The 142,427-nt window shown below is 48.3% G+C and overlaps 3 protein-coding genes across 8 annotated transcripts; 1 reads left to right on the top strand and 2 right to left on the bottom strand.

Annotated features, from left to right (window-relative positions):
* The first annotated feature begins 5,324 nt into the window (after positions 1–5,324).
* Positions 5,325–26,671, top strand: TECPR1 (tectonin beta-propeller repeat containing 1). 4 transcript variants are annotated; one of them, XM_032872683.1, is made up of 24 exons: positions 5,325–5,588; positions 6,063–6,245; positions 6,516–6,638; positions 7,123–7,248; positions 9,042–9,216; positions 9,321–9,421; positions 11,402–11,503; positions 12,774–12,919; positions 14,887–15,374; positions 15,511–15,656; positions 16,478–16,633; positions 17,123–17,272; positions 17,390–17,547; positions 18,433–18,560; positions 19,462–19,564; positions 20,678–20,774; positions 20,843–20,922; positions 21,807–21,863; positions 22,286–22,463; positions 22,786–22,921; positions 23,791–23,883; positions 24,510–24,616; positions 24,770–24,889; positions 25,088–26,671. In XM_032872683.1, the coding sequence occupies exons 1-24, from the start codon at positions 5,364–5,366 to the stop codon at positions 25,247–25,249; spliced, it is 3,540 nt and encodes a 1,179-aa protein (XP_032728574.1). In that variant the 5' UTR covers positions 5,325–5,363; the 3' UTR covers positions 25,250–26,671. The 4 variants fall into 4 exon arrangements, 3 of the variants coding, with proteins under 3 accessions (XP_032728574.1, XP_032728576.1, XP_032728575.1); XR_004384395.1 differs by lacking the exon at positions 24,510–24,616 and having other exon boundaries at positions 25,088–25,202; XM_032872685.1 differs by lacking the exons at positions 22,286–22,463; positions 24,510–24,616; positions 25,088–26,671 and having other exon boundaries at positions 24,770–24,853.
* An 806-nt stretch (positions 26,672–27,477) lies between these two features.
* Positions 27,478–30,550, bottom strand: BHLHA15 (basic helix-loop-helix family member a15). The gene is made up of 2 exons (XM_032872686.1): positions 30,427–30,550; positions 27,478–29,731 (listed from the first exon to the last, which is right to left on the bottom strand). Exon 2 carries the CDS (start codon positions 29,676–29,678, stop codon positions 29,115–29,117), a length of 564 nt encoding a protein of 187 aa, XP_032728577.1. The 5' UTR covers positions 29,679–29,731; positions 30,427–30,550; the 3' UTR covers positions 27,478–29,114.
* Positions 30,551–31,817: 1,267 nt separating this feature from the next.
* Positions 31,818–115,276, bottom strand: LMTK2 (lemur tyrosine kinase 2). Of its 3 annotated transcripts, none has more exons than XM_032872689.1 (14): positions 114,890–115,276; positions 91,260–91,381; positions 87,838–87,982; positions 79,679–79,752; positions 76,097–76,215; positions 75,828–75,915; positions 63,387–63,520; positions 51,906–51,990; positions 50,537–50,658; positions 45,809–45,958; positions 40,971–43,953; positions 37,106–37,238; positions 36,566–36,808; positions 31,818–35,627 (listed from the first exon to the last, which is right to left on the bottom strand). In XM_032872689.1, the coding sequence occupies exons 1-14, from the start codon at positions 114,969–114,971 to the stop codon at positions 35,599–35,601; spliced, it is 4,509 nt and encodes a 1,502-aa protein (XP_032728580.1). In that variant the 5' UTR covers positions 114,972–115,276; the 3' UTR covers positions 31,818–35,598. The 3 variants fall into 3 exon arrangements, with proteins under 3 accessions (XP_032728580.1, XP_032728579.1, XP_032728581.1); XM_032872688.1 differs by having other exon boundaries at positions 114,884–115,276; XM_032872690.1 differs by lacking the exons at positions 63,387–63,520; positions 79,679–79,752; positions 87,838–87,982; positions 91,260–91,381; positions 114,890–115,276 and having other exon boundaries at positions 76,097–76,211.
* Positions 115,277–142,427: the final 27,151 nt, after the last annotated feature.

Genomic DNA, 142,427 nt, shown 5'->3' on the forward strand with positions numbered 1-142,427 from the left:
GTCAGACTCTGAGTCTGACAGGGAAACTGGTATTAAATTCCATCACAGCACAGGAGCTCTGCAAGGACCACAGAGCACTTCTAACTCAACACTTCTTTTAACGTGGACACTGAGGCCAGATAGGAGAAATGGCTACAAACTGTCACCGACAGAACAGTGTACAGGTCCCTCTACCTCCAGACTAATGCTTCTGCTGTCTGGCAGCCACTTGTCCTCCTGCTAATAAATATACCCTAATTTTCCTCTGGGGAACCAGCCCCCTTGTCTCACTGAACCATCCTGCCGTGAGTCTTAGTCAGCTGGGGCTGCTATAACAAAAACCTCACACACTGGGGGGCTGAGACCACAAACACGGATCCCTCGAAGTTCTGGAAGCTGGAAGCCAGGCACCATCAGGTCTGGCGTCTGGTGACAGCCTGCTCCTGGTTGGTGGACAGCCACCCTCTCACTGTATCCTCACAAGGGGAGGGGGCGTGGGCCTTTCTGTGTCTCTTCTCATAAGGGTGCTACCTTCTTAGGCGGGACCCCCCCCCATGACCCAATGACCACCCCCTCCCAAGGCCTCTTCACCAAACCGCATCCCACTGAGGATGAAGGTTTCCATGCATGAATTTCAGGGGGACACACACAGCGCATTGACAACCCACATCTCCAGACTAAGCCAGTCCACAAAAGCTACACTGAAGCCTACACACAAGACCACAAAACCATCCCGATGACTCAGAGGCTTTTCTGCCTCCTACCCCCGCCCCACCCCCGCCCCGTGCAGCAGGCCCATGGGGAGCTTCTACGGCTGGTCTGCATCCTCAGAAAGGAGCAAGAGCGAGAACCAGAGCGGGAGGAAGGGGAACTAGGTCCAAGCCACATCGTTTCAGCCTCTAAGTCCGGCTGCACCTGGCCTGCCATCAGCCTCGTGTCCTGTTTGGTTTTTCCTCTCCTTGCTAACTGCGGGGGCGAAATGGGGGGCGGCCCCCCGGGGTGCCGGGCCTGAGGGACCGAATGAGCGCCAGCAGAGCACTCACATCTGGGCTCGCACTGGGTCCGAGGCCGGCCACCTCCCGTCAGGAGTCCTGTCACCGGCACCAGCGGCGTCTGTTACCGCCACACCATGCCGTCCTCGAAGAAGCACAAGTTTGGAGGAATTCTCCCAAGAAGATTAAAGCTTTTCGGTCTGTGCGCTCGAGGGCGACACGTCCGTTAGAAGGGGAACCACCTAGACACCTGTCCACCTGCGCCCGCCGGCTCGCCTCCTCCCGCCTCCGGTCGCCATAGTGCCGCCCCCCGGGGCCCCTCCCGGCCGCCCTCTCCTCGCCTTACGTTCTGAGAACCCAAGGCTGGCGGGCGGGTCCTGAAGGGTTCTGAGGTACAACAGCCCGGTCCTGAAGGGACGACGGGCCGGGTTCTAGGGGGCGGCAGGGGGTCTCTGGGAGGTTCTGGAGGCGTCGGTGGTCTGCGAGACCGCTTGGCTCCCCGCAGCGTGCACAAACCACACGGCACCAGCCGGCCGCAGCGCCTACTCCACGGCGCCCCCGGAAGTGGGTGGGCGCGCGACCCCCGGCGGGCCCGTGATGCGGGGCGCCTCAGCCAATCGCGTGCGCCTCAGCCAATCGCGTGCGCCCGGCCTTGCGTCACGGCGAGGCCGGCCAATGGGCGCGGGCCTCACGGCCGCTTCCTGCCCACCCGCTAGCCCCGGCCGCCGGGGGAGGGTCAACCCGCTAGCCCCGCAGCGGACGAGCGATCGTCGCGACCCCGCCCGCCGGGCGCCCTCCCAGGTGAGTGCGGTGGGATGGGCGCCGCGGCCTCTCGGGACAGGTTGGGGCGGCGGAGGGCAGGGGATCCTCCTCTCCTCGCCGCTGAGTTGGTGGGAAGAGGCTGTGCTCGTGCGATTTCCTGCACACCCTGCGGGGCGCCGTCGCCGTCCCTCGGAACGCGCGGTGGCGCCCCCGCTCCAGCCTTGGCGCTGGAGTGACTTGGGGAGCGGGTTTTTGGAGCCTGCGTGTTTAGAGGATCGGGCAGCGAGGAGCCCGTTTGTCCCTCCCCTAGGCAGCGGTAGGAGCAAATCTGCTTGTGGGATTAGCACGGGCAGACGGTGAGGGCCGGGCGCTCCCACGATGCCGCTGGTGGCCGGGCACGGGCCCCACCTGTCGCCCAAGTGCACGGAACCGGAATGAAACCAGGCTGACCCGCCCGCGATGATGCGGGGTGGGATGGGGTGGGGTTCATCCCCAGATTGCCGGCTCGGGGCATCTCCTGCCCAGTGCGGCCGGTGGACCCTGCTTCGGGAAGGACTCGACTACCGGGCATGTCCTGCCATTTTCTCCCGCGTCTTTGGACCCTGATGTCGCTTTCCAACAGCCCCCGCAGGTGGCAGACAGTAAGCGACCATCAGAAGTCAGGGCTCTCTGTTTGCTCAAGGGGTGGGAGTGCCAGGGTGTGATAGAAAAACCAACAGGAAACCTTTCAGGAAGGAGCCCTAAGGCAGACTCGGGGGAGTAGATGCTCCGGGAGCTCCCTTGGTCCCTTGTGTCCCTCCCTCTGCCATACCCTGGCCCTACTCCCCCTACCCTCACCTTCTCTTGAGTACTTTTTGGTCTCTGAAGGGATCTGTTAGTAAACCCCTGCGGAAAGGCAGATGGCTCTGACGGTGCTAAACGGGTGACTTCTTCGTGGATTGACTGAAGCTCCAGCAGAAATTCATTGTACAGAAGTTCTCCATGAACCCAGGATTGCTTTCTTGGGAAGCGTTCACCCTAGCTCTACAGAACAAGGAAATCCCAGGATCCCAGAATCATGGGACTTAACCCTCAAACCTCCCTTTCAAGAGTCCTCTGACCTAGTGACCCCAGTGAACCCTGGATTGGTCACCTCACAGCCAGGAAGTGGCATATGGGGAGCTGGGATGGCATCCTGGCAAGAAGAGGGGTGAGGCTGGCCTAGAATGTTCACCCCTGTCATCTTTAGCTGAGAAGCGATGGTGCCTTTCTGTCCACTCTGAAGTGAGTTTGCAGACATAACCCCCATCCTGTCCTTTCTCTGCAATTAGCTGTCTGAAAAATTCAATTATGTCTATTTGGAAATTAGTGCTTAGTCATTTCTCTGAAGGGAAGTGTACCAAGTAAGCGAAAGTCGCTGTTCATTGAACTCAACCTAGAGATAGCCTGACTTCATTGGTTTCTTGTACGGTGAACTCTGACCTGAGAGGTGGCTTTGAAGAGTAGATTTATGTTTACATGACATCACAGGAGCCAATTCCCTTCACCCCCAAATTCTTCCTTTTCCACCTAGCAGCTTATGATATTCAAACACATGGCCAAGTTTAAAGAATTATAAGCCTACCATGTCGCCCAAGTGCACTTACGCCCACCACTTAAATTCTGCTGTTGATCTTTGTACTTGTTTTATCCCATACCTATCCACCTCTCATAACCTTACTTTAAACCTGAAGTCATTGATGTCATTCAGCTTCCCTGGGGCAGTATTTCCATCTGAGCAGTGGATGGAGGCGGTAATGATTATCCGTCCACTTTGGGTGACCACCCACTATACATGCAGAGTACTGTTAGGTGCTTTGGAAATGAAGATGCTGAAGACTCAGCCTGAAGAGAAGGATTTGATTTTTTTTCTGTTTTCTAAGGGATGGGAGATCAGCGATAGTTTGTTAAGAGCAGGTGCCAAGTAATAAAACAATCCCAATAACGCGCGGAGTTCTTGCTGCGGACTCAGCATTTTCCTAGGCTCCATACCTGCATTACCTCACTTCATTCTTTTTTTTTTTTTTTTAAGATTTTATTTATTTATCAGAGATCACAAGTAGGCAGAGAGGCAGGCAGAGAGAGAGGGGGGAGCAGGCTCCCTGCTGAGCAGAGAGCCCGACGCGGGGCTCCATCCCAGGACCTTGGGATCATGACCTGAGCTGAAGGCAGAGGCTTTAACCCCCTGAGCCACCCATGTGCCCCTACCTCACTTCATTCTTACAACTTCATAAGTAGGTCCATATTCTTTTCCGCCTTTAACAAATTAAGAAATCGAGGTGTAGAGAGGTTAGTTGGCGCCAGAAAGGGATGGAGCCCAGACCTAGATGCCAGTGGTCCACCATGTAGATGCCAGATGGGGAGAGCAGACCCCCCAGGCTTGGTCAGGCAGGAGCGAACGGGTGTCTTGGGGTCAACACACCAGCTCTTCCATCTGGCTGCAGGTACCGGTTTTCAAATGGCTCCAGAAGGCCGGTGTTGTGACTTCCCGTGTGTTTGACCAGGCCTAGGTGCCAGGCCAGAGAGGTCAGAGTTCTGGGATGTCTCCCAAAGCCTGGCTCCTGTTCCTTCTGCTTCCCTTCTTCCTCGTCCCTTTGTTCCTTCCTCCCCAGCCAGCACTCTTCTTGGTGTTTGTAAGACACGCTTTGTTCCAGAAGAGCCGATGTGCCTGTAGCAGTCCCTCTTGCTCTCCACCATGTCGCCTCCGTCCTGCTGTCCCAAGCGCCCACAGCCTTGGGTGGGCCGCAGGAGCTGAACAGCCCGGCCCAGCGGCCTCGAGGCTCCCGCTCTGCCACTGTCTGTCTCCCGGTAGCTCTCCTCTCCTTCCTGGCCCCGGGGCAGTGTCAGGTAGCGCTTCTCACTGCTCCCCACCCCCAGGCCACTGTCTGTGGTTCAGCTGCTCTGTTTTGCTGCTGAGATTATGAACTTGTGGCCCTGCCTTGGTAGCAGGCTTGACTCTACCAGAAGTCAGGCTCCAGGAATCAGGCCCCGGGGGCAGCACGAAGCACAGTCTGCACGGGAGGTGTGGGCGTGGCCAGTGATAGAACTTATCAGTCGCCTTGCCAACCCCCACAGAGCAGAAAGGAAGAGGACCGAAAAAGGAGCAGGAGTGGAGGATGGCAGGTGGGGAGGGGTAGTGAAGGAGGTGGTCACCCAAGGAGGTCGAAGACAGGACCCCCACATCCCTGCCATGCAGCTACAGGGCTCCACAGGACCTGGCCAGGGTGCCAGACCCATTATAGGATTGTCATCGTGGGACCAGCGTAAATGAGGGGACTGCTCACTATGGGCTAGAGGCCTCCCAGGAAGGCAGCGATGGGCACAGGACTGAACTAAATCTGCGACGTTTCCTTTATTCTTTTAACAAAAAAGATAGGGAGGAAATGTTACCAAATAGTGATACCCATTAAATTTGGGGAGGTAGGTGCTTGGAACGTTACAAATTTTTTTTCCTCTGTACTTTTTTGTGCATTTGAAAACAATGCCCATGATTAGAGGGAAGGCGAGAACAGAAAAGGAAACGTGCTCCAGACTCTGGACACCGGGAGCTGGCTCTAGACACTTCCCCCCGCCCGGCCTCCTGCCTCTGGCTCTCCCTCGGCTGCCGCGGCCATGCCCAGCTCGGTGCTGTGGGCTGTGGATCTCTTCGGGAAGGTGTACACGCTCTCCACAGCTGGACAGTACTGGGAGCTGTGCAAAGATAGCCAGCTGGAGTTCAAGCGTGTCAGCGCCACCGCACAGTGCTGCTGGGGCATCGCCTGCGACAACCAGGTCTATGTTTACGTGTGCGCCAGCGATGTTCCCATCCGCCGCCAGGAGGAGGCCTATGAGAATCAGGTGGGGTCACCTGTGTCTGGGGGGGGGCTGCGTTGGGTGGGTTCTCTGGGAAGGAAATCGCCCCGCCCCAGACGTTCATGTCCTTTATTCCACTTGAGGTCTGGGTTGTATGGACACAGAGCCCTCCTTGGGTCTTTATAAAGGCAGGCTGGCCAGGTCCGCACAAGGGTGGGCTGCCAGTGGTTTCCAGGAGGCTAGGGGAGGACCTTGACCTCTACTGCCTGCCATTCAGGGCTCTGTGTCCTGCGGCAGGTTTTCTGCCCTTGGCGGCCGTGCCTAAGTCCTGGCTCTTGGTGACGAGCCTGGGGAGGCTCTGATCCCTGAGCTCTGGGCAGACCCTCTGCCCACTCTCCATCCTGAAGCCCAGCAGGAAGGCCTCCTAGTGGTGGGGTCCCACTCACCCCAGAGAAGTCCCCAGCACCCTGGGCCGGCCGGCCGCAGGCCTCAGGCCTGTCTCGGCTTCCCGGTCCTCAGCGCTGGAACCCCGTGGGCGGCTTCTGTGAGAAGTTCCTGCCAAGCGACCGCTGGCAGTGGAGTGACGTGAGTGGGCTCCAGCACCGGCCGCTGGACGGGGTGGCGCTGCCCTCACGGCATTGGGAGTGGGAGTCGGACTGGTATGTGGATGAGAACTTCGGAGGGGAACCCACCGAGAAAGGGGTAGGTGAATCCGGTTCCCACTGGGGCTCCCTTGTGGGGAAGGGGTGCTCTGAGCTGGACGCGTCCCCCCATGCCGTCCCTAGCACCCCAGCTCTGCCAGCACCCTGCATGCCCCCGCTTGCTGCTCGGGGCCGGTGACTCTGGGCGTTTCGGGCACTGTCTCCCTGCCTGTCTTTCACCCTGCTCCCCGCCTGCCTCGGCTCTGTCCTTCCCCAGGAGCCTTACAGAGCCCCCCTCCACCCCACCCCCCACCCCCGCGTGGTATTTCAGGGGTGGACGTATGCCATCGACTTCCCCGCCACCTACACGAGAGACAAGAAGTGGAATTCTTGCGTGCGGCGGCGCCGGTGGATTCGGTATAGGAGATACAGGTCCCGAGATGCCTGGGCCAAGGTCTGCGCCAGGGTGGGGCCCCAGGGTGGGGCAGCCATCCCCCTGCTGGGAGGGTCGCCCCAGAGAGCTCGGGAGCAGCCAACATCATGGAGGCCTTACACTACAGGACCGGGTTCTGAGATCGGCCCCTTCTAGAGGAGTCACAGCAGTCAGGCCACCGCAAGGCACAGAGCGGAGACCTTGCATGTGTACATCTGTCTTCCAGGCTGGAGCAGTAGTGACCCCTCGGGGATAGCGGCCCAGGCCTGGTGGCCGACAGAGGGAGGACAGGACAGAGGGGACCCAGGGCCAGGAGCTCTTTGTCCTAATGTTGCTTTCTCTGTGAAGTCAGGCAGCTGTGGGTCCAGCTGGAGAATGGAAGGCAGTGAGCTGGGAGGTGGGAGGGAGGGATAGCCTCTCAGGTGTCCACTGGGATGGAAACAGTGCCATCTACTGGCCAGGTGCCCATAGGAACTGAAGGCCTCTGCCACACACCTTGTTTCAGATCCCTTCGAAGGATGACCCCGAGCAACTGCCTGACCCCTTCAATGACCTCTCTGTGGGGGGGTGGGAAATCACAGACGAGCCTGTGGGCCGCCTGTCCGTGTGGGCTGTGTCTCTTCAGGGAAAGGTAAGGCCCGTGTCCCCCTGTGCCTAGGATGGGAGGTGGCTGAGGGAGGCTGGCCACAGGCAGGCCAGGAGAGAAGTCTTCAGGTGTCCTGCGGAGGGGGAAGAGGGGTGGAGGGCTGCCCTCCTCACCTCCTGTCCTTACAACAGGTACTACCCTGGGCAGGTGAGGTGGCATGTTAGTGGGATCCCCACAATAACCCCTCCTGTGAATTCTGCTGTCCTGTGGTCCTCCTCCTGCCAGAAGCCTCTGACATCCCACCCATGCCTGGTCCTGGCCTGTCCCTTCTCTGAGCTCCCAGAGCATTGATCAGTGCTCATCCTGAGCTCAGATGCCATCCACAGTGTCTCCTCAGACAGATTCTAAGATCCCTGCCTATTCCCTTCTTGTGGCTTCCACACAGCAGTCTCCAATGGTATTGTGGACGGGGGGAGGGATGTACACATGGCTAGGTGAATGGACAGGTGGACAGATGGGTGTTGGATGAGTAAGTGGATGGGTGGGTAGATGGCTGGATGGATGGGTGAGTAGGTAGATGGCTGGGTGATGGGGGGGGAGGTCAGTGGGTGGGTAGGTGGGTGGATGGACATGTGTGTGGCTGGATGGATATTTAGAGAGGAGAGGAGATTCTTCTGTCAGGGAGTTCATGAACTGAGGAGTAAAGCCAGCCCCTGATGTCAGGAACAACATAGGTGGTCCTGCCTGCTGGTGACTGAACACTTTAGTTGTGGTGAGCAGATTTCATCTGTCCACAGATGAATTTGACCACAAATTCATCCAAATCTCTGGTTGGCTTCAGAATAGACACAGTAGGTTTTGATCAGGCTTACCTCTGGGTCCTGTTTGGCGTGGGCTTAGGTCAAGCCATAGTTGTGGGTTTTCTCTGAGCCGTGCTGAGGGATGGTGGGGAGCTGGCCTGGAAGAGAGCCTCCTTGGAGGGGCTGGGCCCACCCTGGATGCAGAGAGAGGAGAGCAGGGGCGTGAGAGCAGTGTATGCGGTCATTGCATGCTGGCTGTTGGCCACTGCCGCCCCACGCCACTCCTGGGGACCTTGAGAGGTAGGTATGACTAGGGCCCTGGGCTCCAGGGGGAGCTAAAGAGAGGGGACCCCCCAAACCACCAGAGGGAGGCTGCCCAGGTTCTGCAGTGGGGGCTGTAAGGGTGAGGTGAAGGAAGCCGTGGTGCCCTGTGTGAAGACAGGCTGGGAGGGGGGTCCCCCACCCTCCGCACCAAGGTATAGCCCCCTCCAGATGACACGAGACAGTTTGGACAACATGTTCAGGTGGCTCAGTCTTAATATTTTATTATATTCATTGCTTTCAGGTTAAGGGGGAACAGAAGTGGGTGTTTTAAACATTTGTATGAAAGGGGTTCGGGGGGTTTCCCATCTAACCCCCAAGGACACCACTTTCCCTGGAGATGGTGTACTGAGAGTATATTGCCACTAGGGGGCACAGGACACCAAGCTGGGGCCAGAGGTCTCGCTGAGGCCCTAGGTGAAAGAGGAAGGGGGTTCTTGCAAGCAGTTGATCCAAAGGGGTTTGTCTCCCAGGATGGCTGAAATCCAGGGTTGCGTATTTTCAGCAGGGGCGGGGGGCATCTAATCTGGCATGAGGATCCTGAGGGCAGTGAGGGCAGAAAGAGCAAGTCTGGACAGTCAGGGCCCCCTGGCCCCTAACACTCTACGCCTGGCTCAGGTGTACACTAGCAAACATAGCCAGCCTCGGGCAGCTCTCCTGACCCGGAGCCCTGGCCGGACCCTGTCTGACCCTGCCGTGGGTTTCTTCACCACCCAGGTGTGGTACAGAGAGGACGTCAGCCACCCTAACCCTGAAGGCTCATCGTGGTCCCTCGTGGACACCCCAGGGGAGGCGGTGCAAATCAGCTGTGGGCCCCATGACCTCCTGTGGGTCACGCTCTGGGAGGGGCAGGCCTTGGTCCGGGAAGGAATCAACAGGAACAATCCCAAAGGTGGGCAGCCCTACGCTCCATACAGGGAGAGGCAGGGGACGCCCAGCTTCTCCCCAGCGCTCCTGCTGATGGGGTCGCCCGCTCTTTCTTCTGGGGCTGGGTAGGAAGTTCCTGGTCCGTAGTGGAGCCTCCTGCCTCTGAAAATGGGATCATACACGTCTCCGTGGGAATCAGCGTGGTCTGGGCTATCACCAAGGACCGGAAAGTAAGATGGGGTCCCTGGGGGCTTGGGCCAGGGGCTTTATTTAATTTCTTTACTTCCTTTGTTTCTTATTCTTGAAAAGAATCACTGGCCCTTATGGGAATCAGACTTAGGGCTGTGCATCTTTTTTGTTCTTGCAAGTGTGGTCTCAACCCCTATAGGACAAATCCAGGCTAACACTGTCCATTTTCTGGGCTTAAAGGCCTTGGTGATCTCCACCGTATGCCCGCACCCCGTACCAAGCGCAGAACAACTCTATTTATCACTCAATAAGCAGTGACATTTCAGAGTCAGATGCCAACTTTCTGAAACGCTCCCCTAACTGTATATGTCCCTTTTGCTGCCATATATACAGTGCTTGTCATTTTACATCAACAAAGAAAGTCCAATAAAATAAGCACATTTCAGGTTGTTTCCATGGTCTCTTTAACCTCATCTCTCGGGCATCCCATAGCATGCCCAGGGGATGGATTCCCCCACACATCTGAGTCTCTGTCCATACAGAAAGTCCCTGAGCCCACAGTTCAGGTCACCTGAAGCCATCCACCTCCCACAAGTCCATAGTCTCTCTCAGAGCAACGCGTTCAGTGAGCAGATCGTTGTATTTACTTGAGCCTTTTGCTCCGTCTTCAGCCAAATGTTTGTGCAAACCTTCTTTGGGTCAAGGAGACATTTTAGGCAGTCTAGAAATTGTTATAAAAGGGATTTGAGGGTTTCTCATTTAACCGGTCACCTCCCTGCAACCTGCCTCAGGAACTGTGGTTAATCACGAGTGCTAAAAATGTGTGATCCTCTCAGCCTCAGAATTGCTGGGGTCTTGCTCACGTGGCCATCCAGAGTGGGTAAGGACAGTTGTGGGGAGCACAGCAGAGGCGGGTTTGGGGGAGTCAACCATAGGGCCACATGTGGGCTTGAGGGAAATTTGGTTGGATTGTGTGTATTTTTATAAGTCAACATGAAAAAATGTCAGGACTTTTTTTTTTTTTTTTTAAGTAATCTCTACACATAACACGGGGCTCACACTCATGACCCCAAGATCAAGAATTGCATGCTCCAGTGCCCAGCCAGGTGCCCCTAAAAGAAGGCTTGAAGAGACTATTTCATAAAGCTATTTTCATGTATTTCACATATAAAAAATATCCAAAATAGGTTATTTATGTCCTAAGTTTAGAAAAAAAAATTTTTTTTTAAATAATGTCGTTAAGGCCATTATCTTTTTTCTTTTTTTAAGATTTTATTTATTTATTTGACAGAAAGAGAGATCACAAGTAGGCAGAGAGGCAGGCAGAGAGAGAGGGGGAAGCAGGCTCCCCGCTAAGCAGAGAGCCCGATGTGGGACTCGATCCCAGGACCCTGAGATCACGACCTGAGCCGAAGGCAGGCTTAACCCACTGAGCCACCCAGGCGCCCCAAGGCCATTATTTTACATAGAGCCAAGCTTGAGTGGACCAAATGGCATTTTCCAAGCATCAGGCTAGGATGGGGACTGCATAGAGGACCATGGGGGAGAGATGTCACTCGCCAAGCTCACAGGTCAGTGTCTGCACTGGAGATGCAGACATTGTCCAGGAGACATTGCCCACCTCCTGGCTCTCTGTGCAGTCAGACAGCTGATAACCTGCTGCTCCTGCCTGAATCCAAGAGGTGCTAAATTGGTAGAACATTCTAGAAAGATTCAGGCAGCCTTGTCTCCTGGAGGGGCAGTGCCCTCTGCTAGAGAAGAGACAGGAAGCCATGAGGATAGGTATGGCTGAGGGCAGGTGACCCTCAGCAGTGTAGGACAGTGCCAAGCCCAGATGGAGATGCAGCAGGAGTGTGGGGAAGAGGGACCTCGGTCACATCTCCTTTCTCAGTGATATGCTGTGCTCCTTCGTGGCCTGAACCGAAGGACCAAATTATCCATTTGTTCTTCCAGAGCCTTTGAAAACCATCTTCTGTTTCAGTGACCCTCCACGGGGGCCTGTCGATTTCTGACTTTCCCAGGTGTGGTTCCGAAGAGGTGTCAACTCTCACAATCCCTGTGGCACCAGCTGGATCGAGATGGTCGGAGACATGATGATGGTGAACGTGGGGCTGAATGACCAGGTGTGCACGGGACCCTGAGCCATGGACCTGACCGCCGGGGTCAGCACTCACCCCCAGTAAAGGTCTCAGAGTGGGGCCTTCCGCTGCCCCCGCCAGCCAGGCCCCACTCCAGCATGGGGTTGGGGGGTCCCCCAGCTGCTCCTTGGGCTCCCAGCCTGCAAGGACTGGCTCGTCCCAGGCCCCTCCCCCAGGATGCTCAGCATGTTGGTGGGGAGCTCAGACTGGGGGCACACACCCCGGAGACCCGAAGGGTTTTGTCGAGCATTATATGGACCAAATCAGCTCAGGAAATAAAGAATGAAACTGATCTTCCCAGTTTTACAGACGCAGCATCTCTTGAACGTCACCCGTATATTTATGCAGTGTGGTGGCCTCAGAGATGAGGTTTGGCTGCTTTTCAGACTGCCTGTGGGAAGGTGACTCCTTTCCCAAGGCACTGCCCTAGCTCTTTCTGGGGGTGCTGGCCTTTTTTTGCCCCCACCTTGTCCCCCACCCACCCTAGTTGGCAGGGTGCACAGCAGCCAGGGGCAAGACGGGTGCTGGCTGGTATGCCAGGGCACTGAGGACGGAGGCCAGCCTGCCACGGCCAAGTGATGGAGACACTGCAGCCCTTCCAGCAAAGCCACCCGGACTGCCCTGGGCAGGCTATGGCCCTTTAGGCACCCCCCACAGGCCAGGGCCCATCAGCTGCGCGGCACACCTTCCTTTCTCAGCACCCAAAGGCAGAGGGGAGGTTGCCCACCCAGCCACCTTTCTCACAGAAAATGAAGTCAGGATCAAGGAGGCTATCTTGCATCTTTAAAAAGACCCTGACTGTTCTCTGGGTTCCCTTGGGGAGCAGTTTTTTTCCCACTGGAAGCTACACAGGAGATGGGGACACAGGTAGACTCTGTCCCAGCACAGTGCCCAATGGCCCTGTCACCTCCTCTGGGCTCTGTCAGCCCAAAAGGGTCTGCCTGAGGCCGGGGAGCCAGGACAGGGTGTTCGCTTCTCCTGAGCTTGGTGCTGTGCCCTCCCCCAGTCGTCTCTAGTCTCTGTTCCCTGCATCTGACCCGTGCGCTGACCCGTGTCCTGTCGTCCTCAGCCCCCCAAGCTGTAACACTCGTGGGTGCACACACACACCCACTGCATGTATGGGGGGGACACCTGCCTACATCTGTAGACATGTCCTCCAGCCTTGGGGTGCTCTCCCCACACCCCCAAAGGGACGCCCAGGGATCCTTCAGGTCTGTGCTGGCCTCTGATCCAGCCGTGCCTCTCTGTGTGCTAGGTCTGGGGCATTGGCTGTGAGGACCGGGCCGTGTACTTCCGCCAGGGTATCACCCAGAGCGAGCTCAGCGGGAAGACATGGAAGGCCATCGTCGCCAGCCGAGAGAGTGACCGATCCCACTCTGGTAGCTCTTCAAGTCTCCTCAGGTGATCCCAGGGGCACTAGGGCACGGAGGACACAGGTCGGGAAGGGCCATCGGTGGCCTCAGTGGGCAGCATCTGGGGGAGGCTGCGAGTTGGCCTCGCAGTGGGGCACTGGGCCCTATGAGGTCTCTTCCTCCCTGTGCATGGTGCTGGACCTTGGCCTGAGGGTGGCCTCTGAGAGCAGGCTGGGGGCAGGGAGGAGGTGGCAGGTGGGTGAAGGTGGGATGTCTGTCCATGTTGGAACTGGGGGTTGTCCCTGAGCAGCGCTGGCCCACTGGTTCTGAGGTCTCAAGGTCTGGGAGAGAAAAGGCTTCTCAGTGAGGAGTATACCAAGTCCCGTCTGTCAAACGAAAGCAGCGAAGAAGACAGAGGGTCTCTCTAGTCTAGAATAGGGACCTCAAACTTGGCCATGCACCAGAAGCACCAAGAAGGCTTGTTCCTGCACCAAAGTCCAGGCTCCAGCCCCAAAGCTGCTGTTTCCGTAGAATTTCGCATTCAGTAGATTTTGCGTTGTTTGCACGGTCCCAGGTGTGCCCACTGGTACAGCTCTGAGGACCACGCCTTGAGAGCCATGTGTGTAGAAAGTGTGGATTGGGTCCCGGCTCTGCCCACGGGCGTGAACGGCAGGCAGATGACTTAGCATCTCGGTGGGGGGCGGTTGGCAAATGCCTGAGCTCTGTACCGTGAAAGCCCGCAGTGCTTACCTGCCCAGTCCAGTTGCTCAAGGGCCCTTGGGACAGCGCTCCACAGCAGCATGCCCCCCCCCCACCTCAGTCCACATCCCTTCGCTCCCCCAGCATGGCAGTTTTCACTCTGTTGCACTGAACGCCCAGGGGGCTGGCCGGGCTGGCCTTTCCTCATTAACCTGAGGGTTTAGGCTCTCAGCTGGTAGTACTCAGATACTGGAATCAGCCGAGAAGCTTCCAAAATTACTGACGCCAAACCTTACTCTTGGCAATGGCTTCTTAAATACGACATCAGAAGCACCAGAAATGAAGGGAAAAATAGAGACACTGGAATCTCATCAAAATTAAAACCTTTTTGCATCAAAGGACACCATCGGGAAAAGGACAAGACAATCCACAGAATGGGAGGAAATATTTATGAAACCTGTATTTGACAAGGGTCCAGTACCTAGACTGTATAAAGAGCTCTTACAGCTAGCAGCAAGAAGACAACTCAGTTTAAAAAGGGCAAAGACAGAGCAACCCCGTGACCCAGCACTCACCCCCCTGGATCTATACTCAGAAGAATGGAAAACCGACGTCTGAACAAAAATTCGTATACGAATGTTTGTAAAGACGTTATACGCAGTAGCCAAAAAGTACAAACGACTCAGATGTCCATCTGCGGATGAATAAATAAAGTGTGGCATATCCGTACAGCAGAATATTCTTCGGCAATGAAAGGATGTACTGATCGGCGCTACACCGGGGGGTGAACCTTGACCTAACCATGCAAAGCAAGCGAAGCCAGTCACAAGAGACGGTGTATTACGCGATGCCATTTATATGCAATGTCCCGAAGAGGCAAATCCATAGGGACGCAAAGCAGATTAGTAGGTGGGGAATTGGGGGTGGGGGGGTGGGTATGGAGAGCTGCTCCTTAATGGGGACAGGGTTTCCACGTGGGGGTGATGACAAAGTTCTGGAACGAGGTGGTGGTGGTCATTGTGTAACCTCGTGGGTGTGTTTAATGCCGCATCGTTTGAGATGGTAAAATATTATATAACATGTATTATGCCACGTTAAGAAAATAATAATACCATCAGGTTTCCAGCCCCAGATAAATGACGTGATCGGCCTGGGCTGTGACCTGGCTATTCCAGCTTCCTGGGAGGTAGCTGTCCCTGTGTGTATGACACAGCATGGCTGTGGGTTGTCCGGGGTCACAATGGACGAGGCAGGCCTGCCTGTAGCAGCGTGTGTCCTTCCCTCGAGGGGTCACGGGTCTGCCCCTTTTGTCCCCAGTGCTGGCTGCTTCTTTGGTGACGAGGTAAGGGGCAGTGGTGAGTCCTGTGCACCGAGCGACACGGATGCCTCTTTGGAAGCCGACAGACCGGGGCCTGACCAGCCTGTTCCTGCAGAGTCTGTGGACGGTCCCAGGAACTCCAGGGATAGCTCGGCCTCAGGCCCAGGCACTGGCAGGACCACAGAGCATGCCGTGGAGGTCCCTGGCCCTGCCACCCAGACTTCTGGGCCTGAGCCTTGCCCTGGCCTGGCCTCCAGCCCAGCAGAACTGCCCTGGACCAATATTGACCTGAAGGAGCCCAAGAGAGTACCTGGCCACTCGGCTGCTGGCTTCCCAGAGACCACCGGCCTCTCCTCGCTGGGGCTTCTCCCACTGGGTTTGGAGGAGCCCTATGGGGCCGATGATCACCCTCTGTGGGCCTGGGTTTCAGGAGGAGGCTGTGCCGTCGAGGCCCACGCTGGACTCAAGTGGTTCACCGTCCAGTCGGGTAAGCGCAGGTGTCTGGGGGCCCAGCACCCCAGAGGGTGCTCCTTGTGGTGGGGGGAGCAGAGGAAAGAGCCCTGGCCTGCTGCCCATCTGTGGGTGGGCCGGACACCTTTCCCTGAGGCTCTGCTGGCCTGCAGGCCTGTCCCCGTCGGTGCAGACGCTCTCCTTGTCCATCATGCCGGCCCAGACAGCCGCCTGGCGGAAGCAGATCTTCCAACAGCTCACGGAAAGGACCAAGCGGGAGCTGGAGCACTTCCGGCACTACGAGCAGGCCGTAGAGCAGGTGGGCAGCTCCAGGAGGCTCCGGCCTTCAGCTACCGCCCACTGAGCGCCTACGGTATACTGTCCCGAAGGGGAGGTGGAAGAGACAGAGACGTGTCCGTTCCTCTGTCCACCCAGCTCGGAGGCGAAGCTGTCCCTTCCAGGCCCTGTAGATTCAGGGATGAAGACATGAGTCTATCCATCCTGAAGAACTCGGGCTCCATCATGCTAGGCACAGCCTCGGCCCTTGGGACCCAGATACCAGCCTCAGTGGGAGGCGTGGGGAGGGGAGTGCTGTCCTCCCCTTCCTGCCCGAAGGGACCCCAAGAGCCAAGATGGTGTGGCGTTTGATTGAGATGAGTGAGAACAGGGTTGAGGGCTGGCCTGGAGCCCCTTAGGCGGAGCCCACCTCCTGGACGCCCACAGTCAGGTTGGGAGGCCGAAGTTACACTGGAAACATGGCTCCCTGGGCCTTGGCTGCTGGTGCAGAAGCATCTCGGCGGCCCCAAAGTGTTGGGCCTCCAGACACAGGCCAGGTGTGGGCCCCAGCTTTGGCACCGACTTCTTAGGTGACATTGGGTCTGGCACAGACCACCACCCCATCCCCATGCCTCAGATTCACCATCTAGAGCATGGGGCAGCAGTGCTGAGCCCACAAGTGTTTGAGAATTAGGAGGATGTGCAGAGACAGCACCGGCTTGGGGGTCTGGCACCTGTTGGGTTGTGAGTTCCACCTTGGTCACTAGGGGGAAGTTAGGGAGCTGGGTGCGCATGGGGCCGGAGTCCGGGGCCCCGCGGGCCTGCCTGTGACTCTATCCTGTGCTCTTGGGGCCTGTGCCGCAGTCAGTGTGGGTGAAGACGGGGGCCCTGCAGTGGTGGTGTGACTGGAAGCCCCACAAGTGGGTGGACGTCCGCGTGGCCCTGGAGCAGTTCACAGGGCTCGACGGGGCTCGGGACAGCATCCTCTTCATCTACTATGTGGTCCACGAGGAGAAGAAGGTGCGTGGGGGGCTCCCAGGGGAGGGGGGCCCAGTGCTAGCCCCTGGGGATAGCAGGTGCGGTTGGTGGCCCGCCGGTGCATGGAGGCCCCTGCCGCAGCCTCCACTGGCCTCCTCCTCACAGAGCCGCAGACAGTTGCTGGGCTGTCGGCTCGGGGAGTTAAAGCACCTCTGCCCTTCCCGCTGGGGTTCAAACCTGGTCAGCTGGGTTCTCAAGTGGTCTTGTCGATGTCAAGAATGTCACTAAGGTACTTGCTCACGAACTAGGTTTCCCTACCGAGCACACTTGGTGCCGGAGCCATCTTGAACCCACAGGCCCCGCGGACCCCTAGGAAGCCAGGACCCCCTGGCTTTCTGGAACCAGGGGGACCCCAGGCCTTCCCTGTCCCTCTACTGCGGTAGGGGCTTTACCCAGAGGCCCTCCGTGCCTCCAGCCCCACAGGTCCCCCTCTGGCCTGGTGACAGCTTGCCCTCCATCCTCTGTAAACAGTACCTCCATGTGTTCCTCAACGAGGTGACAGTGTTGGTCCCCGTGCTCAATGAGACTAAGCACTCCTTCGCCCTCTACACGCCTGAGAGGACCCGGCAGAGGTGGCCTGTGCGCCTGGCTGCTGCCACCGAACAGGACATGAATGACTGGGTGAGTGCATGTGACCAACGGGCCGGGCTCCAAGGGCAGCAGCGGTCCTGGGGCCGCCTGGACTGGGCCTGCCGCCGGCCCCCTTCCCAGCGCTGACTGGCCCTCTCCCCTCACCAGCTTGCCCTGCTCAACCTGTCCTGCTGTGAGAGCCGGAGGGTCCACGGCCGCCCCTCCCCGCAGGCCATCTGGTCCATCACCTGCAAGGGGGACATCTTCGTGAGCGAGCCTAGCCCAGACCTGGAGGCCTCTGAGCACAGGCTGCCCTGCGACCAGATGTGAGTCAGCTGTGCGCTGGACTAGCTCAGGACCCCCAGAGCTTTGCTTCTAGAAGGGATGTTCTAGAAGGTTTCCATAGGAATGGCCAGCTGGTTCCCAGGGCCTGAGTCTTCCCAGGCCTGGTGGAGGACCCTGGGGGGGGCCAGAAGCCTGGCAAGGCTCAGGCACATCTCAGCACCCTGAGCAGGTGCTGTGAGTTGGGGGAGGTGGGAGGTGGCTCTGTAGGTGGCAGGGGATAGAATGAGGTCTCCCACAGCAGATGCTGGTGGTGCTGTTCTGGGGCATCTGGCATTCAGGGTAGGAAGGCAGGTAGGGACCCAGGAGGGGACACAATTGTCCCAATTCGACCCAAGGTTTCCCCTAGGTCCTCTGAGGCCCCCGAGGATGAGGGGGAACATAGGTGAGACTTGAGGCCCTGGGTGCCCAGCACCCGGATGGACAAGTCAGATGACCTCCGTGGACAGTGGGCAGGACCTGGGCACACGGGAGGGTGACCCCGGTGGCACCCTGCACCTGTCCCCCTGGGAGGCCATGCTATCACCACGCGGGGTGCTGGCCCAAGTTGTAGTTCATCCAGATGGGACGGCCCTGCCTTCTGCCCCCACGTGCCAGGCCCAGAATCCCAGAGGCCGTGTGGAACGGGCCGCTGGCTCGGCGCCCCCGCCCGCCGACCCTGAGTCTCCTGCATCCACTCGGGGGCCGTGTTAGCTCTGGTCACTGCCAGATGGGAAGCCAGGCAGGTGCCATCATCCTTAATAAAGTCCACCATTCAGAGCCCAAAGAGGAGTCAAAGTCGGATGTTCAAGGGAGGCCACGGAGCCGGAAGCAGGTGTAAGGCTGGCACGGTGTGCGGCATCTCCGTGACCTCTCTCTGCTCGCTCCAGGTTCTGGCGGCAGGTGGGAGGCCACCTGCGGGTGGTGGAGGCCAACAGCCGGGGTGTGGTGTGGGGCATCGGCTACGACCACACGGCCTGGGTCTATACTGGCGGCTACGGCGGAGGCTGCTTCCAAGGTGAGAACGGCCTGGATGCAGAGGCTGGCAGGATCAGCTCCCCGAGCCCTACCCATAGCCTTCTCAGGCCAGTCCCTCCTCTAATCCTGCCTGGCTTCCCTGCCCCACTCTGGAGCCACTGGCCCAGTGTTGACTCTCGGCTGACAGCAGGCTGACAGGGGACCTTCACCACAGCCAGCCTCCACAGAGGATGGTCCCAGAGCCAACCCTCAAGGTGTGAGAGCCCAGAGACCAGGCCTGGTCTCCAACGCGCCTTCCTCGGCACCCACAGCTGAGCTGGGGGCCTTGCAGGTTCTAGAAAGGCAGCTGCCAGAGCCTCCACTGTGTCCAGCCCCTCATTTCACAGATGATGCCTCAGGGCACATTGGGATAGCCCCACGCCCTGGCTCTCCTGATTCCCAGGCCTGAATTCTAGCCCCTGGGTCATGCCTTCTGAGATGAGACCTTGCTGAACCCCTGTTGGCTCCCTAAGTTCTGGGAAGCAAGGTCCTATGTCTCCTCCTGGGAAATGCAGGCAGAAATAGACTCTCGAGTGGAATGTTCGAAGCCACAGCCCACATGCCCTACAGTGAGGGACAGCCAGTCCTGGAGAACCAGCTGTGGTCCACTAAGACCATGGGAACTGCACATCTTCCTCATTTCCTCATGAGGCAGGAATTAAGTTTGTCCTCATTTTACAAATGAGGAGACGGGCTGGTGGGCGTTATGTGAGTGTTAATAAGGAAGGAGCTGGTGAGTCTTCTCATGGAGGGTCTACAACCCCAGAATAATCACACAGCGAGAACCCCAAGCCAGGCCCGTGAACCCCTCTCTCCTGGCCCTCCCCACCTACCCTCTGCGGCCTTCAGGGCTTCGGACGGAAGCCTGAGTCCCCAGCCGGCAGCCTCTTCTCCCCCCCCAGGCCTGGCCAGTAGCACCAGTAATATCTACACGCAGTCGGACGTGAAATGTGTCTACATCTACGAGAACCAGCGCTGGAACCCCGTCACAGGCTACTCCAGCAGGTAAGCGGCTCGGGCGCCGGCTGGGGGCCTGTCCAGCCCAGGCCACCAAGGTCTCGACGGGAACACAAAGGTGGTCTGTGGTGGCCTCACTGTCAGGTCCTCGAGGGGGATCTAGCTCGTCTGAGCTCCACTCCATCTGGGATGGGGAGATCACTCGTGACCTTTCAGTCACAAGTCACCCTTGTGGCTTGAAGGATTTCCTGGTGTGTAAATATTTGTGGGTTTCTCTGTTCACCCCAGTAAGTCAGGGTTTGAGCTTTGCTGAGGCAGTTAGTACATGGTGCCAAAGTACATCCCAGAGACCTCGACGTGGGTTGTGTGTAGCTCCCCGCTTCCTCCTCAGTCCTTCGGAAGAGGGACAGGGCCGCCACGTGCTCTCTGGTCCCTGCAGAGCATGCACACCAAGGGCCACGGCTCCTGCCACCCGAGCCCCCTGGCCACCTGCCCGACACCACCGTGGGGGGCCTGTCACTCTGTGAGTGTCCAGGTCGACTGGGCTGCTGTCAGCAAGCACCACACACTGGGCAGACTAAAAGTGGACGTTCATTCTCTCCCCATCCTGGAGGCTGGGGAGCCTGGAATCAAGGTGTGGGCGGGGCCACGTCTGTCCGGGGGCTGTGAGGGACAGTCCGCTCCCAGCCTCTCTCCTGGAGGCCTCAGCTATCCCTTGGTTTGGGGCAATGTCCCTTCTGTCTTCACATCACTTTCTTTTTGAGAAATTTGAACTCAGCAAGGACACTGTCATATTGGTTTAGGGCACACCCTAAGGACTCCATTCTGACTCGATTACCTGCAAAGACCTTTCCAAGTAAGGTCACACTCACGGGTACTGGGGATAGGGCTCCAACATCTTCTGGGGGCACAGCAACCTATAAGGGGAAGAGGCAGGCTCTCAGCTCTTGGGTAGGTGGCCTGGCCACAGGTGCCACCCGGGCTGCCATGTGACGGGAGGTCAGCAGGTTGCTGCTGTCCCCACCCCGGGGCAGTTCTGGTTTTGCCCCTCACCCCCTTGAAGATGCAGGTGTCCTAGGTGCTCATGTCTTGTCCGTTGCCAGCTAGTGCTGGCCGGTCTCCTCTTCCAAGTCACCCCACCACCCTCATTGTCCACCACAGGGGTCTGCCCACGGACCGGTACATGTGGAGCGATGCCTCAGGGCTGCACGAGTGCACCAAGGCTGGCACGAAGCCCCCGTCCCTGCAGTGGACCTGGGTGAGCTCCGGGCTGCGGGGCAGGGGCTGGCACTGGGGGCCGCCCCGGCTGACCTTCCTCTCCTCCAGGTTTCTGACTGGTCTGTGGATTTCAGCGTTCCCGGGGGAACGGACCAGGAGGGGTGGCAGTATGCCAGTGACTTCCCTGCGTAAGTGTCTCTCCACGCGAGGAGGGGCCCTCACCTGCCCTGCCGTCCGGGGTTGCTCCGGCCCCTGCCAGTACCCGGGTGCAGCCGAGGAGCAGACCCCTGTACGCCCACCTTGGCTGCCAGCAGGGTTTGGAGCCAGCCCGAGAGATGAGCTCAGGTCAGCACGCGGCTACACCTAGAGCTCAGCGGCAGGCTTAGGGAGGACAGCCGCGGCTCCCTCAGTGCCCTGCTGTGTCCCTGTTGCCTTGGGGGAGGGTTCTGGGGGGATCTGGGGAGCTTCGGGCCAGGCCCAGGGTGATGTGTGGGTGGCTGGAGGGAGGTGTCGGATGAAGAGGGAGCTGGAGTGAGGCCAGCGCCGTCCTGAGAAGCAAAGGGACAGGTGGGTGACAGGTCCACCAAGCCAGGAGGCCCTGGTGGGCAGTAGGCCCTTCATGGTGCACAAGTCACATCCACGTGGAAATCCAGAGCTGTGGGAGCCCGAGCCAGGGTCTCTGAGCAGGCCCAGGCCCAGGGATGAGCCCGGTGTCTGGGACGGGCGAGCCCATAGGCATCCCCTCCAGCCACAGCCAAGGCTCCCCTTGTCTTGGCCTCAGCTCAGCTGTTCCCCAGAAGGGCTCTGATGGGCCCAGTGGTGGGGAGGGCTCAGAGACCTCAGCTAGAACCCCTGGTCCAGCAGCCTCCACATCCTGGCCCCTGGAGACCTGCGCCCCAGAGACCCCGGCCAGGCAGACCTCGTGTCCTGTGATCCCTGCTGCCTGTGCAGCCCACTCTGGCTCACACGGAGGCTCTGCCCCTAATGAGTGGAAAAAAATGTGTGTGCAGACAGGGTCCCTTTCTGGAAACTTCCACAAAGTGGTCTTGATTTCGGCTTCTTTCTCTTGCAGCTCGTATCATGGGTACAAAACCATGAAGGATTTTGTCAGGAGAAGGTGCTGGGCCAGGTAAGACCAGAGTGACATGGTGACTGGGGCTTGTGGACCTGCCCTTCCTATGGGGCCCTCCTGGGCCAGTCCCCATGGAAGAAAAGCAGAGGGAAAGAGAATCAAAGTAAATGTCAGCGCAGGAAATGCCCTTGGGCTCCCAACGCTCTCTGGTTTCTGAAGTTTGTTTGCAAGAACAAATAAGAGAAATGTCACTGGCAGGCTCTGCTCTGAGCAGGACAGGCAGGTCAGGATGGGAGGCCTGGCTGGGGGTGGGGCAGGGTGCGGCCTCCTCTCCAGACCTCTCATTCCTGCCCATCGGAAAGGGGGGCCTGCAGAGGCCATGTGGGCCAAAGGGTAGCCTGCTGCCCATCTGCACATCTCTAGCAGGGGGCTTGCCAAAGCATCAGACCCCCCAGGCTCTGCTCTCTTCCACTGTGCAGAAAATGTAAGCTGGTGACCAGTGGACCCTGGCTGGAGGTGGCCCCTATTGCCCTTGGGGACGTGTCCATCATCCCAGAGAGCCCAGGTGCCAACAGGAGTGGGCACATCGCCCTCTGGGCCGTCAGCGACAAGGGGGACGTGCTGTGTCGCCTGGGCGTGTCGGAGCTCAACCCCGCGGTGAGCACCCTGCCTCCGGGGGCCACTGGGCCCGCCCACCTGTCAGGCCCCGGGCCCTCCTGAGGTTCTGGCAGATTCTTCCCGAAAGAGAACTCTGGACTTCGGTCCAGCTGGGCTCAGGCCTCCCGGGGCCTGCCCAGGACAGTCCCTGGGACCAGCAGACACTAGATGAGGCCTGAGGGGGTCACTGGGTTCTGTGGTCAGTTGTTGCTGAGGGTGAGGTTGGTGTGGGGAGCTGCCAGCTCCTGGGACCTTGGGCAGGGGGAGGGGCACAGGCTGGGCCCCAGCAACCCTCACTGTATCCCTTGGCTCCCATCCCCAGGGCTCTTCCTGGCTGCACGTGGGCACGGACCAGCCCTTCACTTCCATCTCCATCGGGGGCTGCCACCAGGTGTGGGCTGTGGCCAGGGATGGCTCCGCCTTCTACCGGGGCTCTGTGTCCCCCACACAACCAGCTGGTGAGTGCCGCCCCTCCCGGAGGATCCCCGCTGGTCACAAGTAGGGACAAGGTGGGGCTGGGGCTGGTCAGAGCGAGGCTGCATGTGCCTCTGCTTCCAGCGGGGAAGGAAGACAGGTCTCCTCATCTTCAGTTCAGCTGGACAAGCTTGGAGTGAGTGCTGCCGTTGGACCAGGCCCTGGGGCCGAGTGAGGACACTCCCCAGAGGCCTCACCCCCTCCTGCTGAGACTGAGTGGGGGTGGTCATCCCGGTGATGGGGCGGTCCCTTGCAGCCACCCTGCACCAGCCCCAGCCTCCAGCCCAGGGTATTGCTGCCTGTGGGCACTTTGCATGTCCTGCCCTTCAGGATGCCCTCTTGGGATGGCCCCACCTAGCCTACTGCCCACTCAGGGAACCCTCCAGGGCTGCAGGCCATGCTGGCTTGTTCTTGGCTGGGTGTCGGATGTCCAGACAGTGTCTGGCACTAGGGCGCTCGGATGGGTGCTGGCTTGCACGGTGCTGCCCTCCGCGTGGGGACAGGGGACTTGTGCAGTGGTGATACCTGGCAGCCCCGAGACAGGCTGTCCACCCCATGCCAAGCTGAGCACCTTGGTGTCCCTGTTCCGAGATTGTGCTGCTGGACCCCACCGTCTCCCGCCATGGCCTCTGAGGGCCCTGGGCGAGGTGGGGCGTTGGGGGTTTGCTCTGCTTGGCTCTCAGCTCACACCGGGCCCTGTCACATTTGTGTGGCCCAGCTGGCCTGGGAACAGAGCCCGGCCAAACCTGCCTCAAGCCTGCGAGATGCAGGGGAGGCCACGTGGACCACGAGCATAGGGGATTGCAGGTGTGGTGTCTCCCAACTGCACCCTAAGTCCCACCTTGTGCCGCAGGGGACTGTTGGTACCACATCCCGTCTCCTCCCAAGCAGAGACTGAAGCAGGTGTCCGTGGGACAGACGGCAGTGTACGCCTTGGACGAAAATGGCAAGTTGTCTCTGAGCCTCAGGGCCACCAGGGGAAATGAGGGCTTCCCTGGGCATCCCAGTGGGACGAGACCCTCGCCAGCCCCAGGGCCCTGACACAAAAACTTTGTAAGCAACCATGAGAGGCCGTCAGCCTCGGAACCAGTCCCTGTCCCGAGCTGTGCCGGGCGGGGGGGATGCCAGCTCGGCCTGGGGCCTGCGGCACGGGAGCCCCCCAGGTAACGTGGGACTGACAGAGGTCACCTGCCTGTGCCTCAGGGCTGTCGCCAGTTCCCTTTCTTGCTTTGCGGCTGTCGTCACCACGAGCAAAGAGAGGAAAAGGGCAGAGTTGGGACTGGAACCAGGGCTTTGAGTCCAGACCCTGTTCTCTGTATCTGTCTAAAGAATTCCTTGTCCTCCGTTTCTCATGCGTAGAGAGAGCCTGTTGCCGCCAGCCCAGCACAGCACAGCGGGACGATTATGAGGCTCAGGCCGAGTCCAGTGTGGGGAGGGTAGAGTTGGCCCCAGCCCTGGCTTCTCTCTCTTCCTGGGCCGGCAGGAGCCCCAGGAAGTGTGGGGACAGCTTCCGTTGTCTCCGTAGCCAGACCCCAAACGGGGTCCCAACACTCTGGGCCCTTCTCTCTCCAGGGAATCTGTGGTATCGCCAGGGGGTGACGCCCAGCTACCCACAGGGCTCCAGCTGGGAGCATGTGTCCAACAACGTGTGCCGAGTATCCGTGGGGCCCTTGGACCAGGTCTGGGTGCTCAGGGTTGGGGGGCCGGGGGCTGAAGGTGGATGCTTGCTCTGGGGGCTTGGGGTGCTCAGGGTTCGTGCTCTGGTCTCCCCGCGCCATGCCTGCAGTCCCACTGGAGATGGGGGCTGGACCCTCACTGGGTCTGTGTTTCAGGTCTGGATTATCGCCAACAAGGTCCCGGGGAGCCATAGCATGAGCCGTGGAACTGTGTGCCACCGCACAGGCGTGCAGCCTCGAGAGCCCATGGGGCAGGGCTGGGACTACGGCATTGGGGTGAGCAAGGCCTATGTGGGGTGGCTTACCTGGCCCGGGGTGGCGTAGTCACACTGCATGCTCTGGGACCTGCTGTCAGGGTGGGTGGGAGGCCCCAGACAGAGCCCATCAGGGGTCCTTGATCTCCTGCAGTCTGGAAGCACGGTCTCTCCCCTTTAACCCCTGACAGCCATGGGTGACAAGGCTCTCTCCTTCCAGGGGGGCTGGGATCACATCACCATCCGGGCCAATGCCACCAGAGCCCTCAGGAGCAGATCCCAGGAGACAACCACTGACTGGAGTGGGGAGCCGGGCCTTCCCAGCATGCCCTCGAGGGTGGCTGGAGCCCCACACGAGGCCCGTGGCCCCGTCTGCTGCTGAGGCCACCTCCCCCCTCACCTGAAGCAGGTTTCATGCAGGTGTTAAGGATCAAGGTGGATACGTGAGCCTTCCCGTCTGAGCCATTCTTGAATGTGGATCCTGGAGGGAACCTGGCCGGAGGTCCCGGCCACCTCAGAGGCACTGGCTGAACCAGCCCAGAAATGTGAAGCTTTGTGGGTGCTCCTGCACGGGTCCCTGTCTGCAAGGAGGGCCACGGAGTGGGCTGGGGGCCACTTCACTCCAGCCTTTCCCACCTATCTGTCCCCACTCTGCCTCCCGCCTTTCAAGAAAGGGAACCTAGAGCCCCCCAGGAATGCTGCTCTGGGGAATCAAGCCCATGAAACCCTAGGGCACAGACCCCGCCTACCTCCCGACGAAAATGGCTATGGGGCTCACTCAGGGCCGCTTTGCCCTGTTCTGGGATGCTTTTTCAGAGCCAGATGCGGAAATACGGTTTAATTTCAAAAGTTAAGAGTTGACAGCTTGGAAGGAAAGGCTGAGGAGGGGTGTCTTTCTCCTGGGTGGACACAAGCCCTTGGTGGTCCTGGCAGAAGCTGTCTGTGCAGAACTTGCTGACATCTGCCCCCAGCCAGCCGTTCCCCCCCCCCACCGTGGGATTGGGGGCTGCTCCCTCTGTGATCAGCCAGGAGGGGCTGTGGGGACATGGGGTGTGCCAGCCGCAGCCCCAAGCCCTACACGCCAGGGCAGGAGCCCTCCCCACCCGGGACTGGTAGGAAAGCACCTCCCATCCTGCAGCTTCTCTTTCTTTTTTTTTTTTAAGATTTTATTTTTAAGTGATCTCTCCATCCAGCATGGGGCTCGAACCCACAACCCCGAGATCCAAGAGTTGCAGGCAGTACCAGCTGAGCCAGCCAGGCGCCCCTTCTCTGCTGCTGCTTATGTGATGATGGCCCCATCTGGGGAAGCTTCAAATGTGCTTCCTGCAACCAGACACGTTGCCTGGAGGCCATCAGAGCCCAAGCTGGCCTCTGCTCATTTGGGGACAAAAACGGACAGACTCCAGCCTTCTCCGGAACTCCCATCAGGAGGGGTCAGATGTGCCTTTGATCCCGTCTTGCAGGGTGGGGCTCGTCAGCAGAGGCTAACTAGAAGGAGGTTTCTTGTGGGGTCCCCTCCTCCACCGGAGGGGGCTGACGGTCTCTGCGTTTGCCGGGAATGGTGGAGGTGCGACTGGGAGGTGTGAGTGCTGGTTGGGGACGCCGTCCTGGGTGTTCACACCTGCCAGGTGGTCTCCGGGTGGGCACTGCGGGTTTCTTCTGTAGCAGCGATCTGTCATCCTGTGGTGACTTGCTGTCCGTAGCTGGGTGGCTGTGTCCTCGCTGCTGAGCGTGCACCGTCTACCTGCTCAGCATCACTGAACCGTTTTGATTCCTTGGCTGCTTTATTCAATAAAATCTCACAGCAGAGCGTAAAGGACATGCTATTTTTTTATTGCTACCTTGTGAAAACGCACAGTTCCCCACAGTAGCAGTCGTGGTAGAATCTTTATTTTTGTTTTATGAGACAGCATTCGTTTCATTAGTACTCTGAAGGGACCATTAGGAGAAATCAAAGCAAATTTGGGTCACTTAAGAAACATTTTTACCACAATTACAGCAGGGGCACTGGCCGTTCAGTTCCAGGTAGGTTTTCCCACACAGAAAGGTCACAGTTCTGGTTCCTCAGCTCCAGTCCGTGGGGATCTCGGCCTCCAGAGCTCACACAGGTCTGGTCCACAGGTGGGTGCGGGCCCGGTGGCAGGGCTTGGGGCCAGTGGGTGGCCGGCTTTGGGCTTCCTTGCAGGGCAGATGTGCCCAAGATAAGGGCCAAGGGAGCAGACCCAGCAACAGGCCTCACTGGCCCATCACCAGACCCTCCCCCCCCCCATTTAACACCCCAAAGCTCAACTGGGACCTTTAAGCATCCTCTGTGATATGGCCACAGGGTATGCAGACGCCCTCTGGCCACAAGGGGGAAGAAGGACCAGACATCTGGGCCCAGGTCACCCTCTGGGAAGCAGAGTAGATGCAGGTGCCGGTTTGGGACAGAAGGAGCTCTGAAAGCTGTCATCTGCACAGTGGGGACCCACAGACCCTCCCACCACCCCTGGTCGTCAGGCACAGTCTCCCGGACAGAGCCTCTGCTGGGTGCCCCTCCCGCTGCTTTCAGCTCAGTTTGTGGGTTCCTTCAGCAAGTTCGGGGTGGGGGTACACTGAGCTCTATGGGCCTTGTGTTGCGTCCCAGCTGGCCGGCCCACACACAGGGAGCGTGAGCCCCATCAGTCCAGAGCTCCAAGCGGCCCTCAACCTCGGCTCTCATCAGCAGAATGTCCTGAACACCGACCTTTCCGAGGGGCCGCCTCGAGGGGCAGGCCAGGAGCACCTGGGGGGGGCCCTCACCTGACCGTGCTGAAGGATGGCTAGGGCCAGACCACGCCTCCCGGGGCCGCCTTCCAGAGGGCCCGGCATGGGGCCTGGGGAGGGTCCAGCCAGCGTCAGACCCGGAAAGTGAGGACCAACGTGGCTAATGGCTGCTCTGAGGGCTGCCGCGTGCTGTCCTTGATACTGATGCCAAGCCTGGCAGTGGATGAAGCAGTTGGGGCTGGGACCCCTGGGGCTGGGAGGGTGGCAGCCCTGCGGCAGCCCTGCTTCCATGTTGCTTGGCCCCCACCCAGGAGGGGCGCTTGGTCCCCGGGGGCTTCGGGGACAGCTCTAGCCTCATATGCCAGGCCAACTTGACCCTCGGCACAGCCTCTGTCACTGCCGTTCTGCCTGAGGCTGTGAAGCTTGTCCTGTCCCCTCCCCATACTGACTGTGGGCACGGGGATGAGGGAGGAGAGATGCCAGGAGGTGTTGAGAGCAAAGTCGCCAAGCCTGTCGCTACAGAAGGAAGCTTGGCCTGAGGCGGCCAGGGACCTGCCAAACTGCCCAGGCCCGCCTTGAAGGAGCAGCACCAGGCTGGGGAGGGGAGCTCCTGCCACCCCAGGCTCCTTCCCACAGAGAGCCCTGCAGGGACCCCAACTCTAAGCAGGGCCCAAGAACACCCTGAATTTCTGTCAGACCGCCCTCTGCCACTGACATGACCCCAGCAGTGACCAGTATGACAGCAAGCAGCAAACCTGAGTGGGACACGGAGGTGGGCCGCTCAGGGGAGGCAGTGCCTCCCAGCCTCCCTCCCAGACCTGTCCCCAGCCCCACAGTGCCAGGCCGCATGCCCCTCCACAGTCAGGAGTCCCCACCAAGCAGGAGCGAGGACAAGGTCCCAGCCGCTCTCCCTGCCAAGGTCCCTTTAGAATTAATTTGAGGTAATCGGATTAGTATTTCTAGGGGTTTGGGGGTTTCTACCTGACACATGCTGAATTACAAGAGTCAGTCATCTTGGCTTAGCCACACTCTGTGACCGAGGGCTTTGCTTGCTTGGTGCCTCAGTTTACCCCGAATGAGGAGGCTATATTGGAGGTTGGAGGAGGACACTTCCAGGGCCTGGGCTTCTGCAGGAACTGGGGAAACTTAGCAAAACTGACCTTTTCCTGGAATCTCCCCATGCCTCAGGAGGGAGTTGGGAGTGAAGAAAATTTAGTTACAAAGGCCTGTCCACTGTGGCCCTAGTCAATTAAAAAGCAGGTCCTGGGACCTCTGCGGAGGTTTGGGCTTTATGCTACCCGGAGCCATGGCCCAGACCAGGCCGCTCACTGGTCTCGTCCCCTGAAGGCCAGGACGTGCTCCACGCAGGCAGCTGAGTGTTCAGGGAAATGGAGCCACTGGGGCCACGTCCACGTGGGCTGTCACCACCAATCTGGGGCTCTTGGCATGGAGGCAGCAGGGCTGGGGGGAGAGGGCCTGGCCACTGCCCCCCAGGCCAGGTGCTAGGAGCCCTCTCGGAAGCTGTGGATCTGTGTGGAGTACCTGTGCAGGTGGCCCTCGGGCTGGGGCTCCGTGGCCCCCAGGGTGCCCCCAGCTGCCTGCTGCTGCTGGTAATGCTGGTAGAGCTTGGGGCCCGGCCCATCCAGGCCCGGGAGGCGACCACTGGACATAGTCAGGATGGTAGAGGTCAGTGACTTGATGTAGTTCTTGGCCAGAGTGAGCGTCTCGATCTTGGAGAGCTTCTTGTCGGCCCGCACGTGGGGGATGACCTCCCGCAGTGCCTGGAAGGCGTTGTTCAGCTTGTGCATGCGCTGCCGCTCACGCTCGTTGCTCTCCAGCCGCCGCTGGATGCTGCTCTCTCGCCGGCCACCAGCTCCCGAGGGCCCTGGCCGCCGGCGCCCGGCCTCCGCCCGCACCCCCTGTGCCCGCGCCGTCCTGTTCCGCAGACCCTTGGCCAGCTCCGGCCCCGACCCCTGCTGGGGCCTGTCCGGAGACCGTTCCCCTGCAGTGGCCTCTGTGTCCTGCGATGGCACCCGGCGCCTGGGGGGCCGGTTCTTAGTCTTCATGGCTCCAGGCCGGTTGTCCCCGCAGGTGGTAGCTCTGAGGGAGGCCCTTGGAACTGAAATCCAGAACACAGGCCACTGTGTGGTCACATGGCAGGCTGGTGGACGCTTAGGACGCCCAACAGACTCTCGGGGCAGCCATGCCCGGCGGCCCCCTCACTGTCCAGTGGCAGCTGACCACGTGGTGCACAGTGACCCCAGGCCCCTTCCCCCTCACACATGGAGCCCTCACCCCAAGCCCCTCGCCATTCCCATGTGACCTCACAGCGACCCCCCCCACACACTTCTCTTTGACCTGGTGTCCACTCTTGACTCCACATGCGCTGATCCCGGGGCCCATTCTCTGGCCCCTGCCCCTCATTGCCCCCTGGGCTTAGGTGGCCTTCAGCACTTTTCTCAGACCACCCAGAGACGTGGCAGGACTCCAGCTCAGGGAGGAGGTCTGCCAGAGGTTGCTGTGCCTCCCCTGCGCCTAATCGACAGGTGTCCACTCCAGCCACCTCACTGACTGGCTGACCGTTGGATGTCACATATGCAGGGAAGACACTGGGGCGACAACCGCTGAGGACATGAGGCAGCTGTCCGCGGTCAGAGATCGACAGTGGCCAGAGCCTGCCACAGCCCCCAGTCCCACCACGTGGACGGCCCACCCCCACCTACGTTTCCGCCCCCCCCCCCACGCTGACCCCACCAGGTTCCGCCCCTCGGTCCTCGCCCCTCGGCCCCACCGGGATCCCCCACCCCCAGTTACCTGGAGATCCGCAGCTGCACGCGCCGGGGCTGCCCACGGGGGACAAGGACACGTCGCTTTAGCCGCCCCGGGCGGGGCCGCGGCCGCATGTAAATGAGCCCGCGGGGCGGGGCCGGGGCGGGGCCGGTGTGCGCGTCTCCCTGCCCGGCGGCGGGGGGGCGGGGGCGCACATGCGGGCGGTGGGAGGGGGGCCCGGCGGCGCCCCTGCACTCCAGGCGGCCGCCGCCTGCCCGCCGCGCGGAGCCCCGGCCTGGAGCCCATTCGGCGGAGTGGGAGACTGAGGCGTCTGCGAGCCCGCGGGCGCGGAGGGAAGCCCCGGGACCGTGCCCGGCCGCTGCACCTGGCCTTGAGGTGAAGGCTGGCACGGCCAGCCGAAGCCCGGAGAGTTGGCGGAAAAGCCATTTTGCAATAACAATGCTTTCTCAAAGGGGCAGCAGCCTTTGAAGCTCCGGGGGCTTCCCGAGCCTCCCCCCCACCCCCGATGGAGGACTGCCAGCACTCCGCAGGGCGCAGGTCCAGGGGCGAGTGGGCGGAGCCCTGCCCCGCGGAGCGCCTGCTCGGCCGCTGCGCGCGGGTCACGGGGACATATGTGGTGGTCATCGGTCTCACGAGGTCTCCAGCGGGGCGAGAGGTGCACTCAGCTTGGCCTCAAACCCGCCTTCCACCCACCTGCTTTACTTAATCGCCGGCCCGCCTACCTCGGTTTCCTTACCCTTCAAAGGAGCGTGAAAAGTTGTTTAAAGCAGCCTCTGGCTCAGAGGTTTTTCCAGGCTGATGGGACACACCTGCAGGGCCTTGAGGTCCCGCGTGGGCCTGGCCTCCCGCCCCTATTGACCAGCAGAATCAGGGCCAACGCTGATCTGGCACTTCTTAGAGGGGCTCACAGGGGTGCTCCTGGTCTCCATCTAGCCCTTAAGGGTCTCAGGGGAGTTCGTGTGATGGAAGAAATCAGGGGCCAGGCCTGCTTGGTGGTAGGAGGCTGTTACTGTCCGCTGCTGGCGGCTGGGGCAGGGGAGGGAGGGCCACAGAGGCACAGAAAGGCTGGTGCTGAGCTGATTAGCCTCTTGGCTTACAGCTTAGTACAGGTTGTGTATCAGAAATTAAAGTGCCTCTTTCTGAAAGTCATCAGTAAAGGCTTCCAATTACAGATGCACTTTGAGGAAGCACAAGCATATTTGCAAGTTCCGTTTTCCAGTGATTATGCAGACTTTTGCCTCCTCGGGAGCGTGGGGATGTAGGCCATGGAAAAGGGCACACTTTCTCCAGGGACCGGGGCAGTGAATGACCCAGGGCCACTGGCTGCTACTGACCAGGACAGGGCAGTGCCAGGTCACCCACCCTGGGCCTCACAAAGCAGGGGGAAAACCCAGGGAAGAAACGCAGCAACAGAGTTTATAAATATATAACTATATTTATTTTGAATATTAAATAGTTTTTAAATTACAAGCAATTTATTGAATCACACTATGCATCAATATACAGTAAAAATCTTACAATTTAAAAATGTACACAATTTAAACTGAAAGTTCATTAGCGGTGATATTGCCGTGAACCTCTCACAACTGTGTCAAGCACAACAGGGAAGCCGCGTGGGTGTGACTGCCCCCATGGGTCCTCACTTGGAGAAGGGATTCAACAGTGGAGGCACGCACGGCCCATTGGTAGGGTCTGTCTGCACTTGTGTGAGCCCGAACAAGCTAGGTCAAGCCATTCAGGTAACAGGTTGTTGGTAATTCAATACTGTCTACACATCTTTCAGAATTTATCTGTGTGCTGAAGAGGAGTTTCTTTGTTAATAGCCAAAACCGGAGCCAACCCCGCTATTAGGAATATCGTTTATGAACTGCAGTCTGAGGTCACGGAGTTACCCATTCTTATTTTAAGGCTACTTCTCATAAGGCTACTCTTCTGAAGCCCCCGTCACCGAAGCCCAATATTTGGAGACTAACACTGGGTTCACTTCCGGAACTGTCGAACGATGGGCTGAGTAGGGTAAAACCAGAAGCTGCCTCCCTTGTGCCCCAGGCCCTCAGGACAGACATGCAGTAAGTCACTGACCCTACAGGTACCCTATGGAAACTATGAATACCAGGGAGAGGTTTTGAAAGGCGTTTTACGGCAGCAAGACATACAAAGACTTTTCTAAGATAAAACCCATTTCATTAGAAACAATCACCTGTACATTTAAAAATAGAACGAATGCTCTGTTTTCAACTCAGCTTTGTGGAGCTGCTTCACCCTTAAGATGAATGGCTTCTTACCCAGACGCACAGTCCAAGTTCCAGAAGGATTTGGGGAGCACTTTATCATTTTTTTTACATTTCTTTTTCTGGCTTATGACAGGATCATTCGATAACACAAATTAACATCTAGCTAGGAAGGAAATGAAGGTCAGATTATTTTTATTATAGGATTTAAAATATGTAAACTCCACGAGAGTAGCACTAATTAAAACCTGATAGATTCCAAAGGCAGCCAGGAAATACCACGGTGAACCAGGTAGTATCCATCTCACCCATATTATCTGGAGAATGACACTGATTCATTTCATTGCATAACTTTTTAGAACAAGTTCCGTGTGAAAACCCACTGTTGGTAACCAACGTAGTAAAAAACAAAACAAAAAAAAACCAAAAAAACCCCACAAAAAACCTGACTTGAACAACAAAGCACATGCTGACACCTCAAAGATGGGCTGAAAATTCTAATCTACATAATTGGTTTCCCATGTATTGCTTGAGATTTCAAAAGAACATGTTGACTCACGTGTTTATTATAAATATAAAATCTTCCCCACCATGCAACACCACAGTAAGATTTACTACTCCAACCCACCCCCCTTAACTCAATGTATAAAATGCTTTCTTTTGGCAATTATTCATGACAGTAAGATAGACCTAAAATAAATTAAAATGGGAATTAGGTTGTTAAAATCTCCTTAATCATAGTGAAAAAGGTATAGCCCCTGAATAGCAATAAATTTATCCCGGGCTGATTATACAAGAAGACTATATATTCTATGGATCTGCTTGACTTTAGTCATTAAATCTGAACTTGTTATAGTTTGAAAAAACTTGTATTAATTATCACCTCTCCTGTAGCTCTCAACAAAGACTGATAGATGTAAAAATTCAGGAAATTCAAGAAGTCTTCATAGCAAGAAATTCAGAGTTATGGTAGTTTTGGCAAAATCACCTTCTAATGCCCTGTTAACTTTTTCTTGTTCAGTCTGCACATCCCAAGACCCCACTCTCCTGGCTGTGCTCCCCAGTCACACCAAGTGGAGGGTAAAGGAGGCTCTTTCTCCATTCTGAGTTCTTGCTCTGGAAAGTTATTGCTAGTATAAAATGTTAGTGGAGTGAACAATAAAGGTCGTAATTCACTTTGTAAACTCTAGCCAATATACACTTGCATCTCACGCTAGGACCAGCATCGCTGGGACTTCTATCACGCAGCCCCAGTGGCCCTGTGTTACACTGGAGTCGGGGAAGCAAATCAGCACCGGAAAACATCTGGGGTGAAGGCCAGCGTGTGGTGGACACAGATCCGACGCCCGACCCCGATATACACGGCTTCATGGCGGACATGCCAACCCTCCTTCAGCACACGCTGCTCTAGCCCCTGGAAACTTCCTGATGTCAAGGCAGAACTCAGACTGCAGAATGAGGTCGGCTTTTTATCGTGAACACCCCATTATTCCTGGCAACATTAGGAGGCAACGCTGGACACACTCGGTCCCTTTCAAGGCAAGGGAAGAACGTGGTGCTTAACGTGGAAGGGAAGGGTCAGTGCAGGTGAGTCCCGGGGCTGCGTCTGGGTGGGACAGCCACGTGCGGCTGCCCAGGGTTCCAAGCAGGAGGACGTGCTGGCTGCGCAGGCTCCGCCACTGTCCCTCGTCCCTCCTCCCGGCCACAGGATGTAGTGTATCTACTCGGTTATGGAGCCCAGCTGCAGCCGGCCATGACACAGAGTAGTTCTTCCAGGAAAGTTCACCTCCGGACGTATTTGAAAGCTCAACACCTAGTGTGCACAAACAGCATGAACTCAGACCGTCCCCGGCAAGCACAGCCCCTTGTGGGCAGCTTCCTCTTCAGAGTTCGGCACCGTCTGTAGGAAGGAGCTACAAGGACACCGAAGCCACAGCTGCCTGTGTTTCCAAACACCAAGCAGATGAGCCGGCCTGGGGGGCAAGTGGCACAGGGGCCACAGCAGAGCGTGGCGCAGAGGGAGGGCCTGTGGCTCCCCAGGGAGGGGGCAGGACACCGAAGCTGAGTTCCGGGGTGAACCACCTGTCAAGTTTTACTGAAGGGTTTAAAAAAATGGGGCAGTGGGGTGGGAGAATCACAAGGAGGAGCTCCAAGACCCCTCAGCTGCTCAGAGGAGCCTCACCTGCTACAAGGAACCTGCGTTATAGAAAGAGACAAATGTGTGTTTCATTCGGTCAAACAGAACGAAGCAGTCTTTTTGGACTCATCAAAAATATTTCCTATAAGAACAAAAAACACTAACATTCGGAATCATGTATCATTTACGAAAAAGTACCATATGTACAATTCCAACAACTCTAGACAGCAGAACACTCAAAATATTTAAACTTTACAAGTACCATGCAGAGCAAACAAACTATAAAACAGAGAAAGAAATCAAACTAGTGGATAGCACCAGCTTGACCTGCCTTATTTTCCTTGAATAATTTAAGATTCTGTACAATATCAGGTACTCTTAGAACATTTATCCACAGTGCAATTACAGAAAGCAATTAGTGATTTCTTTAAAAATAACATATATGGCTCACTGGTGCCCATTCCCATCGTGCTCCTCTGGGCCCTCGCACCCAGAAGGGATGCACAGATGTGCAGTGAGAGAACACCCCACATGGAAACCAGAAACAACTCAGAGCCTACAGTTCCCCACACACCGGAGCAGGGTTGACGCTCCCCAAGGATGACCAGGGCGCGAGCACCTCTGGTGTGTGAGCGTGGCCACCGGGCCTCCCTGGCCCGGCTTCCTGCCGTGGGCACGGAGCCGACGCAGCTCCCTCCTGGCCGCCTGAGTCTCTCTCCTGGGCCAGGCCCGCTGCAGCCGACGTGGAGGGGATGTCACTGCTGGGCTCCGCACAGGAATGCCGCCCTGGGGGAGCAGCCCGGGACCTGGGAGCGCATCCGCGTCCACCTAATCCTTTTCTCCGTCTTCGCTGCTTCCTATTTCAGGGAATACAAGCAAAGGTGGGTTTGTGAAGTGATTGGCACAGGTAAAAATAGTGTGGACAGCCTCTGACCCGCCCTCCAGAAAGAGGAACTGAAGCTGGGAGTGGGGCTGCACACCACCTGTGCGAGCCGCGGAGCTTCCTGGGACAGCAGCACCTGCCACACTCCCGGCACACACATCTGCTCAGCTCGCACGCGGCTCAGGGTCTGTGCTTAGGGCACAGGAGAAAGTCAGCCCCGATCTCTGACAGATCCCTAGGTAATGGGCATTATCTAATCGGCACAATTAAACAGAGCACGAACACAAGTGAAAGCTCTTTATATTTCATAGTTAGTATTTGAACTGCAAACTTCAAATCAAAAAAATGTACCTATTAACATTTATCTTCCAATCTGGTTATGGGGAACAAAGGATCCACATGTTCAGATAATACCACTTCAAATGCGCCCTTGCCCGTGACTTCCCACCCAGACCTCTGCTATCACACAAGACCAGGACTTAATGGCAGAATCAATACTCCCTGGGAAGAGCCAGAGCACAACTGGGCTCAATCCCAGTCTCTCCAGCCAAGTGTTTTTAAGAACGGCTTCTCTCTGGGGGAAAGAAGCAGAGATGGGTGGGGTGGGGGGGGGTTGTGGCAAAAGTGGAAAAAGGAGGAAAGAAGGTGGCAGACACGCTGGAGCCATGCTGCCACCAGGGCTGCCTCACCCAACAGGGGCTGGGAGGGAACAGCTCAAGTAGCAGTCAGTGTGTGGAGGGACAGAGGCCCACACACGAGGGACGTGGCCTCAAGGCTCATGCTCTTGAGGCTGTGAAGGCTTTATAGAAGAATTTTCTTACCATCTACTCTGCACTAGGAAGGCACCACGCTAAAAAGCACGCAAGTCTAGCAGGGAAGGTCTCACAGGCTGGCCCCCAGCCCTCCTCTCACCTCCCTGTTCGATGTCTGAGTCCGTCAGGTGTGTGAGAGAAAAGCTGGCGATGTTGGCGGGAGAGATGGAGAATCTGGAATACGGCGGTGTGTGAGGCCAGCTCTGCTCCGCGCTCCGGGGCGGCGGAGGCGGCGAGAAGTACTTGGATGTCTGAAGAGAAGGCTTGGAGCTAAGAAGATTACTTGTTGTCTTCGACATAAAAGGGTCAGGGGAGAAGTCATCATCCCACTCAAAGCCTCCACCTAAAAGGAGAAAATAAAAACAGGTTTCCTTTTATGATTTCATGATAAAGAACAGAGAGTTGGGGTGGGATGGTGTGGGGGGGGTGCCAGAGGTGGGGACAAGAACACAGGTGTGCTCTGCAGATCAACCAAAACCGACTTGGGCCTGACAGATGGCACAGCTGCTCCCGGGGGAGGGGGGGGGTCGAAACAGAGTCATTTAAAACAATCCATGACGTTTTCCTCCGAAAAGTTCACCTTAATTCACATTGTACTGTTTTTTAGTTTCTTTTTAAACCCATCAATGAAGTGACATACCCTCTTCATCAGTTGAGCTTTCCGAATTTATGCACCTGCTCAGGTAGGGGGAGCCTGAAGAAGGTGCCGGGCTGTTCAGCTCCGGGCCGTGTGCATCTCCTCCGCAGTGCCCCAGCTCTTTGGTTGGGGTCTCCTGAAAAGTCAAAGAGAAACTGCCATCTGCGAAAGCCAGCTGGTGAGAGTGCCCCCGCTCCGGTGTCCATGTGACAGGCCGGCACCATGTCTGACCCACAGGGTGGGTTCCGGGCCTGGGGAAGCTGCAATACAGACGCACAGCCCCGTCTCCCCCACGGAAGCGGCTCTGGCAGCCGGGCAGAGCGCATGCAGCAGCTGCTGGAGGCCTCCGGAAAGTAAACAGTAGCAGGCCAGCTGGGAAAGAACGCCAGAACTCAAAGTACACCACAGCAGCCACGGTGTGCCGTCCTCCCACTGCCCCTGCCTCAACAGCTCTGGGCCGGGACCCAGCACAGCTCGAGATCCAAAGTGGCCACTAGGATGGACAGAGAGAGCTCCAGAAGCCCTTTGGTTCTGGTTCTGAAGCAGGCAGGGGGTCTTCTGACCCTCGGGTGCTGCCGAGGGGGGGAATTCCAGATTTTTTCCCCCTCCATTCTCTTGCTCCCTAGCCCTGAGCAATCCTGGGGTGACAGGCACCTATATCCTGAGGGAGGTGACCTCCCTCTTCAAAAAAAAGGAACTGGGATCCCAAGAGGGTGAGGAGAAGCCCACTGCTTTTCAGCGGCATAAACCATGCAGTAGAGCATGCTAACGAAAGCCCCTGCTTTTTAGCTGGAGCACGGGACGGGGGGGTTCCAGGGACACCATGGAGAGGGAGGAGCTCAGGAATGAGACCCCATCAAGTTTATGAGCTCCCGCTGTAACTACCTCCGAGCTGCACGTGGTAGAGCTGACTCCACAGCACACCAAAGCTCTAAGAACTGAACCGCAGGACAGACCACTGCCAAGACCCATCCTGGCCAGAGGAGGACATGCGGAGGACTGATTTAAACAGTACAGCAAAAGCTTTGGAAGGGTGACCCCAATCCACAGGAGGACGGTTAGAACTTGTGACCTGAATCCCAATGGGTAAATGCGTGCTAGAACAGAAATATCTGTGGTCTCCTTAGAGTCTAAACAAGACGGTGTCATGTCACACACTAAGGATACAATCTAAAATCAGTCAGGACACAAAGAATCAAGAAAACCTCAATTCACAGGGAAGGTGACGATCAACAGATACCATGCCAGGACGACACAGACGTTGGGATTCTCTGAAAAGGTGTTATGAAAACGTTCCTACAGGCAAGGGTAAATGTTCTTGAAGTGAACGTAAATAGATGAGAGTCTTGGCAAAAGAACAGATGATAAAAATCATAACAAAATGCCAATTCCAAAACAAAAATACAGCAGCCGAAACCTAAAAACCCCATAGATGGACTTAATATCAGAACCGAGATGACAAAATGGACGCGTTTGAAGGAGAGCAACAGAAATGAGCCAATCTGCACAGTAAGGAAAACTGAAGAAAGAGCCAATGGGCCACACACAGCAGCCTGACATTGGCGTACCAGCAGGAGGGGACCCATTTAGGGAAGTAATGGCTGAAAAGTTCTTGAATTTGGTGAGACGTAAGACTACAGATTCAAGATGCTCAGCAAACTGGAAATGGGGTAAATTCAAAGAAATCCATGGCCATAATCCAACTGCTAAGAAGAAAAAGAAATTTTCCAAAGAAAAAAGTCCTGACAGCAATCAGACATAATACTGAGAGAAGAGAACGGTCAATTCAGAATTCTATATTCAGAGAAAATATCCTTAAGGAATGAGGAAAACGAAGATAATCTGTTGTCAGTAGGTTTGATTTAAAAAAAAAAAAAAGGGAAAATTGGCCAAACAAGTTTCTTCAAACAGAAAGGAAAGAATCCTGGAGAAACGGTAGGGATGGTCTGGTTAAACAGAACCCTATCAGTCTCCCCTTGAGTTTCTTAAAACATGTTTGATCACTGGGAGTGAAATGTGGAGCACTGTATGACGGGGCTTGTGAGTAGACTGTACCAGACAATGGTAATAAGGTTTCTGCATCCCACCTGATATGGTGACTCGAAGTAGACTGTAAAAACTATGTGTATTGTAATCCCCCAAACCACTACAAAACTATACTGAGAGAAGATACACAGTAAAAAATGCGATAGATAAATTCAAAGATTAATATTAAAAAACGCTTAAATTACCACAAAGAAGGCAGCAAGAAGGAAGCAAGAACCAGAGAAACAAAGAGAAACAGTGAACAAAATGCCACACCAAAATTCAATTAAGACCAATTTTATTAAAAGTGGCTTAAAACCATCAATTAAGAGAAGTTTTTCAGAGCAGACAAGAATCTCTTTGCTATTCACAAGAAACTAACGTCAAACATAATGATATAAGACTGAAAGTATGAGGATGAAGAAAGATACCTCATGCAAATACCAATGGAGGGAAAACCGGAGAGGCTACCTGAGTATCGGACAAAGGAATACAGAAGGACATTACAGAACAGCAAACAGGTGAATTCGACCTTTGCAAGATGTGGTGATCTTAAACGTGCATGCAGCTAACAACAGAGCCGCAAAACAGAGAAAGCACAAGTGAACAGAAATGAAGGAGAGACTCAAATTCACAACTGCAGCTGGAGACTTCAACACCTCTCTCTTTCTCTCTCTCTCTCTGGCCACAGATGGAACTCCAGGCACACAGGAAAATCAGTAGCGGCGTAAAAAAGAAGCAAACACTACCAACCATCTACACCTGATGGGCACATTCTTTCTTTCTTTTTTTAAGATTTTTTTCTTTTTTAAAGCTGTATTTATTTATTCTATTCTATTTATTTATTTATTTGAGAGAGCGAGAGCGAGAGAGCGAGAGAGAGAGAGAGAGGAGAAAGAAAGAGCATGTGCAAAGGCACAAGCAGGGGGAGGGTCAGAGGGAGAAGCTGGCTCCCCAGCTTCTGGGGAGCAGATGCTTAACCAAATGAGCCCCCCAGGCATCCCTTAGGCACATTCTTTCAAGTACACATGGAAACATTCACCAAGACAGACCTGGCCTGGCTCTTAAAACAAACCTCTGTAAGGTTAGAGGAACCGAAACCAAACCAAACGTGCTCTCTGACTGTAACCGAATTCGCCTAGAAATCAATTAACAGATACGAGAGCATCTTCAGCCCTTCATTCGCAGAGAGGCTGAAGTGTGAGCTCACAGAGCAGCGCTCAGTGAGGCACAGGAGGGTGGGAGGGCCTCAGACTCTGCCGCTGCCTGGTCCTGATCTACAGGGACCGTGGGTGGCCCGCACCTCCGGAGCCACCTGTGAGCCACGGACTGTTCCAGCCTGCACCTGCGTGCTGGCTACTGCTGCCAGCTGCTGGGTGATACAAACTTGGTCTGTGAAGAGTAGCTAATTTCAGTAGAACTCTGCCAACAACCCCAGAAAGGGCATCCAGGTCTCCTTCTCTTTACTTAATAGGAGTTCCTTGTCCAAACTGCATTTCTGCAGTTTGGAACTGTGGTCTCAGAACTGTGACCAACCCCAATTTCCTATTTTATTTATTTGAGAGCAAGGGAGAGAGAGTGCGCATGCACATGAGCACGGAGGGGAGGAGGGGGAAGCAGTTCCCTATGAGCAGGGAGCTCAGTGTGGGGCTCGATCTCAGAACCCTGAAATCATGACCTGAGCCGAGGACAGAAGCTTAACCCAGATCCCCCAATTCCTATTTTTGAGGAATCATAAAACAGTTGGTGGCCTCAAAACAGCAATCAGGAAAACAAAGCACACTCGATTTCCTAACACACCTTGGAATTTTTCTAATATAAGAGTTTGGAGATTAACAGGTACCTGGTCAAACAGATAGACTGTGACATCATCAAAAAATGTCACCGCCTTCTTTTCTTTTTTCCAGTCATCTGGGGGCTGATCAACCGCACCAGCGGCCGAGGGTTTCAACAGGCTCCGTAAGTGCCTCCCATCTTCGTTGCTGAGGATCACGGGCACGGGGTGCTCGGTCTCGTCCTCCGACTCAGAGCTGAGGCTGTGCAGGTTGAAGGCCCGCAGGTCCTCGTCGGAGTCGTCACTGTTTTCATCTTCCTCATCTGCGTCAATGCCGTCCTCGGAGAGGTCGAGCATGCCCGACACACCGAGTTTCCCCAGGTATTTCCCTTCGATATCTGGCTCCTTCAGCTTGGGGCCCTCGGCATGGCCGCACAAGGACTTCTCCACCGTCAGGTCTGACGCGCTGCTGGGGCAGAGGGCGGAGTTTGCGAAGGCGAGGAGCTCGTTGGTGTTGGTTCCAGTGGAGGCGAGCGTGCAGGAACGCTCCTCTTGTGCCTCAAAGTCCTCACCGCTGCTCAGCTCGGAGTTCAACAAACTCAAGGGACTGCCAGCCTCGTCTTCAGGAGGAGGCGTCTGCTTGGAAACATCAGTTGGTGCCGGTTCTGACGTTTCTCTCGACTCCAGGTGACTGGCATCCTGCGAGGCAGGTAGACAACTTTGGTCTGGCTGGCACTGTCCGGTTTCCAGGCAACTGTCCTTGGCGCCAGGACTTTGCTCTGGGATGACTGGCTCAGGCAGGGGCTGATCTGTTACCAATTCCAAGGCTGAGGCTGAGGGTCCTGGGATCCCCTCCGACTTCTTATCTGGCTCAGAGTCGTTATCTGAGAAGTAAGCAGAGTCTCGGTATGAGCTCTGAGAGCCAGCTGCAAAAGTCTGCGAGGTCACTTCTGTACCTCTGTGGCCATCGGCTGTGTCTGAGATGACAATGACGGGGTTGGGAGGCAAACTGCCATGACTGTCGTCACCCGCTGTGGCCGCCTCTGAGGCTGAGGCGCCATCAGCAGCAGGGTGCAGAGTCCATTCAGGGGACTCCAAGTTCTCTGTCTCATAGCCACTGTCTGCAGGCTTATCGGGGGGCAAGAGTTTCTGAGGCGTGTGAGAGCCTAAAGAACCCAATAAAACTTCATGGACATCCACAGAATCCAGAGAGTCTGGGGTCTCCACAGACTGCTCTGAAGTCGGAATGGGTGTTGACAAGCTGTCTTCTAGAAGGCTGTCTTGACTGGTTGAGTCTGAGGAGAAGGCGGACACCAAGCCCCCCTCTTTTGTAGCATCTTTACAATGCAGCTGACTCAAAGTCTCCGCAGCTTCTGAGTTTTTCTCCAGCAGACTATTGCTGTGATGGTCTTCTGAAAGGGGCTGGTTTTGTAAGTTCTGTCTCAATTCTGGAAGACTACTTCCTATACTCACCTTATTGGACAAAACGTCATCAATGAGAACCGAGTCACTTTTGGTCAGTCTCAAGGCCTCTTGACCTTGATGGGTCAAGTCATGGGACCTGTCGCCAGTGCCATGTGCTTTGGCATCAGCTGAGGGAACTACAACTGTGATGGCCACAGAGTCTGGACTGATTTCTTGGCAGAGACAGTCTTCATGGACACTGACGTTGGAACATGTGGGTTCTCCCTGCTTTAGGAACGTATCTGGAGGTACATGGTGAGGCGTTCCTTCTGTTTCGAGAGAGGTATGAGGTACCTGCACTTCCGGGGACGACGGCGATGAGGTGTTCAACGTGTTGTCCTTCAACACGACACCTGTATCTTTACCCTTTGCGCTTAGGTTTTCCTGCAACAAAGAAAAGTCTGGTTTATTTTCAGCAAGCTTAACTTCAGGATCTGAAGAATTTCTATGTGGAGTTTCTAATATTGTTTCAGCGAAACCAGCATTTTTAAGTTCTGTTTGAAGATCGTTTACATGTTCTTTGCTAGACAAGGAGTCTTTTAGTAAGTTTTTCTCCTGAAGAAATAAAAAGTTTTCTGACAATTCTTGAACAGTCAGTGGATCAAAATTATCCTGGTGCAAAAGATTTTCTGATAAGCAAAGAGGCTCACAGTCAAAAAGCTTACGGGGCTTCTCTTTCTCCAAGTGGCACGTTGTTACTGACTCTCTAGAGGGATCCAGACTTGAACTTAAAGCGGTCGGCTTCAAGTCCGTTTGAATTCCGTTTAATTCCATTAAGTCAAATATTTTTTGGTGGCTGGGCAGATCCTCTGATTTGTCCAGATCATTAAATATACTGTTGAATGGGCTCTCAGGGCCCCTGGGAACGTGTACGTCCTCGGGGATGCTGGAATCTTTGGGCTCTGCACTGCTTTGGAAGAAATCCTCATCTGTACTGGACTCCTCGAATTCAAGATTCTTGAGTGTCAGGAACTGGGATGTCTCTTCACTGGTCTTCTCTGGGTTATCCATCTCCGTTGTGAGCAGTGCGGGCGGGTAATCGAGCTCCAAGTTGCTACCACTTTTTTCTTCCAGCTGGATGTAATAGTCACTTCCAACAGAAAGGTTGTGGGCATCAAACACAGGAACCACTCCGGGGGCCCCACGGGGGACCTCCTGGCCACTGTCATCCTGCTTCCCTGGCCCGGGATCTGAAAGTGAACTCTCAAACACTTCAACTGGGAAGAAGATGCTCGTGTAGGACAAGGCTTCATCTGGGGCGCCCCGACCGCGCTCGTCGAAGTGGTCATGCTTAGCCGCCTCCCAGACGTACTCGAAGCTCAGGCCCTGGCTGGTCTCAGTCACGGTGAGGACCTCCTCCATCTCTCGGCCTAGCCGATCCCGGGCGAAATGGTCAAGAATTGGGAAGGCGGCATTACTTGAAGAGTCTCTGCCATGTGTACCTGGTTTAAGAGCATTCCACTGCTGCTCGAAGTCGACTTCCGAGTCCCTTTGGCTTTGCATCCGCAGGTATGTGAGCAGTCTGTGCACGTCCTCAGCCGCCGGCCTCTTGTCTGGCGACAGCCAACAGAACTGTAAAACTTCATACCTTAGTGATAATTGAGAAGTAATTAATGGATGGACAATAAATCGCTTTAAAATAAGAAAGGACTTCACAAGGATTCCTAAGCCAACTCAATCCCTCAGAAGTTTCTATGCTAGGATCACTGTTGACAACGTCAGTTCATGGGGGAAAAGGAAATAAAGAAATATAAAAATCTCGCCACCTAGTTTTTTGTGTTCCCAGGACACTTCACGGTGTCCGTGTCTGTCATTTGTTTTTCTGGTGTGTATCCAGTGACTTAGTCCCAGAATTAGAAACAGTTGTTTGTCTTTTAAGATTTTATTTATTGGGGCACCTGGGTGGCTCAGTGGGTTAAGTAAGCCTCAGCCTTCGGCTCGGGTCATGATCTCAGGGTCCTGGGATCAAGACCCACATCGGGATCTCTGCTCAGTGGGGAGCCTGCTTCCCCCTCTGCTTGCCTCTCTGCCTACTTATGATCTCTCTCTGTCAAATAAATAAATAAATAAAATCTTTAAAAAAAAAAGGTTTTATTTCTTTATTTGAGAGAGAGACAGTGAGAGAGAGAGCGTAAGAGGGAAGAAGGTCAAAGTAGAAGCAGACTCCCAATGGAGCTGGGAGCCCGATGCAGAACTCAATCCCGGAACTCCAGGATCATGACCTGAACCAAAGGCAGTCGCTTTACCAACTGCGCTACCTAGGCGCCCTAGAAACAGGTTTTTTTTGTTTTTGTTTTTTTTTAAGATTTTTATTTATTTATTTGACAGAGAGAGATCATAAGTAGGCAGAGAGGCAGGTGGAGTGAGAGGGGGGAAGCAGGCTCACCGCTGAGCAGAGAGCCCGATGTGGGGCTCTATCCCAGGACCCTGGGATCATGACCTGAGCTGAAGGCAGAGGCTTTAATCCACTGAGCCACCCAGGCGCCCCCCCTAGAAACAGTTTTAATATGATCTCTTCTTTCAGAAATTATCACAGGTATCCTGTGTAGTCAAGAATGGACTTGTCTCACATTTTTAGATTTACTCACTTTATTTTGCAAGCATTCTCGGAGACAAATTCTGTCATAACTCATCTCTAACTATTCCACCCAGTAAAAAAGTAATACAATGTTATGTAGCACATGGTTTCCTTAGATCAGAAAAGTAGCTGAAAGTGGAGGGAAAGGGGAGAATATGAAGTCCAGAGAAGCCAGCGACCAGGAGCTGGGTCTTTGAAGGGTTGACTGAATACAGCCGACATCTCAAGCCGGTGAAATGAACAGAAGGGGAGGCAAAGATGACTTCGAAGTATTAAATGTCTAGAGTCTGGGTCCAGTTATCCTGGGTGAAATGGTTCCAGCAGCGTGGGGAGCTGAGCGATGCCTAAAGGCAGGGGGTGGCGTCGCTTGAGAGGCCGTGTGCACCGGGCACGTGCTGGTGCAGAGGCTTAGGAAGAGGTAAACCTGATCTGAACTGTCCGTGCGATAAGAACTGGTCCGAAGACTCGTAAGAAGTAAATCTGTTTTGCAAATGTCAACATACATTATGCAAATTAGCTTCCGCTTCCTATTTAAATATTATCCTTTCTATGCTCTTTTCTCCCGTTATTAGGTATCACTTACAAAAAGAGTCACATTTGAAAGCAATTCTGCAAGAGGAAACTTCCCTTAATACTGACTTTTCTAAATTAGTTCAGACTTCATTGCATGTTAATTCATAAACCCCTACTTGTTCTACACATTTAAAAAAAAAACATTAAATTTTATAAATAGATGTTAAATCTATAGTCAGTTGTGAATAATATACTAATGTCTGCTTTTCATAACATTTATTGTTTAAAAATAGGGAATATGCAACTAACACCCCAAGAAAGAGACAAGAAAACGTAAAATGGAGTCACCCACCATCTATCAGAGTAAGGCTGCTCCAGCTGGGGTTTAGGGAGCTTTGTCTCTCTCTCTCGAATCACTTGATTGAGAACATCTAAGTTGGAAAGGTTGGAATAAGGCTGAGCAGCATTATCAAAAAGCTCCCAAAGTGTCACCCCCAGGGACCTGTGGAAAAAAAAAAAAACAGTTATTTCTTCCCTTCAGGAGAGGTCTTTCCACAACATTTTCATTTGTACGCTCATTAGTGACTTTATGGACAAAGTGTGTACTGAAAAGGTTATTAACGATAGCTCTTTCACGTGATTCTTAAAAAAGAGGCATTTTCAATAAAATGAGGACAAGTACACCTCCTCATATTTACATATTTACTACTGAGTACTCTAGAAGTTTTGGCCAATGCAAAAAAAACCCCCCAAATTAAACAGGTGACAGGCACAGTTATAGAGAAGCGCTAACGTGACTGTCAACTTTAAAATTCAAGAAATTATTTGAGAGATCGTTAGGGTTATTTCAGAGATCAGCGAAACAGTGAGATACAAAATAAATATCCTGAAGTGGACACCCCCCCCAAAAAAAACCCAAAACTCCCATTCACAACAGCAGTAAACACCAGAAAATAGAGAAACCTTTATATTAAAAGATCATCTCTTCTTTGATGGACCCACACATTTCCTAACAGTGCGAGTTTGGGTGCTATTATGAAGGGACTTCTTGCTGTCATTCTGCGCCCTATTTGTGTGTCTGCCACCTGCCCGAGCCTCTTCATGCCTCCAGGTTCACGGCTGCTACGACAGGAAGGAGGGAACGCCCCATGGCACTCAAACCATTCTCTCAGGCCAAATGCTCTGTCACCATGGAAACGGCCTCTGCAGGTCAGTCAGATGTACACTTACTCTCCACCTCCTCTATGCAGTCTCTGGGTTTCTATCCCAGCACGAGCCTTTGGTCGCGTAGCAGCATCTCCTAGTCACTGCAGTGGCCCCTAACCCTGGCTGGACCACCTGTGTCCTCTGGGGATACAGAGGTATTTAGGCCCTACCCCCCAAGGACTCTCAGCGGGTAGATGCAGGTGTGGCCTAGGAAACTGTATTTTAAAAGTTCTCTAGGGGCGCCTGGGTGGCTCAGTGGGTTAAAGCCTCTGCCTTTGGCTCAGGTCGAGATAGCAGGGTCCTAAGATGGAGCCCCGAATCGGGCTCTCTGCTCAGCAGGGAGCCTGCTTACCCCCTCCCTCTACCTGCCTCTCTGCCTACTTGTGATCTCTCTCTCTGTCAAATAAATAAATAAAATCTTTAAAAAAATAAAATAAAATAAAATAAAAAGTTCCCTTGTGGTTCTGACATCCTGCCAGGTTTGGGTTATTGATGGTTTACATGACTTGGATCAACACATCCAGATGCTTGTCTGAATAATAAACTGCACTGAACAAATGTCTATTATGTGACTCTGTGCAGTAACATATACCTTGTGAGTTAATTTCTCTATGCCAGCTTCACAAGTCAGTGAAAAAAATCAGCACATTCAGTATCTAAATGGAGAAATCACTTCTACTGGAGGAAATAAATGGACCCAAATTTCACAACTCAATTCAAGAAATTCAAGAAATTAAAATTCTTTTCCCTGGCAGAGACTTGCCAGAGGCAGAGGGCCGTTCCGGATACAAAAGAAGTTTAAGACACTATTGATGACTTCAGGGAGTTTACGATTTAACTGAGAAAAATAAGAAATTCAAATGAAACACTAAAGACCACAGAGATAGTATATAATTAATGGCAAAATGAGTGTTATGGCTACCATGTTTGGTGTGATCTTGGGCATATAACTACTTGTGTCCATTTCTCCAAACCCCTGATTTAACTCACTTTCCCTCTCCCAACATGGCCCATTCCCAAACCAAAGCCCTCTCCAGCCCCCAGCCCACCCTGTTCTTCAGAGAACACGAAGCATGGGCTTTCTCAACTCCCCACTCCACCAATTCTAGCATTTTTGAGCACCCCCTACTCATTTCCTCAGGCCACAGAGAACGTGCACAGGCACGTTCCTGTGCCCCGGAGCCCTCTACCCTGTGTGGTGTCCTCCAGGATAACTGCCACCCATCACTGCCGCCAATCCCCAGCTGTTCGATTCTTCACTTTGTCCTGGCTCCTGGGCCCTTGAGGACCACTGGTCTCACCCCTCTGGGAAGAAGAGTGTCCTATAGTTCTTACCCTCTCTTCCACAAACTCTCTGAGAGGCCCCTCTTGTTCCCCCAGTACAGGGCAGCATGGACCCTGCCTTGGGCCGCAGCTGGCACTACTGTCAGCCCTACCACCAGAGACTGATTCTCAAAGTGTCAGCAACAGGGGGCGGGCTCTGTCTCTGGGAACACAGGCCAAGTCTGCAGGTTCAACGCGCTGCTAGGAGCAGTAAAAATATGGACGAAGCATACAAAGCAGCTTTTTAAAGGCCCCAAAGACGGGCTACCGGGGAACTGCCAGGAAAAACTCTAGAACTTGAAGAACTAAGGAGAACACTAAAACCACCTTTGAGCTGATGCCTTTGCTAAAGCACAGAACTTGGGCTTTTGGGGTCTTGGTTTATAAGGCAACGTAGGTGGTGGTGAAGAGGCCAAAGCCTTGGGCCTGCCCAAGCTCAGGGGAATCACAGACCTCCTCACAGTGAGATATACCTGCCCCTGCCTCCTCACAGGAGCCTGAAAGGCAAGCTGACTCGGCACTGAGGTGCCGTGAGTGTACGTGTGTATGAGTGTGAGTGTGTGAGAGTGTGTGTGTGTGTGTGTGTGTGTGTAAGGGAGGTGTGGTCCCTAATAAGCTGTAACCACAGCACTGGCCCCTGACTGGATTTGCAGCCCAAATTCACATGACTTTAGTGTTAAAAAAAAAAAACAACCCTAAGGCTGAATATGTGAGGTTCCCTCACATGGCAGGGCCCCTGGGACCCAACACAAGCAAGGAAGTGTGGGTCCTCTCTGGAGGAATGCTGCCCAGTTCTAGGTTTCCCAGCTCCTCACCCCAAGGAAACAAGGCACCACTGAGAACCAGCAAAATAAAATCCACCAAGACTTCAGCGACCGGAATTATCTGGTGCAGATCCTAATCAAATTGTTTTAAAAATGCTGGGACATGTTTTTAAAAAAAAAAAACAAACAAACAGAGTTCCTAAAACTGAAAAGTCAACAGGTCAACTACAGAAAACTTAACAGAGAGATTTAACAGAAGAACAGACACAGATGAAGAGAGAATTTTTAAAAAGAGGAAGAATTAGTGGCTGGAGCACAGGTCTCAAAATTATCTAGAGTGTGGCCCAGAGAGTCAAAGAGATAGAATGAAAGGAGAGATGAGACAGCAGGAAGGCATCACACACATCTAAATGGACTTCCCAAAGAAAGAAACGGAGCAGAGGCAGTATTTGAAGGGTAGGGCTAAGAACAACGCCAACCTATAGATCTGAAAAGCCAAATAAATCCCAAGCAGAAAAACATAAGAAATCCACACCCATACACATCATAGTGAAACTACAAAAAACAAAAGACAAAGAGAAGAGTTTAAAAGCAGCCAGAGAGAAAAGGTCACATTACCTTCAAAGAGCTTAGGTAGACTTACGGCTGACTTCTCAATAGCAAGGGAAGCCAGAAGACAGTAGAATGATCTCTTCAATATGCTGAGAGAAAGTAACTGTCACCAAGTAAAAATATATTTCAAAAATGAGGACAAAATAAAGGTATGTTCAGACCTACAAAAAACTGAGAGTCTGTTACCAGCAGGCCCTTGCTATAGGAAATTCTGAAGGACATACTTCAGACAAAGGGAGAATGATCCCAGATGGAATGTCTGAGATTGAAAAAAAAAAAAGAAAGAAAGGAAAAAAAAAAAAAAGAATGAAGAGGAAAGTGATTTAATTATGTGGATAAACCTAAACAAAAAAGTGCTAAAAAACTAATCATAACATCTTGTGAGGATAAAAGAAAAAAAAATACCCAACAATAAGATAATAGTTTGCGTGCATGTATGCGTGTACACAGGTGCATGTGTGTGTCCATGCAGTTGTGTGGTGTACAGTTAGACCAAGTTAAAGTATGTTAAAGTATCCTGAGATCCTTGTATTGTTCAGAGGGAGGGTCAAAATATGAACTAATAGTACACTAAAATAAGTGGAATATACATGTCATAACTTCTAGGGTAACCTTTAATAAAAGTATAGGGCTAGCACGTACTGCTCCCAAACTAACAGGAAAAAGCAGTTAAAAAAATCAATCCAAAAGGAGGCAAGAAGAGAAAAAGAAAATAGAAAAAGCAGGATAATAGCACGAAAAAATGTATATATAAATTAAGAAAGCTGTAACAGAAATTGTTAGTCAAAGACGTAAACACATTTTTTTCAACTTTCCTTAAACTGATGTCCTATAAATCACAGTATTACATATTGGTCCAAACCTCTTTCTCTTTTTTCAGTCATTTTAATAAATATTTAAAATGTCTATTATACTGTAGGTCCTACAGTAGGCAAGAAAATAGACCGGGTTCCTGCTTTTATGGCCCTTATTACTGTTGAATGGCTAAGAGAAAAGTTAATTATATCATCACAATTGTGATAATTACTATCATGTCAATAAGCTGTCTTTACCTCACCATCAGCCTTGGCTGTGTTCCTAAATCTTGTTCAATTATTTTTCTTTAAGTACTCAAGGGGAAAGAAGTTAGGATTCCGCTACTCAAAAGTCTAACAAAACGGTAAATCAATACATACCAGATATTACTATACTTAGTTTGATCTGCAGTTAGTAGTCTGTCTTGAAAGCTGGTTACTAATTCTGGAGCAGTCCATCGCAGAGGGAAAATTTTTTTATCATCCGTTTCAATATAATCCTCCTGTTTTGTCAGAAAGCATACAGAATTTTACATTCTATTATGCCTTTGAGTGAACTCAATGATTTAATACCAGGTTATTCTCAGAAAACACATACTGAGCCCAAAAGACATATCAGAAAAATAAGTGGGCATGGAGAGAGATTTTCTGGGCAGAAGGTAGGTGAGGTTTTTCTCTGAAGCCTTCTGGGCTTCGTGAGCTGCTCTCTGAGCCACGAACGCTTGCTCAGCCTTCCTGGAAAAGGAAGGTACGCCGCGTTTGACACACAGAACACAGACTCTGAGCAAAACATCTTTTAAAACACGCCGGGCCTTATGCCCTGAGTAGGGCAGCAGTGCCCAAGGTTAAAGAGTAAGAGCACGGACTGGGTTCTAAGTCCATGCTCAACCACTCAAAGCTAGCTACCCGACTCTGGGCAGGCACCAAGTATGCTAAACAAGCCTTTTCCTTGATCTATAAAATGAGGATGATACAAACCCACCTCCCTTCACGGTGAGGATTAAAATTGATACTGTGGGCAACTACTTCACGGCGCTTGGTACACAGCAAGGGCTCAAGACGCTAGAGCAACTACATAGACAAATTACCAACTCACATTCGTGTAATATACGTTAGTTACAGGGTACTATGAAAACATGACCCCTGTGGTCCTCACGCGCACCCCAGCAGTCAGACATGATCCTCGTGTGCTCTGCGGCTGGCATGAAGCCGGGACAGTCACATTCTATGCCCCGTGTCATGCTACCTCATTCAGTTGGGCTACAAAAAAATACATGAAAACCTCACCTACTTCTTATTTTGTTTGGGGATATATTTATGGCAGAGTTCAAAAAATCTAAATTCCAAGCTTATTATAATTTGAGCCAGAATTTTACTGGAGAAATATTGATATGACATGTACAGTGTCATAATGATCATTACCATGATTATTACCCATGTGTTCATACTAAAATATATGAGGCACCATCAAGCTATATCAATTACATTGTGTAAAAGTCTTATTTTTAACCAAAGCCTTTGGAAAGCTGTCACAAAACCTCAGCAGAGAGCCACCGATGGAGACAAACCACACGTCAGAAGCCAACTCTGCTGTTAAAATGACTAGAATAAACCACTCTCCAAAAAGGCAACGTAACCAAGATTCTTAACCCCCACTCTTCCAAAACCGGGGTGGCCTTTGGTGATATGACCACCTCATGTCTACAAAGTTAAATCAGCTTCAGGAGAGAATCTTTAAACACTGACTTACCTTGTACCTGCTGAATCCTATTCCATAATCTCCCACTTTCACATTCAGGTCCGAGGTAAGAAAACAGTTCCGCAAGGCTAAGTCACTGAAAGCAGAAAGAGTGAAGTGAACACCAGGACAAGGGGAACCTGCAAGTAGGACAATGTTACCCCAAACTGCTATGAACAAGGCCTTTTCTATGAAGCAGAGTGGTACATTGAGCTTCCTGCTCAGTAATGTTTTGAAATTCTTTTTTAGGGGCACCTGGGTGACTCAGTCAGGTAAGCCTCTGCGTTTGGCTCAGGTCATGATCTCTCAGGATCCTGGGATCGTGCTCTGCATCAGGCTCCCTGCTCGGCGGGGAGTCTGCTTCTCCCTCTGAACCTCTGCCTTCTCATGCTTTCTCTCTCTCTGTCCCTCTTTCAAACAAATGAATAAAAATCTTAAAAAAAACAATATTCTTATTTATTTGTTTATCTGAGAGAGAGACAGAGATAGTGAGAGAAAGCACAGGTGGGGAAGAGAGGAAGAAGCAGGCTCCCGGCCAAGCTGGGAGTGGATTCCAGGACCCTGGGATCATGACCTGAGCAGAAGGCACCTCCTTAACCAAATGAGCCACACAGGCACCCTTAAATTTTTTAAATGGAAAAAAGGATTATATATCATATTTTTCATTACTAAAATCCACGGAGATGATCAGATTTCTTTTTCTTACAAGTAACTGCTAAGGCGGGGAACTTGGGTGGCTCAGTTGGTTAAAGCCTGACTTGTGATTTCAGCTCATGGGTTGTGAGACTGAGCCCAGCACTGAGCTCCACGCTTGGTGGGAAGTCTGCTTGATATTCTCTCCCTCTGCCCCTCCCCCTTGCTCACTCACACTCTCTAATAATTAAATAAATCTTTTTTTTTTTTTTAAAGTAACTGCTGAGGTTAAATACCGACCATATCTGTACTTTGTGCTGCATCAATACCATATTTCCTGGTATCTTAAGAGTGACCAAGAGGGGCACCTGGGTTGGTGCAGTTGGTTAAATGTCTGCTTTGGGCTCAGGTCATCATCTCAGGGTTCTGGGATCGAGCCCTGCATGGGGCTCCCTGCTCAGCGCAGAGTCTACTTCTCCCTCTCCCTCTGCCCCTCCACCTTGCCTGTGCTCTCTCTCACTCTATTTCAAATAAATAAATAAAATCTTTTAAAAAAAAGGGTGACCAAGAATTTTAATATACTAGAGCAAGTGTCTGAATAATTTTTTACAGTAACTTGTATTACTTGAGTCTAATGGTAGTCTACTTATTATAAGATGAATAAAATGACAGCTTCAAGCACCCAAAACTAATCATTACAAATGCTAATTTTTTAGCTTCTTTTTCAAAGACATGTGAGCATTATAAGGAGGCCCTTTCCAAATTACTTTGCTTTCCTGCAAACCCCATCTCTCCACAGGAAGGGGAAGAGCACATTTTCAGGACTTATTGGGAACAAATTACATAGGTTATTTAAGAACAGATTAATTCTCAAAAACATACACGTTGAAAAGTAAAAACTACTTTTTCTGAAGGAAACTTCCATATAGACAACAGAGTAAACACTTTGGATTTACGTATAAGCCGCTTTTTATCTTTCAATCTTTTTATCTTTCTGATCATCCACTGGCATAGGAATTCAAGAGTCCACTAAACTAACTAGAAAAGCAGACCCCATTTATAGTTTCAAATCATAAAGGCATCAAAAACTTTCTGTAGTCCAAAACTCAAAATGTTTAGACAGGATTTTAGAAGACAAAAGCTTACATTAATGATTAAATTCTTCATTTTCCAAGATTTTAATTTCTGAAGTGTACATGCCCGACATAGGACCGTGATGAGGCTGATGTAACTCCGGGACAGCTTGCCCTGGGACGTAAGGGCACTGAGCCAATCATACGTTAATGGCTAAGATTTATAAAGCACTTACTCTACGCTGGGTATTGCTGTAAGCTCCATACATGTATTAACTCATTTAATCTTCACAAGGAACCTTGTAAGTGGACGCTCTTATCTCCCCCATTCAGAGCTGAAGAAATAGTAACTTCGCCAGAGCTGCAAAGCCAGCAAGACGCCGTCCCCCCTCAGTAACCATTAGTGACAATGCACCAGCAATCGGAGCGCTGTCCTGGTCCCCAGCGAACACGTGCTCATCTAGAGGCCAGCTGGTGCTAGTCAGGTGGCTCCACGCTGGGTTTACTAGCGTTAATTTTCACGGTGTTCCCCTCAGAAGCCTTCATTCAGGCTTGTGGTGTCTGGGAGCAAGAGAGAAACTTCCAATCTCAAGAAGAAAATCAGTCTCTCTGTTTTGGAATGAAGGGAGGCAGGAGAAAGGCAGAAGCAATCCACCCACGGAGGGCAGAAAAATGGAAATGCCCTCCGTCAGGAGGCACTGTCCACTGGACCGACAGCGGCAACAGGACAGTGCCACAGGTTCCGCCGACAGAGGCTCTGTCACCCAGCACCACTGATGGGCATTTCTAGTCTCTAGAAACAGATCCTTCTCAACCTTCCCCACATCTCTCTACTAAGACCATAATTAAAAGTTGGGTGGCCCGGCACTCCAACGGGGCCCTGTGTGTGTCCCCAGCAGGCAGGCAGTGGCCTCAGGCCTTGGCTCCTTCCCCGCAGGCCACTGGAGCAACTGACCCCTGGGCAACAACTGGGCTGCCCTGCTCCCTCCCTCTTCTCCCCTCTCCTTCCACATGTTCAGTGCAAGTCTTTAGACAGAGCAATGTGAAGGTTACGGAAAAGATGAAAAGCCAAAGTCACATTAAGTAAAAGGCCATTGGCTGTGAGTGTGAAAGACATCCTAAAACTCTAACACAATCCAACTGATGCTCTCAGGGGAAGGAGGAAGGCTTCTCCTCGCCTGAAATCCGAAGTAATGAGGACCCAAACTGGAGGAGGCTGGAGGAGCTTCCTCTAAACCCGCCCCCTGCTCCCCCGCCAAAGCATGGGAGCATCACACACAGCACAGCGGGGTTGGGGGTGGGGAGTGGGGGAGCGACCAGGGCGATCTGGGAGCTCCTTAGCAGCACTTAGGAGCAGTGTGACTTGGGGCAAGTCATTTAACATACCCGAGCCTCAGTTTACTCACAAACAGGGATGCGCTGTAGGAGCTAACTCACGAGGTTTCGTGAGGATAAAATAAAGCGATATATGAAATGTTCTCAAAATGTTAAGGCGCTGTCCAGTTCTAAGATAATGATATAATTCAATTCGGAACTGGAAAAAGCAAATGTTCTCTGAAGCCTAACATGCAAAGCTAGAGAAGAGAAAAACACAAAGGTGTAACTTAACAACACAGGTAATTCTTGACGTCAATGGCTGCTTTTGGTCAGGAAACACAAACATACCCAGTATATTCTTCCTTCAAGTTGAAAAACAGGTCTAGTGGTGAGGCTGCCACATGATCTGACAGCCTCTGGCTCTGTCCCCTCGGCCGGCAGTAAGGCCGCGGCCTCCACTGTCAGCGACAGCCTCGGCCGCGTGAGCGGTGCGGAGAGCTTCGGGAAGTGCGGGTCCACAGACCTAAAGAGCTCCCATCCTGACTCCCAAGGAAGCGTCACCGCATGTTCTCAGCTCAGCCAGAGCAGGAGTTAACCCGGCCCCCTGAAGGACCGCTGGACTGGAAACGGCTCAGAGAGGCTGCAGCCATTTTCAAAATCACCCACACCTCTGTTCGTGTTATTTGTGCTTTCCCAAGCAAGCGGAATTCCTGATACACCGAGGCACACATAAGAAACAAAATCGCTGAAGCTGACTGCTGAGTATTCTTCTAGGGCGTGGCACACGTTATCTTAAGTCCTCTTGACAACAGCGCTTTAGGATAAAATTATCCCCATCTCAAAGAAGAAACGGCTTCAGAAGGACTAAGTAATGTGGCTTATCTTGGTACAGCTGACAGGTGAATTAGCAACCTGAACCCCTCATTCCTGCTTTGCTCACCAGACCACTCTGCTCTTGGCAGTTTCTGAAGTTTAAAAAAAAAAAAAGAAATCACTAAGGGTTTTGAAGAAACTGCCACTTATCATTCGAAGATGGGACGTAGCTCAAAGTGGTACAAGTTCAAGATGAAAGCCAGAGGACTGTGATATGGCACAAAGGACGCAGGTTTGACTGCTTTCACCCCAGTCTATTAGGTCAGTCCTTGCTAGCTGAACAAGACTCTACTTATTGAGCTTCTCCTGCAAGTCAGGCCCCTGCTAGGCTCCGGGTGTATAGAGGACACCTGTGCTGTGAAATTCTGGGTGGACGCCAAGGAGAAGGTCTGCGGCTAGAATGTGGGCCACCACTGCTGGCCTGGGTTTTGAGAAATGGTGATAAAATGGGGACAAAGCCTTCAGTTCTCAGTTTTTTCCAGGGTTGGGCCAGAGCTGACACTGAGCCGGACACTCAGGCTTCTATGGGTCTCAACCTCTGGTTACAGCTTATCTCCTCCCTGAACATGATTACGAGGCCAGACGAAATACATAAGGAAGTAGTTTTCAGGTTCTGGACAGTGAACAGCCCAGGTTTTCACCCTGACGAGAAACCAAATAGCAGAGGTGACCCCACATGGCCTCCAGCTTTCTGTTTAGGGTCTCTTTCCAAACCACGGCACAGAGGTATGGAGCCCAGAGAGCAACAGCTTCCCTGGACGGCAGAAACAGAGCCTGCCAAAGAGGCTGAACCACAGGGGAGGGAGTAAGTTCAGAGAGCGGGCCAGCACCCCAGAAATCTGCACGGGGTCCCTCTGAGTCTTTGTCTGCGGTCGACTCCTGACTTGTGTACGTGTGCGCCCTGGGAGAAAATGAGGCTGACAGGACACTCACAGAGCTGGGTACTGGTCAGAGGGGAGGAACTTCCCTCAATAGCCTGGTTCCACCCCTCCAAGTCCTTAAGAAGGAGGTTACTCTGACATCAGGCAGGCGATCCTCTAGGCCTGTCCTAAAGGTGCCCCACCAGGATGGAGCTGAGCTGCCAATCAACGGCCCACTCTTCAGAGTGGTACTTCTCACACTGGGTGTGCACTGGAGTCACCTGGGAGGTGAGTGAAAATGCACTAGGCCTGCAGTGGGGCTGGCAGTACCCCTCAGACAACCCCCAGAATCCAAGCCCGGCCTAGAAGGCCACATCAGACCAGGGTCAGGGAAGGCCAGCGTGGTTAACAAGTGACAAACCAGCTGGCTTCAGAACACGGCGAGCACTCTGCCGGGGATCCCCGAACAATAATTCTCCCAAAGGCCTAGGGTTATCTAGAAAACTGGAACTTTTAGTACTTTACTTACACCTAAGGATTTTAGGTTGAGGGTGAGGGTCCCAAGGCAAAGGCCTACCACCTGAAGACCCCTGCTTTCATGTCCCCCTGCTCAGTACACAGGCACTCAGCCAGCAGCAGGCGTTCCTTCCCCAAGGGCAGAGCTCACCCCGCCCGAGCCTCGAGCTAGTCCTCTAGTGCACATGAGCAGGCCTTCCGCAGTAACCGAGTTACAGGGATCCTAGGCTTCTTCCGAGGCTTCCCCAAGTGCTGCCATTCTTTCTTTTTTTTTAATTAAAATTGTGGTCTTTTTCTTTTAAACTATCTTCCTCCCCCAACTCCACCCATTCCGGGTTAACACGTACTAACAAACTGGTAGGTATAATCTTTCCGTATTTTTCCATATACGCGGTGTATACACAAGAAAATACAGATAAGGGGAATAAGGAGCATCTGCTTTTATGCGACATTATTTATGCCTACCTCTCTATCTTTATTTCTCACCCAACAACATCAAGGCTGGAAAACCCCCCAGGGCAACCAGTCACCCAGCAGCTCTGCATCTTTCTCTACAACAGCCGTGTGGTACTCCACAGCGCCACTGGCCTGGGACTGGTTCTCGGTCCCCCCATGAACGCTTACTTTGTCGTGTTTATTTAATTTGCTGCCGCCTCAAATGACGCAATGACAGATCATTCTACGCCATGTCCTTAAGTTCCGGGGCGCTTCTGTCCTATGGAAGTGAGTCTAGCAATAGGAATGTGTATTTTTAATTATACAGTTATCACCCTCGTAGCTCTTCAAAAACTAGTAATGATTTACACACAACTCAGGACAGAAGCTTGCCCACATCCCTACTAGCAACAGATGCAGTGGTTCCTTTAGCTCTGAGGTTCCATGCCTTTAACCTGCCTGTCCCTAACTACCGAATGGGATCGACTTTCCATCTGCTGGCCCGTCTGTCTCTGCCCATCTGTCTCGGGTCTCACATCCTCTTGCCAATTCATAGGCACCTGTTGTGTGTCCTGAGCAGTCGCCCTTTGGCTGCAACTCGTGTTGGCAGCTACACCTTCCCAAGTCTGTTGTCCCGACTTTGTTGTGGTGTCTGTTGCTATGCAAAATATTTAATTTTTATAGAACAGTCAATAAAGGGTGTAACAGCCACCCTTTACTTTACAAGGAAAAGAGGGCCTTTCTGGTTAGGAGGCCTCGCTCATCGCTGGGTAACACATACAGCTTTCCAGAATTCTGCCAATATCACACTTATTTTTTTTTTTGGATTTGGTTTTCACGTACAGGACGGTACACAGGTCCAATAATTTCCCAGATGGGTAATGAACTGTGCCCGCATTTAACAGGGAAGCCATCTCTTCCCCCGATTTGAGTTTCACTTTGAGCACACACTCACCTGCTCTATGTACTGTCTGCTCTCCACCAGTCTGTTTCTCCATCAAAACCAAACCAATCTCTATCCCAGTAGTTTGCTGGGAGCAGGCTTGCTTTGCTGCCTCAACGATTCACTTCTTTTTCATACTCTACTTACTGGCTCTTCTAGACACTATTTTTTCATGTGAAGCTAAAGATAATTTTTACCCCCCTCCACCAAATCCTCTGAGGACTCTTACTGAGATTATTTATGAAGTTCATGTATTAATTTTGAGTTAACATGGGTGCCTGGGTCGCTCAATCAGTTAAGTGGCTGCCTTCAGCTCAGGTCAAGATTGCAGGGTCCTGGGATTGAGTCTGCATCAGGCTCCCTGCTGAGTGGGGAGCCTGCTTCTCTCCCTCTCCCACTGCCCCAGCTTGTGCACTCTCTCTCTGGCTCACTCTTGCTCTCAAATAAATTCTTTAAAAAAAAAAATTCAGTTAACTGACATTTTTGTGTTGTCTTCCCACCATAAAATGGGGTACACGTTTCCATTAGTTCACGTTTTATGTCCTTCAGTAAGACTGCATAGCTTCCTTCACATAGTCCTATATCTTTTTTTTTTTTAAAGATTTTATTTATTTTATTAGTCAGAGAGAGTGAGCGAGCGAGCACAGGCAGACAGAGTGGCAGGCAGAGGCAGAGGGCGAAGCAGGCTCCCTGCCGAGCAAGGAGCCCGATGTGGGACTTGATCCAAGGTTGCCAGGATCATGACCTGAGCCGAAGGCAGTCGCCCAACCGAGTCACCCAGGCGTCCCTCATAGTCCTATATCTTTTTCACATTATTTATTCCTAAATAATTTATAATCATAACAAATAATTTTTGTAGCACTGGTGAAAAAGGAATGGGGTTTTTTGCCCTATTTCCAGATACACTTTAATGTATCTATAATCAAACTACAATGTATCTATAATCAAACTACAATTCTCTCATTAATTTTAAAAAAAATTTTTTTAAAGATTTATTTATTTGAGAGAGAGAGAGTGAGAGAGAGCACAACAGCTGAGGTCGGAGAGCGAAGCAGACTCGCCATGGAGTTGGGAGCCTGATGCGGGACTTGATCCCAGGACTCCCAAGATCATGACCCGAGCCGAAGGCTGTCGCTCAACTGAGCCACCCAGGCACCCCATCTCATTAATTTTGTTTTTTAAAGAAACTAGTATCTCGCTTTTTTCTCAGTATACAGTATCATGTCACCAGTAATAAAGAGTGACCAGTGATTGTTTAGGGTAGCATACTGGATAAGAGCGTGGGCTCGGAGAACATGGCTCTGGTTTTGAATACCAGCTCTGCTCTATGACCAAGATCTTCCGAGTGAAGAAGATGAGACTAGAGCAGGTGAGGCCCCATGTCTGGGACCCTCACTCTTTCATTTCACACACACAGGTCAAATGCCTGCAGACCTTCAGCTCAAGCCAGATTCCGCAGCCTGTGTAAGGAAAGTCTTTGGATTTTCCTCATGGGAGCAAGATGATGGTACTTTTTCTTTTCATTTAATACCACTATGTGCCACATACTACCTGTGGCTTTGATATAAACTGATCAGTCAGGGAGAGCTCCCCTCAACTTGGCAGATGGGGTGCTGCCCAATTCATGGATCATTTAATAAAGCCAATTAGATCTTCAAAAATAAAATGTTTAAAGAATATTCTTGGGCACCTGGGTGGCTCAGTGGGTTGAGCCGCTGCCTTCGGCTCGGGTCATGATCTCAGGGTCCTGGGATCGAGTCCCGCATCGGGCTCTCTGCTCAGCGGGGAGCCTGCTTCCCTCTCTCTCTCTCTCTGCCTGCCTCTCTGTCTACTTGTGATCTCTCCCTGTCAAGTAAATAAATAAAATCTTAAAAAAAAAAATTAAAGAATATTCTTTACCTCGAGTTTTTGTACCTGGATAACATCCAAATCATGTACTTTATCATCTTTATATGTTCTAAAGCACACAATAAACCATATTTATTGCCATATAAAAATTTTTCCCTTGAAGACTAATCTTTAAAAGAGGAAATATGAGAAGGAGTTTAGAAAGATACAATCTGAAGACTTTGCAAGCACACAAATTAATGAAATACCCTAATATTCCACCAGCTGAAAGAAACACTCAGCTAGGGGCGCAGCACAAGCCGATTAGGAACCAGATTTCCACATCTCTACCACTGTGGTCACAACACACAGTACAGATTAAGGAAAAATCATGTAAAATCATGTAAAATGCACCTAACCCTAGTGTTCATGTATCATGCTCCTGCAACACTGGGTGGCCGCACTCTGAGAGCCGGACAACTTCAGGGCTTCTCAGCAGAAAATTACCTGAACTTTAAAACCAGGAAAATCCTAAAGAGGCTCTCTCGTGAACAGTGGTGACCTCTGTACTCCTCAAGGCCATGACCACACAGGTCTTTGGCTACCTGAGCCACCACAAGGCCCACACCACCAGCTAGAACCTCTGTGTACTTAGCTCACTGTGGTGACCTGTGGCATCTCACTGCAAACGCTAAGGCAGGCTGACAGGCAAGGGACAGCAAGTCCCAGGCTCTGGGCCGGAAAGGCAGAAGGCTGTGGCACGCAGCATACTGGCAGCTTCCACTGCTTACATGGCCTTCACGGATGTCACATGTAAACTTCGGAGATGCAGGCTGCCCAAGACCCAGGCATACGTCTCCTCTTAAATAATAAGCAAAAGTACAATTTAACTGGGGATGCTTTACTAGATCAGTTTCCAAAACAACCAATAGCTTTTAGTTGGACGTGTGGGCTATTCTATTTTCAACCAACACCAAAAGCCTGACTTTGAGTCAGCCAATAAATATTCTGAATTCTGATTTAAAAATATGCTATATGGTTATCATAAAAAAAATAATTTAAAGCACAAATTTTGCCCCAAGTGGGAATTTTACATAAAATATAGCTACTTAAGAGAGAGAAAGAGTGAGAGAGAGGGACATCTGGGTGGCTCAGTCGGTTAAGTACCTGCCTTCCGCTCAGGTCATGATCCCAGGGTCCTGGGATTGAGCCCCACACTGGGCTCCCTGCTCATGCTCAGTGGACAGCCTGCTTCTCCCTCTTCCTGCCACTCCCCCTGCTTGTGCACACATACTCTCTCCGACAAATAAATAAAATTTTTAAAAAAAGAGAGAGGGAGGGAGGGATGGGAACAGTTGCCAATTGTTTAAAGAATATTCTTTACCTTGAGTTTTTGCACCTGGATAACATCCAAATCATGTGATTTAATTTATCATCTTTATATGTTCGAAAGCACACAAAATTCTAAATTAAATAGAACTTTAACCTATAGAAACTCACAGGAAAAGAACATTTACTGTGATGTCTTTGCCAATTTTTAAAATACAGTAGCAGGAACACAGCTGAACTTTAAATGCAATTTCTAGTTGCCTCTGAGGCCTTCATGCTGATGTCTGACATGACACCCTCTCTAAATGTCCCAGCCTCCAAGATCTAAAACTCCTAAACCACCTTTTAGAGACTAATCCACCATGTCTTACAAAAGAGGAATACAAATATGCTGGGTATTAACCTGTTAGAAGAGATTAAAAAATGAAATCCAAGATTTCTCCATTATAAAGCAAACAGATATTTACATTTTGAAGTTTCGTGTAAGGGATTCTGCCTCGTGCTTGAAGAAATCCATAATCTTTGGGGTATTTTATAAAGCCCTTAATCAGAATGACTTGCTCACTATACATGTCAAGTGAGATACAGATGTATGGAAAAATGTTAATATTTTCTTTCTTCCCTACCTGGAAACAACGTTGACAATTTGGTAGGGTACTTTTCCATGTCTGCTCTCACATACACATGTGTGCACACACACATGTGCACACACTCACACCTCTACAAATACAAGCAGGTGTTTTTCTTACTTAAAAAAAAAAAAAGGAGTCACACTATAAACATATTCCTGTGCAATCTACCTTTTAAAAAACAGAATACTCTAAAAAAAAAAAAAAACTTTATAGCCCTTGAAGTCAACACACACACACACACACACACACACACACACACACAGGTGCCCCTTTTCAGCTCTTTGGATCACTAAGAGTTAAATTATTTAGTTAAAGTCAACTAAAGAGAAGCTGGTTTCCCTGGAGACCTGGGAAATAATTTCAAATATATTTTAAACATAAATCATAGCACAGAAGGCTAGAGGAGAGTCAGCAGAAATCTCCTTCTGGGTTCACAGAACCATTACCTCAGACAGGACTCAAGCCCTTTGTTGTTTTAATCACGAAAATTACATCAATGGTCTGAGCAAAATGTAATGTGCTCCAAAGAGCTGTGGCTATTCAAATCTGACCAGAAAGGTTTCTACACAAATGTGTTACACTGATGGGCGTGCTGCTCACACACGACGCCAGATCACCTACAAGCGGCCCGGGGACGGGGCAGGCCGGGGGAGGAGAAGCAGGCCTCTCTGAGCCCTGACCCTCCACAAAAAGATGATGCCAGCCTATCAGATCCTCCCTCCCTCACCCAGGAACCTCGAAGTCAGAACCACAGTCTGAAGCTGACACGAACGGGATGCACAGGGAGATGCCAGCACGGCGACTGGCACCGTCTGCTCTCAGCTCTGAGCCAATGGTTTCATGTTCTCTGAAATTCCGGAAATGGCTTCTAGACCTCAGGCTGTATGAAGACATTCCGTTCCCCAGTTTTGGTTTAACCGAAGCCCAACTCTGCCCTCATGCCAATACCGGGACGGACAGGACAGCTTCTACTCATCCGCCCTCTGAAGTCCTCTGCAGAACCTCGACAACCGGCGCCGCCAGACAGACCCACCTGCACCGCCGGCCGGACCCACCTGTGCAGGAAGTGCAGCTTGTGCATGGCGGCCAGGCCCGCTGCGATCTCGCAGGCCATCCGCTGCAGCAGCATGGTCTGCGAGTCCCCCCTCACGTGCTCTTGCTCGTTGCGCAGGTAAGCTTTCAGGTCCCCCTGCAAAAGGGAGTCCAGGTCAGCTTCCAAAGGGGCCAAGGTGAACGCACTGGCAACTCAACAGGTGCCTTAGCTAATGTTAACTACTAAGATTATTTACTAGAAATCACTTAGATTTGACCTTGATAAAGAATCTAATTCGAACAAGTCCCAAATTACAAAGAGTAATTCCACCCAAAAACTTTAAAGTACAGAAAACACTATTATCTTTAAGGATCATACTTAGCTAAATATTAGTTTATCTTTAAAGAAACCAAATATTAGTTTATATAAACACACGTAAAACAAAAAGTAAAAATAAGGTAATTTTTTAATGATGCACAATATAAAAATAAACTAAGTGCAGACGTAGAGACGTTTCCAGGTAACTGAGATGATATGCTGCCATGTGCACTGCCTTTACGGATTTCTAGGAGACACACGGTCAGGGAACATTACGTCACCTAGGCTATCATCAAAGCACTTGTGAGCAACAGAGAGGGAAAGAACCAAAGAAAACTGGATGGGAGAGGAAGGGGAGAAAGCATGCTGAGGGCTGGCCAAGTCTCTGCCAGCCTCACCCCTCCCCAGGGCCCTGTGCTGAAAAAGAACATTCCAGGCCCTCCAGAAAAATTCATAAAGTTATGAAGCCTATTCAAAGGGAGGCAGCATGGGCAGGAAAATGAACAAATTCATACCTGGACACTCGACCTGCAAACACTGAAATGCCGAGCTCTCCAGGAGCTCCTGCCAGACTTCCCCATGTTACTCTGCCTCTCTGAAGAGACTTTAATCTAGGAATGTATGTTTTGGGGAAATACACGTTTAAGGAAATAAAATCTTCCATGTTCTCCTTATCACATGTGTAAATATTTATTGATCAGACTCAATTCCAAATCAAGTGTTACATAAATGGTTAATATAATTTAGAAAGCAACTCAATAGCTTTCAGTGGGGGGGATGCCTGTGGGGGGGAACCAACTAAGGAGCAGAACGCTCTTCCTACCACTGTTAGGAAAAACAGCCAATTTGTCGAATTCCCAGAGTAAAAACCTTAAAGCACAAATATTTGGTTACACCCATCTGCCGACTTTTAATGCTAAGCACATTACACTATAAATTCCAGGTCCACTCCAGGAATCTTTCATTCCCAGTTTCAAGGATTTTTCTGTGAATGACAATGCTGAGATTAATAATTACTGCCATCGGAACTTTTGAGCAGTGTGCCAAGCACCGTGCTAGGAGCTTCTACACTCACTGCCTCAAATAATTCTTGCAATTTGAAACACTTCCTGGATGTGAAAATGAGGCCCAGGGTGGAGGCAAAGAACTGTGCACAAAGCCACAGCCAATAAACAGGGGGGCTGTGCTCCTACTTCTCGGTTTTACCAACCTGTCAAGATCCTACTTAGGGATGCAAAGCGAATCAATTTATTTTATAAGAATGAATGTAAAAGAACTTATGCCAACCCTATGGATTTGCTGGATTCTCCCAAACTTAATGGAACTTAGGTGGGGCAGTGGGGGTGGGGGGGGCTTGGGGTGGGGATTTCGTACCCTCAGAACCCATGTCTCTGACCTCTTATTTCTTCCCAGACATGATGCTGGAATTGCAAGCTGCTCCAGAGCAGAAAGAGACCCTTTCCTGCCTTTTACAAACACGGTGTCCCTGCCTGCCCCTATCCCGCCCCCCCACCCCAGGCTAGCCTCTACTCGGCGGTGGGAATGGTAGAATAAAGACGATTCTCACATTACATTAACCCAGACAAACACCAGCAAAAAGCTCCAGGCCTACGGGCTAATGGGATTTTCAAAAGGTGGCCCATGCAGAAACTAAATATGAAAATAAATAGTTTTAAGTTTATTTACATTACCAATGAAATGGCAACTTAAATCCCATTTGTCTAACCCCTCTCCTGCAATATCCATCTAAGGAAAAAAATCACCCTCACACAAAAGTAGCATTATGCTACGCCGTGTCTGGCCAATTCTCAAAGCAAACAGAAGCTTCTGGCAAACACTGAACACTTCACAAGTGACTTTGGCCATGAAGGCAGAATGGCAGAGTGGGTGTAGGTATTTTTCAAGGTTATCTTAAGTACAGTTTACCCTTGGACCAGGCAGGGGTTAGGGGCACTGAGGCCCGAGCGGTCAAACATTCACATAGAACTCTAGATTCTACAAAAATGGAACAAATAACAGCCTGTTTTTGACCAGAAGTCTTACTGTGTAATATGAAGGGCCACTTAACACATATTTTGTACGTTACGTATATACTATATTCTTAGAATAAGGTAAGACAGAAAAAAGAAAATGTTTAAAAAATCATAAGGAAGAAAAAATACACTTACAGCACTGTCCTGCACATATCGGGAAAAAGCGGCATCTAAGTGGACCTGCGTGGTTCAAACCCATGTTGCTCATGGGACAACTGTATACTCATTACCACTCGCCGTGTTAAGAGGTCTTATCTCCACAACAATTCACTCTCCAAATTTCACCAGAAGGCAAAATAACAAGCAGAAGGGGGTGTTGCTTAGGAATGTTCACGCTCCTAATGTTTCTGGCTTGGCAAAACTTAAAAGGCTCTCCCCACACCCGTGCCGGAGGTGAACTTAGCAGTTAGCGCAAGCCAGGCAAACACCCCTAACCTGGGTGAGAAGCTAACATCAATGAGTGAGGAGGAGCCTGGTCACGGTTTCTCCTGGAACGGTGGCAGTTTGTGCAGGACCCAGGGTTAGGTCTACCATCTAGAGAGATCCTCAGAGCTCTCCTGGCAACAGTGTTTAAATCTTTTTTTTTTTTTTAAGGTTTTATTTATTTGAGAGAGAAAGAGAATGAGTGGGAGGGGCAGAGGGAGACAGAAAGGGGGAGAGAGAATCTCAAGCAGACTCCACACTAAGTGCAGAGCCTGACGTGGGGCTCAATCTCATGACCCTGAGATCATGACTTGAACTAAAATCAAGAGTCGCATGCTTAAAGGAGTGAGGCACCCAAGTGTCACTGGTACCACTATTAAAAAAAAAAAAAAAAAAGCGGGGGAGGCTGGGTGGCTCACTGGGTTAAGCCTCTGCCTTCAGCTCAAGTCATGATCTCAGGGTCCTGGGATCGAGCCCTGCATCGGGTTCTCTGCTCAGCAGGGAGGCTGCTTCCCTTCTCTCTCTCTGCCTGCTTCTCTGCCTACTTGTGATCTCTCTGTCAAATAAATAAATAAAAATTTAAAAAATCATCATATAGCCTTTAATTACAGTAAAAAATATTTATATTAAGTAAATGCTGAAAATTGATTCATTCTGTCCAAAACAGACAAAACTGTATTGAGATATCTGGTTTACTTAGGTTTCAGTGGTACTTAATGAGTAGAGAGGGATTGTTTGGTCCCTTATTTAAGGAAAAAAAAAAAACCATGAAGAACAGCAGTGTATTCTGAATTAAAATATACTTTCCTTTATCCAAGTCTTAAAAATTTCTCAGATCCTCCCCAAAACCTCCCAAAAAGACTAGAAAAGAAACATGTATGACACTAGATGGCAGCAAAGCGCCGTACCAAGAACTCTGAGGGAGCAGGGACAGGGAATGGCCTCCTGCACTGAGTCACCCAGAGACCTTTACAGGGACCCTTACACGTGTCCTCTTGACTTCCAACCCAAACCGAGATGAGGGCTCTAGCCAGCTTTCTGCAGGACACTGAAAACAATAAATAAATTTCATCATAATGTAAAAACTCCACAAGTCAATAGTTCAATCACTGGAAAATTAGAGCCATTTATAGGCCTAATAGGATGACTTGGCGGGGGGGATTATGATTTATAAACAAAAATTTGAATGAAAGGACGCAAGAGGGGCATAAACAGCCACAACCTCAGCTCCCACCAATGAACGAAAACATCCACGTCAAAGTGAAAGCCCTGAGCACCTGTCCGGTGACCCTCCTGCCCGCCCCGGGCTGCTTCCTCCGCAGGCAAGCCCCCACCTGCCAACATCCACACTCTCTTCTGCTCTTATGGATTATTCGCTTGGTGCCCAAACACCCCTCAAATAAGTTGAATCAAGAACCAAACAAGCCTCCCTCTGCCTCCACCTGCCTCTGGCACTACCATCCCATTTCCCTCTTCCCTTCCCAGATGAGCTCTGTTCTGGCTGGCTCACCTCCTGCACTGCCACTCTCTCCAGACCAGCCCCCCACCCCCCACACTCGGTGGCAGCCGCTCCCACGGTGCCCTCCCACTGCGTCTCACCAGCACAGCCAAGGTGGGGCCGTCTCCTCCTATCTGACTGTGCTGGTGGATCTTCCTCCTCTCGCTGAGCTTTAAGTGCCGGCACAGCCCAGGGCTCCATCCTGGTTCTCGTCACTGCGGACACTCATTTCTAGGTCACCCTATCCACCCCATGGCTTTAAAAATCATCTCCAGGGGCGCCTGGGTGGCTCAGTGGGTTAAAGCCTCTGCCTTCGGCTTGGGTCATGATCCCAGGGTCCTGGGATCAAGCCCCGAATTGGGCTCGCTGCTCAACGGGGAGCCTGCTTCCCCTTCTCTCTTTGCCTGCCTCTCTGCCTACTTGAGATCTCTGTCAAATAAATAAAATTTTTTAAAATTCAAAAATAAAAAATAAAAATCATCTCCAACACATTTTTCAGGCTCAAAGCCTTCCGTCCCCTGAGCCCCAGACTCTTTATCCCAGCTGTTGACTTAATGCCCTCCCCTGGATGCCCTAAGAGGCACCTCAAATTTAACAGGCCTGATACGTAACTTGGACAACCTGCTCCATCTCAGGAAAAGCCATCCCTGTTTTCCCAGTAGATGAGATTAAAACCGAAGACCTCATTCTTGGGTGTGCGGTTTCTAGATTCACACATCCAGCCCATCATCAAGCCTGGATCTATTTTCTGTGAAAAATAGATCCAGGGCCCAGGGCCACAGCCAGACATGAGAAAGGAGAGACCACCAGCAGGGCCCAGGGACACCCTCTCCACCCAGGTGCCCATCCCCTCCCTGTCAAGCCTCATTGTGGTAGGTCATCCTGTAGCACTAGCATCCCCTCTGCTGCCCCTGGGTTAGGGACACTGTCCACATGCACCTCCATTCCCCTGTAACTCCACGTCCTTTTCTTCTACACGAGCTCTAGTGGGGCAGGGACATGTCATTCATCTTCGTATGACCAGCACCCAGAAGGTTCCCTGGTGCGTGAACTTACTTAATGAATATATTTATAAATAAGACATACCCATTATTTAAGCATCTTCTGTACAAAAGAACAATTCTACAACAGAGGCTCCCCACTGGTCGAAAAAATATATACAAGCATTAAACCACCTGGTATAAAAACACACAGAATAAAATTAAGCCATCAATTAAAATCTCCACTTTGCCACTGATAATTACGTGACCTCAGGCAAGTCGATTAACCTGACCGATAAGGAACAGAAAGCATGGCGCTGAAGCCAGACAGACCTGGGTTCCACTCTTCAGTGAGGGCCCTCATCTCTCTCAGGCTGTTTTCCAATTGTAAAGTGAAGCTCCTGCCACCGTCTCACAGGGCTCTCAGCGAAGGGAGTAACAGACATTCCCAGGCCCAGCACAAGGCCTGGCACAGACAAGCTAGAGCCCTCCCTTCCTCAGGACTCTTGGCGGGCATCGGCCAAGGTGCCTTCAGCTCTAAGCGCCCACGATTCCAAGTGTTACAGACTCTTGATGAGAGAATCAAGAGACGGAATAAAGCAAACCCCACAGCGGACTATGCCACGCATCGAGAATCCCAAATGGACTTCTTTCCCATTCTCACGTGGCCACTGCTAATTCCTCTCAGAAACTCATTCCCTGCTCTATCAGCTGATTATCATAAAGGAAGCCCGACATCAAGAACACCCCGTTGCAAAGAAAATACCATTTCTTGCTTCGGGTCAGGCCACGGGATCAAAGAAACTGGTGACTCTTGAGAAAGATTAAGACGGAGCAACGTTGTCGGTCACCTCAGCCTGCGGTCTGGGCTCCAGAGGTCTGTCTCTGCTCTTCATGCTTCCGACTGATCTCTCCCAGCAGACGCCAACCTCCTCCAGTCTCTGCACCCTGCGGAGCACTGCGGGCTTCTCTGCCCGGCTCAGGCCATTCCTGCTGACACGGGCCCTTCCAGCCACCCTGCACATTCCAAGCAAACACCTTCTCCAGTGATCCTAGTTAGAGCTGCTGTACTTTTTCCCCCTGAGGTCAGGGGAATGCACTACAGACTGAGCTGCCAGGTACCCCAGAACCGCTTACATTTCTGTACACATGACTCAAACCTCTAATCATTAATTATGACCACTTAGTATAGCTAACTAAAAATGAATAAAAACAACTACCATGTCCTAAGCACTTACTATGTGCTCCCAAGTTTATATTCATCATCTTACTAATGGTCAGGGTTGTCTACCCGGTAGGTGGTATTATCCCCATTTGACAGATGTCTACACTGAGGCTTAGAGGAGTCAGGGAACTTTCTAGGGTGATACACAAGTGGCAGAATGAGCACCCGAAGGCAGGCCAGTCTGGCTCTAGAGGCAGGAAACACAAGGGTCCCAATGAATTGCTTGTGTTCCCAAGGGGACCGTGCGGGCGTGCAGTGACTCACCTCTGTGCAACCCGGGGTGCTGGGCACAGCCCCTTGTACTTCATGGGTACCTGGCACACTCCTGCTGAATGAGTAATCCTTCCCCCCAAAACAATCTCCTCGCCTGGGTATTCACGTGAGAGCATTGTGTACCTGCCATGGCAACAAGTTACAGACAACACCCTACCGTCATCTCTCCGCCCATGAACGCTGCGCCAGCAGCATTAGAAACCGCTGGTTGCCGTCTAGCTACCGAGCTCGCTCAGAAGAGTTTTCATTTTCTTTCATAAAAATCCAAGATAAAGTGCTTCTCAACAACAGCCTGGTAATTCCATCTCGCAAGAATTACTTAAGTGCAAAAATATTCTCTCCTTTCTACTTAAGTGATGTTATCGCTGAGTATGATCACTGCCCGATGACGACTGAAAAGGCCAATGTTCATTCAATAGCTCTTGACCTACTAAGAACGTGTGAAGATAGTGGCTCCATTCACTGTGGCTGCAGCTGCTTATTACCGAGCCTGAGCTATTACCCTCTGTCCTCTGGACCCCCGCCAATGGGCGGCTTTGCCTTAGATGACGCCCCTCTGCTCGGGATGGCCTATTTCTGGGAGGGTTGTGGGGCGTCCAGGCTGGGAGCAGGGCTCAGTGTTGAAGCAAGGCTTTGGTGTGTCAGGGGGACGTCTCTGCTGTTGGGGGTCCCTCTTTGGTTCACTGGGATGACGCTACATGATGCTTCCTGCAACACAGCCACTGCACAGACTGAGCCCGGACAACTGGACTTTAGAGCTGGTGACCCTGCCGAGACCACGGGGCTTGCTGCTGCTGCGCCTGCTCCCTCCGAAGTTCCTAGTGCCCAGAGGTGATAAGCACGAAACTGTCCACACAAACATGACCCCTTGCTGCTGGGCAAGGTGGAGAGTTCCCTGGGTCAACAGCCTCTATTTGGATGGGAGACTGGCCACTCCAAGCACTGCTAGATTTCCCAAGGGCATAGAAGCATCCTGCTAGTACAGGTAACACCTGGGACAGCGCCTTGACCAACAGCAGGTGTGTGTGTGCGGTAAAAAATGTGTAACATAACATGACCATCTTAGCCATTTCTAAGTGTCCAGCTCAGGGGCATTAAGCACCTTCCCACTGTTGTGCAGCTGTCCCCACCACCTGTCTCTCCCAGATACTCCGCCCCCTTCCATTCTCGCTCCCCATCCCTCCCACCCAGGCCCTGGCACTCACCATCCCACTCTCTCTGTGAGTCTGACTCCTTGAGATGCCTCATGCAGGTGGAATCACGCAATCTTTGTCTTTTTGTGGTTTGTTTCATTTTCATTTCATTTCATTTTCATTTCAATTATGCTTATTTCACTGAGCATAATGCCCTCAAAATTAATCCCTGTTGAAGCAGGTTCCAGAATGTCCTTTCTTTTCAAGGCTCAGCAATACTCCACTATAGGGAGGGGCTCTATTTCCTTTATTTGTTCAGGCACTGATGGGACGCTTGCATTGCTTTCTACCTCTGGGCTGTTGGGAATTACACGGCTATGAACACGGGTGTCCAAATATCTCTTTTGAGGTGCTTTCAGTGATTTTGGATAATATGTATACTTAGAAGTGAAATCGCTGGGTCAGATGGTAATTCTAACTTTTTCAGAAACAATTATTGTTTTTAAAGTTTTACTGTTGATCAGTGAACCACTATTGAATTAAAGATAGCGATGAACTCTCCACTGCTAATGAAAGCTGCCTGTGAGGGGGAGGGCTCCTTCCACACGTCTAGCCCTCAGGAGTGGACACGTCCCCATTATGATTTAGGAGGTTCACAGAAAATATGTTTCGAGAAGTCATAACTCTTAATTCTGGAGAGCTGTATACATAATCGTCACCGCAAAATATGAAAGCCAGTATAACATAGGTAAGTCAATATTCTCTGAACACTCAAAGTACTTGGAGAATACACATTTAAATGTGAAATCTAAAAGTACTGGGGAAAAATTTTTTTTAAAAGATGTTAACAGGGGCCCTTAGGGGGCTCAGATGATTAAGTGTCTGGCTTCGGCTCAGGTCATGATCCCAGGGTTGTGGGATCAAGCCCCGCATCGGGCTCTCAGCTCAGCAGGGAGCCTGCTTGTCCCTCTCTCTCTGCCTCTCCCCCAGCAATCTGTCTCTCAAATAAATAAAATCTTTAAAAAAAAGTTAACAAAAAGCATGTATTTATTATATTTATATTAAACCAGTGTATAATGACAAAGATAAAAATAATACTTAAGAATCTTACTATGGGGTGCCTGGGTGGCTCAGTGGGTTAAGCCGCTGCCTTCGGCTCAGGTCATGATCTCAGGGTCCTGGGATCGAGTCCCGCATCGGGCTCTCTGCTCAGCAGGGAGCCTGCTTCCCTCTCTCTCTCTCTGCCTGCCTCTCTGTCTACTTGTGATCTCTCTCTGTCAAATCAATAAATAAAATCTTTAAAAAAAAAAAAAAAAAAAGAATCTTACTATGGATATTTATGAGAATTATAAAGGTGCTGTTTGTGTATTTTGTTATGTCTCAGAGTTTCTTTATAAAGCTGATTAAACTCTTCCTCCCAAAAAGAACAGGTAACTTCGTGAAAAAATAAATTAAAATAGCATGAAAACTAAACCCATCCCCTGAACCAGTCAGAGGAAAACATCAAGTTGAGCACCCAGGGGCCTTTCCTATTCCAGAAACAACAACAACCTCTAACAATCTTCCAGGAATGCTCAGGGAGGGTGAGGAATAGGAAATATCCGTATGTATGAGAGAGATTAACCCAGAAACCTGGTATTTCAAGTAGACATGCTTCTTGCCGCATTTCTATTATGTTCAACTCACGTAGACTGTGGTGACTTCTACTTAGAAAAAACATCAAGAGCTTAGGGATCCAGAAAAGCCACCAGAGAGTGTCTCAGAAAACAAGAACTCTGAGAGCACACTTGTCTCGTCACAAAAAGCTGCATCTTTACGTTTTTTTCTCAAGTGCTGGCAGCACAGTAATCACCCAACACACTGGTCACCCTGAGGCCATTAAAAGAAGCCGTTCTCATATTGTAATAACCGAGGACCATAAATATTATAACTGATAATGTTGAGATAATCCAAACAAAATACACATGCAATAAAATGATCAGAAACATCACTGAGAACTCCTCTGTCTTAGTTCTCACGCCTCCATTCAATAATTTATCAGGCTAAATAACAATGATCACATGTCTACTCCCTCTACAACGAAGCTCTAGAGGACAAGGACCTCACTTTCCCTCTGAATCCCCGTCCTTCCACAGCAGCCGTTCAACAAATAAGCATCCAGGGCTCTCTGACATCCCAGTTTCCTTGGAGGAGGGTTAAATTATTAATTTTAGACTTAGTCAAATTACATATGCACATTATAACTTCCAGTGTGATCATACAAAAAACTAAGAATGGTATCTAGTGGGGGAGCTTGGGTGGCTCAGAAGGTTAAGCATCTGCCTTTGGCTCAGTTCATGGTCTCAGGATTCTGGGATCAAGCCCCACATCAGGTTCCTTGCTCAGCAGGGAATCTGCTTCTTCCTCTACCCCACTCCCCTGGCTCGTGTTCTTTCTCCCTTACACTCTCTCTCTCAAATAAATAAATAAAATCTTAAAAAAAAAAAATCAAGAATCCAAAAGAAGGCTAGCAAAAAAGCAAGACAGAAAAACTGAAACAGGTAGGTAGGAAAAATAATATAAAACAGGTACATAAAATTCCAAATATCTCATAGATACAATAAACATAAATGGAGTACATGTTCATGTTAAATGATCAAGAGTGACAAATTAACAGAATTTTAACAATACGCTATTTAGAGTGATATAATCCAGAGAAAAGGACTGAAAAAGATAACCACACAAATTCCAACCAAAAGAAAGCTGGAATAACTATATTAATATCAGTAAAAACAGACTTAATCCTTAGTAATGCTTAAAAAGAGACCCTTCATAATTACAAAAGCTTAAAATTACAAGATGTTGTATATCAAGTCTAAATGGTATCCTTGATTCAACACTCAAAACAAATACAACTGGAATAATAAGGAAAATCCATAGTCAAAGGAGATTATGTCTCTCATAAATAGACAGAAAACAGACTCAGACTCCTCTATCAATGCCCTCCCCAATCAGATGGATAGAGGAGACCTAACAACCTCATAAATGTGACCCAAAAAGAGCCACTGAGATATACCTGTATAGAATACCAGAATATACATCCCCCCCCACCTCCCACAGGACCCTACAGATACTAAAAAAATACACTGATCCCAGGGTGGGGAAGACTCTAGTCCAGGAGGGAGATCCACTGCCCCAGAGCTGATGTATAAGGTGAGTGAGAACCACTCTGCTCTTATCAGTCACTGAGGTTTGGGGGTTACTCTGATATAACCCAATGAAAGCTAATAGACCAAGGTTATTAATATTTCTTTGGAATTAACCACCTTTGCCAATGAGCGTAATATTCCAATCACATTTAGAAATTAAAACAAAAATCCACAATGGTTGCTGCTCTCCTCCCATTTTACCAGTTGAAAATATTATCTGAACTAACCGGGGACTTATCCTGATGTACTCCCACTTTTCTGTGGATAGTCTTAATGTTTTAATGTTCTGAAAACTGAGACAATGCAAGGAAGTCAATTAAAACCCAGTTTTTATATATAGATGATTACAGGAAATTTTCACATAAGAGTTATTATTCATAAAAACTGCACAGAAACAGTTTTTCCAACTATAAATCTCAGTAAGTAATACGAGCATGCTAAGAAATGAGGCTATTAATTTTCAGTTAAAAAAAAAATCATCTCTTTAGGGGCACCTGGGTGGCTCAGTTGGTTAAGCGACTGCCTTCGGCTCAGGTCATGATCCTGGAGTCCCGGAATTGAGTCCTGCATTGGGCTCCCTGCTCGGCAGGGAGTCTGCTTCTCCCACTGACCTTTCTTCACTCAAGTTTCTCTCTCTCTCAAATAAATAAATAAAATTTAAAAAAAAAATCATCTCTTTATTTAAAAATATAAATGGCACACACATTCACTATTTTTAGAAACCTGACAGGTCCGGAAACCTGGGTGGCTCAGTCAGTTAAGCATCTCGCTTTGGCTCAGGTCATGATCTTAGGGTCCTGGGATTAAGCCCTAAATTAGGCTCCCTGTGGAGTAGGGAGTCTGCTTCTCCCTCTCCCTCTGCTCTACCCCCACCCCCTTCTCTGCTTGCTCACTCTCTCTCGTGCTCTCTCTCAAATAAATAAATAAAATCTTTAAAAAATAAAAATAAAAAAATAAAAACCTGACAGGTCACGAGTACTCTGTAAGATTATGTTAATGGGGAAAAGTGTTTCAGAGTGCCTAGCTGAGTCAAGACCTCAAGCTCAGAACGGTGATCCTGAATCCACGCTCTGGCTCTGCCATGTACTCGATAAACAACATTCTCTTCATCTCTGTGAACCTTACTTTAATCATATATACATATATATATACAAAGCGTAGACAAATATGATTAAATGTAATGCATGCAAACAGCTTAGCATAGTATGGAATATAAAACACGTTAAATGTCAGTTGATAGTATTTTCAAAGGCAATGATGTAGTACATCACAAAGTTTTAAAAATGGGGGGCAGAAGCGAAAGCAGTCCCTCATCCACCACTTCTATGTGTCAAAATCACTTGGATATACCTCTTTTAAATGCTTGACCTTGAATTCCCACTAAAAACTTACCAAGTCACAGAACTCGAACACCAGGAGATAGGGAATTGCTTCCACACACTGTCCAACACACTGAAGAACATTCGGATGCTGAAGAATGCTGGAAAATAAAAGTCACAGGGTTGTTCACTAGGGAGCGTGCTAGCAGAACTGCTCAAATACTGAACTAAATTTTAAATTCATGATGACTAAAATATGCTAAATAGCAAAGTCATTTTAAAGACCTGATTTCCAAGAGACTACAGACCATGTTTACAGAACGCATATTAAGGTTTACTTACTAGTAAGGTTCTCCATTTTTCAAAAAAGTATCTTGTTCCTTTGGGCTTGCACTTGCTTTTAACTCCTTCACTATTACTCTTGCTACGCTAGTGCCCGTGTAAATCTCTCCAAGGAGGACCTAAAACCAAAGAACAGTTTTTCACTTCACTTCCTTCGAAATGGTAAAGAAGTATGTCTCATTATCAGGAACAGAGTATGGGAAAATAAATTAAGCAACAATTAGGCCTTCTGCAATGAAAATACTACCTCAGAAAAAAACTTGAAAAATGAAACCATTTTCTTTCAGTATGAAACTGTTCACTGGGTACTGAGGCACTCATATACTTATCTGTATTTCTTTTTTATTTATTATAAAATTGTACCATACTTTCACGGATATGACCAATGACATCACAGAAGAGTAATTTATAAGTTCAGTTCAAACATAACTCAAATGTTTCCCAAAACACTTCAACTGGGTTTTGTTATTTTGTCTCCTTCACGTAAGAGAAAGTAAACTGACACACAGGCAAAGTACAAATACACTCTCATTGCATTATAACTTTAAAAATCTATGGCATTCCAATTATTCCAGACCTTTATCTTATACTAAAACTTCAGTCAAAACACAAGAAAGAAAAAAAAATGACACTGAAGTGAACAGAATACAAAATGAATGAAAATAATGGGGTGCCTGGATGGCTCAGTTAGTTGCACAACTGACTCCTGATTTTGGCCCAGGTCATGATCTCAGGGTGGTTAGGATCAAGCCCTGCATTGGGCTCCACGCTCAGCACGGAGTCTGCTTGGGATTCCCTCCCCTCCCTATGCCCCTCCTGCTTGTGCTCTCACTCTCTTCCTCTCTCTCTATATTAGATAAATCTTTTTTAAAAAATGAATGAAAGGGACGCCTGGCTGGCTCAGTTGTTAAGCGTCTGCCTTCAGCTCAGGTCATGATCTCAGGGTCCTGGGATTGAGTCCCGCATCGGGCTCCTTGCTCCGTGGGGAGCCTGCCTCTCCCTCTGCCTTCCCCCTGCTTGTGTGCATTCTCTCTGTCTCTCTCAAATAAATAAATAAAATCTTTTTTAAAAAATGAATAAAAATAAGAGAGCACTACAAGTAAAGCAACAAATATAAATACTGACAATACAAAGGCATTTCAAAACATAATATTTAAGATGAAAATAATGAAGTAAAACTTTTAATTTAAATTTAGAATGATCAAAACTAAAAGCCTTCTTTTTAAAGCAGTTTCTAGTAGTTTTATCAAGTAGATTAATTTTAATGCCCTGGAAGTAGACAGTAAGGCTTTGAACAGAATATAACATGTTTACTAAGAATGTAAAGGCAGAACAATAAACAGAACAAGGAATTCTGATAATTAACCAAGTCATATACTATTCACTGAATAAAATATCCAGAAGTGAACGTCCTCATTTTAACACCAAATCCACCTGCACCTGTATCCGCACGCTGTTTTTATCCCTTTTTCAAGAGCACTTTTACAGTAACTGCTTCCTCTCTCCTGCATTAGCAGTTTCCCCACTCTAATGTAAAGAGGCTAAAATAGCTGCACATCCTATAAAAACCGAAGCAAGCAAAGCAAAAGCAAAACAAAAACCCAACACCTTCCCTTGGCCCTCAGATGGTCCCAAACAGCTTGTACTCCATTTCTCTGCTCCCTTTTACAGTAAGACTCCTTGACAGGATTGTCTAAATGTGCTGTCTCCACTTCCTCCCTTGTGCCCACTGCACGTGAGCACGTGACCTCTCTACAGCCTCTTATGACAACCCCACGGCCCTCAAGTGCTGGGCCCTACCTCTCCCGGTCCTCATCTTAGTTTGCCAGCACCATTTACTACCATTCATCTTCGTGGCACTCCTGTTTTCACGGACTCTCAGAACACCCCACTCTTCTGCGCCCCTTCCTACTCACTGGCTGTCACCTTAGCTTCCATCACCGACCTGCGCTGACCTCTCCTCACCGCAGACCCTCAGGGCTTGGTCCTTGTGCCTCCCCCTCTTCTTGACGTTCACAGTCTTGGTGATTCCAACTAGTCTCATTCCTCTGAATACCAGCTATAGACAGAGCTCTCCCAAATGTGTATCTTTGGCCTGGAACCTCTCCCTTGAGCTCCAGATGTATACCCCAACTGCCCACTCCGTACTTCCATCTGGATGCCTAACAGCCATCCCATCTAACCTAACCAAAAGCGACCTCCTGATTTCCTCCTCCATGCCTGGTTCTCCTTAATCTTTCCCATTTCACTTGCCAGCAATTCTGTTCTTCCCACCAATCAGGCCATAAGCAGCCATCCTTGATCCCCCTCCTCCAGACTCCACATCTGATCGATCTCCAGTCCTGCAAGCTCGTATCTGAAAATCCACACTGACACACACCACTTCTCACGGCTCCATGCTATCATTCAAGTCCAAGCCTGCCTGCATCTCCCCCTGTTGTGACTACTGCAGCATTCTGACCAATTTCCCCACCTTCCCCTTCGTCTTCCATCACATAACCCCCCAAGTGATCCCTTTACCGGAAAGCCAGATTGCGGCAGTCCTCTCTCAGACGCTGGAGTACTTTCCCAGCTCACTCTGAGTAAAAGTCCCTAAATGCATATACTCTATCTCACATCACCTGGTTCCCCCACACCCCACTGAGCCTGTTTCCCACTCCTGATTGTCTGTGGTCTGATCACGGCCACCACACCATGGCAACACCCTGCCATAGCCAGAGGTCTCGGCTTCATCAGGGCAAGGGTTCTCGTTTGCTTGCTGCCACACAGGCCAGGACTTCACCTACCTTCCTCCACACTGAACCCTGAGCACCAAAAACAACATATGATGCACAACAGGTTTTGCTAAATGGCTTAGAAGATTTGGTCACTAATAAAGGTTGGATGACATCAAAGACACCGGACTGACAAACAACTATGATGGAAAGCCAAGATGCATAAGACGGCTGATTACTGCACAAACACCTCTTCTTGTCTTGACCACTCTGCTTATGAGGCAATTGCCACTCAGGAAGCTTTAACACAGAACGACTATTAGTTACATCACAGAAATAGCTGCGATAATAAGATTATTCCTTCTGAATATCCCTTGGTAAAAAGATCAACAAGCCACTGTTTCTATTTGTCCTTTGACAGACTATGAGAAATAGAGGACAGTTCTCTGCCATGGTTTCCATTATAATAATACTATGTATCTATGATTCTAAAGTGGTTTAAGTATTATAAGGAAGAAATGGGGAGAAAGGGAGAAGAATTAAAAAAGAAGAATTAAAAACAAATAATTTGCCTTGAGGAGGATAAAGAGCTTCTAAAATTCCAGTCTCTCATCCCTTCTTACTGTTCTATGCCAACAATTAGAAAAGTATCTGATATATAAATAAAAGAACTTCTTGGAAAAAGGCATACACCTAGAAACCCTGAAGTTCAAATTCCTGTGTGGTTTCAGGGTGCAAAGAGTAGACTTAACTGGTACCATAGCAACTAAGAGAATATGGAATGTTCTACAATACAACACTTCATTAGCTTTAGATTCTAAACATTATAAGTAGGAGGGGGGAAAAAAAGATATAAACAACATTTTACCTTTCCAAACCAGCCATTTCCAATTTCCTGAATATAGTTTAGACTGTGGCGGGCAACTTGAGACTTCAAACCTTCTGTAGGAAAAAGAATATAAAAAATAAATATGGGCATTTAACTGAAATAAAATATTAAATATATAATCTAAAGAACAAACAGAAACATAAATTTAAAGATTGTGCTAATTAAGATAGAAATCAATTCAAATAAACATACCATCATTTTCAAACTGATATGGCCAAAATTGTTTCAAATTTTAAAACTTACAATATTTTTCTGAATGCATTTCCTACTTGATCATCTTTAATACTTCGCACTCTGTTTTCTCATCTAACCCCTCTCCTATAGCCACTAATCACCATTCCAATGGCTTAGTCCTTAGTTTCACGGTGGAGGTGAAAATCTTGTCGAAATCTGTCATTGTCAACCTTATCAGAACGTTGGAAGACAGTCAATGATTTCTGGAAACCAAATCAAACCAGGAGAAAGGCCACTGAAACAGGGTAGAATTTCTCTGTGTCTTTGAATTTATCAAGGCCCCACCCATCCCAGCCCCCGGCGCAGCAGTCAGTATTAATGATGGCACATATTCTAGTGTGAATCCCAGTTCCAGAGAGCAGTGAGCCTTATTATTCCCAAGGAACTGTGTTTCCTTGTTCTGGAAGTTTCCCTGAGGGACTGCCACATTCCCTTGGTTTCACCAAACTCAGAACTCTATCAGGATAGAGGGTTCTTCAAAAACATATTCCTCAGAGCCCCTGGGTGGCTCAGTTGTTAAGCATCTGCCTTTGGCTCAGGGCATGGTCCCAGGGTCCTGGGATCAAGCCCTAATCTTCAGGCTCCCAGCTGGGCAGGAAGCCTGCTTCTCCTCTTTCACTCCCCCCGCTTGTGTTCCCTCTCTCGCTGTGTCTCTGTCAAATAAATAGATAAAATCTTAAAAAAAAAAAAAAAAAAAGTTCCTCAAAAACAGTGAAAGCCAAAGGGACGACACTTCTATCTGGGGCAAAATGTAACAGTAGAGGCAAACAGTAGACATGATGAAAGCTTTAGTGGAAAAGCAGGGGAGTGAGATTTGGGAGATGAACAAGGGCTCTGAAAAGCTATTGCAATATATGGAGGAATCTTGAGAGCCACCTGCATGCCCAGGGAAGGACACACACTCACGGAAGACTTGAAAAGAAGTAAACTTTCACCTCTAGTGAGGTCATGCCCAGCACAAGCAGGAGGTGACGACTAAGGCAGAGCTGTAAGTAGCCTGGGTGAGGAGTGTCCCAACATGGAGCTAAACAGCAAAGACCCAAAGAATGCTTTTTTTGTTGTTTTCTTTCTTCTAAGTATATCGTATTATTCAAAAAGGTCCAATTTTCAACAAAAAAGTACAAAACATGCAAAGAAACAAGAAGGCATGGTCTACTCACAGGTACAAAGGAAATGTAAAAGAAAGTGTCCCTGAGAAAAGACAGACAGTGGCCTTACCAGGTAAGAATTTTTTTTTTAAAGATTCTATTTATTTGACAGACAGAGATTACAAGTAGGCAGAGAGGCAGGCAGAGAGAGAGGAGGAAGCAGGCTCCCTGCTGAGCAGAAAGCCCAATGTGGGGCTCAATCCCAGGACCCTGGGATCATGACCTGAGCCAAAGGCAGAGGCTTTAACCCACTGAGCCACCTAGGCGCCTCCAGATAAGTTTTTAAATCAACTGTCTTAACCACGCTCAAACAGCAAAAGGAAATCATGGACAAAGAACTAAAGGGCACCACGAGAATGATGTCCTGATAAGTAGAGAAGATCAGTAAGTAGATTCAGATTAGTAAAAGAAACCAAATGCCAATTTGGAGCCAAAAGTAAAACTGAAACAAAAAAATTCACTAGAGGGGTTCAACCAAAGACGGGAGCAGAGAGAAGCAGCAGTGAACCTGAAGAGAGCTCAAATACAATTATCCAGGCTGAGCAGAAGAAAAAAGAATGAAAAAAAAAAAAAATCAATGAGCGAAGGCTAAGGGACTTGTGAGACACCACCAAGGAACCATATACACATAAGAGCCCCAGAAAAAAGAGGGGGAAGGGGGGGCAGAATGAATATTTGAATACATAACAGTAAAAAAAGGTCTGAAGCTGATAAAAGGTATGAATCTACACATCCAAGACGTTCAACAAATTCCAAGTAAGATAAACCCAGAGAAACGCATACTGAGACACATCATAACCAGACTGTCAAACACCAAAGATGGAGAATCTTGAAAGCACCAAAAGGGGCCCACTCGTACATATGGATCTTTGATTAGATTAACAACGGATTTCTCACCAGAAACCATGGAGGCCAGAAGGCAGCAGGCTGGCATCTGTAATGTGCTGAAGGAAAAGAACCATTAAGCAAGAGTTCTATACCCGACAAAACTGTCTTCCAAAAAACTAAGGAGAAATTAAGACATCTCCAGATAAACACAAGTTTAGGGAGATTACTGCCACTACGCCTGCCCTACAAGAAATGTTGGAAGGAGTCCTTCAGGATAAAGTAAAGGGACACTAAACAGTAACTGGAAGTCATATGAACAAATATAGATCACTGTTAAAACTACAGAGGTAAATATCAAAGCCAGCATTATTGTATTTTTGGTTGCAGCTCTTCTTTTATTTTCCTACGTGATTTAAAAGACACATAAATTATAAATCTGGTACGCCTGGTTGGCTTGGTCGGTTAAGCACTTGCCTTCGGCCTGGGTTGTGATCCCAGGGTACTGGGATCGAGTCCCACATTGGGCTCCTGGATCAGTAGGGAGCCTGTTTCTCCCTCTGCCTGCTGCTCTCCCTGCTTGTACTCACTCGCTCTTTCTCCTTCTCTGACAAATAAATAAAATCTTTAAAGAAAAAAAACTTTAAAAAATGAAAAATCTATGTTAACGGGTACATAAGATATGAGGATGTAATTTGTGATAACATAAAAAGACTGAATTGCAAAGTTTTTATATGGTACTGATGCTAAAAGTTGGTATCAACTGAAACACAACTGTTATAAATTGAAGGTAGTTGTGATCCCCAAGAAAATATCTAAAAAAATATAAAACAAAAGGGAATGAGAAGGGAATCAAAATGGTAAACACACAAATCCCAGTGGCCTATGTTGCAGAAATGGAAAACTGATCCTAAAATTCATACGTGTGGGGTAGCTCCGTCAGTTGGGCGTTTGCCTTCAGCTAGGGTCATGGTCCTGGGGTTCTGGGATTAATCCCCATGTCTCGGACTCCCTGCTCAGCGGGGAGTCTGCTTCTCCCTCTCCCTCTGCCTGCTTCTCCCCCATTTGTGTGTGCATTCTCTCTCTCTCCCTCTCTCTCAAATAAATAAAAAAATCTTTTAAAACAATAAACAAAAAAAAAATCATATAAAATTTCAAGGGACTGAATAGCCAAAACATTCTTAAAAAACAAAGTTGGGGGGCGCCTGGGTGGCTCAGTGGGTTAAAGCCTCTGCCTTCGGCTCAGGTCATGATCCCAGGGTCCTGGGATCGAGCCCCATATCGGGCTCTCTGCTCGGCAGGGAGCCTGCTTCCTCCTCTCTCTCTCTCTGCCTGCCTCTCTGCCTACTTGTGATCTCTGTCTGTCAAATAAATAAAATCTTAAAAAAAAAAAAAAACAACAAAGTTGGAAGATTCATGAACATCTCAATTCCAAAGCTATAATCACCAAAACACTGTGATACTGGCATAAGGCTAGATACAGATCACTGGGATTGAGAGTCCTGAAATAAACACAAACAGATATGATCAACTGATTTTCAGCAAGGTGCCAAGACAAGTCAATGGGGGAAGAACAGTCTTTTCACAAATGGTTGCTGGGGCAACAAGCTACCCACCTGAAAAAGAATGAACCTGGAACCTTACTTCACACCATATACAAATATTAATGGGTCAAAGACCTAAATTTCAAAGATAAAACTACAGAAGTAACAGAAGACAATATTGGTGAAAATTTTCATGACCTTGAGTTTGACAAAGGTTTCTTAAGTATGACACTAAAAGCACAAGCAACAAAGGAAAAAAATAAATTGGACTTCATCAAAATTTAAAACTTTTGCATATCAAGGGACACTATCAAAAGAGTGAAAACACAACCCAAAGAATGGGAGAAAAACTTGCAAATCAGATCTTATTGTGAAGCTATTAAATAATTAAGACAGTGTGGTACTGGAACAAGGAATTGACAAATTACTGAAATAGAAGGTCTGCAACAGATACATACACATACAGTGGGGTTTGTTTGTTTTTATTTGGGAGAGAGAGAGCAAGAGAGAGGAGCAGAGAGAGAAGCAGACTCCCCACTGAGCAGGGGCCAGATGTAGGGCTTGATTCCAGGACTCCAGGATCATAACATGAGCCAAAGACAGGCGTTTAACTGACTAAGCAACCTAGGCGCCCCTACATATGGAACTAAAAAGCAGAGAAGAATGAAAGGACCAATCAGTGAAGAAAGCTGAGAAAAACCCAGTAATCTACCAAAAAAGATTCATGGATTCCCTAACACCATACTCAAAAATTAACTCAAGGTGGGTTATGGATTTAAATTAATTTAAATGTTAAAGCAAAACCTTAAAACACTAGGAAAGAAAAAGTAGTTAAGTATCATTTTGACCACAGAAGAGGAAAGGATTTCTTTAAGACATAAAAAGCTCTAATTAAAAAAAAAAAAAATTAATTTAAAAAATTATTTTAAAAAGAGAGAGATTGCATTTCTAGCTTAAGGGGCTGTTAAATTTGGCTATGTTAAAATCAGGAAACATTTAAAAATTCTTTTTTCATGTATATTTGACTAATTTTTTTTCTTTAGTGTACATTTTGATTTCTTCTTCATTTTCTGTTTCCATATTTACTAGTTATTTTCTTAGTGGTTGCCATGGAGATTACAGTTATCACTCTAAATTTATAACAATCTAATTTGAACTGATACCAACTTAGCTTCAATAGTAATAGCATATACCATTTGACATCCAAATAGCAAGAACATAAATTAGCACAACTCTTTGTGGCGGTTTTAAGCTGGCAATATCCCCCAAAATTATGTACCCTTTGACCACCTCTGAAATTTATTCTACAAATATACCAGCCCAACATCAATGTAGAAACCAACACAGGTACAAGCTTTATTTTTAATAGCATAAGATTAGAAATAATAGCATAAGATTAGAAACAACCCAAATATCCATTAATAGGTTGAATAAATTGTGCTAAGTCCCTACAATTTAAATAGCAGAAGCTTGTAAGCAGGAATAAATAAGCTCTCTTTATGCATATGGAAAAATCCCTAAGGTACATCTGTAAGTGAAAAAAGCAAGATGCAGAATAATGCATTTACCAAGCCCCATGAGTAAAAAAGTGTGTGTTTTGGTGGTAGGTGGGGGGGGGGGGGGGTTGGGGGCAAGTAAATGGGAATATTTATATCAAAAAAGTCTGGAAAGATGTATAAGAAACAAAGAGTGGTTATGTAGAGAGTGAGGGGTAGGAGCTGAGGCCAGATTCAAAGATTAGAGGCTTTTCACTACATATACCTTTTTATGTTTTGATTTTTCAACTGTATGACTATATTAGGTATTTGTAAAATAAAATACATTTTAAAAAGAAAATAAAGGAAAAACATGCAGAGTTTCTTCTAGATTTGCTCTTGAATATATGGTGTACTTTTTTTCACTTTATCACAAATACCTTTCCTCCTTTTACAGGACTACATAATACTCCGTTGGATGGACTTACAATAACTTAACAAGTTATTACCAACACACATTTAACCTGATGCTGCAATAAATTACTTTGTAGGTATTTAGTTGCATACTGATCTAAATTACTGCCAGCAGAACTGTGGGATCAAGGGTAAACACATTTGGATACGTATTATCACAGACTACCCTTGGGAAAGAATGTCTCTATCAATTTACAGTCCTGCTAGCAGGGAGTGTCCAAGGGCCTGTTGCCCACACACGCCCCTCACCCATCACCACCTTGCTTCCTTTCTTCTCATCTCTGTTTAGCTGTTATCATCTTATGTTATGCTTGTATTTCTTTAATTAATAGAATTCCTATTTTTTACTGGCCATTTGAATTTCTTTTCATGAATTTCTCTTTTCACATCCTTGACTTATTCTTTCCTATTCAAGTGTTCTTCTTCTACATTTGTTTGTAAACTTAGTATATATTAATAATATGAGGGGTTTGTTTTTGTTTTTTTTTTTTACCTTCTTTGTTGTTTACAAATATTTTTACTACTTGGTCAAATTTGTTTAGTGTCTTTTTCCATACAGAATATTTCATTTTATGAATCAAACTTGGCAATATTTTCCTTTATGTTTCTGCATTTGGTGTCAAGCTGGAAAGCCCTTTTCTATCCCAAGATCATAAAAATATTCTGTGACTATTCTATGCAGAGAAATTGAAAAGAATTTCTTCCTGTTAAGAAGGAATTTAGAATAGAGGGTTCCAGAAACACAGAAAGGTGTATGAATGTAATGAGGATGGCTTTCCAGGTCACTGCCATTTCCACTGTGCCCATGACCGTGCTCTGGTCCATCCCCACTATGTCTTGGACAGAAGTCATCAGGCTCTTCTCTGTCATGCCTTCTTGTCCACAGTAAGGGGTCAACACTGCCAGACTCAGGGGAAGCCAACCAGAATGGCTCTCCAAGGGTTTTCTTTCTGGTCGATGAGAGAGATGTTCCTTTCCTCTGGTAGTAAAGCTACAAGGATCTGAACCTAGAGTTGGCAGCAGCCACACTCTGAGACGAGGAAAGAAGGTGGTGTGCAGGATTTAAGCGGATACGCAAAGAGGAGAGAAACAGGACTGAACAAAGGAAAGCATGATGGTGTCCAAGTTCCCAGCTCCAGTTGCCTCTAAGGTCTGCCTAATCTCTACTCTTCCCATCACCTCGTTCCAGCATCAAAAAAGGACCCCTTTCTGTGTATGCTGATCTGAGTCAAGATTCTATTACCTGAAATGAATTCACTAGTGTTAAGACCCCAAGATGATAAAAGCCCTATAGAAGTCTCTCAGGGCCTCCCTTAAGTACAAAGGAAAGCCTATGATCAAGAAAGTGAAGAGAAGGGACACCTGGGTGACTCAGCCAGTTAAGCAGCTGCCTTCAGCTCAAGTCATGATCCCAGCGTCCTGGGATCGAGTCCTGCATTGGGCTCCTTGCTCAGTGGAGAGCCTTCTTCTCCCTCTGCCTGCCTCTCCCCCTGCTTGTGTTGTTTCTTTGTCTCTCTCTGACAAATAAAGAAATAAAATCTTAAAAAGAAAAAAAAGCGAAGAGAAGAGAAATTACTTCCATCTAGAGAGAAGTATACCTAGGTTACTTAAGTGATCCCAAGGGTATGTTAGGCTCCTGTTAAATTTCACTATTTTGGTTGAAGGAAGGGTATTGTTATTTACTAAAATTAAAGGTAAATACTACGTGTTAGTTTTTTAATGTTGCATGTATTTATATATTTAATGTTGCATATATTAAATATACCTAACCATACAGATATTTTATAGGAAATGCATCAGCTGTGTCATATTTTATCTTATGTCTTCTCTCAGTCACACAGGCCTACAGCAGTGCAATCAACTGGGGGTTTACACTGCCCTCAACTTACACCACTGTATGCAGAACCACGAGAGGCAGGAATGGCATGCAGACCCCACAGCCTTCTCTTAGAAATCTCAGAGATCCCTGATGCTCAAACTGCCAGTCATATTCTATTTTACAACAATAAATCGATCAACATCGAATCAAACCTCTATCTCAGGATGAAAAGTCAATCCAATTAACATATCCAAATATACCCCTCCTCCCCAAACACAGGACATCCCGGGGAAAGACGGCAGCGTCCTACTCAGCAAGACGAGCAGTGATGAGAACTACCCAAGCAAAGGCCAGGAGCTCTGTGTTCCATATCAATGAACAGAGGAGACCAGTTTATTCTGATATCAGACTCAGGGGCCAAAAGCAAAGGACTCAGCCTTTGCAGGCAGGCACTGGACCAGACCACTACAATTCGGCTTCCCCTGGGAGCAGGAGGAAGAGAAATAAGCAAGCAGAAGAGAGAGGCAATGCAAGCATTTTATGGTTAGCATCAAGGTTCCCACCCTCACCTCTTGAGAAACGACTCACGAAACCATGACGCTGGGACGTAAGGCCTTACCTACAGAAGGCTGGAGCTGGGACGGAGCTGGTAGTGCGATATTTGGTACTGAAAGTGTGAAAACTTCTGCCGGGGACTGAACAGAGGGAGTATCTTCTGCTGGTGGTGTGAAATCTATCTCATCATCAAAATTATCTTCAAATTCCTAAAATAAAAGAGGAGCAATGTCATATCTGATATAAACCAGCCTGAGAGCAAATATTAAAAACATATGCTAACGTCGGACACATGAGCATTGACTCACTCATCTGAAACATACGGTCTTCAATTTTCTCCCCGGTTTGTACCTACTTAAGTAAAAAGCATATATAATTGTGTTCTCCAGTGCCAAATAGCAGAATCAACCAGGTTTAAAAATAAATTATACATATTTTATGCAATTCCTTCAACTGAGAGCTTGAAGTTAAATGCAAATTCTTCTAAAATGACCATGGAACTAAATACTCTTTTAGGTTGGAAATTTTAAGTTACGAGAACTTTAGCTATCCTTTTTTTATTATTCACTTTCACATATCTCTTTGCATACAGATTCCAAACAGATTCATTTTATTTTAAAACTATATATGAACTTCTAATTGAAATAGGATTTCAATCAAGGTAAGGACAGTTAAAAGACTCAGAGAAGATATTTTCAAGGAAGTCCTGTTTCTCTGGGAAGAGTAACACTGGAAAAATTACTAAACTGGGCAGAAAACTCATCGGTGTCTGAATGAAAGTCTAAAGCTGTGTAGCATGTATGTACTATTAACACAGAGAGAATGTCTGGTTTTCTTTAACTTTAAAACTTCAACTTTAAAACTCCCCTGGCTGTACCTCCAACCCCTACAAGGGAAAAACCAGAAGTTGTGAGGGTAGATTTCTCTGATATAGTATGTATGTTCTCACATGCATGTGGGACATTATTCTCATATCTGTCATCTATGTTGTCAAATGCATTAGGACATTTATTGTTATCTGTAATAGGGGAGGGGGCAGGATGAACAAGTACCATAACTTCAATCCGTAAAGCACCTCTGAATGGAAGAGCTTTGCTTGATTCCCCTTTGGACATTCCTAAAGCCTCTCTCATTAAAAAGAGACTTGGAGCGCCTGTGTGGCACAGTCGGTTGAGCGTCCGACTCTTGGTTTCGACTCAGGTCTGATCTTGGGGTCATGAGATCGAGCCCTGTGTTGGGCTGCACACTGAGCACGGAGTTTGCTTGGGTTTCTCTCTCTCTCTTCCTTTGCCCCTCCTGCCTGCTCGCTCCTTCCCTCTCCCTCTCTCTCTAAAATAAATAAATCTTATGGGGTGGCTGAGTGATGGACACTGGGGAGGGTACGTGTTGTGGTGAGTGCTGGGGGTTGTGTAAGACTGATGAATCGCAGACCTGTACCCCTGAAACAAATTATACATTATATGGTAATTAAAAATAAATAAATCTAAAAAACAAAACCAAAAAACCCCACTTTATCCATCACTCCTACCTTAAAAACAATGCCACTCGAAACCCTGGCAGTATCATGACATACCATTGGGCATCCAAGGATTTTGAGGATTCAGAGAAGAAAAGCAGTGTAATAATAAACACGGGGCTACAGAGAAGACTGGGTCGCTATTCTAGCTATATCAAGTGGCTGCCCAGATACACTCTGGCAAGTCGCTTCTGCTGCGAGGCAGCAGCTTCCTGGTCTGTAAGACGACTTCCAAGGGACCGAGTCTCTAACACTGCCCAGTTCTAAATCTAAAGGAATGGACACTGGCCTCCAGTCATGGCTTAGACAGCTGGAGAGGGTCCTCTCTACAGTGTGCTCCTGGGGCCACGTGCACCAGAACCATCGGGTACACTTGACAGAAACACTGATCACAATAAACTCCCTCGGTCAATACTGAGACCTAGTCGGGTCAGAGCAATCGAAGGCAAGAATGAGGCATCATGACATTTGAGAGAGCCTGGCTTTCAGTTTCAGCAACACTGATCACATTTGATCTTTGTCCCCAGAAGACAAGGTATCTGTACACAGTCCCTCAGCAAGACTGAGGGTCAAGGGACAGAGGTGCTCTGCCTACCACTGTGCCCCCATGCAGTCATTAAGTTCCCACAGACTTGTCTGTAGTGATTCTAGGGCCTGGGGGCTGAAGTTGTGAATAAAACCCTATGTATGTTTGAGGTAGAATCTTTGAAGGAAAATGGCCTGTGCTAGTAAGTCTTTTCCTTCAGCCTCCCTCTACTCTCATCTTTCCACACGTGTAATGTTAGTGTTGCGCCAAAAGGACAACACATCTAATCTCTCGGAGCTGCTGTCACACTAAGGTAGAGAAAACACAGAAACAGTGTGAGGTCTACAAAGAAGGTTCACGCGTCCACTAAAATGAGGGTTGTAGCTAGAAGACAGCTTTTTCCCGCAACATGAACCAGTGGCCCTCGGGGCCCCCAGGACAGCCCCAGGACAACTGGCAGGGCTGGACATTAACGATCATTTTCTCTGCGTGCTTCCTTCTTTTTCTTCAAGTATTCCTCTTTAACGAGTATTTGCTGAGCCCTAACGCACACCAGCAGGCATGTGGTTAAGTTCTACAGCGGGATATCCCACTTGGTTTCCAGTAGATTCTACCCATCTGCAGCTCAAACATCAGCCCTTCTATAGTATTCCCCACCACCCCCTACCCCCACCAGAATTTACAACTGGTATCATTCTCTCTCCCCCACCGAGAACTCAAGGGTTCAGGTAAAATGGAAGATGCTCTTTCTCATATGCAAAACACACTGGGGATCCCTTGGCCTCGATAATCTTCACAACCACAATGCACCAGCATATAAAAGTTGGAGGGGAAAAAAAAAAAAAATCAGCCTGCTTTTCCTTACAGGCCTCAAAGCAAGTGAATCCAATCACTCTGTATTCCTCACTTGGCGAAAATTAAAATAGGCAAGTGGTTACTGTCAATAATGCTCTGAAGCAAGGTCAGCGAACTACAGCTGGTGGCCCAATCCAAGCCACCTTGGTGTTTGTAAATACAGTTTTACTGGCACACTGCCACAACCTGGGGCTTCGTGTCTCATGCCCATGTTGAGGAAGCACGACAATGGTGGGGTTGAAGCGGAGGGGTCATGACAGAGAACGTCCAGCCCCCAGGACTGCCTATTTACAATGGCAGAATATATTTACTTTCTGGCCCTTCCAGAAAAATTCTGCCTACCCCTGCTCCCGGGGCCCTGGGTGTTACACAGCCCATCTATCTATTGATAAATATATCAGAGGATGAATTTTTTTTAAGATTTTATTTATTTGACAGAGAGAAACACATCAAGATAGGGAACACAAGCAGGGGGAGTAGGAGAGGGAGAAGCAGGCTTTCCACTGAGCAGGGAGCCCGATATGGGGCTCAATCTCAGGACCCTGGGATCATGGACCTGAGCCGAAGTGTTCCCACCATCTGCACTCACCTTGAAGTCTATTTCCGGGTCCTTACAGCAGGATACACAGTTTGCAATTAACACTATTAATACCAGTAAACTGCACACAGACAGGATCACAAAAGATGAGACTTCTGCAGCAGGTGCCTCCCCTAGAAAGAGAAGAACTATTCATGTATAAAGCATATTAACAACATGGATATTCCAGAATCAACTTTAATATGAAAATCAAATCAATAAATTTCCCACCCAAGAATTAAGAAAATAATGCCTAGATGCTCAAAAGGAAGTAGATGACCAATCCAGGATAAGAAGTCAGGGTTTAAAAAAAAAAAAAACTTTAAATAAGGAAACAATTTTTGATTTACAGAGGTGCTGCAGGGACACCCCGAGCACCCCCATACACCCTTCACCGGGCTTCCAAATCTTATGTCCTCACAGCAAAGTGATCAAAACTTAGACCACAAAAACCATACAACACTATTAAATGAACTTCCAACTTTACTTGGGTTTCCCCCAGTTTTCCCACATCCCTTTTCTTTTCCAGGATCCAATCCAGGCTACCAGCGCTGCACTCACTCCTCCTGCCCCTCTGACTCCTCTAGGCCCTGACCTTCCTCACTCTTCCCTCGAGTGTCGTCACTTGGACACTTCTGAAGAGCGCCAGTCAGCATTCTGTAGAATGTTCCTCGGTTTGGGCTGCCTGATGTTGTCTGCCTGATAACTGGACTGAGGTTACAGATAGGCAGGAAGAATCTAGAATACCAGAGCAAACTACTCTTCTCATCACATCAGGAGCACACAGCGCTGCCACAACTTACTCCCAGTGATGTGAACCCCCCAACTCTTGGCCCAGGTGTCACCACTGAGAAGTTACCAATTTTCCCCTTCATGTATTCCTTAAAAGTGGGTGACGAAATCCAGGCACTCCCTGGGAAAAGGATTTAAGCTGCACTCCTTGGAAGAAGGAATACTACAGAACTTGCAGATATATGTTAAAAATGCCACAGAAAATCATATTTGGGAGACATTCTGAGGCTGTGCAAACACCCTGTGTCTCCCTAAAGCTTGGCATACTTATTTTCACTTTGTCTCTGCGCTTTACCTGCCGTAATTACCACTATAACATTCTAACGGTGATCTTCTATTCCCTCGTTCTTTCTACACTTATTACTTGGAATTCTTCCATAAGGAAGATTTGTCGTTTCTCCTTCAATTATTTATCTGGTCATTATTTAGTTATGAACTCACAGACATTTATTTTATATTCTTTAGGTTATAATCCACTGTTAAAATTATTTTGTAGCTCAAATTATTCCAGCTTTGGCCCCTGGCTGCTCTTTCAAGCTGACTACTGGGTTTTTGGACATCTTTCCCTTTCTCCAACACTGTCTCATTTTCTGGTACTACCAGAAGCTCCAGACTTTTCTATTGTTCCCACTCCAGTTTTAGAGCCAGCCACTTCTTCAGGGAACCTTGGTCTAATAAGCAGCCTCCTACCAGAGCAGGGGTCTGCAAACTGCGGCTTGTGGCCTGTGTTTCGCATGCAAGTGGGGGGACTCCAGCTTAGAATGAAAGAGTGTTTTTCAAAACAAAACAAAATGCAACTTTACTTTCAGTAAAGAGTTATGTGGAAAACATCATTTTTGGTGCGCCTGGGTGGCTCAGTGGGTTAAGGCCTCTGTCTTCGGCTCAGGTCATGATCTCAGGGTCCTGGGATCGAGCCCCACATCGGGCTTTCTGCTCAGCGGGGAGCCTGCTTCTCCCCCCTCTGCCTGCCTCTCTGCCTACTTGTGATCTCTGTCTGTCAAATAATTAAATAAAATCTTTAAAAAAAACAAACAAACATCATTTTCAACTAGGGCTATTTTGAAGCTTTTCTCTGTTAGGGTGAATTGTGATGTCTCACCTAGTGGTGTTTGATTAAGAAATAAACTACCCCACCCCGCTTGCTTTTTTGTGATATACATGTAAGCTTGATGTTCCAGGGCACCAAGAGGAAGCATGGAGACAAGTAAAGGAATGATGTCACCGTTTTCCTGAAGTGAAACTATACCACCTGAAGAAAGTAAGAACTAACCCAAACTCCTTTGTGGTCAAAACACATCCTTTTTTAAAAAAAAATATATTTATTTATTTGAGAGACAGAAAGAGAATCTCAAGCAGACTCCACATTGAGCATGGAGCCCGATGCAGGGGTCAATCCCACGACCCCGAGATCAAAACCTGAGCTGAAACCAAGAGTTGGATGCTTAACTAACTGTGCCGGGCAGGTGCCCCGCCAAACACGTTTCTGTATATAACATGACCTCTGTGAAGAGCAGAGAAATCTAAAATCAACAGCAAACAGGACTAAATTCCTTTCCAATAACAAGAGGTCCCTCCGGGAAACGACAATGCTGACACCCGTGCTGTTGCAAGCAGGGCTCAGGCTGGCTGAAGCCTTGCTCAAGTCTGTACTAAAAAAAATAACAGTTAACCAAGGCTTGTCAAGAATCTGCAAGCCCCAGAGGCGCCTGGGTGGCTCCGTCAGTTAAGCGTCTGACTCTTGATTTCAGCTTAGGTCCTGATCTCAGGATCGTGAGACTGACCCCCGCATCGGGTTCCACGCTCGGCAGGGAGTCCCCTGGAGGTTCTCTCTCTCTCCCTCAGTGCCTCCCTCGACTTGCATGCATGCTTTCTCTAAAATAAATAAAATCCTAAAAAAAAAAAAGAAGAAGAAGAAGAATCTTAAGTTCTAAACCAAAAAATCTAAAACAGAGGAAAATCCATACACTGAACACAGAAAATAACTGGTGGTTCCTCTCAAAGTCAGCTGCCCCTACGAGCAGGGACTCCCGAATCAGACGCCCGGGTGCAACGTGGAAAGCCAAGTGTGGAGTGGAGAGCCACTAAGAAGCACCTCTCCGTGAACGGTGGCCCAGACAGATAGCACTTCCTCTCCTCCTTCTGGCAGCTCCCTGCTCTCTCATCCTGCAGGGCCTCTGCTTCCCACCGGTATTTATTCTGACAACTTTGTTTCACTCCCTTGACTCATATAATGACAATTAAATAGGACTCCTGAGGCTTAGGCAGCAAAGCACTTTTATAATACACTGTATTTTATTGATTTTTAAGATACCGTTTTGTCCAACCTCACTTTAACTTTCCTAAATGTCAGAGGCATCTTACACTCCAAAGAAAGCTGGTTTAACTGGCAGCATTTCTTCTTTCTTAATGGCACAAAACTAAGGGTGTGTCATAATCAATCATATCTGAGGTCTGATAAAATATAATACTACTCCGTTTGATGGTCACGACACCTCTGAGGGGATGTGACCAGCTCCACATCACAGACGAGGACAATGATAAGCCCAAACACACAAAGCGGGAAAGTGGCAGGGCCAGACTCTGGATCCAGGGGTGCTGAGAATAAATCCCCCTCACCTCCCTTGATACCACATGGTTTTGCCTCAAGGAGGTTAACTTTTAATACTTAAAAACAGCTTAACCTAAGTCCTTTGAGCCAAAGTCCATTGCTATTAATTAAACGCTCATACTTCTAGGGCTCTCCTCCAAACTCCACAAAGTGGATATTAAATTACCTTTTCCTTTCTTTTCACCCATAATTTTTTATCATCACATACTATCTATTTATTATAAAATTTGATGAGCATTGCCTGTGGGCCAGCTCAATTATCTGGTTCATAAAACTGTCTTCTGTGAGTCATTAGGTAGGCATGAAAAGTCAGACTCGTGTTAAAAATAACTAGTTACAAGGCGTTTTGCCCCACCTTGATAATGTACTTATTTCTGTTAAGACACTGCAGGGGCATCTGCTCTCCCAAACTCAAGATTTCTTCCGTGGAGGTGAGGTCTACCGACCCTCCCACCCTCCAGTGCCACTGAAAGGCCTCTACAAATTACCACCTAAGAAGAAATTCACCAGGTAGGCTCAAGAGGAAATTCTTACAGCTGTACCACTTTTAAAGAGTATTTTATTTACTGTAATTTTTCTTTTGATGAGTCCAAAGCACTGTGCTTTAAAAAATTCAACGTACCAGTGAAGGGAAAACTTCCATAACATGAGGAAATCAAACCCATCTGTGAATAGGCTGGAAGGTAAGATGCGTTTGCACAAACCACAGAGAGGAAGCAAATTCTAGATGTGAGGAACGACAACTAAAATCCCCAGGCCCCAGCGGTTCCAACTACAAACTGGGCCCCTAGAAGGTTCCTGATTGCAACAGTTAGGAAACTATGAAGAAAGACAGCTTTCCTTCCACATTCTCAGCCTACAGCATTCAGAAATGCATAAAATGAACCAATCACTTACTAAAGAAAAACATCAATGACCACAGGAGTGTCTCTACTCTTTTAGGCAGCTTTACAGATTACAACCGAGAACAAGGATAATTAGAGGTTTGGAGTAGTTAGTATGTTTCCCCAAGACACTCATTAAAAAATACTTGGCATCTCTAAAGCCCATTCTTTGAGTTTTCATTTTACAGTTTTCAAACCATTTTAATAGATATCTAGCACTTGATTTAATAAGCAGAAAACTTGAGAAACTCTAAGAGGTGGGTATATATTACCTGTTTCATAGACCGGTAATTTGGAGAATGCAATTTCACGGCAATGACTCAGAGTAAGTCAGGAGTACTACCCGATTATTAATTCAACCATTATAAATCCCTGCCTAGAACCTCCATCAGAACTTGAACTCCTATGTAATTAACTAAAGAGTTACTTGTGAATCCGTTTTTGGATTAAATAAAATTTTCTTAAGATCCACAGATTAAAAACAAGTGATGGTTTGTGGAAGCCCATTAGGGACTAAAAATGCTGATAATTCTAATTTTATTATTCCTTCCTCAGTCAGTAGCTGATACACTTTTATAGAGAAGTTTCCTCATATTTACTGTTTGGTTATCCAGTGGTAAATTCAAACCCTCTAATCCCCTAATTTGTTCCTCTGACCACCACTTCCCATCCTGAAGCTCTTTAGGGAACATCAAGAGTCACCTCATTAGCATAAATTCAAGTGCGGTTGAAAGGGCCTTGTTATTAATAACTAGAGATGCTCCTATCACCTCATCACGTGGGAAATTACAAGGGTTTTAGGAGTTCTGTGGCAGGAAAGGGGACAAAGGCCAAATATATATTTCCTATTACATCGCAGATATGTATATACGTTGGAACATGGATCGGGAGACTCTATGACCTGCCTACTGTTGGCTTGGGTACAGCCTGCGACCTAAGAACAGTGTTTACATTTTTAAATAGCTGCTTAGAAAAGAACAAAAACAGGAGAATAATATTGCTGAATGTGACATTTATATCAAGTTAATAATGCAAAAAGAGACAACCGGACATTAGTGCCTCCCGACAGACAAACACCACCACCTGCTAAACCGGAGACTGAAAGCAAACAACAGTAACAAAATACCAAGCCTGTATCTGACGAGCCCTCTAGCTCTAAATGCCAATTCACAGGAAATAAAGAGAATTGTGGAACATATCAAATACTGGCACAAGAATGTGATCGGCAAAGCAGAGGCTGCGAGGAACATTAAGGAGGAAGACGTGCGTTATGAGAGATGGAGGAGAGACTGAAAGATCCGACCAGACGTCGCGACCGACTGCAGTGTATGGGCACCATCTGAATCATGATTCGAACTCAAAAAGATCATGACATCTGAGATACCTGGAGATCTGAATGAACACTGGTAACTGACCATATTAAGGAAATATGACTCCCTGCTCCTAGGAGTGATAATAATAACGTGATTATGTTTTTAAAAGCAGTCCTTACCTTCTTACGGATAGTGACCTATTTAAAGTTGTCTGGAATTTGCTTCAAACAGTGTGGGGGCAGTGAAGTGATGGGGTAGCATGAAAAAGGACAGCCACGGGCTGACAAAGGCTGAGTGAAAGCCACAGGGGAGGTCAGAATAGTCGTGTCTGTCCGGTCTCGCACAGATTTGTATGTTTGAGGTTTTCCATTTATTAAAGAATTTCTTCACATCCATTAAATAAAAAGTTTAAATGGGGGGGAATAGATGGAACAATTTACAGTCTATACTCTTGCCTCCTCTAGGACCATGTATCAGCTTGAGATGCTATAACAAAGTACCACAAACTGGGGCATCAAGGCCAACGTGACGGTGCTGGCGGGTCTGACCCTTTCTGGGAGCTGTGTGGAAGGATGCACTCGGGGCCTCTCTCCTGCCTTCTGGGAGATGCCCATGTTCTCTCTGTGTCCCTTCTCGTGGTCTTCCCTCCGGATCTGTCTCCACATCCAGATTTCCCCTTTTTATAAACGCAAAGTCATGTTGGATTAGGGCCTAAAGATGTAATTTTAACTTGATTACCTTGGTAAAGACCTGATCTCCAAATAGGGTCACACTCTGAGGTCACAGGGGTTAGGACTTCGACATATGACTTTGGGGGAGCAGGGAGACAAGTCAAACCATCTCTATGATCTATGTTTAAAAGAAAACAAGAAAAAACAAGAATAGATCAGAACAATGTGTGTGTGCACAGTGCTATACTCCTGGCCAACAGTGGTCACCAACAGGGAGGGAAACCGGGTGGCTGGGGGATAAGGAGAGGCTGTTATATCCTTTTACAGCTCTTGAATTTTGTCCTGGGGCTTCCCACAGTCTTTAGCCTTATGTCCACACTCTGTAACAAGTCCCAACATCCGCTGTCATCAGCTGCCATTTGCCCTCTGCCTTGGGCTCTCCTCACTCCTAACTCTCTCCTGCGTCTAGTTCCATCTACCATGAAGCACTCTCAGTCCTTCCAGGCAGATCCTCTGCCCCTCCAGAGTCTGCAAGTTTACATCCCCTACCAGGAACCTCCCCCACTGACACACACCCCCTCCACTAATTCAGCCTTACCACTCAGATCTCAACTTGGAAAGCGTCCCCAAAGTTCCAAGGGTCAGAGGCCCCGCCTCTGGAGCCCCAGTGCGCCTGTATTGTCCACCACAGAGTTTATCGCACTGAGTGTTTCAAAAGCCCAAGTGTCCTCCCCACAAGACTGCAAGTTAAATGGGGTCAGCAACCAGGTCTGTATACTCCAGCAATGACTCAAGGGCCCAGGACAGAGCCTGGATTCGGTCAGAAGGGGGCGTGGATGGAATCAGAGAGACAGCAACTAAGAGGCTTGAGAAAGGGAGGGAAGATAAGCAAGAGAGAGAGAGAGAGAGAAATCCATAAATCTTCTACTTGTTATGAGAAGAAACTTTTATTTCCAGGATCAAATAAGATTATAAAAGTAGCATTCCTTCAGTGATTTTATGCTCTTATCTGGCAAAGATTTTCCTCCCATTACTAATCACACCCCAATAGGCACTATACTGGGATGGTTCTGACGTTTCTCACTATTAATAGTTTACCATTTATTCCCTAGGTCACAGACAACTTCCACATTCTTTGTTTACCCATTTTGCAATTCATGTTTAGTAATGTAACTATTCAGTTCTTTTCTTTAAAAAATAAGTTTTTTCCAAAAGCAGACTTCCCCCAACTTATGGTCTCCTGTGATAATGAGTATTTATTCACACCTGTGTTCTCCACACAGCTGCATTTCACTGGAAGCTGTCAGAGCAGGTTCGCTCTGCCCACAAGGGAGGAATGCAAAGGGGCCCTCTCCCCTGCAGGAGCCCCGGGGACATGCTGGGCTAGGGGAAAGCCCAGAGCACAAGGAGGCTCCACTGGGACACTGATAAGAGGAGGAAGAAAAAAGGAATCTCAACAGATGCCTTCTAAGATGTGACTCTGAATTTGCTTTGGTCTGAACACCGTGTACTCATCTGCTCAGGCCACCCTAACCGTTCCGCACACACCAGTGACTTGAACAACAGAAATCCAATGTCTCACAGTTCTGGAGGCTGGACATCCAACATCAAGGTGTGGCAGGATGGTCCCTTTTGAGCCTTTCTCCTTGGCTTGCAGAGGACAGCTGTGTTCACACTATGTCTTCACATGGTCTTTCTGCACATCCATGATATCTCTTTGTATATTGCATATTAGATTGGCAACTAAGGAGTTAATGGCCTTATATTAACATATTCACTCTTTCAAAGACCTCATCTCCAAATACTGTCACCTTCTGGGGGGCTGGGTATGGACAGGGACTCAGTTTGGTCCATAACACCGTGCATCCAGTAATTCAGGGACACCCCCCGACCCCAGTAGGAGATCCATCTTGGGCAGCACCCAGGACAAGTATATGCTGCCTTCCTCTTTGGCTTCCCAGGAAGCGGCAGGTTGGGAATGGAAAGGATCAGTGAGACAAGTGTCAGAGGCAGATGTCACCCTCCCGTGTTCTCTCATCTCTGCCCTCTGGCCTCCGGAAATTCATGAGAGATTTATGTGTCTACTTAACAGTTAAAACCGGTGGCCACTGGGCTGACTAGACAAAGAGAACTCGGTACAACTCAGGGAAGTTGGGGACCAGAGATCTTCCAAACTGGTCCTGACATAAAGTCCACTTCTAAATACAAAGTTTTGGCTTTTTCTTTTTCTTTTATTCTGTAAAGTTAGGACTAATAATTGGATCTTTTCCAATATCCTGACAAGTAGCTTCACATCCTGGAGACCGAGTAAAGTGAATCATCAGCATACTACTTGGGGGAAAAAATTTAGACAATGATCGCAGATCACACATTTCAACTTAAAACCTCGAAACGACACACCCATCTATCATAAAGCTTTCTCGTGCACAGAATCTTAAGTCACTAAATGTTTTCCTTGCCTCTTAGTGTAACATATTTATAACATTAAATAATCTAGAACACCCCTAATATATTCTAATATTAGAGAGAGAAAATGAAGCCTAGCACTAAATATGTCCAAGGACACAGACAGTAAACAGTGGATTGATGATCTCGCCGATGAATCAGAGATTCCACAAAGACCCCTAAGCCAGAATATCAACAGCCTAGAAAAACAAACCGCACTGTATGCTAATCAGTGTTCTTTTTGTTCAAAAATGACTTTCAAGGTCAGCCAACCCAACTGTTCTCTCATACTTGCAGAAAGGTTATATAATTTGAGCGCTGACTGAATACCTGTGAATGAGATCATTTTGTATGAAGTTCCTGCTGTTTCTCTCAGCCTAGTCCACCGAACTGTTACTAAAGTTTCATTTCATTCCAATTTAAAAAACACCGAGAGGTGTTAGACAAAGGACTTTGTCTAACGTGCTAACAGTTCCGCCAAAGGAATGTCAGGCTCACGGGACTCCTGCCCCGACCCCAGGGAAAACCATGGCAGGGATGATATTTTATGAACCAGAATCTTAATGAAGTCGATGGCATAGTCAGGCTGTGGAGTCATCGACAGTGCTCAGATGTCTGCTGCGGCTCTGAATCAGGGTCTTCCTGCAGTCCAGGAAGCCAGCTCAGGAACAGGCAGCATCTGGTCCCAGAAGTAGAAACTCATGGCCAGTTTCCCAGGCTTCTTCCCCCGTAACTGGTCACTTCAGTGCCCGGCTAATATCTAAGGGAAAGGACATTCTGTCTTTCCATATGACTTCCTGTTGAAATGTGGAGAAATGTACAGGTAGATCAATGGTAGTACAGGAGTCACAACACTTAGCCAACACAATTTCTGCACAACAGGACCCAAAGGATGGGAGAAATGACCTAAATGTGTGCTCCTTACCTCCGTGGTGAGGGCAGTCCTTAAATACCCTAGAAAAACTTGTCTAGCTTTTCCTTAAATTTTCCTATAAGCCTGTGATATAGAGTCTATGGTCTCAGAAACTTTCTAGCTTCCTAAGATCTCATTTAAACTCCTGCTAATACAGTCGTAATGTATTGTTAGGCTGTATGTCTTTGAAAGTTCTCTCTTCAGAGAGGAAGCAGATTGTGATGGATGCAGCCCAAATGGCCACAGGGATGGCTGGAACTTAGGACGGGTACAGAGAATTCATTATATTCTTCTGTGTATGTTCAAAATTCCCCACAACAGTTTTATTATTTAAGTACTATCTTTGTAACGAAGCCAGAAACTGCTTATGACACTGACCTTGACAAGATTCTATAGTACATGCAGGCAATATTACCTAGGGTTTACTCTCTGATAATGCTTCACTGATACGTCTTTATCTTTAAAAAACAGACCCAATGACAACTTAACCCAATATAACCAGGTGCCTCCAGACACTCAAGTGTCCAGCCCAAGATAGAAGATCTATAGATAATTAAAAGAGCCAAGGGGGTGGGGTGTCTCCTATCCACACACCAGCCCCATCACCCTACTATGAAGTCCACGGGTCAACAAGTCCCGCCCAACACATCCTTCATTCAACATATGTTTACTAAGCATCTTTCTTCTACAGAACAGGCATTGCTATAGGTTCTGGGAATCTAGAAGACCCCACACTCACAGTTTACATTCTTGTGCAGGGAGACAGACTAAATATATAGCAGGTAAAAATATAGAGCACCTCAGACGGTGATGAGCAATATGGAAAAACTAAGCAGCAGACCGGGGAGATTCATTATTTTACGTAAAGTGACTGGGGAACACATTTCTGATATTACAATTAACCCAAGAAATGACAGCAGTTTGGCCCCAAGTGGTTATATAATTCATGCTGATACTTAAATGGTGCGTACTACATGCCAGGCACCATTCCAAACTCACCCAATCCCACAACAATCCTTTGAGGTAGGTACTACTATTTGCCTCATTTTAACATGGAGAAACTGAGTGACGCAGAGGTAAAGGTGCTTCTCCAAGGTCACAGCACCTATCTGACATGGTTATACCAATAAAGCTATCCAAAACTAAAGCTCTGTAGAAAATCACATATGTTGAGTTGTTCTCTTATGAATTATGTGTTAACTGAGAGAAGGGGCCCAGGAGAAAACACGGATGACAAAGAAGGATGTCCCTGATGACTAAGCCCTGGAAGGAAGCCAGGGCTGGAAAAGGATGGGATTTAGGGCATAAATCAAGAAGGTAGTCTTAAAGAGCTGAGAAAAAGAAAAGTGGCATTCGTCTAGGACTCTGCGTTTCTCAATACCTATCTGTGAATCTTAAAAGTATACACAAAATATTTGCTCAATGAGCGTTATTCTTGGGATCCACAGCACTCAGCAGATTCTAAAAAGGGTCATTCCTCCACGAAAGCATATAAATTGATGGTATTTCTCATGTTTACAAGTTTATGATTACATTTTCTAAAAGAAGTATTTTTATCACCTTTAATTAAACAGTGCAACTTCATTCCACAGGCGGAAACTAAAACTAATTTTTTAAAAGATTTTATTTGAGAGAAAAAGAGAGCGAGCGTGAGCACAAGCAAGGGAGGGGCAAAGGGGCAAAGGGGCAAAGGGAGAGGCAGAGTCCCCGCTGAGAGCTGAGCCCAATGCGGGGCTCAATCCCAGGAACTCAGGATCACGACCTAAGCTAAAGGCAGATGCTTAACCCACTGAGCCACCCAGATGCCCCTAAACTGTTATTCTTAAATTTTTTTTAAAAAAGTTAAACATGAATGTGAGTTTTGGGCCTCTTTATAGAAGTCTGCACTTCAGTTTCCTAATTTTCAATAAACAATTACCTTTAGTAGTTCAAGAATCAATTATATGACAACTACAGTTAAATTTCATCTCTGGGGGTGTCTGGGTGGCTCAGTCACCTGAGCGACCAACTCTTGATTTCTCAACTCTTGATTCTGGCTGAGGTCATGATCTCAGGGTCATGGGATCAAGCGCTGGGTCAGGCTCATTCTCAGTGTAGAGTCTGCTTGGGAATCTCTATCTCTCTAAGTCTGCCCCCAGACCCTGGCTCACAAGCTCTCCCAAATAGATAAATAAAATCTTTAAAAAAATTCATCTCTGGGGGCACCAGGGTGGCTCAGTGGGTTAAAGCCTCTGCCTTCAGCTCAGGTCATGATCCCAGGGTCCTGGGATCGAGCCCCGAATCAGGCTCTCTGCTCAGCGGGGAGCCTGCTTCCCTTCCTCTCTCTGTCTGCCTCTCTGCCTGCTTGTGATCTGTCAAATAAATAAACGAAATCTTTAAAAAAAAATTCATCTCTGTACTTTCAGATAGTAAACAGAAATAAACAGGGACACCTGGGTGGCTCAGGCGGTTGAGCAACTGACCCTTGATCTCCATAGGTCATGATCTCAGGGTGATGGGATCCAGCCCTAAGTCGTGCTCTGCACTCAGTGTGGAGTCTGCTTGACATTCTCTCTCCCTCTCCCTCTGCTCCTCCTGCCTGTGCTCTCTCTCTCAAACGAATTAAGAAAGGAAGGAAGGAAGGAAGGAAGGAAGGAAGGAAGGAAAAAGAAAAGAAAGAAGTATCCAGAGGAGAAGTGACTGCAATTAGTCTGTGTGCATGTGTGCATCACACAAATGAAAGCATTCTGAAAGTACTAAGCAGTGCACTTGGTGAATGGCTGCAGGGCAGGGGGTGGGGTGGTGTCTGGCTGTTAAGGGCCCTCCCTCTGGATTCTGTCCGCCACTGACTAGCAGAATGGACTCGAACTCACTACTGAACTTCTCTGGGCCTCAGGGCCTTCACCTGTAAGCTGGCACATCAGCTTTAAAATTCTCTAAACAAGGATTCATAATTCCAAAATTTTATGAGTCTACCAAGTCCCTGTATGGTTAATACCAGAAATCAGATCTTTTAGTAAAGTTAATTTTCTTTTTCTTAAAGAAAACGAAGATAAACAACAGATTTCTGGAGTGCACCCGGGCCCCAGGCCTCCGGTAGAGCACTCCCAGGGGACTATTTCGGTAAGTTTGTTATTTTTCTGTGCCTCACTAGCAATCAGTGTCCTGGTGTTGCCTTTTAATAATAGTCTGAAGTCAGAGTCAAGTGGGGCTCTGCGCTGTGACTGGCAGGCCGGATCCTTGGAAAGTAACCATTGCTGCTGATACAGAGAACCATCCTACACAGGCACACTGCCAGGTGGAACCAGGAAGAGGATTTTTTTTTTCCCCTTGTGGAAGGAGCACAGGCTGAATTTATCGGGGGTTTGGGGAAGAAACAGCAATGTGAAAAATACTTTCAACTGAAAATTCAGCAGCTCATCTGAGAGGCCACCAATAGACCACAAGGGTCTGGTTTCACAATTTAAAAAAAGCTAAAACTACACAATTTCACAATTACTAACTGGTTAAAGGAGCTACTACAAATGTGCAAAATGATTGCACACTCATCCTCCTCGACCTTCTAAATCTAAGACGCCTTAGAGATTTACTTCCTATAATTAAAGGTTGTGATGTCATCATGTCAAACTAGAGTCTCCTGGGCAGTAGAACAAACAAGGCAAAAAGACATTCTTGGGACGGACTTTGAACATGGGCCTCAAGGAGGGAAAAAAAAAACCATAAGCTTTTAAAACATTAAATAATAGTGTTTTCGCTTTGGATAAAAGCAACTTCCCTCTCAAAAATCACTGTCATAGTTGGTTGTAACTCGGTTATTTTTCTCCCACCCAAGGCATGCAGATGTTGCCAAAAACAACAGTCCTGAAATATCTGTACTAGTATGTGAGCCCAGGATGTGTTCTTAATCAAACTGGTTTATTATACTATCATTACAATGTAGCAGTTTCAGAGATTAAATTGTGTACTTTCTTTAGCTCATCATAAGGCTATTTTGTACATACCAATACATCCACAGCAAATATACAAAAATGTATCAACTGGCTAAAAAAAAAAAAGGAGCTTGTTGAAAATATGAAATAGGGACATCCGGGTGGCTCAGTTGGTTAAACACCTGCCTTCGGCTCAGGTCATGGTCCCAGGGTACTAGGATTGGGTCCCTCATCCTTGGCTCCCTACTCAGTGGGGAGCCTGCTTCTTCCTCTCCCTCTGCTTGTGCTCTCTCTCTTTCAAATAAGTAAATAAAATCTTAAAAAAAAAAAAAAAGAAAGAAAAGAAAGAAAGATACGAAATGGGTTACAAATCCCAGGCTAGTCTAAAATAAACTAGCTTAGAAAAATAAACATTTTGAGGGCGCCTGGGTGGCTCAGTGGGTTAAGCCGCTGCCTTCAGCTCAGGTCATGATCTCGGGGTCCTGGGATCGAGTCCCGCATCGGGTTCTCTGCTCAGCGGGGAGCCTGCTTCCCTCTCTCTCTCTCTCTTTCTGCCTGCCTCTCTGCCTATTTGTGATCTCTGCCTGTCAAATAAATAAATAAATAAAATCTTTAAAAAAAGAAAGAAAGAAAGAAAGAAAAATAAACTTTTTGAAAGCAAGACGTTAATGACATGATATGATCCCAGAAAGAAACAACCCTGAAAGTTACTGAGCAGGTCACGAATCCAGGGCTCTCACACTCTCATGCGCACATCTCACCTGGGGAATCAGGAATGTCCCTGAGTTATGCCTCCTCTAGCTTAATTTCCTTGCTGAGCTGAGCTCCAGCAGGCAAAACCCTGGTCAGTCTGGGGCTGAGACCACGAGGCTCTCAGCTCACAGCTCCGGCATTTGACCGTCAGGCTACCAGCTCGCAGTTTCTACCGATTATTTATACAGGATATTTATAAAACATAAAGAGGTCATTATTCATACTGACCTCCAAAGAAGGGGCTGAAATTTAAAAAAAAAAAAGGGGGGGGGGGCATTTAGAGCTGTAACTGTTCTGCCCTGTAGTGTTTAAATTCCTTTGCAGTTATCGCATACCTACTTTTCACAGGAAGATTCCTCAGAATGATATTCGCACACCACGGTCAGGAGCACAAGTCTCTCCAGAACTTAGATGTCGACATTAATTTTTAAAATCTAAATTGTTCTTCCTCCCTTGAGTCTCACTAGTCACCCAAGCCAAAGGATTTCCACCAAATAACTGATTTTATCTTATCTCTAGTATAAGATGAAATATTTATGTTGTGAGGGTAGAGAAATCACCACAAAAAGAAAGTACTACAGGGACGCCTGGGTGGCTCAGTTGGTTGGACAACTGCCTTCGGCCCAGGTCATGATACCGGAGTCCCAGGATCGAGTCCCGCATCGGGCTCCCAGCTCCACGGGGAGTCTGCTTCTCTCTCTGCCCTTCTCCTCACTCATGCTCTCTCTCACTGTCTCTCTCTCAAAAAAAAATAAATAAAATCTTAAAAAAAAAAAGAAAGAAAGAAAGTACTACAAATGCAGATTTCCAGGCCAACCTCCAGAATTCTGATACCGTCGATTTGTTTGCCATTCAAAAATCTGCATTTCTACAAATGCCTTGGTGATTCTCATGCAAGTCCTGTTTTACAAAAAATATCTTCACTTTTTCCTGAAACACTTTCAGCTCATCGGGTATCATGGCATTTACATCAAAGCAAGGGGGAGGCCGAGCTAGTAGGAAGCATACAGGTGAACAAGATTCACCATAAATAGGGGCACCTGGGTGGCTCAGTGGGTTAAAGCCTCTGCTTTCGGCTCGAGTCGTGATCCCAGGGTTCTGGGATCGAGCCCCACATCGGGCTCTCTGCTCAGCAGGGAACCTGCTTCCCCCTCTCTCTCTGCCTGCCTCTCTGCCTACTTGTGATCTCTCTCTGTCAAATAAATAAATAAAAATCTTAAAAAAAAAAAAAAAAAGAAAAGAAAAAAAAGATTCACCACAAATAAAAATTGTTGGTGCTGGGTTATGGGTACCTGAAGATCCACTATATCATTTACTCTACTTTTGAATATGTTTGAAATTATCCAGAACAAAAAGTGAAAAGAAATGAAAAACTCTGCAAACAGATCAAAACAAGTCTACAGCTCCTTGTCAACTTTTACCAATCAAAAAGTTACCAATTAAAGGAGTTACTTACAATCCTTTCCAACAATTGCCAAAGCTGACAGACCCGTGCTGAAATAATTCGCTCAGAGATTAGGCTGCTTTTTGAGACAGTAAATCACATCTATCTTTCAAATATGTATTGCTCTAAAAATAAAAATAACATCCTGCCAATATCATTATATCACAAACATGGGATGTAGAGTGCTTAAGGTAATGCTGACAGTTGGTTAATCGGTGGTCAAGGGACAGGAAGAACCCATGGGCAGGGCCCTTCCAAGTCATTTGTTCCTAAGAGGTCCTTTGTCCTTCCAAAATCTCTTTCTCTCTTCTTCCCAACACATAGGATTAGCTATAGGAAGGAGAGGATCAAAGCCCCATTACACAGGGATGCCTGGGTGGCTCTGTGGGTGAAAGCCTCTGCCTTCGGCTCAGGTCATGATCTCGGGTCCTGGGATTGAGCCCCGCATTGGGCTCTCTGCTCAGTGGGGAACCTGCTTCCTCCTCTCTCTCCCTGCTTGGCTCTCTGCCTGTTTGTGATCTCTGTCTGTCAAATAAATAAATAAAATCTTTTAAAAAACAAACAAAAAAAACCAAAAACCAAAAAAACAAACAAAAAAACCCATTACATATGTCCCAGCAGCAGCGAGCAAATCCAGGACCCAGATCTTGTTTCTAATATCATTCTCCAAAAAAAGGTACCAGCCTGAAGATATGGCTAATCCTAGGGCTGGACAGGGAGAGATATAAGATGAGCCTGCAGCTTCGTCAGTGCCAGAAAGTAAGAAACTGCTTTAAAAAAAAAAAATGGAGGTGGTGATACCAGAGCCAACTGAAGGAGCTCCCAATGGCCAAAGCTGGCACAATTGAAGCAGCAAAATAAATAACCTGATACTGGATTATAACCCCAAATGTAAAATCAATATCAACTCTGATATAAATAATTGAGTAAGAAAATTAATGGGGAAGAAAGTTGAATCTCCCATACTGGAGAATTCCAGATAATGTGTGTAGGTAGTTGTCCAGGAGGTGGAGCCTAACTCACCGCCCCTCAAATGTGGGCTGTACATGTATGCACCATGGAGAAGGGAAGGAAAAGAAACTTCACCACGGAGAAAGCTGACAAATGGGTGATCACAGTCAGGTGATCACATGACCAGACTGTTGAAAGCATGTACTCTTGACACGATGTGATTAGAACGGCAATTTATCTCTGTGGTCTTCCTCCCAAAAACATGTCACTCAAACCTAATAATGAGAAAAACATCAAACTCCTCAAGAACAGTCAAGATCATCAAAAAAGAGGAACATGGCAAAGGAGCCAAAGGAGACGTTGACACCTAGATGTAAAGTGGTATCCTGGGACAGAAAAGGACACTAGGGAAACACTGAAGAAATACGAAGTATGGACTTCAGTTAATAATCACATATTCGGGGGCACCTGGGTGGCTCAGTGGGTTAAGCCTCTGCCTTAGAGAAAGGTCATGATCTCAGGGCCCTGGGATCGAGCCCCACATCGGGCTCTCTGTTTAGCAGTGATCCTGCTTCCCCCCGCCCCCCGCCTGCCTCTCTGCCTACTTGTTATCTCTCTCTCTCTCTCTCTCTCTCTCTGTGTCAAATAAATAAATAAATAAAATCTTTTTTTTTTTAATCACACATTCGTATTGGCTCCTTATCATACAAATGTAAGACGTTAAGAGGGAAAACTGGGCAAAGGATATGCAAGAACTCTTTGTACTGTCTTTGCAACTTTTCTCTAAATCTAAAATTGTTCTGAAAGAGGTTTATTATTTAAAAATAAGACAACTACAAATGGCCTCATTCCAGGCAATGGGCTGTGGATGGATGAAAAGCAAAGTCTGCAGGAGAATGAGAGGCTGTAAGCGCACATCCTCTCCTTTTGGCTCACACACTCTCCTGAGGACTGGTCTGTGAACTTTGGTCTCCGGCCCCATCCTCACCCACAAACTGCTGAGCATCCACAGCCCGTGAGATACCATGCAAACACCAGAAACACCGAGGAGAGAGGACACAGTCCTTGCAGTCCGGGTCAAGAGACAAGGCTTAAAGAAATGAGTGGCATTTGCTAAGTGCAAATGGTAGACTGGTAGAGCCGATCCAAACTTTTTTTGATCAAAGCCCGTCAGTAAATTTTCTTCACATTCCTTTCATTTCACGCACACTGATTTACAGAGCATTAAAAATGTTAGTGTACCAATATATTCTGTACCTTAAAAAGTCACATAAGTCAAAATTTTTAAAGAATGAAATGAAAGTAAATAAAAACTGAAGCTCCAATGTTTTCATCCTGCACCCAACAGAACATCTTGTTCCACCAGTGAACATTCTGGTAGGAGTTCATTGCGGGAGGCAATCTCTAGGATCTGGGCAAGAAGAAAGGTCTTGGTAGGGAGATTGGGGCAGCAAAGGGCTGAAAAGAAAAGACCAGAAAGAAAAAGACAACAACAGAGAGGTGCTGGAAGAGCCAAACAAGAGAGAGAATGTAAGGAGAGCTGGGAATAATTTACGAATGAGAAGCAGAGTAACTTTGCTCTTGAAGTACCACAAAAGGTGGACAGTGGAGGCAGGGACCACAGATGCCCTATGGCGGAAATCTGGTTGCACTGACTTTTCCTGACTAAGGCTTCCCAAACTGGGTTCCGATGCCAGAGGCCAGGGGCTACTCTAGCCACGGCACATGGGTCTTGGCGCACCTATCTGACTCGATGGTAATTTAGGCCTTTTAAAAAGACACGTTACACAGTAAAATGCAAAATCTGCCAAACTGTTCAAAATACTGCCAAGCTGTGCCACCACTATCCCTGCAAGCCCCAGGAGGGCAGAAGAGTACAGGGGCTTAGCACTGGCTTAGAAACCAAGATGGGCCATAGAGAGTGAGAGGTACTCCCCATGCTGTGGTTTGGGGTACCTGAGGCATCTAGTGTCAACAATCCTTATCTTTCCCATTTGACTCACAATAAAGTTAAGTGAAATTTGGAATCTCTGCATTGTGCTAACCTTTGAGGGGAGAAAAATACCTTTTTTTTAAACACTGAGGTTATTTTTCTGATATGCCTGTTCTTTGTGGCAAATAACTGTAATGCCAAGGCACGGTTCCAAATTAGTCACTTGCTAACAATTTAAAAATACTTCACTCCAATATTTTGCTCTGACACACCGATTTTACCATATTTCCTCCATTTTTTCTTACGGGGTCTTCACCTGATGATTTACAGAAAAGTTGAGAACTGAAACTAAAAACAACCCTAGATAGGAGTGTTTTAGACCAGGATCATTTGTACAACTTCTCCTCTTTCTAATATTCCTTTCCTTGTGCCTGAGTAATAAATAAACCTCTTAAGGAAAGCCTGGCTGGCTTAGACGGGGGAGCATGTGGCTCTTGATATTGGTATCAACTCATGTTGGTATCAACTCAACTCATCGACTTAACATGGTTATCAACTCATGTTGAGTGTGGTGATTACTTAAATAAGCTTTAAAAAGATAATAAAAGAAGATAAATAGACCTTTTAAGAAAAGTAAGAAACAAAAGACTACAAAAACACATGACTTTTTAAAAGAGAGGGAGGAAGAAACTCAGTTATAGTCATCTCTCCAAATGACACCTTCTAAGGGCCCAGCTTAGCAGGCTGTTTTCAGGGATGCTTCATTCAAATATACATTTTGTTTGGGATCAGCTAACCTGCATTGCTCATGGTTCCTTTAGGTACATTAAAACCAGAAACTGTTCACATGCAAGAGCTTTAATAATCTTGACATTTGAAAACAGGTTTATTACATAAAAGTGAACTAATCCAGATAATCCTAAAAATTTCTAGCACAATTCCCCAACATTACGAGTTTCAAGAAGTAACAATACCAGCCTATGTATTATCCTTAAATCAGCCAGATTTCTCTGTGAAAGATCTCTTCTTTACCCATCATACAAGTTATTTTAAGTAACAAGGGTTTTTAAATCCAGTAAACTCTAGGCATGCCATGATAAGCAGCTACCACTTGGAGTTCATTCTCTGAACCATACCACTCACCACTCGTCGATTCCATGGTAACCCCTCAATTTTACAAGGAAATCTGAAGCAATGAAGAAGCCTAATGTAGCAGGCATGGCACACCACCATGACTTGACCTCCCACAACTCTTAGGGTAAATATCATTATCCATTTTCTGAGTTGAGTTCTGAGAAGCTTGGAAGGTCAAGGAACTGGCCCAAGGTCTCAACACTATTGAAGTGGCAAGGGAAGGCCTCCCATCCAGACCAACTCCAAAGTCCGAGCTCTGTCCTCCCACAACCATCCGCTCTTATGATTGGTTCACGACTTTCACTCTTAACAGGACTCAAAGGTTGGCTTAATATGTCCACCTACAAGGACTCTTTTGAAGACTCATTTGTTGCAGAACCCCTTACGGTTCTTTTACATTTTACATTTTTACATTTTACATTTCATTTACATTATAAAGTCTTCTTTGTGACATGTTACAGCTGCTATCTAAGTGACACACCAGACCTGAGGACTCCCTAAATTTCAAGAGAATTGCATGAACAGTCAACACGTTGATATCAGCCAAACTGTAGGGATTTGATAACTTCAATGCTGATCAGCTACAAAACTGTTGGACAGACTTCCTAATTCCTGTGCAAGTGAGCATATTTAGTTAACCCCAAAATACCACGAACTGAGAGCAACTACAACACTCCCAACCGAAATCAAATCTCAAGCCCTACGGCCATAAATCCTGAAAATCTCTGCATTGAAATCCTGTTGAAAATCATTTTTATTTCTCTGAAGCTATTGAAATAAACACAAAAATTCACACTTTTAGAAAGCACTTCCTTTACCGCAGAATCTTTTTCAAGATCCAAGTCTGTTTGTTTAATCTAAAATGAGAGCCCCGGTTTCACAAGCCGCTGTTTAATAAGTAGCCGAGTCCCACCGGCTTCACAGACTTCCGCGAGCTCCTTTAACTGGAACTGCTAAAAGCTTCCTCTGTACTCGGTGACCTAATATGCCACAGAACAATAGAAGTGGGTTTCCTTGTCTAACCACTATCCTAATATTAATAACAAACTGTGGACTTAGAGGAATGCCTTCACAAATACAAACAGACAATCTTTACGATGTGAATCCCGAGAATCTTACAATAGGTACATAAATGTTTTCTAGGAGAATGATCTGATAACTATGACCAGGAGAAAATAATTTCTCAACTTTAACCTTAGTTCGGTAATTTCACTATGTGTGAAAACAGTGGACTCTCTCCCTTTATGGAAGCTTCCTAGTGAGGACCAAGGGGATCTCCATCTGCCTAACAAGGGCCCTTGCAGAAATAGACATTCTCAGGAAGAGGCCCCCAAAGAGGGTGTAAGCAACTCCCAGAGCAATAGAGGCCCAAAATAAAGTTCAAGCAAGAAATGTCTTCCTTGTACACCTGAAACTAATATAACACTGTATGTTACCTAACTGGAATTAAAATAAAAACTTAAAAACAAACAAATGAAATGCCTTTTTGCCTGATGGGCAAAGGCAATCCACATAACTTACAAAGCTTAATTATGACTGAATGGGTAAGTATCCTTCCAAACCTAGAAATGAATTTTGGCTTAATTTTAGTTAACTGACTTATTTCTTTCTGCATGCAAAGGTTAAATTCAAGCATTTTTCTCAACCTATTTTTGATATGCTATGCTTTCTTCAAGGCATCATTAACCAGTTTGAAATTCAAGGAGAAAGAATAATGCCAAGGAGACAAACGACACTATGCAATGGCTCTACCCTTAATAGGAAAATGGCCAGTCCCCCCAGATAATCAAAGGCTTGAGAGTTACTATGTTTTTAACACTTAACTGCTCTTTTATCTAGCATATATGTTCAGGAAGGGTTCGTCTTTCTTAACCAGTGAGATCACTTCCCAGGATTAGCTCAAAGGTTTCTTTATTCTTCCTGGCCTAATACATCTTCATCAAGAATCCATCTCTGTTACCGGGATTAATAATCTCTTTTGGACAGAAATACAAATCCCCAAATCTATGTATGATTATACATCTTTTCCACAGAATTTAACCTTAGGAAACTGTCATTCATATGCTATATGTCTAATCATATACCTTCTGATCAACAGAATATGAAGGGAAAATCTGCAAAAGCTGCTACAAGTTAGCAAATATTTATGCTTTGTTTATGTCAAAATCTGGTATTTCTACTTATGGATTAATTTTTGATTGTTTTGTTTTACAATGCTCCCAAAAAACCTCAGATTTTATGATTCACAGCTCCACAGAAGAGTGGAAGAATGGAATAAAAGCCCTGTTAAGAGGTTTATAGGCAGACACTCACACAGAACCTGTCTTCCAAAAAATATAAAAATTTAAGTGCAAAGTCATCTGGAAACTTCTTGAATCCTTCTCACGAAATACTCTCTGTCCACTATCCTACTGTAGTGCTAATTTTCAATTTCACCATCGGTTTCTTTCAATATCAACATCAACATCTTTCTATTTGGCATTTTATAACTTCCCAGGTATGTTTTGTGACTCTTACCTGAGCAACATACACTTCGAATAAGATTTATTTTTCTTATCAGATCAGAAAACAGAATTCACCTAACAAATATTTGATCTAAGGCAGTGGCAAAAATTTAGTGATACATTACATGGTACAATGGTAACAGTTAATACTCAACTAAAGGACACTCAATGACATAACCGGGTGCAGCTCTGGAAACAATTATACATAACTTTCATTGTAGAAGTGTTTGTCTTTACTGGGGAAGGTAACTTCCACATTGTGTACCCAGTGAACATCATTTAAAAATAACTCTTAACCTCAGGAGTATGCCTAAACATTTACAAGGCTTGCTTGAAGTGAGGAAGTGGAAATATCACACAACTAGGGGAATCCAAGACCTGGGTATTAGATGTGGCTCCGCTGACAATTTAGCTGTGTCACCTTGGCTAGGTCATTTGACCCCCAGGGCCTCAGTATCTTCAACTGCAAAACAAAGATATCCAACTCAATTTTCTTTAAGGCCTCTTCCAATACTAAAATTTCACGAATCTACAAAGTTTCAGTCTCTGCTTAAGGATAAACACTAGATCTTACCCCAGATTTTTTTTTCCTTTAAGGAAAAAAACAAAAACAAACAAACAAACAAAAAAACCAACTTGGGACACTTTCCTGGGGTAAAGTTTTATCTGGGAGAATAAACCACAACTGAAAACGATGTTGAGAAAATGGGGAGAAAAAAAGAAAATCACACCCTGACGTAGCTAAAATAGAAACTTCAATCACCCTTGGGTCATTCTGTCAATAGTTATTCAAACGCTGCTACTCTAATCACTGGCTTCCTAAAATAGAAATATTTACAGAGTTGTTTCCTTCTCATCACCAGAAATTCAATCCGAATAAAAAGCACAGCATCTAAAATCAATTTACAACTTCAGAACAAGTTGCAGAGAGCGAAGGAAACTCCGCACATCTCACCAAGTCATTTGCATTTAAGTAGGATTAGGGCTAAGAAACGGTTCTTATTATAAGATGTGAGAAACGCACAGGAGGCAGGTGGCATCTGAAAGGGAAGCAGAACTGCCAGAAAGGGATGTAGGCTGAGAACCTTCGGGCAACAGGTTCAGAGCTAGTACCGCAGCCTACCCCGGGAGGGGTCGATCGGCAGCCCGCTAGCCGCCCTCCCCAGCCCCAACCGCATCGCCTCGCCCCCGCTTCGGCCCTGGAGAGGCTGCCCGCTCCCCCACCCCACGCCCCTGCGGCAGAAACCTCCCGCCCCGGCAGTCTCTCCGATTCCTCGGCGACGACGCCGGACCGGGCCCGCAGCCTCCTCCACAGCCACCCCCGTCGCAGTGGCCCCGCAGCCTGGGTTCCCGCAGCCCCGTCTCCGAAGCTGGCCCGCTCACCTGCACCTGTTTGCGGAAGTGGCGCGGCCCCGGCACTGCCGGCGGCCAGGAGCAAGAGCAGCAGCAGCAACGCCGGCGGCCCCGGCATCTCGCCCACCGCGCGGCCCCGGGGCCGGCTCTCGGGTCGCCTTCCGTCGGTCTCTCCGTCAGTCGGTCCTGCCTGCCTCAGCGGCACCCGCGCCGGCTGCTCCTGAGCACACGTCGCTTCGGCCAAACCTCAGCCTGACTCCTGGTCCGCACCCGCCGCCCGGGCCACAGAAACACCATCCTTCCCGCCCGCCCGCCTCTGCCGCCGCCGCCGCCACCTCTCAAAAGCAGCAACGGCAGCAGCCCTGCGGAGCCGCGGGCCAGGGTAGCCGCGCTCCCGCCGCCATGATGGGCTGCGTCATGTGACGTAGGGCGGGGGCGGGACGCCGTGACGAACGGCCCATCCAGCCAATGGTCAGTACCACACCGGCCCGAGAGGCCCCGCCCATCAGCCTGAAAGAGGGAGGGTGGCAGCCGGTGCGCCCCCTGCAGACCGAGGAGTGCGTGGGCAGCAGGTAATGCCGACAATTATTTTAATTTTTTAAATACAGGGAAGTATAAAGGAGACAATAAAGAGCATCAGAATCCATCTGAATTTTTTCAGTATTTTAAAATGAGCAAAAGTAGACCTGTTTTTGTTTTCTGCCTTTTTTGTCATAGCCGTTTTAGGCCATTCTGCTTAGGTTGACCTATACATCTTACCGGCCATCAAAGACACCCAGGCTTTCATTTCAGTTCAAGAAGAATGTAATGGCTCTCCCCTCACACCCACTGACTCAGCTCCTGAGCTTAAGATGTTCCCTTTGCCAAGAGTGCCCTTCCTGTCCTCTCTTGGCCACCTGGCACGCTCTTTCCACTGTCAAGAGTCACCTAAAAGCTGACGTCACCTAAAAAGGCCCCGCCCAGCTCCCGGAGAAATGACTGGCATCTCCTAGTGCCCCGCCCTGTCCCTAGACAGACTGCTATCCCAGCCGTCATATTTCATCGTTCCTGTGACTGGAAGCTCCCTGAGGACAGGCACTGTGCCCATGTCAATGGGAGTACCCTAGGGGCTGGCACGGGGCCTGACTCCGATAGTTGTTTTCTAAAGGAATAGTGCCCTGTCCTGGTGCTGGGCACTCCCAGCTGCCAACTTTTCCCTGCCAAGAGACAAGGTCCAGCCAACAGGTGAGGAGAGACCATAGTCCTGCTGAAAACGTACAGAAACTTCCAGGCAGAAGTAACAAAATACTTAGAAGCCTAGAGGTTGGGAAAATGCTGGGCTTTTCTGAAGAATGTACTTGTACCAGTTTGTGCATGAGAGGAACTGATTTGGATCTTATCAGATGGAGCTCTATAAACTACCAACAGGGGAGCCCAGTTCTTGGAACTCCTCAAATGTCCATCCTAAATGTCAGCTCTTGGCAGTGCTAAGCCAGCACTGGACATACAGACCATGCCCCAGGGAATATTTGTTGAATGATTAAGGCAAGCCAATAAACACCTAAATAAACAAATAGCTGGAATGTGAAGAAGTACTGCTTTAAATCATCCCTGCCTGCTGACGTCTGTTTGGGATAGGGGAGGTAGGCAAAGGTCTAGAAAAGAGATGCAATCACTCTGTTGTGCTTCTGCTTCTATGAGGAAGCTCTAGACTTTGAGTTTGAGGAAGCCAGGGAATGCTCATGCTGGGTGTTGGGAGGAGTCACAGCTGGACTTTGGCAGCCATGTTGGCCCAAGAAAGGCCCTGCCTCAGAAACCTTGTGGTTAGTAATCGTAATTAAAGTGCACCCCAACAGCACCATGTTAGACCACAATCCCAAAGCGCGTTTCATTACTATTTAAGCAAAACCCAAAGTTTTAAAAAAAAACAAAAAACAAAAAACAAAAAAAAAAAAACTTTTTTTTTTTTTTTTCACTTCACAGACCAGGAGTTAAGGTACACATTTCTCAGAGGGCGTCTAATGGAATCATTTACCCTACCATCCACCTCATCTTGGCAACTTTTGCCAGTGCTTTTCTCAAAGATTTCCAGTTAAAGAATGTATAAAACAATTGAAAACTTGTTTGCTTTGTTCAGTTTCACCTAGGAATCAGAAAACAGCCTTCGGCACAATTTGGGATTAGATCCCTAAACTGAGAAACAGTACTTTGCTATGTGTTCCTATAGCTGTTCTTACCTGTGTTCAGCCTTTTCCAATTTGCCAAGCCATCACTTGGGCAATGCTACTGGCATTCTTGTCCTGCCAGCAAGCTTGTACTGAGGGCTGGATGCTGAGGGATATGGAGTCAGTTTAGTACTGGGTGAGCAGGCATCTCTGGGGGTCTGGTGTTCAGCAGATACCGTAAATGCCGGGCTAAGCTGGGTGCATGCATGAGAGTTCTGTTGGTGGTATACAGAAACCAGCTGGTATCAGCTCATGAGAGCCAATTGTTAAATCTCTGGGAATTTTGCATGCTAGTTGTTAGACACAGTCATTATTAAAAGTTAAATTATGTACTTCTACAATTAAATAAATCATTAAAAACAAAGACAATAGGGCACCTGGTTGGCTCAGTCATTTATGCTGTGGACTCTTGATTTCAGCTCAGGTCATGATCTTAGGGTCCCGGGATTGAGCCTCAAATCAGATTCCATGCTCAGCAAGGAATCTGCTTGAGGGTTCTCTCTCTCTCCTTCTCCCTCTACCTTTCCCCCTCTCTAAAATAAATAAATCTTAAAACAACAACAACAACAACAACAAAAAGGCAAAAAGGACAAGCATTTGCTGGATGAAAAGCATCGAGAACACTGGCAAAAATTGTCAAAATCAACTTCTTCAAAACTAGAAATTAGCCAAAGGTTTGCAACAACACAAGGAGGATTTGATAAAGAAAAATGGCTAAATGTCAGTAAAAACTTTGAGTTTTGTGGCGTTTTCACTTGCTGTATTCCCATTCTTCTCCCCCCACCTCCATGGTAGCCTTAAAAACAAAACAAAACAGTAGCCTCAGGGTGCCTGGGTGGCTCAGTCCATTAAGTGACTGCCTTCAGCTCAGGTCTTGATCCCAGCATCCTGGGATGAAGCCCTTCATCAGGCTCCTTGCCCAGCGGGGAGCCTGCTCCTCCCTCTGCCTGTCACCCCCGCACCCCCCCGGTTGTGTTCTCTCTCTCGCTTTCTGACAAATAAATAAAATAAAATCTTTTTTTAAAAAGAAAAAGAAAAAAATAGGGAATGAAGTATCAATGGGGACTTTGAAAAGCAAAACCCAACATATTCCTGGAAATCTAGAAAGCTATGTGCACATGGAAGTCTGTGTATATGCCAAGGAAAGACATGAGAAGCCCTAAATCACCTATCTCTGGCTGATCTTGAGACTCTGGGCAAGCAAGATGTGAAGGCTAGGGCAAAATGTTAAGCTGCAGAGCACAGAAGACATGCCTTAACATACACAGAGAGACCCTTAGCAAAACTGAGGAGATATAGTGATCCAAGGCATTTAAGAAAATCTTCATACAATCATTAACTAAGCATTAAGCTAACTGAACAGAGACTTCAGTGGCCACACATAATAAAAAATACAGACTTTACAGAATTAGTCCAGGAGAGTCACTAAACAAAGAAATGGTGACAGCAACAGTCGTTGCAAAACAACAAACAGCAACCACAAAACCCAACTCTGGGGAAGGGAGATACTAGAGAAAACTGGTTTCCAGAGTTGCCCTATTATGTGATTTTAAATGCCCGGTTTAAAAAAAAAATTGCAAGTTGGGGTGCCTGGGTGGCTCAGTGGGTTAAAGCCTCTACCTTCTGCTCAGGTCCCCAGGGTCCTGGGATCGAGCCCCGCATCGGGATCTCTGCTCAGCAGGGAGCCTGCCTCCCCCTCTCTCTGTGCCTGTCTCTCTGCCTGCTTGTGATCTCTGTCTGTCAAATAAATAAATAAAATATTTTAAAAAATTGCAAGACACAAAAAGAAACAGGAAACGATGCACCATACATAGGATGAAAAAAGCAGTAAGGAAAAACTTACCATGAAGAAGCTGAGAAGATGGACTTAAAAAACAAAACTTTAAATAAATAAAAAACCTAGCAAAATCCATTGAAAAATAAATAAACAGCTATTACAAATATATTCAAGGAGCTAAAGGAAACCATGTATAAATAATTAAAGATTCATTGAAAGATAGTTAAGAAGGCCTGGCTAAATGGAAGACATCCCATGTTCATGGATCAGAAGACTTAATATTATTAAGAAGGCAATACTCCCCAGTTGATCTACAGATTCAATTCAATCCCTATAAAATGCCAGCTGACTTCTTTGCCAAAACTGAGAAGCTGATCTTAATATTCATATTGAAATTCAAGGGATCCAGAATAGTTACAACAATCTTGAAAAAAAAGAACAAAGTTGGAGGACTCACCCTTCCTGATCACAAAGCTAGAGTAATCAAAATAATGTGATATTGGCATAAGAATAGACATACAGAGCAAATAATATAACTGAGAATAAACCTAAATATTTGTTGTCAATTGATATTCAAGAAGGGTACCAATACAATTCCTTAGTTTCTCAACAAATGGTACTGAAGCAATCCATAAGAAAAGCATGAAGACAAACCCCTTCCTCGTGCCATACACAAAAATTAATTCAAAAAGGATCAAAGACCCACATAGAAGAACTAAAACCATAAAACTCTCAGAAGAAAACATAAATATAAATCTTCATGTTCTTGGCAATGGTTTCGTAGCTATGAACACCACTAGCACAAGTAACAACAACAACAAAATGATAAATTGAGCTTCATTAAAATTAAAAACTTTTTTTTAAAAGATTTTATTTATTTATTTGACAGACAGCGATCACAAGTAGGCAGAGAGACAGGCAGGGGCGGGTTGGGGGGGCGGGGAACAGGCTCCCCACTGAGCAGAGACCCCAATGTGGGGCTCAATCCCAGAACTGTGGGATCATGACCTGAGCCGAAGGCAGAGGCTTTAACCCACTGAACCAGCCAGGTGCCCCAAAATTAAAAACTTTTGTGCTTCAAAGAACACCATCAAAAAAGTGAAAAGATAATTCTCAGAATAGGAGAAAGTACTTGTGAAGCAAGTAGTTGTATTTCAAACATATAAAGAACACTTGAAATTCAATGATAAGAAGAGGGAAAATCCAATTAAAAGTGGGCAAAGGATATAAATAGACACTGTTCCCGAGATGTACAATAAAAGAAATGAAGGGGCTCCTGGGTGGCTCAGTGGGTTAAGCCTCTGCCTTCGGCTCAGGTCATGATCTCAGGGTCCTGGGATGGAGCCCAGCATCGGGCTCTCTCCTCAGCAGAGAGCCTGCTTCCTGCTCTCTCTCTGCCTGCCTCTCTGCCTACTTGTGATCTCTGTCTGTCAAATAAATAAATAAAATCTTAAAAAAAAAAAGAAATGAAAAGATGCTCAAAATCATTTGACATCAGGGAAATGCAAATGAACACCACTTCACACATTAGATGGCTCTAATCAGAAAGACAGATAATCATAGGTGTTAGGGAGAATGTACAGAAATTGGAACCCCCTACATTGCTGATGGGAATATAAAATGGTGCAGCCGCTTTGGAAAATAGTCTGAGAGTTCCTCAAAATGTTAAACATCGAGTTATAATATGATCCAATAGTTATGCTTCTAGATATAGATCTAATACAGTTAAAGACATATGTTCACAAAAAGTCTTGTTCATCAATGTTCACAGAAGCACTATTCACAATAGCCAAAAAGTGGAAACAACCCTACTGCTCAAGAACTGATGAATGGACCAACAGAATATGGTATGTCTTTATAATGGAATATTATTCAGCAATAAAGGACAGAAGTACTAGGGTACCTGGGTGGCTCAGTCAGCATCCGACTCTTGATCTCAGCTCAAGTCCTGATCTCAAGATCATGAGTTCAAGCCCCATGTTGGGCTCCATGTTGGGTGGGGAGCCTACTTGAAAAAAATAAATAAATAAAGGAGGGAACTACTGAGACAGCTACTACATGGATGTAATTGAAAATACAATGCTAGTGAAAGAAGCCAGTCATAAAAGGTCATATATTATACAACTCCATTTTTATGAAATATCTGGAAGAAGAAAATCGATGGGGACGGAAACTAGGTTAGAGGTTGCCTAGGGCCAAGGGGTGGTGGGAAGAAATGGAGGGTGACCGCTATCAATTCTCATTATTTTACTACATTTTACTGTTATCTATGCTTTGAGCTTATTTACATATATTATAGTTGTATAGTAAAAATACTATATGGTAATATACTAGTGGACACCTCGTCCCAACTCCAACTTCAGAGATACCATGTTTGTAGCTTGAAATAAGCCACAGGGTAAGTATTTACACCATGGAAACTGGCAAATGATACTGATCAGGGCTGTTTCCCTCACCGACAGTCGCCTGTTACACACACTAGTGGTCTTGCTGTTGGGGACCCTCTATAGGGTCTTTACCATTGTCCCTCGCTGGCTTGAATCCCTTTTGTGATTACATTACTTTAATCCAGCCTTAGGCAAATGAGGAGACCATGCAGATTGTAGGTCGGAGTCTTCCTAGTTCTCTGCGGATCAACAAAGGCCACATGCCTCATCTCTGATGGTCCTTGTAAATGCCTTTGTGGGAAGTCCTCACCTTTCTTTGCCTTCTAGATCCTGTGCCCAAAGCTGTCTGAGTCAAGGACAGGTCTCCAGCCGTAACCACCTTTCAGAGCTCTGACCCACCCCCCATTTTAGGAGAGTGCACACTAAAATCAATCAGCCAATCAATCAAAATAAGAAATGCTGAAGGAAAGCTCAAATATACGCTTAAGTTTACATCTAACAAATTAACCTTTCTCATATACATAATGTATAATGTAATATGACAGTGCTCTCTGCAAGGTAATTACAGGATTTACAAAAAATACACAATAGACCGTGAAATTCAGGAATGGGATAGCACTTTAAGATCATATTATGAAGGGCGCCTGGGTGGCTCAGTGGGTTAAGCCGCTGCCTTCGGCTCAGGTCATGATCTCAGGGTCCTGGGATCGAGTCCCGCATCGGGCTCTCTGCTCAGCAGGGAGCCTGCTTCCTCCTCTCTCTCTGCCTGCCTCTCTGCCTACTTGTGATCTCTCTCTGTCAAATAAATAAATAAAATCTTAAAAAAAAAAAAATCATATTATGAACATTTTTTCCAAACTCATCAGTGTATATGTTTTTATTTGGAGGTGAGTTTTATTTAACCACAAGTTACAAATCACTTTTTATGTGTCAGGCACTACTCTAAGCACTTTATAAGTAATAAGGCTTTAAACGTTATCAAATTTTAGAATATTTTCACCATTTTGGAATATTTTCAGCATCCATAAAAGAAAGCAGCACCCATTAGCAGTCACTCCCCATTCTTCCCCTCCTCCAGTCCCTGGCAACCACTAAACTCCTTTTTCTCTCTATGGAATTATGTAATGTGGACACTTCCTTAATTTTCCTTTATTTTATTTTTCTTTGTTTTGTTTTATTTTCATCTTATCTTACTTTATTTTTATTTTTAGGGGGGACAGAGGGAGAGGGAGAGAATCCCAAGCAGACTCCACACTAAGTGTGGAGCCTGATGTGGGGCTTAATATCACTACCCTGAGATCATAACCTGGGCCAAAATCAACTTACCAACTGAGCCACTTACCAACTGAGCCACCCAGGCGCCCCCGGACATTTCCTTTAAACGAAATAATACAATCTGTGGTTTTCTGTGACTAGAGTACACTATTGTTCCCATTTTACAGATGAGGAACCTGAAAAACAAGAGAAGTCAAGTACTTTGGCCTAGGTCACATGGCAGAGGCAGGATCCTAACCCAGGCAGCCTGGCCCCAGAGTCCTTGTTAATCCTCAAAATCAAAACCGAATAATGTCAAGAGCATACCTGGGAGGCCTTTTCTGAACCAGGTGTGGGCCAAATTACTCAGGCGTGCCTCTCGGGTGAGAGACCCTGGTGGGGAAAGAAATGGGGATACGGGAAGAGTTGGAGATGGGGAACCAAATCCTGCCCTGAAAGCAGTAGTTGCTTAAGAAAACAAATCTGTCCAATGAGAAAGACAGTCTCTCCTCCTGGGATGAACATTTACATTTTTCTCTCTTAGCCTGCCCAGCCACTAAATCCCTTCCTCTGTTGAGAAATAAGAAAGGGCCATAATCTGAATCTTGGTAGGAGGAAGGTTACCTTCCATTCTGAAGACCAGGGGCCAGACATCCTTCTGGGTGCTGGCTGCTTCATCATCCCAGCACACAGTTCCCAAGGCAGGGCCTGGTGACTTTCCACTGCACAGCCTCCTTGGTGGCTGCCTATGTCCTGGGTCCAAGTCCGGAGCCCAGACCCAGCACCTCTGTGGCTGTTTGCTGCTCTACTGTCACTTCCTGGTCCCGTACAGCCTCTAGGGGGATCAGAAGAGCCTTGCAACCAACTTTCAGCTAGCTACTTCAAGCTTCTGCAAAGACCCTTGACCTCGCCTTAGGGGTGCAGCCAGTGCCTGGGAGCTGCTCCCCAGCCAGGCCCTCACGTACTCATGGGGCATCCCAGGTATGTCAGTCACTGTGTCAGGCACTGGAGATACCATGACAGGCAAGACCAATGCTGTCCTTGCACCTTGGCACCTGTGCTCTGCTGGGGACAGAAATCGCACAGCTGGTCACACAAGTAATGGTCAGTGCAGTGTGGCAATAGTGAGAGGTGGTGAAGTGTAGGTAGGCAAGGCGGCCTGATCCAGTCCTGGGACTCAAGGAAAGCTTCTCTGAGGAGGTGTTACTTGAGCGGCAAGCCCCAGGATGAACAGAAGGTAGTTTATTACAGGAGGAGGGTGATAGGGCTCCAGATGGAGGAAGGAGCGTGGGTTTTAGTGTTTCATCTCTCCTGCGTCAGAGGGGAGACCGTCACTATCTGGTACAAGGGCAGGTGAGTTTTGACGAGGAAAGGGAAAAGCCCAGTGTAGACCCCGGGGATTGTGGGACTGGCTTAGGAAAAGGGCAGGGTCAGGCTGGAAAGCCCCTTCCCAAAATCTCTGCTCGTTTGCTCCCAAATATCCTCAGAGGGACCTCCCTGGCCACCCATCCCTGTCACTGCCTGACCCCAAACTCAAGGTCATTACTCTTCACAACCCTGTTCACCCTCTGACTCTTTCCCATATATATGCTCATGGTGTGTCACCCCCCCCAATCAGGTTGGAAGTCCCTGGAGGGGAACCCTGGCTGTTGAGTTCCCTGCTGTGTCCTCACTGCTGGAAGACCACTGAGTGGCTGAGGGTCCGGGCGTGGCATGCTGGAACCCAAGCATGTCCGCGATGCCCCCTCTCAGTCTGTCCGCAGAGCAAGCCAGCCAGAGGCAGGGCCCCGGTAGCCATATCCACTCCTGCTGGCAGTTTTTACAGGGAAATCTGGCACAGGCTTCTCTTTCTTCCCCTCCCCCAGCTACACACAGAGCTTGTGGTGGGCTCCCCTGTGTCCCTCTCACGTCCACTCTACCACCACCACCACTGCCCAGCTGGGTCCCCAGGCTGCCCTCCAGAGATGTAACACGTGGCTTCTCCAGTTGCCCTTGGGGCCATTGCCGGTCTCCTTTTCCCAACCCCTCCTCCTACCACGTCCATCTTGCTCAGTGCCATCATCCTAGACAAAGGTCCAAGGATCACTTTTCTCCTTAAAGGTACCAAGTGGGGTCCTTGTCCACCAAGGCCTCCCACCGGCCTGGCCAGGAGCCATCCCTCAACCTCCCTCCTCACACCAAACGTCTCACCCGGGAACTTTTACATCTGTTCCCTTTATCCAGAAGGCCCTTCCTTCTTGCAATGTCCTTTGTCCATTTTCAAGACCCCTCTCCCAGTTCCTCCCCAGCTCTCTCCCCTCACCTCCCAGAGCCCCCCGCTCTGGCGCAGCGCTGTGTCCAATGTCATAACTGTTGGCCTGTGTCCATCCCGAGCTTCTCTGGGGCAGGCCACACGTTCTGGTCACATCTGCTCCTCACTGATCATTCCTGTGATTTTGATAAATACAGGAGGTGACTGTGATGTGTTGGGTCATGTCCCAAGCACAAGAATAAAGAAGAAAATGAGGTCCACATTCTCGGGGAGGTGGTGTTCTAGGACAAGGAGAACCAAGACTGCTTTGGGAAGCCCTGCCTGGCTCAGCTTCGCCATCAGTCTCGGGACCCTTGCCCCAAGCCTATAAAACGGAGGCTGACGTACAAGGGTAGCTTCCTGCATCAGCTCCCTCAGGCCAGCTGGGACAGGTCGGGAAGCAGGTATCTGGAGGCCAGCCTGGGCAGTGGGGAAGTTTCACCAGGGTAGAGATGGCACGTGGGTCCAGAGTGGCTGGGCAGGCCAGGCAGAGGCCTGTGGGTTTGCCTGGACCGATCAGCCCAGACAACACCATCCTCTGGCCCTTCTTCAGCCCTGAGCCACAAAGAAAGTTCAGGAAGCAGGGCCTGGGAACTCTGAGGCAGAGGGAATCCTAGAGGAGGCTCCTCCCGCAATGCCACCCTATCCCACGTGAGGTGCCTGGAGTGTGTCCCAGCAAGGGGCACCAGAGGAAGGAATTTTCCCATTTTTTCTCTCTGCCTCCAAATGCCAGGGAAATAAACACTGATTGGGCCCCCAAAGGTAAGGAATTGACTCCTCTGGAATCCCGCTCCCCAAAACCCAGGGTCAAAGCCACCTAGATAATAAAGCATAGTCCCCCTGTGTGTGGTTAGTGCCTGATTCTTCCTGTGGCTCCTTTTCAGGCTCAGTGCCCAGCAGGAAGCTGGACTCACAAGCCGAGGGGGGAGGCACCTCCACCCCAGTTGCTGGGGCCCAAGTCAGGGAGGCCCAGGTGACTTCCTGCCCCTCCCTTGGCCCCACCTGTTTGTGCTTGAAGCTGTTCAGGGTGGTTCTGCCACCTGCCAACAAGCTCGGCCAGAATGTGTGGTTCCTTCTCTAAACCTCAATGGATTTATTATTTAATAGCAGAAGGAGGTGTGGCTATTTCTTTAATTGTAGGGTTTTATTAGAAATAGGCCTTTTTACTGTTCCTTGCATACCTGGTTGCAGCCATGAACCACAGCTCTTTGAGGATAGCACATGTGTGTCCCTCTCTGGGATTTTCAGGGACAAGCCACACACAATTCCAGACTCTGCCCAGGATGCTCAGACATGTGTCGGGTCCCGAGTGACACACAAGGCATTTCCAGTGTGATTTCTCATTATGCCCCAGAGTAACCCTCTGGGGTTGGATCTGTGCCCATTTTCTAGATGTGGGAATTGGGGGCATCTTTGTTGTCCCCGAGGATGGTAAGGTATGGGATGGTATTTGAGCAGCAACAGGATGAAAGGCTGGCAAGCCAGCCTCATAGGGAGGCTGGCTTGCCACCATGCATTTCACCTGTGCCCATGGTCACAGTCTCCTTCCTCATGCCTGTTTCCTGTTGGAGAAGATTACTCCTGTCCCACCTGCTCAGCTCAACCCAGCTTGGGGGGCGGGGGGGTAGTGGAGATCCCAAGGAAGGATGGGGCAGAGGGGGCCTAGGTGGCAGGTCTGTCATAGGTCTTGAGCAGACAAACCTCAACTACCTCTTTAGCTGGAGAGTGGGGACTTTCTGGCCCCCAGGAGGTATCAGCACAGGTGTGTGCGACATCTCTGGGAACAACCCCTCTCTTCCTCTGTGGTGTGTTTGCTTGGGTTTGCTTGACGACACCCCAGAGTCCTTTGCAGACAACCATTCTGTGACTTTCTTCTTATTGACAAGGCTAGGGGAATATAAACCATGGAAGCTACTGATTCTTATGGGGAAAACTCATTGCCAACTTCTTTACACTTCAAAAAAGCATTTCCGGGAAAGGACATGGAGCCTTGTGAGCCATTTAAATAGAGGCTGGGTGGGAGAGGTGGAGGAGAGTGGCAGCTGTCTGCAGAGTGTGTTGTGGCCGTCCAAAGAGGTCTGGCAGGGGATCCAGGGTCCGGAGGGGCTGGCTGCTGGGTGTCTAGAAGAGCCTGATGGCCCTGCACAGGCCCAGAGCTAAAAAACTCCAACAGAGAGGCCTGAACTGTGGGGGATTATACTGCAGGGAGGCTGGATGATAAAAGGAAGCGCAAGGCAGGAGAGATATTTAGCCTGAAGACAGAGGCCAAAAGGCCTTAAAAGGCAGGAAAGGGGATGATGCAAATGTGACCAGACCTGGGAGTGACCATGTTAACAAGGCAAAATGTCATGTTGCCATGTTAAGTAAAAGGAAACAACATGATCTCCTATTCCTCTGCATATTCAAATTAGTATTCATGCATATTCATAAGGACTAGAAGGAAATCACCAAAACATTAGAATACTAACGTGGTTATCTCTGAATGGTAGGATTATGGATGTTTCTTCTCTTCTTCACTTCTTTCTCTTTCTTCCTTTTTTTTGGGGGGGGGGTGTTTTCTCACCTTTCTGTAACGAGCCTGAATTATTTTATAGGGAAAAGGGAGGTTTGTTTTTTTTTCTTTGTGTGGTTATTTTTGTTTTTAAGCCGGTGGATTTTGCAGACTCAGTCAGAGCAATATCATGTCAAGGACAGAGACTGTGTCACCCGCCTAGCACCCACACTGTCACCACAATTAGAGCATCATGAAGAATTTTTTTTTAATATGCTTTACATCGCGGAAAATATTCCATATGGTACTAAAATGATAATACCCATTCCTAAACATTTATATTCGCCGGGCTCTGGCGCCACCGCTCCTGGCTGAGCCAGTCCGTGTTTTATTTTACACCTTGGGCTCTGGTTGCTTCATTATGCACTGTTATCCCCACCAACTCCGAATCTGCTGCCTGCTGGGAGGTGTTAAAAAAAGCCCTTTTTTAGAGAGATAATTGAATCGGCTGAGGGAAGTGGAGTGTTTTATTTTTGGTGGGGACGGTTGGCTATGTTCCATGTATTTCTTTAAATTTTACTTGAAAGATTGTTGCCGGGTGGGGATGGTGGATAGCTTTTCGATTCGCTCTTCTGCATTGTTTCTGAGCAAGGGATAGATGCAGGGAGACGATATGCTATCTGCTGTGTCTTTATTCAAATCTGGCTGTTTTGTGTCTGTGCTCCGAAGGGAGCTGGAGACTGTAGCTGGCTTCTTAGGGGACGAGACATCCTATGCGATTCTGGAATATATCTAAGTCGAGTCTTCACCTTTCCACAAGTCACTAGGGGTCCAGGTCACTATGCCATTGCGTGTGCCGGCTCCTTTGTATAAGAATGGGGAAGGGATAGATGGCTGGTTGTTTCTCTCTGTATTGATTACAATGATCAATGAATCCAGTGAGCTGATGGTCTGTTCGGACCATAGGTAACTTGGCTTTAGTCCTGCTAATAGGATCCAGCCAAGAGAGTCTTTGAAGACACTGAGCTCTGAGCAAGAAAAAATTTAAAATGATTATTATGGTAAAATATGCGTTACATAAAAATGTGCCACTTTAACCATTTTTAAGTGTACAGCTCAGGGTCATTAAATACACCCACACTGCTGCGTAACCATCGCCACCATCCATCTCCAGAAACTTCACCTTCCCAAACTGAAACGCTATATCCTCATTAAAGAATAACACCTTATTCCCACCCACCCAGCCCCTGCAACCACCATTTTACTTTTTGTCTGAATTTGACTGCTCTAGGTACCTTACACGAGTGGAATCATGTAACGGTTGTCCTTTCGTGAATGGCTTCTTTCATCTAGCACAATGTGTCAGAGTTTCGTTCCTTTTTAGGGCTGAGTAATATTCCATGGTATGTATAAACCATATCTTGTTTATCCATTCATTCATTCATTGATGAGCCCTTAGCTGGTTGGTTTCCACTCTTTGGCTATGTGAATAACGCTGCTAGGAACATGGGTGTACAGACACACGCTCGTGTCCCTGCTTGCAAATCTTGTGGGTATAGATCCAGAAGTGGAATTGCTAAGCAAGCACACATTTTAATAGAAACAGAAATGAGGCCAATTGGAAAAGCCCTCTGGCTCCTGATGCTTGGTGTCAGCAGCGCCTGCCTCCTGGAGGGACCTAGGAAGTTTAGAAAAATGCAGCAGCACCAATACGGAGAATACGGGGTTTGAGCTGGAAGGGTCTTGAGAAGTCCGAAGCCCTAAGCTCTCTCTTTGTGGGTAAAGAATCTGTCTTGAGTCCAAATCTTGCAGAGACATGTTTCCTCTGTCCGGATCATGGTGCTTGGACCCTTGTCCTGTTGGGGATAAAGAAGAAGAAAGGCAGAGCTCTGGGGTACAAGTTGCAGGGGGAGTTTTCTGCTTGGATCAGGAACCACTTGCTGCCCATGACAAGCTCACTACATAGGTATAGGCTTCTCCTCAAAACAAGCAGGGGATTTCAAGAGGCGACACCAAGACTCCTATATCCACAGGGACAGGCAATAGAAAGCATGAAAAGGTGCTGTTGATTAAGTCCTGGAGATAAGCCATTGTCCATCAGAGATTTCCTTCTCATGGACAGACAGCAGAGGCTCTCTTCGTTAAACAACAGTCTGAGATTCTGAGAGATGCCAGAGAGGGTTGTATTGGCCATTTATCATTCTTCCTAGCCACCCAGCATGGTTGTGGGAGGCTGATGATCATTTTCCCAGCCTCCTTTGAGGCTGGGGACCTGCCACATGACCATATCCCACCAATCAGGTGCACGGGTGTCTTGCTAGAGGCTAGAAACTGCAACAAATACCAGGTATATTCACTTTGAAGGAGAGTGGCCAAATGTAATGCCTACACAGACAGAATCAAAGGGATTGCTCTTTGTTCCTAGCAGTGATGTCTCCATTAAACCTGTCTTGTAGTGTGCTTGGGGCTTGGCCTCTGATGGTGCAGACTCCAGTCCCGGTTCTCCAGCCTCCCTGGAGATTCTGAATTATCCACTATCCTTTAATACATCCCTTTTGGGCTCAAGCCAATTAAAGTTTGTTTCTGTGGTTACGACTAAGAACCCAGACTGATTCATCAGATTACTGGTTACCAGTTAGAATTAGGTTCAGCTGTGAATAATGGTGACTGTCTCCTCCCCCAGCCTCCAAGTAAGAGAACCTTAAACAAGTCAAAAGTTTATTCCTTTCTCATTTAAAAGTCTGAGTGAGCAGTCCTGACAACACAAAGACCTCAGGGTCCTGGCTCCTAGCTTCCTACACTCTAGGGCATGGCCCCATCCTCATGCCCCAAGAGGGTGGCTGGAATTCCAGCCACCACATTAGTACTCCAGATTGCAAAATGGAAGAAAAGATGAAGAAGCAGCAGCAAAGAGTTTATAACAGCTAATTTTTAAGGAAAGTTCCTGGAATCTTAAAACTCATTCACCCTTCTAGAACTCTACATTGATGGTGCTTGCACAACTTTGTGAATTATATTGAAACTCACCAAAGTTACCTTTAAAAGGATGAGTTTTATGGTATGTGAATTATATCTCAATTAGGAAAAAAAACCTAATTGGACAGAACTTAGACACATTGCCCCTACCTAGCTGCAAGGGAGGCTGGGAAATGTAGGCTTCTTTCTAGGGGCTGTGTGGTCAGCTAAGAATTGGAGCTTTCACTTACTGAGAAAACCAGTCCCAGATGTAGTGAGAGAACACAGAGGAGGGTACCCAGACACCTAGTAGGTTTAAATCTTATCCATCAACACTCCTGTGCGACCCAGAGTCCTGGAACTGGTTCATGCCTTTGTTTTCATAAAGGGACATCTCCTGGCTTCTTAAGACCAAGGTCCAGTTAACTAAGAGTGGGGATTTTTAGCATCCAGAGCCTTGGCTGGAGAACACAGCCCCAGATGGCCTACAAAAGTCAAAGAGAAGATGTATTACGGATAGAGGATTTACAGGATCTGCTCATTTCAAGAGGGTTTCTGTGAGCCATTCTTGGGATTTAGGCATCAGAAGTCAGTGTGATTCCCCAGAGCAGAAGTATCAACATCACCTGGGAATGTGTTAGAAGTGTACATTTTTAGGCTGCAGAGGCCTAAAGCTCCTGAAACAGAAACTGGAGGTGGAGTCAGCTATCTGTGTCTCACACAGCCTTCCAGGGGCATCGGATGCTAAAGTCTGAGAACCACCACTCAAAAGTGCACCTACTGGAACACAGTAGCTCAGCCTCTCACAGAGCTGTCTTCACTGTGTTGTGTTTTGTCCCAGTAGTGCAGTCCTCAGCACCTAGGACAGTACCAGGCACATAGTAGGAGCTTAATAATTATTTGCTGGATGAATGAATGAGATGTTCTTGGCTCTCATGAAGGAAACAATTCACTGAAACTCATTGTCACATCTGCCTTTGCTATGGGGCCGTGGCTCGTCACTCCCCAATCCCTATCCCCTAGAATGCGCTCCACGCGAGGCATTTATTTCCAAACTTAGGGCAAAAAGAGCTTGCTTCCCATGAGAAATGGATATTGTTTCAGTTGGGGTCCCATCAGGTTTCAGATGGCAGATTCAAAATAGAATGATCTTAGGAGGGTTTGTTTACAACGGAGCTATTTACAAAGGTGTGGATAACAGCAGCCAAGTTGTTATCAGCCCTGGCTGGAAGGAGTGGGGGGAAGGAGGGGTTACCAGAACCCAGGAGAGGAGAGAAAGGTACAGAAGGATGACCGTCTGTTGAGGGAACAGCCAGCCCAAGGTAACTTGACCTTGAAGGGGTAAGGGCACTGGGGGTGGCAGGGGAGATAAACACAGTATTTGCCTTTCTTCACCCAGCATGGCATCCTCCAGGTTGATCCGTGTCGGAGCAGATCCCAGAACCTCCTTCCTCTTTAAGCTTGAACAATATCCCATTGTACGGATAGACCACGTTTTGCTTATCCATTCATCGGTCAGAGGACATCTGGAGAAAAGGGAACCCACAGACACTTTTGTTGGGATATATATTGGTGTAGCCACTGTTGTAAACAATATGGAGGCTCCTCGAAAACAAAACAAAATAAATAGAATGACTATATGACCCAGCGATTCCACTTCTGGGTATTTTTCCAGAGGAGGTGATTTCACTATCTGGAAAAGATACGTGGGCAGAGTAAAGAGCTGTAGTCCCTCAGGCAGGAAGTGACAGACTGAGGCGGTGAGAATAGAGAGGAGGAGAAATGAGAGGACTGGAGAAAAGACCCTCCCCCACCCCCACCCCCCCAGGGACAACTCACAGAACATGGTCGAACATGGGATGGAGGCTAGCAAAAGGGAGAGACACGGGGTGGCCTCTGAGTTTCTGGCGTATGCAGCTGGATAGACTGAATAGTTGCATAGACGCTTTGCCATGGCGCAGCCCCTGGTCTACACGTATCAACTCATTTAAGCCACCGCAACAACCCAGCAAGATAGGTCCTATTCCTATCTTGATTTTTCAGACCAGGAAACAGAGGCACAGAGAACTTCAGTTGTTTGCCCAGGGTGTCACAGCACGCAAGGGGTTGGGATGCACATTCCAGCAGTCTGGTTTCACAGTCTTTAAGTTAACCCACTATGCCACACTGACTGCAGTAAAAATCCGGCTAAGAGAAAGAAAAAAATCTGTTACCTGTTAATGACAACTGTACACAAACCCAAGGCCCCAAGAGAGATCCAAAGATCTTTCGAAGAGATTGTGGGGTTTAATGTTGCCGGGTTTGTCCACCTGGAATTCACCTGAGTTCATAGTGTTTTGAGAAGAATAGGCCTGGAATCGTAAAGCCTCTGAGGCCGGCAGTATCCAGAGGTTTTATGTCCCACATGGACAGAGTTTGCTGTGGTGTCTGCAGGATTCTCCTTTATTGCTTCAAGATTGGCTGCCCCCTTGGGGCTTCTGATTCTCTGCCAGAGCTGCTCAGAGGGAGGGAACAGATGACCCTGATCCGGGACATTTAAAGAGACAACTTTGCCTCGATTCCCAGGGAGGCCCAACATGCCGTCACTGGTTTGACGGAAGGAAAGTTTTGGACACTTGAAGCATCTACCTCTGAGCTCATTCCCTCACAGGCAAACAACGCTCATCACGTGCCTCCTTATTCCTGCCGTTTAGATTTCTGTGAGCCACTGAGGCATCCCAGGTTACTCTGTCCCTCCGGGCTGTGACAGGGCAGACCCTGGGCTGGGTTCAACAGACGCCATCCCCGCCGTGCCCCCAGTGGCTGGATTAATGCTCCCGGGTAAATGGCTAACAAAAGCTGACTGGCTGATTGAATGAACAAATGAATTAATGAAGAAGAGAGAGAAGGAAACATGTGTTAGAAATACAGCACAAGGTGCGCCTGGGTGGCTCAGTGGGTTAAGCCTCCGCCTTTGGCTCAGGTCGTGATCTCAGGGTCCTAGGATCGAGCCCTGCATTGGGCTTTCTGCTTAGCGGGGAGGCTGCTTCCCTCTCCCCCTCTGCCTGCTTCTCTGCCTACTTGTGATTTCTCTCTCTGTCAAATAAATAAATAAAATTTTAAAAAGAAATACAGTACAATTCAGCTAGATGGGAGGTACCAAGCCAGCCTGGGGGGGTGAGGCAAAGAAGATTAGTTTGATTCTGGCCTGTGTTCTGAGGACAGAGCCACGTTCTCTTGAAAGGGGTAGCACGGATGAGGGCTGTTAGAGGCTGATGTGGGGGCTCAAGGGCACGTGTTGGTACCCGGAGAGGGCAGGTAGGGACCGGAGAGGAGAGCAGGGGCCTGGACATAAGGTTAGGGAAAGCCGGGTCCAGGCTTTGGACTCTGCCCTATTGCTGTCAAGAACCCCTGAAGAGTTTTGGGTTTTTTTTTCACTGAACTTTTTGCCAGGGATGTTTCAAACACAGAAACACAGCGCAGGATCACGGCAGCCCCCATACCTGTCACCAGCTTTCGCAAACCTTCATGTCTTACCTCCACCTGCTCCTTTCCCCTCCTATATTCTTATGAAGCGAATTCCAGACATCCCACCTGTTCATTCACAAATACTTCATTCTGCCTCTCCAGAAGTTAAAGGGACACACTTTATTTTTTTGAAAAATCTGCAGGACCACTGTCACCAAAGCAGTCAACAATCCTTTAGCATCTTCAAATATCCACTTCCACCAAAGGTTGTCTTTTCGTTTTTTTGTTTTTTTAAAGTAGCATTTTCTTTTCTTTTTTTTTTTTTTAAGTAGGCTCCATGCCCAGCATGACCCCGAGATCGAGAGGTGTACATTCTACTGACCAAGCCAGCAGGGCGCCCCACCACCAAAGGTTTTGGGCACAGAAATAACGTGGTCAGACAGGATCTTATGAAGATAAGGGAGGGTGGATGAACCTAGGAAGGGAAACCAGCTCGGAGGTTGTTGTGGCCATCACAGCGGGGGCCCCCCCGGGGGGAGGGGAGCTGAAGTGGCCTGGACTGGGCTGAGCAGCGTGGGGGGGGGTGGAAAGATGCAGATGTGAGAGGCGTTGTGGGGTACAGTTCCCCCTCCATGATGGGGAAACCGATAGGAAGCAGAAGGGTTGGCATGGAAGGGAAGACAAAAACCCGGGACCATCTGACTTTCCAGGCCTTTCTAGAGCAGCACGGCACCTGTGCCTGCCCCTTCCTGCCTCCCTGCCTCTGGTCACATGGGTTCCTCTGCTTAGAAAGGCCTTCCTGCTCCCCTTCTCAGCCTGATGAAATCCTGCTCATCTCTCATGGTCCAGAGTTTACTTGTGGTCAAATCTCTTGTATGATACATCAGCCATGCCTTTTATTTCCTGTGTTCTGACCCTTTCGCATCTGGGGACTTGCTGATGCTGGAGGGACCCCCTGTCCTAGGGCTGGCTAATCCCTAGACATAATATACCCCTCACCTCTGAGCACACCTTTCAAATACTAACCAGCCACCCCACAGCCCATACTCCAACCCCCTCCTCTATGGGGCTTTCACACTCTGGGCCACCATCCCTGTGCCCTAATCCCCCAGGGCCAGGGAGCAGGCAGCTAGGAACAGCCTGCATGCCCCAGAGCCCACTGGAATTATGCAAACTAGCTAGTCCTAAACCTGCAGAGCCTGCCTACCTTGCTTTCCCTGCCTTGCCCATTCCTTCCCACAAAAACCATGATAAAGGGTGTCTGGGTGGCTCAGTTGGTTAAGCGTCTGCCTTTGGCTCAGGGCAGGATCCTGGGGTCCTGGGATCAAGCCCCGTGTTGGGCTCCTTGCCCAGCGAGGAGACTGCTTCTCCCTCTCCCTCTGCCTGCTGCTTCCCCTGCTTGTGCTCTCTCTTTTTCTTTCTCAAATAAATAAATAAAATCTTAAAAAAACATAATAAAGGCCCTTGCCCATGTCTCCCCCTTGCTCCTTCTGCCTTCTGACCGACCCAGGTGCTTCCTCAGGGGACCCTGTGTGGCATGCACGTGGGTAACACACTATTTTTACATGACAATCATCTCTTGATCTGCTGGCCTTAAGATACCTCAGATGTTCTATTCATATATAAAGCACACGGTTTTGAGCTGGGGTGTGCAGCACGTGGCATGCTCACAGGTTTTAGGAAAATTCCTTGGCCCGCCTGCAGAGCCCTTCCGTTGGGTGCACAGTTTTCTACCTCGGTATTACAGTGACAACATCATTATGTATCTATCATGCATGATATGCTGGTAATTAAAACTTGGGTTTGGGGGAATTTCAACTGCCCCAAACTTCGTTCGGTGCAGACCAGCTTTGTGAAAATTGGATCTGTCTCTTGACTTCTGAGAACCTCAGCTTCCTCATCTGTGAACAGGGACCTAAAGGTCTTTGGATTATTGTAAGGACTCAATGCAATGATGTTTGAACCGTGCTTGCATAGCTGGGTGTTCACGGAATAGTGAGAACCACAATTGCTGGCATTCTGGGTGCCTGTGTTTCAACACTCAGACATCCAGAGCCTCAGATAGGGAGTCCCAGACAGCTGACACACGTGGAGATGGTGGCTTTCCTCTAAGGAGGAGCCGGCAGGGCGGTGGGCTTGAGTCCCCCAGGGCTGGCTACTTAGCCCTGCCTTTTGGTGTGAATACAGCAGTTACTGACATGATTGCACTAGAATTTTCACTTAATTACAGCAAAAATGAACTTCCACCCCCTGGAGACGGAACCCACAATTAACTGGGAAGGGGTGCCCACAGCCAGTCCAACACTGGCCGTTCTGTAAGAGCAGTTAGACCTGGAGACGAGTTCCCCCTTACCCTTAAATTTCTTCCCTTGGACAGTCCCCCTAATCAAGAGGCCCAGGAAGTTACCGATGACCTAGCTTCCAGGAAGGATGGTAAGAGGACTGTGAACATGGCCCTCACCAGTCCCCTTGATGTTCTGGAGGATTCACTTTGGGCTTTTCAGACATGCCTTCCCTTACGCCTTCTTGGCTGCCCTGAAAGGCAGTAATGATTTCAGAGCCTCTAACCAGAGCTCTTGGCTAACTAGTCTGTGTTAGTAAAAGTCCTGACATGACCCAAAGAGAGTCTGGCCTTCGCCTTCAGCTCCTGGGAGGTTATCTCTAAGCCTTGGAATGTCCTCCTGTCTGATAAGAGTATCTGTTTACCTGGGAGCCTTGGGTCCTGCCAGAGAGCTAACAAGGTGATTTATGGTGGAGGCTTGGGGCCACGCAGCTCTATGGGGAGTCAACCACGTCTTTGTGATGGAGCCCCAATTAAAATTCTGAACACTAAGACTTGGGGGCTTCCCTGGTCGGTGATCCTCCACTCACGATGTTATGTGTCATAGCTGGGACATATTAGAACCTCCTGGACTTCCCCTGGTGGGGGACGACAGAAAGTTCTGAAGTGGAAACTTCCTGAACTCTACCTTCTGAAGCTCTTCCTTTGCAATCTGTATCCTTTGCTGTCATGAGATAAAATATAAAATAATAAAATAAAATCAGAATAATTGTGAATAAAATGGCTCGCCGTGAGTCTGTGAATACTGGAAAATTGCCAAACCTGAGGGTGGTCTTGGGAACCACCTCACCTTGTGGTGGGGTCTTGGGGACTTCACAGTGTTGGAGTTGATACCATAAGTGAAAATGGTCTTGGGGACTGCTGGACGTCGCATCCTGCCTTCCCAGGGAGGTCAAGTAGTGAGAAGTTGGGTGAGGCTCTCCACTGTGATCCGTGACCTGAGGAAAAACCAGGCCCATGGGGGGATCATCCCTGTCCACAGCCAATGAGGGCCCATCCAAGCACCTTCTTTTACTGAAGGATTTGAGACAAACACTGCCCTGTCACACTGTGTGACAGGAACTTCTCAACATCCTTCCCCACCCTCCTCCTCCTTCCTGGCAGACCTCACTTTTTATTCAGATGTTGATGTGATTTCCTGAAGATGAGAGGGGAGCCCAACCCCAGCCACAACTCCATGGCTGGACTTGATTGGTGTCCGCCAGTTTTACTAATTCTAGTTCCTCAGCCTTTGTGTGGCTCATGAGTGACTGTGTGTCTCCCTTCGGAGGGACACTCAGAAGAGAAAACAGACTATCCGCAGAAGCTACATGTCTGGATGTGTATGCCCAAATAGCGTCGGCCATCTTGAAACCACTCAGCTAGGCTTCCTGAGGGCTCCGGAGGTCCAGCCAACCCACCCTTCCCTCCAGATACCTTTCTATGGGAGAGAACAAATGTCTTTATGGTTTAACCCAATCTGGGTTCAGGTTTTCGTTTCCTTCCAGGGGAAATAATCTGCTATGCCAGGTACCAAGGCCTCTAGGGACCAGTCTGTGAAATGGGCACCATTATTCCTCCTTTGTTGTGGGGGAGGCTGAGGAGTGTTTGGTGGAGTCTGGTTGACTAGAAGTGGGCATCGTGTGGGATTGGTTAGGGGAGCTCATCTGGCTTCTCTGGTTGGTCCTGAGCCGGAAAGGGGAAGTAGGGAAGCTGGTAGTTATTGATTGAGTCCTTATCCTACAAGGTGGGGGAGATGTGGGTCAGAGTTCTGTTTTGCTGCATGATCTGGACATTGTTGGTCCATAGTTATTATATTCAGGGGTGATTCATACCAGCTTTTTTTTTTTTAAGATTTTTATTTATTTATTTGACAGACAGAGATCACAAGTAGGCAGAGGCAGGCGGAGAGAGAGAAGGGGAAGCAGGGTCCCTGCGGAGCAGAGAGCCCGATGCGGGGCTCGATCCCAGGACCCTGAGATCATGACCTGAACCGAAGGCAGAGGCTTAACCCACTGAGCCACCCAGGCGCCCCCGTGCCAGCTTTAATATTGGTTTGGTCTGGGGACTTGGCATTTCTTTCTATTCCCTCTCCCCTTGGAGTATAGGGTCCCCTTGATATACATAAAGACAACCCACAAGTACCAAGGCTGTGGGCTTCCTCCCCATGTCCAGGGAGGGGCTGAGGAGGTGCTTCTGGGAGTCTTTCTCCCAGAAGCCTCCACCCAATGGGCCAGGCAGGGGGAGCAGAGCTCCCCTAGTACAGGTAATAAGGACGTGCCTTTTCAGTCGAGGATTGAAAATTGTAAACTCAGCCCGACACCTGCATGCTTTTTATTACCATTCAGTGTCCATCATTCTAAACACCAGTGATAAAATACTCCTCTAGGGTGGGGGGAGGTACCGTGCTTTAAGTTTTATACTTGTAGTTGCAATTAGTGCTGACTTTTAATCATACACGTACAAGTTCAAATGCACCCATTTCTATTTCTCAAGCTTTAACAGGTGTTGCATTTAACACGGCAGGTAATTCAGAGAGCTCCCAGTTAGGCATCCAGGCCCCCTCATGCACGGACCCACCTCGTTAATGGCTCCATGTTGCTGGAACTGACTTTGGGTGCAGTTAACAGCACGCTCCTGAGACAGTGACTATGAAAATGAGACTCAGAACTTGAGTTTCTTGGGTTCTGTCCTTTCCTACGACTGCTTGAGCAGGTTTCATCAGCATTTAAGATTTAAAAACAGTGGAAGGAGGGGCGCCTGGGTGGCTCAGTGGGTTAAAGCCTCTGCCTTCGGCTCAGGTCATGATCCCAGGGTCCTGGGATCAAGACCCGCATCGGGCTCTCTGCTCGGCAGGGAGCCTGCTTCCTCCTCTCTCTCTGCCTGCCTCTCTGCCTACTTGTGTCTGTTAAATAAATAAAGTCTTTAAAAAAATAAAACAGTGCAAGGAAGCACAAGCAGCAAGGGGTGATGGTTTGATTAAGTATAACTTTTAATTCCCATGGGCATTAGCCTACTGAATTTAAGTAAATATCTTTAAAAACAGATATATCCTTCTTGCCTAAAGTTTCCGTTGTTTTAAAACTGAAGAGCAAATCCAGGCAATAATCATTTTTGTAGGTGTTCCCGAACACAATTGGGTCTGATAGGCGAGTGTTAAAAAACAATCTAATCAGGGTCATACGTGCAGGGGGACCACTGTGCCCCGGAAGCAATGACCAGAGGCTGGGTTTACTCTTTCTCAGCTTTTAGTTTTTACCTGAGCCAGCAAGAGGCAGAGGAGGAAGGAACATCCCTCAAAACACGTGGGCCAACTGTTGCAAACCAGGGGCTAGGGCAGAAGACTTGGGGAGGGACTGCTTAATTGGTATGGGGTCTCCTTTGGGGTGATGGAAACGTTTTGAAAGTAGACAGAAGTGGTCGTAGCATGACACCGTGAATGAACTAAAGGCCACTGAATTGTCCGCAGTGACGTGATTGACTTTTCACAAACATGGCCATTCCAGGCTATGGGAAACAAGCCGGTCCTCCTGCCCTGGCCCACTTCCTTTCCCAGCCCTGTCCTGACTCCCACATCTTCACCCCCAGGCCTGCCCGTGTGGCCCCCACCCACCCCAAGCCCTAATTACCACCCCAAGAAGGTGGGAGCTGGACTTCCTGCCGGTGGAAACTTCCTGAGGCCCCAATCCCAGGGTGTGGCGGGAGGGGCGCGCCAAGAACACGTGGGCCTATGGGTCCACGCAACACCCTGTACCCTGCAACACGACAGGGGATCCAAGCGTCTGGTTATGTTTCTATAGAGAACAAAAGTGCTCCATTGACTGAAACCTGAAAAACAAGCCCAACCCCAGGCCGAGGAGGGTGGCCCCACGGAGGAAAGCCAGGGACACTTTTCTATTTTGCCCTTGGCCCAGAGATAAAGGCTCCTAATCTCCGTTCTCGGAGAAAAATGTTCATGGGAGAGCTTCAGGAGGAAGGCAGGAGCCAGGGACTAAATTGTGCTTTCTCAGAACCTTCTGAACTCAGAGGACCCCAGCAGAATGGAGGAGTGGAGGGGCCCCCAAGGGCCCCCAAGCCAGCGCCAGATGCCAGAAAGGGGAGACGGGGGCCCACGGCGCTGCGGAAGGCTAGATGCTGGCCCTGTGTGGCCTGACTCTTTCCTGCACTGGGGAGATGCTGGGGGACCAGCCCTGGGACCTACGTGCCAAATATGGGCACAGAGGGTCAGAGTGAGTCACCCAGCCTACCCCAGAAACTCCATGTCCCTGGAGCCCCCATGGCCTAGTGCCCACCAGTCCTTGCCTGGTGATGGCCACAGCCCACTCTGCCTCTTTCTTACTGTGGTGGGTTCTGTAGTGTCCCCCCAAATTCACATCCACCCAGGACCTCAGACTTTGTCCTTATTTGGAAATACGATCTTTGCAAATCTCCTTAGTTAAGGATCTTGCGCTGAAATCATCCAGGATTGAGGGCAGGCCCTAAATCCAATGACTGGTGACCTTGTAAGAAGAGGAAAAAAGGGCACCTGGGTGACTCAGTAGGTTAAGCGTCTGCCTTCAGCTCAACTCATGATCTCAGGGTCCTGGGATTGAGTCCCATACCGGGCTCCCTAATCAACAGGGAGTCTGCTTCTTCTTCTCCCTCTCACTCTCTCAAATAAATACATGAAAATCTTCAAAAAAAAAAAAAAGAGGCATAGGGCAGAGGCCACAGGAAGACAGAGGCAGAGAATAGAAAGCCGAGGAAAGCCTCGGTCCTCCAGAAGCTGGAGGGTGCAAGGAAAGGTCCCCCCACTAGCGTCCTCACGGGGGACATGGCCCTGCTGATTTTGGACTTCTGGTCCCCAGAATAAGAAAATAGATTTCTGCTGTTTTAAGACACCAAGTTCACAGTTTGTTACAGTAGCCGCAGGAAACAACACACTTGCCATCCTGTCCTGATCTGTGGTCCCCACTCCTACCCCAGCAGCTGGAGGGAAGTTCTAGGTCAGACTGTGTTCCTCCCCACTGCCCATAGCATCAGGCTCCCACTGGTCTAGCCCCTACCTACCTCCCCACTCTCCGCTCTCCCTGGGCTCCACCCAGGAACCGTCCCATCCTTGAAAACTTTCATTTCTGGAAACTCCTGTGCCCAGGAAACCTGCCTGAGCCTGTTCCTACCTCAGCACCTTTGTGTTTATCATTCCCTCTCCCTTAAACGCCCTTCTTCTGAATCAGCGGCTCTCCATGGGGTGACTCTGCCTCCCAGGGGATGGTTGGGGATGTCTGGAGACATTTTTGGCTTTCGCAGCTTGTGGGGGGGAGCGGTACACAAGGAGATGCTTCCGGCATCTCCCCACCCCCAGGCCCCCTGCACAAGGCAGCCCCCTACAGCAAGGAATTATCCCACCCCAAATGCCCACGGTGCCAACATGGAGAAACCCAGCTCTTGATCTTTCCATAGCCCAACCCGTCTTTTTTTTCAGGCTTCCGCTCAAATGCCACTTCCTCAAAGAGGCCGTCTCCAACCATCCTTTGTAAAGGGGGACCTCCCGTGACCCCCCCCCTTATCACTTCACACGGTTTCACCTTCTTCATGGCCTCTGTCATCATTTGAAACCATCTTGCTTGTTAATTTGTACGTATTGTCTGTCTCCTCCCGCCAGGACATCCCCGAGGATTTCCACAGCCACCACAGATGGAAATTTTTACTGACTAGCCACCTCCCACCTCTTCTCACCCCACACCCCCCAGGGAGTTGTTAATGGAAGGTTTGTTCTTTTCCATTTAGCCAACAGATATTTTTTCTCCTCTCCTGGGTCTCTATGTGGAGGTGAGCACTGCCAGCCTGGGCCTGTCCGGACAATCCTCGCTCACGCAGTTTGACTGGCACTTTCTAGTCTTGCCAAGGCTGTGAGGCCTGCTGTGGTGTCTGTCAGCCTTGCCCGCTGTGGGACAGGCTGTTCTCCCTGAACATTGACAGTGTGTCTCCTCTCGGGCCGGACATGTAGCCCTCCACCCAGGAGATGCGGGGGCCAAGGTCCCAGCACAGACCTTCACCTCCGCTTATTCCAGAATAACAGGAAGGGAGCTGCCGTGGGCTGAACGGTGTCCCCTCCCCACCCCCAAATCTGTGTAGGGGAGTCCCAAAACCTACTATCTCAGAATGAGGCTGTTTGGAGAGATAGGGGTCTTTACAGTAGTGATTAAGTTAAAGAAGGTCATACGTGCGGGTCCCAATCCATTACGATTCATGTCCTTATAAGAAGAGGGGATAAGAGGGGCCCCTGGGTGGCTCCGTTGGTTAAGTGTCTGCCTTCAGCTCAGGTCATGATCCTGGAGTCCTGGGATGGAGTCCCACATCAGGGCCCCTGCTCAGCGGGTAGCGTGTTTCTCCCTCTCTCTCTCTGCCTGCCCCTCCCCCTGCTTGTGCGCTCTCTCTCTCTCTCTCAAATACACACATAAAATACT

The sequence above is a fragment of the Lontra canadensis genome, unplaced genomic scaffold, assembly GCF_010015895.1.
Source record: "Lontra canadensis isolate GAN:19392208 unplaced genomic scaffold, GSC_riverotter_1.0 scaffold45, whole genome shotgun sequence".
NCBI classification, from domain to species: Eukaryota; Metazoa; Chordata; class Mammalia; order Carnivora; family Mustelidae; genus Lontra; species Lontra canadensis.

Excerpts from the sequence above, each read along its gene's own strand:
- TECPR1 (XM_032872683.1), top strand. The coding sequence starts at position 5,364 with ATGCCCAGCTCGGTGCTGTGGGCTGTGGATCTCTTCGGGAAGGTGTAC. Across the intron at positions 16,634-17,122 it reads TGGTCCACGAGGAGAAGAAG|TACCTCCATGTGTTCCTCAA; the intron begins GTGCGTGGGGGG and ends CTCTGTAAACAG. Across the intron at positions 20,923-21,806 it reads TATGCCAGTGACTTCCCTGC|CTCGTATCATGGGTACAAAA; the intron begins GTAAGTGTCTCT and ends TTTCTCTTGCAG.
- BHLHA15 (XM_032872686.1), bottom strand. The coding sequence starts at position 29,678 with ATGAAGACTAAGAACCGGCCCCCCAGGCGCCGGGTGCCATCGCAGGAC.
- LMTK2 (XM_032872688.1), bottom strand. The coding sequence starts at position 114,971 with ATGCCGGGGCCGCCGGCGTTGCTGCTGCTGCTCTTGCTCCTGGCCGCC. Across the intron at positions 76,216-79,678 it reads GAAATGGCTGGTTTGGAAAG|GTCCTCCTTGGAGAGATTTA; the intron begins GTAAAATGTTGT and ends CTTTGGTTTTAG. Across the intron at positions 75,916-76,096 it reads AAAAATGGAGAACCTTACTA|CATTCTTCAGCATCCGAATG; the intron begins GTAAGTAAACCT and ends TTTATTTTCCAG.